At 55.0% G+C, this 117,631-nt stretch overlaps 1 protein-coding gene across 6 annotated transcripts; it reads left to right on the top strand.

Moving 5' to 3' along the window:
- The first annotated feature begins 45,195 nt into the window (after positions 1-45,195).
- On the top strand, positions 45,196-117,122 carry PTPRF (protein tyrosine phosphatase receptor type F). 6 transcript variants are annotated; one of them, XM_047083907.1, is made up of 34 exons: positions 45,196-45,286; positions 53,853-53,998; positions 54,166-54,307; positions 67,944-68,132; positions 74,082-74,099; positions 76,990-77,100; positions 80,875-80,886; positions 86,514-86,783; positions 88,274-88,855; positions 89,068-89,204; positions 89,700-89,844; positions 94,259-94,452; positions 97,481-97,507; positions 98,868-98,985; positions 100,280-100,377; positions 100,568-100,821; positions 100,913-101,006; positions 101,596-101,811; positions 102,129-102,283; positions 103,948-103,959; positions 104,953-105,068; positions 108,815-108,847; positions 109,648-109,745; positions 112,589-112,712; positions 112,882-113,057; positions 113,782-113,901; positions 114,180-114,334; positions 114,416-114,701; positions 114,782-114,960; positions 115,179-115,305; positions 115,516-115,641; positions 115,919-116,073; positions 116,162-116,297; positions 116,726-117,122. In XM_047083907.1, the coding sequence occupies exons 1-34, from the start codon at positions 45,196-45,198 to the stop codon at positions 116,792-116,794; spliced, it is 4,911 nt and encodes a 1,636-aa protein (XP_046939863.1). In that variant the 3' UTR covers positions 116,795-117,122. The 6 variants fall into 6 exon arrangements, with proteins under 6 accessions (XP_046939863.1, XP_046939859.1, XP_046939862.1 ...); XM_047083903.1 differs by lacking the exons at positions 74,082-74,099; positions 80,875-80,886; positions 103,948-103,959; positions 108,815-108,847 and adding exons at positions 93,311-93,616; positions 99,065-99,643; XM_047083906.1 differs by lacking the exons at positions 80,875-80,886; positions 103,948-103,959.
- The last annotated feature ends 509 nt before the right edge of the window (positions 117,123-117,631 follow it).

Below are 117,631 nucleotides of genomic sequence, written 5' to 3'. Positions count from 1 at the left end.
GTAAGCCGCCTAGGTGCCCCCATCACTTTACTTGTTTCTAGTTATTCACATCTCATCCCCTTCTCCAATAATAGTTTGATATTTCTCCTTTATAAACACACACACACACACACACACACACACGCGCGAATGGTATGACACTATCCATGTTATTTGACAATCCGCATTTTGTTCACTTGCTGCGTGTTTCAGAGTCTTTCTATAGGTACCTATTTATTCTTTCGTCACATATTCATACAGCATTTGCTGTGTGTCAGGCACCATTCTAGGTCCTGGCAACCAAATCTGTGAACCAAACATGCACAAAACTGGCTTTCCCAGGGTGGGAGGCGATGGATCAGAAACAAGCAATACATACAACAACGTGTTAAGTGCTGTGGAGAGAAATCAGGTGAGAGAGGCAATAGAGAGTCTCGGCCCTCTGGGTGGGTCAGGAGTTGGCAATTTTTCAAAGGATAAACAAGGAAGGCCTCACTCACACTGTGATGTCTGAGCAGACTCGTAAGAAGGGAGGCCGTAGGAGAAAAGAACTTTCCAGACAGAGATGGAGCAGGAGCAAAGTCTCAGCAGGAACATGCTAGCATGTTTGGGGAACAATAAAGAGGCTGCTGTGTGAGAGAGCAGAGTGAGAGAAGCAGCAGTAATAGAATATTAAGTCAGACTGCTACAGAGGGCCAGGTGACCCTGGCCTTGGAGGCCGCTGTAGCTGTCAATCTCTGCATGACATTCCATGGAAGGAGGCATTTTGACCCCTCAAACCACTAGTGTGTTTTCGTCCGTTGGTACCACACGGCGTTCCCATTGAACCCGGCCCCACAGTCCAATGAATGCTTTTCTACTCTGTTGATGGACTAGTTGGCCTGGGTCTTTCTCAGGAGAGCTGCAAACCCAGCTCTGGTTTCCCCAAAACAATGCCATGCGGAGGTACCCTGACCTAAAGGGCAGCTTTCCCTGTGATCTCCTGGATACTCATTTTAAGTCCACAGTCCACCTGCCTTCATGGTAGTCCCTCCCTCGGAAACCATCGTCTTCTTCCTACCGGCAGATGTGCATCAACACTTCAGTGCTCCACCCGACCAGGTCAGGTCTCCCCTAATGTCAAACATCAGAGAAGGGGGGTTATCACCGTCATCCCTTCCTCCTCACAGGCCTGGGGTTTCCGATGCAGATCAGTTTTACCCTCTCCTCACAGTCCAAGCCTCCATACCAAGGGCATACGTAAGAATCCTGCTTTTTCGAAGCCACAGAAGGCTTCATCTCTCCATTCCCTCAGGGCAAGGGGCTCCGCTCTAACACGCACTCCCATAAATAATGGATACCACTAAGGTTCTCCTTCCCCGAATGGAGGAGACTTGTTTCAAGGTGAAACGCTAAATCCACCTAAGCAGAGAAGAGGGACGGCTGCTTGGCACTCTCTTACATATGGATATGTTGTAATTTAATTGATTGTTCCTCTACTTTGGGGTATTTGTTTCCCTCCTTTTTGATTATTATAAATAATTCTGCAAGAGTATCTTGGCATGAGTGCAGATATTTCTGTAGAATAGATTCTTGAAAGCACAATTGCTGGGTCAGAAAGACACATGCATTTAAATGTAAAACATTCCCAAATTGCCCTACCAAAAACGGCTTTACCGATTTTTACTCCCGTGAGAACGTTTCTCCCCTCCATCATCATCACGAAATATTAAGAATCATTTTTCACTTTTGATATGAATATTGTTTCCACTTCCATATCTCTGATTACTAGTGAGCTTCAACATGTTTTTATGGTTTTTGACCATTTTCCTTTTTCTGTGAGCTGACGGCTTGTTACCTTTGCTTATTTTTCTGCCGGGTGGTTTGTCATTTGCTTCTCTTGCACACGTTATTTTTAAGTTTATTCCTAGGCATTTCGAAGTGATTGTTGTTAATTGATTGCTACAGACAAATAGAAACACTATTGATTTTGGTGTGTTGGCATCCTTTCTGAACATTTTTCTTGATTTTAATAGTTTTACAGTTATCATTCCTTTCCTAGGGAGACCATTGCATCGTTTGCAAATAAGTTTACTGTAATTACTGTTGTATTTGGCCTCGTGCCTACTGCTTTATTCTATATTTTCTACTGATCGCGCCTTCTGATTTCCTTGTCCCTCTCCCTGCCTTTTGAGGCTTGATAGCACAATTTTGATTCTTTTGTGATCTGGACGGTCTGCATTCTGTTGCTTCCCTTCTAGTGGTTATCCTTAATATTTTGTTAAATACTGAAACAATACACCCGAACTCCACTCCTTATCCCTTATGTCCCCTGTTTTGTTGAAGTCATTTGAAATCTTAGTATCAGATTATTTTTTTAAATCTCTTTTCACATTCTACCCCTATTACTTAGGAATCCTTCACTTTCTGCTTTTTTGCTTTATAGAATGTCCTGGGGGCACCTAGCTGGCTGTCAGTAGAGCAGGAGACTCTTGGTCTCAGGGTGATGAGTTCGAGCCCCACGTTGGGCATAGAGATTACTTTTTAAAAAGCCTTAGGATGTTCTGGTTTTGGGGTGCCTGAGTGGCTCAGTCGGTTGAGTGTCTGGCTCTTGGTTTCGGCTCGGGTCGTGATCTCATGGCTTGTGAGTTTGAGCCCCCTCTGTGCTAGCAGAGGAAAGCCTGCTTGGGATTCTCTGTCTCACTCTCTCTTTTTCTCTCTCTCTGTCCCTCCTGCGCGGACACACACACACACTCTTTCTCTCTCTCGTAAATAAACAAACAAAAAAAAGAATATTCTGTTTCCTTTTGTCACCTCCGATGGTTTAAAAGGTTGTGATCCTGTTTTTAATTTTACTAGTGATTGACTTTTATATCACCAGATATATTCTTAAACCTTTATTTCCCTGATTAGAAAAGTTGAGAAGAGTCGATTTCTCCTAACTCCCTTCCTCTGCCTCAGATGATGATTTCGGCTCCCTCCACCTGCCTTGCCCTCTCCCCACATGCTTCTCAGTCTTTGAAAATGTAATGGGGTTTATAAATCCAACTTGCATTTCAACCTTATTTATCTTTTTTGTTGCTGTTCAATTCTTTATGATATATTTAGTTGGTTTTAATGCTTACAACTAAATCTTTTATAGTATTATAATGTTCCCACTTTCAAGTTCTTGATTTTAATTCATCTCTTGAGCAGCTGAAGTGCGTCCTCAAGTTGTTTACTTGGAGAGAACACATGAGTGGTACATTCTTTTCTACGTCCTTCTCTGTAAATCTGGAATATACTTCCGTTGTTTGTGCACGTGAATGACAGTTCGTTGGGCACAGATTTCTTGTGTCACCATCTTTTTTTCTCAAACCTATAACCACTGCTCCCGTCTTCTCGTGTTTAGAAACGCTGAGGCGAAGCCTAAATTTTCCCTTTGTCACCTGACTTAATGTATGGATCCGTATAATATTTTTCTTCCGTCTTAGAAAAAAATAATTCCTTCATTGCCAGGATATGCCCTTATATGATTCTTTATTAATTTTCCCCTGGAACCCGTTGATTTATTTACCTCATCATTTTTCCGCATAGGAAGGCATCTTCCGCTGGGCATGGGAGTATTACTTCTGTTCATTTGATTGTAATGATTGTAAATATCTCTTGGCTGTGACCTCCCCTCCATCATCCCGCTCCAGGGCGGATGCAGCAACCTTCAAACTAGTCTCTCCCCTTTCACTCGAGCCCCTATTCCTTTTTCGTTCTCTACCCTTGTTTATGACCCTGGAGGCCGTGCACCCTGACCCCTCTGTTCACCACCCTGAACACTAGCTCTCCACTGCTCTCAGCAAAAGATCCAAAACCCAAGTGCGGCCAATGCAGCCTCTGGTGAGTGCCCTCCACCCGCCATCTCAGGTCCCACTGCCTGGTATGTGACAGACACTCAGTACATGTTTGGTGACTGGGATAATGTTCTTGGTAGACGTTGGGACTCTTTCCACTACAATCCATCTCACACTCGTGATAGCAAGAGAAGAGGGGAGGGGTGTGGATTCATCACCTCACTCTAGCACCCTGCACAGCTGGATCCAGAGCGCCCTTCGTGCCAGCGAGACTCCCTCTGCTCCCCTCTGTGTGCCCATCTCATCCTCTCCAGCCCTAGATGGATTGCCCCTGTGTTGCCAGGGGAGATCGATGCTGCCAGTTCCAAATCCACCGACTCCCCCCCTTTTGTTTCTCTCACCGTCTGCATGTTTGCAAGACCCAGACAACTGGTGATTGGCCCAGCTTAGGTCACATGCCTTTCCTGACCACTCACAGCATCGGAGAGAAAGGGGGAATTCTGATTGGCCAAGCCCGAGTGGAAGTCAGGTGGGCAGGACCCTGTGAGGGTCTCCCTGAGGGTCTGGGGAAAGTCAGGTAGGCAGTGCACCATGACCTTCACACTAAGATATCTCAGAGTTCAGGAGGGATCTCCCGAGAGGAGTATCAGGTGTTACCAACAGGAAGAAAGAAACGTGCTCCAAGGCCAAAAGCAGTAATTACCCATTTCTCACAGGATGGGTTTTCTGGTACTCTTCCCTTTCTGCAGCCAGGGCTCTTGCACACGTCTCTCCCCCTCAGCCTGCCCCTTCTGTCCTTTCCTTAGTAGCTGTTTCCTGAAGGTGCTGTCCTCATGCTGAGCATAGGCAATGGAGGAGTCCAGGGAACCTTGAGACTGCGATACACAAAGCCACCTTTTGAAGCCACCTTTTGGCTTCAGATGGCTCTTTGAAACTCTGGGGAGCTCTGTTACCTCGTGCTGTCCCACTGGAGAAGTGCTACACAGACCCAGCCAAGCCACGTTGCACCTCTGTCATCAGACCTGGTTAGGAGTTAGTGGTTAGTAGTTAGTAGTAGTTAGTAGTTAGATGTCAGTTAAGCTGACATCTAAAGAACACAGAGGAGTTGCAGGCCGCCAGGGCGGGGAGAGCAGAGTCTGTGAAGGTGGGGCTGGAGGGAGGAGGCCAGCAGGGCTGGAAAGGAGGGAACAGGGGGAGGTTGGGGGAACTGAGATGGCAGGGGGAGGGAGCACTCACCAGTACAGGTCCGCAGAACTCCCAGTCTGATTTCACACACGAGGTGCTAGCTCTCCATGGAGAGTGGGGCTACCCAGATATCCGGTCCCTGGCTGGGTTCCAAAGTCAGGCCCAGGCGGAAGCCCGTGGCGTGCACGTGCAGTGCCCTCAGCATTTGCTGCATCGATACAGAGGCCACGGGGCCCAGGCCGCACTGTTTTGAAGGCACTGCACGCTCCATTGTCATGCAACACAGAGTTAGGGGCTGGGTTCAGATTATTACAAACAGGTCGCCCACTTACAGGAGAGTCCAGTGGGCTTGTCCCAAGTTGCACAATGTGTAGGGTGATTCTTCACTGTGCAAGACTGTCCTGAGTTTCTAGAGCAGCAGCATCTCTTACACCTGACCGCTAAAAAATGCCAAGGACTCCCCCCCACTGCGAAGACAACCAAAAATACTCCAATACGGGGCACCTGGGTGGCTCAGTCAGTTAAGAGTCTGACTCTCGTTTTCCGCTCAGGTCACGATCTTGCTGTTGGTGAGCTGGAGCCCTGAGTTGGGCTCTGGGCTGACAGGGAGGAGCCTACTTGGGATTCTCTGTCTCCTCTCTGCCCCTCCCCTACTCATGCAAGCTCTCTGTCTCTCTCTCTCTCTCTCTCAAAAATAAATAAACATTAAAAAAAAATAAACAGGGGTGTCTGGACGGCTCCGTCGGTTGGGCGTCCGACTTCGACACAGGTCATGATCTCACAGCTCTTGGGTTCGAGCCCCACGTCGGGCTCTGTGCTGACAGCTCAGAGCCTGGAGCCTGCTTGGGGTTCTGTGTCTCCCCCTCTCTCTGTCCCTCCCCTGCTCATGCTCTCTGTCTCTCTCTCTTAAAAATAAACATTAAAAATTTTTTAAAAAACCCCAAAACTATAATACTCCAATACATCTTCTAAACTCTTCCTGGGGGGTCGCCTATAGACTCTTCCTCATCTTTTGAAGACCGAAGGATGGCTTAGCTCTCCCCACACCCCCACGTTCTGCCAGTATCCTGAGTGACTTCACTGTCCTCGTGGACAACACAGGGAGCAAACCCAGAGTAGATCGAGGGAAGGTCGGCCTTCGTTTTGCTTAGAACTTTTCCAGTACCTGCTCACCATTTTGGAAAACCACTGAGAGCAAAGTCCCTGGAGATATTTTCACGCCAGACACTACATTTGTAGCCACGGTGCTCACGGCACTTCCACATTCATATAAGGGGAAGTGACCCCTTCGTTACGGCCTCGGGGCGGTCATGCCTGAGCGTTTACACACTGAGCCGCAAGTGCATCATCATCACACTTCATTCTCCCTGTGTTTCTCCCTTATGTTACTCTTGGGGCCTTACTTAGACACTTTTGACGTTTGAACGGTTTGGAAGGCTGAAACTATGATGCTGTAGGTGATATTACCTATGCATTTATTTCAGGATAGTGAAGGGGATGTTAGGAAACAATTTGTGAGAAATGTGTGTTGGGTGTGACCGCCTTGAGAACAACAGGTCTAGAAGCTTGGCAGATGACAGCAACAAGAGGGGATATTTTTCTGTTCAGAACCATCTTAACTTTCCTTAATAACAGACCCATGGTGAAGGCATAATCTGCCTTGGGCCAGAATACGACTGGGGACCCAATAGCTGCTAAAGTGTAGATGTCTCCACCTTTTCCCCCACAAGCGTCACACCTAAGACTTCCCTGCTCCCCAAACGGCCAGCCCTGGAGAGGAGAGTCCTGGGGGGGGGGGTGGACAAGCTCACACAACCATGGAGAGAGGGTCCCTCTTCTACTCGCCAGGGGTCTGGATCACTTGCACTTCCTGGGGTCCCATCGAGTCCCTCGTTTTTTTCCTGAAGTCCCTGTGGCTCTGAAGGCTTCATACTTCATGGGCCGGGGATCAAATTCGGGGCAAGCACATGGGCTCCCCAATCCCCCTTTTCCCCAGATATGTGCCCCCTGAAACGTCCCCCAACCAGGGGAGGTCTAGTTCCAGGACCTGGCCAATTGGGGTTGGTCTCCAAAGCAATAAAGCCTGCCCTCTCCATCCTGCTGGATGAGAGCTGGGAGCCTTCTCTGAGTCCTAAAGCCGTTCTCCTGTGCTAACCACCTCTCCTGGGCTGCAGAGGGTCGTGTTTGTCCTGGAAAACAGAGGAGCAGAAACAGAAGGACTTCATTGGGATTCTGAGCACAGGGGCCTCTCTCACGCCTCCACTTGAACCTTCTCTGGATTTCGCTGGCTTATCATGTCGCCTGCATGTGAGTGGACCGAATAGATCTTCCTCTGACAGCCTAGAGGCCAGTTCCTGTGTGCCTCTATGTTTCTGCATCCTGGATAAACAGAATTCCAACTCCCAAGGCAGCGATGGATAGTGTGGGTTTTCCTGAGGGTTTGTGGGATGACAGAGGCGTCCTAATGCTCCCCATGTGCTCCTTCCCCTGCGCCACATCCCCCCCCTCTCTGCAGCCTCTCTTCCTTGCTCTCTCTCCATGGTGCCTCCAGCCTCCTTACCCATTCTCTCTCAAAATCAGTGTGCAAAACTCTGGCATCAGCCAGATAGAAGCTACCGGCCACTCACCCAGCATTCCCTGGGAGGCCTTGGTCCACCTCCCCACCGTCTCCTGCTCAGCAGATGCTTGTGGTCTTTCGTAAAGAGCTGTAGGTATGCTATTTGCTTGTGTCCTAGTCTCGTTGGGCTCAAGCCCAGCCCACTGTCCCCTTCTCCCTCTTCTCCCCAACCTCGCCTTCACCCTTGAAGCTTTGCTTGAGGATGCGCTCACCAGCCCCAGCCTGGCTCTTTACCTAATCTTCTCTCCAGGGCCTCTCCTCGGACCCCAGCTGGCCCACCAGCGACCCTCAGTGGTTACCAAAGCCTTTGGGTGACGCCTGGGAGCTGAGGACTGTGAGACTGCGGTGGAGGCAAAGCCCTTCTTCCAGCCTACCGCTCTATGTCTCTCACTCCCTCACTCCAAAACGAGCAACCAGAATGGATGCCCTGTCTTCTTCAGCCCCCCTTCCTCAGGAGAAAGGCAATGCGTGCCATGCTCTTTCCCAGTGGACGCAGTCTGCTAAAAGATGCCCTTCACTGCCACGCTCCGTACATGTTCACGGGGCAGGAGAGAGTGGAGGATTTTATGCCACAAAGCCCTGGGCTGTTCTGAGTTGTCCCTAAGACCACCGGACATTTGCTGAGGCCTTAGAGGTGCCGAGAGACCCAGTAATCCCAATGGATCACTCCAAAGACAAAGTAGGGAGTGGTATCTAGCCAGGTCTAAGGCCTGAGGGGCCCTCAGATGAGGGGCTTATCTCCCCCCTCCCCAGGCTTCACCTGTTGAGAACTGAACCCACATCACCACCAGCTCCCGATGGCTGTCCCCCTCTGATGCCAGCCCTGACCCCAACCTCCCTCTCTTGCTCCTCACTAAAAGCTGGAATTCTGGAGGGCCTAAAATTGTTCAGGAAGGCCTGGCTTCCCACACTGACTGGCTTCAGCCATTCCAGATTCTCAAAGCTGAGCCTGTGCACCTTGTGAAACAGCTTCCCCCAAACGTTCCCAGAGACCTGGCACAGGTGTGAGAGCGCCTCCCCACCCCCGGTGACCTGGGGTCACTAACTCAGCACTGGAATGGCACCTTTGTGAGGCCCTGTCACAGCTGTCAGCTCACAGGACCACAGACACTTGGGCTGGTTCCTCAGAAGCAACCCCTAAAAGGAAGGTACGTGTTCCGGTGATCTAAGAGTTCCCAGGCCAAAGGAGTGGGGCCGGGTGAGGGGAGGGGAGAAGGCTGAGAGGGGGTCAAGTGAAGTGGAATATTGAGCCAAGTCCCACAGAGGGTAATCTGATCCCACAGTGGGCTTTGGAGGTGGTGTGGGCCACCCCCAGGATTGTCCTGACGGGGAGCAGGGGAGCCCCACTGTCACTGGTAAAGGCTGCCCCTGCCCCCAGGTCAGTCCCCAGGCCCTTGCCTGAGCCCAGTCTCCGGCTGGCTGCTCCAGCAGGCTGCTGGGTGTGAAAGCCCTCCGGGAGCTGGTGTGCAGAAAAACGATCGAGGGGACTATGGGCTGAGTGCTGACCTTGCCGGCTACAGCCTCTCTCTGATGGCCTTCTAGTGCAAACTCTTAATAGCAGAGACTGTTGTGCTGCCATACTCCTCTGGCATGTTCTAGCCCCTACTCTAGCCCATCTCCCATCCTGGGGCCGAGTGCCCTGTTGCTCCCCCGGCATCTGCTCAGCCAGCAGGCGAAGCAGGACTGGACCCCAAACTAGTTCAGCTGTATCTCTTCCCACCTCTTCTCCCCTCCAGGAAAAGACTCAACCCCTTAAAGAATTATAAGTCTGTCAAGGCTGGAGTTTCCTGCTTCCTTATAATGGGGGGAACACAGATCCCTTCCACAGAAAGGGTAGCCTGGAGCATATCACATGACCCGCAGATCAGGCAGCCTCTAGACAGGTGGGGTGTGTCTTGGACAAAACCAACCTCAGTCCATCAGCCAAGTGACTGGTGGATTCCTCTGTGCCCCGTGAGGGCTGAAACTTGCCCCTCTGTTCCACCCACCACCTTCCCTCGATGGTACTCTTTTCTTCCTCCTTATCCTCTGCTGTCTCCAGATTAAGTGTTGTAGAGAGGGCTTGCCACACCGCCATGTCATGAGCGGTTCACCCTGACCTGGGATCAAGGCCTCACTGGACTCGCATTCCAAAGGGCACCACCAGACGCCCACCTTGCCATCCTCCTCCTCACCATTGGTCTCCCACCTGGTCCTCTCAAGGAGAGGGCTGGCTCCTCCTTGGCTTCACTGGGGACATTTCCTCTTCGGCTGATCATGGGGGTGACAGTCAATGTCCTCATATGTGTTTTCCCATCCCTCCAGGTCTCTCTTGGGCGGAAGCTTGGTGGGGCTCACGATCTTAAGCGCTCTGGCCTCTGGCTGCATGTCATAAATGGTCAGGGATCCTGAGCAGTCCCCTCTCAGATAAGGGTTTCCTTTAGCGCTAAGCTGTCTCTTGCCTAACTGGGATCACCAGATCCATTATGAAACCCAATCTCCAGTTTGCAACCCTGGCTCTCTGTACATGGTGAATTAGCAAGAAACTTCCCCATTGCAGGTATAGCCTGCAAAGGTGAAAATATTTACCGCTGACCGTTTATAGGAAACCTTTGCCAAGCCCTGGCCTAAACAATATCATCAGGAGTCTACCTCTATTCTTGCCTGATGGCGTTGTCCATTCCTCTCACCCCTGTCCCCCAAGCTACAGAGGCTGAGTGTGGCTGAGGCGTGGTTCCCAAGTGACAGTCAGAGTGTGGTCACCAGGAGGGTAGATGGCTGCTGAGCAGGCCAAAACAACAGATGTCTGCTCGGCAGGCTCTGATCTCGTTTTCCGTGCAGCGTGAAACCAAGCTGCCGTGGCGGCGAAACATCAGCCACCTGGAATTTATCCTTCAGCTCGGTGGCATACAGAGTGAGACTGTCCCTGCGTGTCCCCTTGTTGTCAAGCCCTGAGTTAGATCGATAGTGGCCGTGGCTCCAGGACAGCTATCGCGATAGAGAGGGCATAGCCGGTGGCACCGTTCCCGGGGCAGCGTAGGGATTAGCGTGGCCGCTCACCAGCACCGCTGCCGTGTGGGATGTGGATGGAGCATTCCAGGCGCGCTTAATAAAGTTCTGTGAGATCCCTCGGCTCGAGGTCCCTTTGGGAGAGCGGTCCTAGCCTTGCCATTACAATTCTGTTGGTAAAACCTTTCTCAAAATCTCACAGCTTCCGGGTGAGGATGTTTAAAAACAGGAAACGCATAAGCTGAGAACCTCTCCCAGCACACCCCTGCCGCAGAGGAAGCTTCTTGATCCCTGGTGGGATACCCAGGCACAGGAGTAGCGGTGCCATCCTGATTTCGACTGTTGGGTTTCAGAAGACAACAATCGAAACACGGTTTCTAAGAGCGTGCCACTCTGAGTCATCTCCTGACAAGCTGGGTGGTGAGCGGTGAGTGTTGTCCACGTAATGCACAGGGCGCAGGTGTCCCATTTTATTCCTCTGGCCATCTCGGGCCAGAGGAACCGTGCCCTAATTAGCCCCAGCATCTGTTCCCTCCCCAAGGCCCGAAATCATCAGGCGTGGACCTCGGTGCCACAGGGCAGCCTCTCTGAACGGTACCAACTGCTTCCACAGCCCATTTATGAGGTGCACAGAGTCCAGCGCGATGGCCAAAAATCAGGGCGGTCAGGCCATAGGAGGACTTTTGTATCCTTTCTGCCAAAAGGACCCACTTCTTCCCCTACTCTCAACAACGGCTCACTCCCCAGTAAGGCTCTTTGCTCCTTCCCCACCTCCATATGCAGCTGGGAGGTAGATTTGGGTCATGTAATTCAAGGTTGCAAGTACAGCTTCAGAGGGTTGCCCCAGGCTGTCCGCCAAGCCTCTTTTCCGGACCCCTTTGCCTGTCCAGTTGGCCTACACTCCCTCATTAAAGATGGTCTCAGCGACCCGAGGATGCGACCTTTGTAGCATAGCAGCTGTGCCTCAGAGTATATGACAACAATCCTGGAATTACACGCTAGGAGCCTCCACCCCATCTGGCATTCCTTCTAATATCCAATTCGACACAAGTAAGCGAGGCAGGTAGCAGCCCACCCTGGAAGGTCACTCCATATCCGTATTCCCTAAATATATCCTCGATAATCCACTTCCAGCATTAAAAACTCTATAGTCTGTTAACTCTATAGTCTGGGCCTCGCTGCCAGATGGGCTTTGATGAGCAAATAGCATAATTTTATTAACCCCATTGACCTAATGACCTAACACTACCTTTTATCCTTTTGTCTTAGACCATAGTTGTCTGCGTAGCATCTTTTCCTTTGGAGGCCCGTCCCTCCTTCATTCCATGTGGTGTAGATGGCACTGATCCCCACTGCATCCCTACCTCCAGAACCCAAAGACGAGGAGGCCTACAGACATTCCATTTCTCTAGCCTTAGTGATTAGTTCAGGGATAGGCACACACAAAGCTGGGCCTACCTGATTCTTCCCCTGGGAGTTTTCTGTTAGACCTCTCAAGAAAGTGCACACTCATTCCCAGAGAGTACAGGCTGGAGCTGCCTGGGGCTATCTCACTGTCCCCATGGAAGAAAAATTCTGCACGAGAAGATTATGAGGCTGGGGCACCTAGGTGGCTCAGTTGGTTAAGCATCCAACTTCGGCTCAGGTCATGATGTCACAGTTCATGAGTTCGGGCCCCACATTGGGCTCTGCACTAAAATCGTGGAGCCTGCTTGTGACTTTCTCTCTCTCTCAAAATAAATAAACTTAAAAAAAAAAAAAAAAAGAGGGCGCCTGGGTGGCTCAGTCGGTTAAGCGTCCGATTTCAGCTCAGGTCATGATCTCACGGTTCGTGGGTTTGAGCCCCGCATCGGGCTCTGTGCTGACAGCTCAGAGCCTGGAGCCTGTTTCAGATTCTGTGTCTCTCTGCCCCTCCCCCACTTGCACTCTGTCTCTGTCTCAAAAATAAATAAACATTAAAAAAATAATAAAAAAAAAAGAGAAGAGAAATGAGGCCAACAAGCCAATCCAATCAGAGATTAAATAGAGCTGAGAGATGAACAGACATTTCTGTTCAGAAATGAGCAGAGACAAAGAAAGAGATAACTCTGATGACCATGACTTGAGCCCCCGGCCCCAGCCATTTCAGAGTATCTATCCTTCAAGTAAAATGTTATAAGCCCCCAATCTCTTATTTCATCTTTGTTTAGAATTGTAGTTGAAACCAGAGGTCTCAATAACAAGAAATAAGGAATCTTAAGAGAATGAGAGGTTCCTGGCATGAGGGCTTTTGAGAATGCAAAGCATCGGCGGGATATAATTTTTTGTGTGGCAAAGACTAGGAGCGGGTTAAAAGGTACAAGGAACAGAAAGAGAGAGAAGGAGAATATTAACCATATGGAATTTAGATCTTATTTCAAATTACATTTATTCTTATTTTGTGTCTTGTGATGATATTGAGTAGTTTGTATGCAAGAACCTCTCCTATAATATTCTACTCTAACTACAATGGTTTATTGTTTTATAACCCTTAACCTTGAGACTATGATGCTTGTTTATTGTAGAAAGTTGTATTTACTCATTGTAAGTTTATTATAGGATATTGAACTTTCCATCAATCTTGTAATATTTAACCTGCTGAGTATGACTTCAGCGGTCTTGTTTTATTTAAACCAACCAGCAGGATAGGAAGGGTAGAGTTTCTAGGCATTTAGGAAAAGTAGTTGTAAGTTCTTTCCCCCTCACACAAGTTATGCAAAAAAAGCAAGTACTGATTACAGCAGAGTCCCATTAAAGCACCATACAATAGTGGGGCTCCTCAGTAGCTCAATCGGTTGGGCCTCTGACTCTTGCTGATGGCTCAGGTCATGACTTCACGGTTCCTGAGTTGGAGCCCCTGCATCAGGCTCTGCACTGACAGCATGGAGCCTGCTTGGGATTCTCTCTCTCCCTCTCCCTCTGCCCCTCCACTGCTCTCTGTCTCTGTCTCTCTCTCTCTCTCTCAAAATAAAAATAAATAAACTTAAAAAGAATGCAACACAATGGCTAACATTGTTGCATGATACATAGGAAAGTTGTGAGTTCTTATCACAAGGAGAGAATTTTCTTCCTCTTTTCTTTTTTCTCTCTTTTTGAAAAAATTTTACGTATACGAGAAGATGAATGTTAGCTGACCCTATTATGGTAATCATTTCACAATATATGTAAACCAAGCCATCATGATGTATACTTTAAACTTGTACAGTGGGGGCGCCTGGGTGGCTTGGTCGGTTAAGCGTCCGACTTCGGCTCAGGTCATGATCTCATGGTCCATGAGTTCGAGCCCCGCGTCGGGCTCTGTGCTGACAGCTCAGAGCCTGGAGCCTGTTTCAGGTTCTGTGTCTCCCTCTCTCTCTGCCCCTCCCCTGTTCATGCTCTGTCTCTCTCTGTCTCAAAAATAAATAAATGTTAAAAAAAATTTTTAAAAAAGACTTTTATTAAACTTGTACAGTGATGCGTGCCAATTACTTCTCAATGGGCTTTTCCCTTCTGTAAATGAATCGTTCTTTTTTACTAGTATATATTTTTTTTAATTTTAAGTAATCTCTCTCCCCAATGTGGGGCTGGAACTCACAACCCAGAAAGCAAGAGTCGCAGGCTCTACTGCCTGAGCCAGCCAGGTGCCCCAAGGCATAGACACATTGACTCAACTTTCCCAAGGCCACACCAATCTTCTTTTCTTTGCTGCGTGCAGTGGAAAGAATCCTGACTAATATACCTGCCAGGAGGGAGTAGTGAGGGAGGCCAAGGCTAGATGCGTCGGCAGAGTGAATACAGGTGCACAAACTCGCTGATCCCTGGGGTCCTGAACACCCTAACCTCTTTCAGGGCTCAGGGCTATGCCACATATTTTAGAGATTCTTGGGCACTGGCACTGACCCAACACTGATTCCTAGAGCTCTAGGTTGCCCCTAAGGCCCACTGGTTAGAGTGGGAGTGTATGGGGTTGGGGCAAATGGAGATCTGAACCTGGGTCCACCTTACAGGAGGCCTCAGGAGGCCCCAACCCTATCCCACCATCATTCTCCTAGTTCCAGAGCGTGCAGCCGGAGTGCACAGCACTGCCAGCTCCTGATCCCCTCTACCCAGATCCCTGACTGTATGGATTGAGAGCTTTTCCTATAGGAAGGACCTATGTGAGTTACTGGGTTCTCCCTCCCTACGAAACGAAGTAAAATGTATACTACATCCCCCGGACAATTATAGATGTTAGTGAAAGCGCTAACAACTTGAAATATACAGAGTTAGTGATTCCCATCACATGACAACTAATTCTCTTTTTTTTTTTTTTTTTTTTTGGTACAGCCAAAGAAGGAGGAGTCTTGGAGAATGGCCAAGGGTCATCACGTGCCTCTTAGCGATAACTGCAGCTGCTCCTCAAGGTTTGTTCTGATCGGATGTGTCCACACAGCTCCCTGGCCTCCCCTCCACACTGTCTGGCTGGGTGGTTGAACCGTCCGTTCCCAGCAGTTACACCCTCCAGCAGCTCCAGAGCCAGACGTCACTGTGGCCTCCACCTGGTCTCTCCTCTCTTTTCCTTCTCCTGCCAGATGTCCACTGCTCCTCAGTATATTCCTCACCGCCCCCCGGATGCCACAATGGGGCACCCACCTTGCTCACCTCAGTGGCATGGTTGGGTCCACTCCGGACCTGCTTTGGTCAATAATTCTGGGTGTTTTTCACTCCCATACCACACTCCAAATGTGGAAGGGATGGAGAAGCACTGTTTATTATAAGTAACCAATTAACCAGAAACACACATACCTAAATCGCAGAAAAAAATGTACAAAATCGTGGCTGACTTCTGACTTGAGCTTTTCTTCCAACCTGGACAAGAGTGTCCAGAGAACTGTTTTTAGGAATGGCTGGACCCCTAACAGCACCTCAGTAAGCAAGGGGCTTTTCACGCAGGCTCTGCCTGCATCGGAAATGCCCACCCACTCGCCGCTGGGAGGAAAAACTTCTCTCAAACTCTCCTGTTCTCTTCTTCAGCTCCACCTATGTGTGCCCCAGAATCCCTTTCCTTCCCTCCTGCAGGAGCCTGGCTCCGTGGATTCTGGTACAAGCTGTCAGGGGTTTGGTTCCCTTTGGTTTCACACCAGCTGAGGAGGGGTCGGGGCGGGGCTAAGCCGTTGGTTAGAGGATCTACGAGAAAGAAAGACTTTCATCAGTCTCCTCTTGGCATCTGGCCAAGATGCTGTGTGCTATTATGCAGAAAGAGCTGTTGACTCTTGGGTCAGGAGTCACGTGGCCACATGGCCCTTTTGTCACTCTGGTCTTTGTCTGTCCCATGCTTCAGGAAGACAGATACGGGCCCCAAAGAGACCTAGTACTACCACAGTTGTTGTTTCTATCTCAGAGCGGTTTCCACAATCTCCCCCTGACTTTGAGATGGGAATCCAAGTTTCATTACAGCTCAGGCCTGATCAATCTTCATTTCTTTGTGCTGGAAATCTGCAAGCTTGGCAGTCTGAGGTTGTTCTCTGGAGTTTGAGAAGAATGGTTTAATCCAAGATGTAGCCTTAGACCCATCACCCGTGAGGTAAAAAAAATCTCACGGGCACCTGGGTGCCTCAGTCGGTTGAGTGTGTCTGACTTGGGCTCAGGTCACGATCTCGCAGTTCGTCAGTTCGAGCCCCACATCAGGCTCGCTGGTTGTCAGCACAGAGCCCACTTCGGATCCTCTGTTCCCCTCTCTCTCTGCCCCTTCCCCACTTGCGCTCTTCCCAAAATAAATATTTAAAAATAAAAAAACCTCAGACAAAACCCCCTGGATTGAATCTCCTTGACCACTGCTTGAAGTCACACACCATGAAATCCCCCCAGATACGAACCTGACTCCGGCGTGACCAAAAGTTTCTTGGAGAACTGGGAGAACGGATTGCGCGACCCTCTGTAGGGCAGAATCCCCTCAGACTCGTGCCCCTGAAGCATCTCACCCCCAAGGCAGATCACACGCTCTTCCTCTCCTCCCCCATCCACTGATGCTTCCGCCTCTGCCGGCCAGACGGGCTCTGGCCCTCCCCGGCTCTGCATATCAAACTCCGGCAGCCTGAATACTCCACTCAGCAAAAGAGAAGGCAGCCAAAGGGAGCTTTGCAAAACAAAAGCCCAGTCATTAGCTAAGCGGCTAAACTAACCAAATGTTGCTCCTCGAGTGTGCCCCTCGTGGGCCTCTGCCTACCCCACTGCTCCATGGACGAGTTAGAAAAAGCTGAGAAATTTCTGTGCCAAACTCTGTCCTATTGATAACATTTTATGATAAAATTTCCATGCCTACCCCCAACCCATCTTTCTGCGCGCCCCTCCCGCTTTCTCAGTGTTGTGAAGTTAGCAGAGTAGATTGAAAAGGCCTGTCCCTTGTTCAACATGTGTGTTGTCCATAAATACTAATGGGGTAAACAGTCATTATCTGGCCTTCGCTAATAAGATGTTTCATTGTGTGAATAAACTGAGTACAATTACATCAGAGAACTGACCCTTAACTGATTAGGCTGAGGGGAGAGAAAGAGGTGGAATATACAGGGGAAGAGATCTGGACCATCCCCAGATCAAGTGGCCGCTTGTTGCCATTAAATTGAAAGCAGATCAGGGGCACCTGGGTGGCTCAGTCGGTTAAGCGTCCGACTTTGGCTCAGGTCATGATCTCAGTTTGTCGGTTGGAGTCCCGCTCTGTGCTGACAGTGCGGAGCCTGGAGCCTGCTTCAAGTTCTGCGTCTCCCTCTCTCTCTGTCCCTCCTCCACCCCTTCTCATATTCTCTCTGTCTCTCTCTCTCTCAAATAAATAAACATGAAAACAAACTTAATAAATAAAGAATAAAAATAAATTGAAAGCAGATCAAATACTTGTTCTGCCTCATGTTTTCACCTTCTCTATGTAAGAAACACGGTTTCCTGAATACTTAAGTTAATGTTAAGCTCACAACTTTAATAAAGTTTTATTAAAATAAAAAAAAAGTTCTGCCCTTGCCAAGGTTGGAACAAAATCACTCTTTCCCCAACATTCCAACCTTCAAACTTTTATTTCTTTTCACTAACGACCCTCTGGCCTCGTACTACCCAATAGAACTTTCTGCAGTGATGGAAATATTCTATAAGTGCACCATCCAATATGGTAGCCACAATCCCATGTGGCTACAGAGCACTTGGAATGTGGCTAGGGTACCTAAGGAAATTGATTTCTAATTGTATTTACTTTTAATTAATTTGAATTTAAATAGCCACACGCAAACGGTGGCTACCATATTGAACGACACAACTCTAGCCTGATTCCAGCAATGACAGTGACGACATCACATGAAACTGTCAAAGAAATCTCAAAATTAAATTGACAGTAGTATGGTGCACGGGATGTTCACTAGCTCATATGCTGTCTTCTCACTAGGAAAAAATTTTCTCAGGTCTATTGTCCTGAAGAGGCAAGGTTGCTCTTAAACAACTTGTTTTGTTTTGTTCTGAATCCTAAAGATACTATGAACTGCATTCTCAATTATGTTTCCTTTTTCCTTTGGCTGTCAGGAAGCTCAGTCAAATATGGAACTCGCCATGGATACTGACATCGCCCTTAGTTCCATTTGTCTCTTTCCTACCTTGTTGTTGTTTTTGCTTGTCTGTTTTGTTTTTAGCGCATCCTTCAATGATTTTTAGTACATTTACCGAGTTGTGCAAATATCCCACACACATTTCCACCGCCCCAAACAGAATCCTTGTGCTCATTTCTAGCCGCTCCATGTTCCCACAGGCAACCACTAATCTACTTTCTGTTTCTGTAGATGTGCTTTTTCTGGGCATTTTCTATAAATGGAATCGTATCATATGTGATTTTTTTGTGTTTGGCTTCTTTCACTGAGCATGTTTTTGAAGTTCATCCATAGAATCCATCCTTTTTATTGCCAAATAGTATTCTACAGTACATATACACTACATTTTGTTTATCCATCCGCCAGTTGATAAACAGTTGAGTTTATTGAGATAAACAGTTGAGTATTGAGAATACTGCTACTATGGACTTCCATGCAGAAGTCTTTGCATAGACGTGCGTTTTCTTTCCTCCCAGGCAGGTACCTACAAGTAAGATTGCGGGGTTACAGGGTAAATTTATGTGAAGAATCTGCCAAACTGGTGTCACAAGCTGCACCATTTCTCAATCCCACCAGCGAGGTATGAAGGCTCCTCTTTCTCTGCGTCCTCATCACTTGTCACGCCTCTTTTATTGTAGCCATCCTAGTGGGTGCACGGTGGTATCTCACTGTGGTTTTAATCTACATGAGCCTAACGGCTAATGGTGAGCATCTTTTCACACGCCTATTGGCCATTCATATATCTTCTTTGGCAAAATATCTAATCGATTCCTTTGCCCACTTTTATTTATTTATTTATTTATTTATTTATTTAAGTGTTTTTATTTTTTAAGGAGAGAGACAGAGCATGAGCGGGGCAGGGGCAGAGACAGAGGGAGACACAGAATCCGAAGCAGGCTCCAGGCTCTGAGCTGTCAGCACAGAGCCCAATGCGGGGCTCGAACTCACGAACTGTGAGATCATGACCTGAGTGGAAGTCAGACGCTTAGCCGACTGAGCCACCCAGGCGCCCCCCCCCCCCTTTGCCCACTTTTAAATTTAGTTATTAGTCTTCTAATCACTGAGTGGTATATTCTGGATACAAATCCTTTAATCAGACATAAGTTTTACAGATATTTTCTCCTAGTCTTGTTTTCACTTTCTTAATGGTGTTTTTTGAAATGAAAAGTTTTTAATTTTTATGAAGACTGATGTATCATTTTTTCTTCTATTACTTGTGCTTTTGGTGTCATACCTAAGAACGCTTCCTAGCCCAAGGTCGCAAAGATTTACTCCTGTTTTCTTCTTTTTATTTTATTTTGTTTTTTAAGTAGGCTTCATGCCCAGGTCAGAGCCCAATGTGGAGCCTAACTCGGGGCTTGAACTCATGACCCTGAGATCACTACCTGAGCTAAAATCAATGTCAGGTGCCAACCCAGGCACACCCTACGTTTACTTCTGAGAGTGTTATAGTTTTAGCTCCTACAGTTAGATCTGTGACCCATTTTGAGTTAAGTTTTGAATATGGCATGAGATAAGAGTCTAAATTAATATTTTTGCACGTGGATATCCAATTGCCCCAGAACCATTTGTTGAAAAGACTATGCTTACCCTCATCAAACTGCCTTGGCACTCTGTCAAAATCAACTGACCATAAATGTAATAAGGGTTTATTTCGGGACTCTCAGTTCTGTTCCACTGATTTGTATATTTTATGCCAGTATCACACCGTCTTGATTACTGCTTGGGTTTTTTTTTTTTTTTTCTCAGTTTCTTCATACACTGACTCGTAATTGTATTTAACTGGGAGAATAGGTCATCCCCTTTCTCTTTCCCCCAAATTGATATTAGCTCTTGGCAAGAATGTAATTGAGGCTTCCTAAAATCAAGCCATCAAAGCCTCTCTTGTGAAAATCATTGAGAAGTCATTAAAGGGACTATGACCATATTCTTATTCAAACAAATCCCAAAGGGGATCAAGAAAGGAGCAGACATTCTACCCTTGGCACAATAATCGGATTTACTGATTCCCAGGGAAAAGGGAAGACACACTGCTAATTATGAGGCAGTTAAGGAATTATTTCCTTTCTCAACATGGCTTTAGAATAAGAAGAAACGTCTGTCTTTGAGTTATGGGTATCAATGTGTTTGTTTAGCGAGTTCAACATGTAAGGAAACCAGTATGGATATTGAATCTCGAAAAGAAAGCCCTCAAAGAAAAGAAACCCACCTTGAAAGATGGGATGTAGGCTGCCGACACCCTTCCCCCCAAGCATGATCTTAAGTTAACATTTGAATCTTGAGATACTTTTTCCTTTGATCTCTGGGAAAGTCTGGCTTATTGTCCACCTGTAATTTTCTCTTTCTGCATCATAATTGCTCTTTTAAGCTGCCCTGCCCTTCATTAAAGCAAGTCACGTTTGGCAGCCCAGCCTCCTAGGATGGTCTTGAGGAGAATAAGAACGTGCTGTGGGGAATGGGGTAGGGGTCTGGCTTTCCTGCATCTCTTTGCTGGGGTTCATGGGGAGAGAGCAACATTTTCTTGAGGCATCTATATCCCAAGCTCCAGACGGTGACAAGCATTATGAGATGTGATCCCCTTTAGAACTCAGAAGGACATTTAAAATGGCAGACCAGCTCCCAACTGAACAACTCAAGGGAGGTCTAAGACTAAGCCTTCCGCTTTTCTGTGTTCGTCGAAACCCACCTCTGAAGCGGGTAGCGGGGAGAGGTCGATATCTGTATAATATTTCTAAATGTCTTCATTTATTCACAAACACAGAGTCCTACTAGGTTCTAGGCATCTTATATTACATGTTTTTTCCAAGTCACCAAAATCCTTCCTGAAAGAAGATAAGGGAGAGAAGGAGGAAAAAGCACTCGATAAATCTTGGTTGAATGAATGAATTGCAAGAGCCAGATGGCATGAGCCTTAAATGAGCAGGGCTTTTTTTCCATGAGGCTGAAGGAATAATGATCTGGGAGTGGCTTTTGAGAACGAGGAAGGCTCTGCCCCTGCCTCCTCACTCTGTAGCTGTAGAGAATGGCAGCTGCCCTGGAGACTGTTGCTGGGTCCTCAGTTAGGCGGGAATTAGAAGGACCTCCAAGGGGGCTGAGGGCTTCTGGAGGGCTCCAGGGAAGGTTGGGGAGGGAGCAGTGGGGAGCTGGATCAGGGGAGAGGAAATGCAGAAGAAGGTTGATGGAGGATGAAGCCAGCTCTCATTCAGATAGTGGCTGAGGATTACCAGGATATGGGGCCCAGTGGGATTAGCTTTTAAACAGTCCTCCAAACTGGTGCTATTAGAGGCTTGATTATGCTAATTCCAATAATCATCAAATGGCTTCTATTTTCTCTGGTGAAGCTCTTTAGAAACACAGTTTCATGCCACTCTTACAATGCTGGCAAAGTGAGTAGCGTGCCCTTTTTACAGAAGGGGAAACTGAGGCTGAGAGAAGTAATTTGTTCAAGACCATGGGGCTGGTAAGTGCCATGGGCGTAACTCAGACCAGGTGCATATGTCTCCAGATCCCAGGCTGCCCCAGCGTCTGGTCTGTCCTGACGGGGGCCAGTCCAGCCTCTGGCGTTGGGGATACTGGCGGCCCGGGTTTCCTCCCTGGAAAACTGGAGGTGTTCCTGACATACACCTATGCAGCTCCAGGGCTCTAGCCAGAAGCTCTCACCGCACTTCTGAATCCCATTGCCCACATTGCCTGAGATGCCCGTGGACTCCGTCCACCTTCTACACAGAGCTGGGGTCCCAGACAGATATATATGCATCATTATTGATGGAGGAAACAGGGCTCCGTAAGAATGTCTAACAAACAACTCTGACCTAGGCCAAGGGTCAAGGAAGGCTAAAGATGAGCTGAAAGGTAAAAAAGGTGGGTGGGGAAATCTTCTAGAAAGAATGGACTGGTGGTTGGGGGTGGGGTTGTGTGTTTGAGGAACTGGAAGGAAGACAGCACAGCTGGAGGGAGCTGAACAAGGGGAAGCATGATCCTGGATGAGACTGGGCAGTAGGCAAGAGGAGAGCAGTCGGCACAAGGTAAGGAGCTGGCTTTTTTTATCCCAGGAGTAATAGGAAGCCATTAGGAGGTCTTAAAAGGGGAGTGTCGTGGTAAGACCGAGAAGGGCAGAGCAGGTGGAGTGAGATCACTTAGGAGCCACTGTAGGAATCCAGACAAGACGCAATGGTGGCTGGGACTAGTGAAGTACCGGTAGAGATGAAGAGAAGAAGGGAGGTTGGAGAGATGCTTTGGAGGTAAAATTGGCAGGATTTGGGGGTGGCTCCTAGGACTCTGGCTTGCCTGTTCGGCAGACAATGGTGCCATTTACTGAGAGAACATTGGAGAGGTGAGAAAGCAAGGGTCACAAGTTAGATCTTGGACATGCTGGGGATGGGTGCCTTTGAGACATCGAGGTGGAGATGTTGACTAGGCAGTTGGCCAGATACCTGCTGGTCAGGAGCTTAGACAGGAGCTTCCCCGGGCTGGAGACATAAAGGTGTGAATTGTCAGCAGATACATGGTAATCGAAGATGTAGGCATGGATGAGATTACCAGGGAGAGTCCACAGTGAGAGAGGGGAAAGGCCTGGGAATCAGCCTTGAGGAACATGAGCATTTCGTGGGGGAAGGTGACCCTGCAGAGAAGCCTGAGGAGGAGATCAGGGAGTTAAGAGACAAACCAGGAGAGAACAGTGTCCAGGGAGTCAAAGAAGCTAGTGTTTTGTTTTGTTTTTTTTTTAAGAGTGACATAATCAAGAGGTCTAATAAGATGAATACTGAAAAAAAATTAAAAGCCCATCCAGTTTGAGACACAGAGGTCCTATGTCCAATATCGTGTTTTGGGGGAGTTGTGGGAGGTGAAAGTCAAATCTGACTGAATGCTGGAGTGAACAGGAACCCATAATGGCCAGCAGTGGGGAAGGGAGCTGGTGGAGGTTGCAGGGGGCAGGTTGATAGGAAGGATCTAGTTGGGAGGGCGCTCAGAGAAGGAGTGGGGCCTAGGGAATCAAAGATGGGCAGAACCAGCCTGAGGTAGGAGGAGGGGGGCTTTCTCTAGTGTAGCAGAGGAGAGGGCAGCTGTAGGGAGACGTGGGTTGTGGATGGAGAGTGGGGAGTTCTGGTCTGGCGGCTCTCCTCCTGTCAAGGAGCAGCACAGTCACATCTGCCACGGAGGAGGAAATGGGCTGGAGGGAGGCTGAAAGAGGAAGGGGAAGGCTGGAAGTAGCCGTCACAGAGCATAGGTAGAGAGCCGTGTCGAGGGCCAACATGCAGCCAGTGCCTATGATTTATGCGAACATCAAGCTGACCTGTGGAGTCACTTGCCTGCTTGAGCACAGCACAAGAGGGCACACAGGAGGGCCACCTGGCTGGCTCAGTCGGGAGAACACGCGACTCTTGATGTCAGGGTTGTGAGTTCAAGCCCCACATTGAGTGTGGAGATTACTTAAAAATAAAATTGTAAGAAAGAAAGAAAGAAAGCAGATAGGAGTGTTCATCGGAGTTGGGGGATGCCCAACACATATGATCAAAAAGCAAAGAGGCAAAGGACTTGGGGTATTGTCAAGTGTTATTAAAATTTGGGGTTTGGCATCTAAGAGGGCCAAGAAAAAAAGTGAAACAAGGAGAGAGCTGATGTGTTAGGAGAACACCAACAGGTCAAAAAGGGTGGTGTCTGAGGAGACCAAAGAGCTATCACGAAGTCACAAGAGCAAGGTGGGAACAGCAGAGGTGCGGCCAGAGATGGGGACAAGACCCAGTGAGAATGGGTGGCTTGGGGCGCCTGACTGGCTCAGTTGGTACAACATGAGACTCTTGATCTCGGGGTTGTGAGTTTGAGCCCCGTGCTGGGTGTGAAGATTATGTAAAAATAAAATCTTAAAAAAAAAAAAAAGGAGAGAGAGAGAGAGAGAATGGGTGACCTAAGTGGCCTGTGGAAGATGGCCACTGTGATGAGGTCAAGGAGCTGGCCTGTCTGCACTTATACTGAAGTGACTCGGGTGGATGGCAGGAGGTGGCAAAGGCCACTGAGCTGAAAACAGAGTCAAGGCCATCGGGTTTGGCAAAATGGAGGTGAATAGCCATCATGTCAAGAGCAATCGCCGTGGAGAGTTGGTCCGAAAGCGAGATTGCAGTGGGCTGAGTGTGCCCACGAGATGAAAGAGTGGGAGCTTCGTGTATAAACAGCTCTGGGGCTTGCTGTGAAGGAGAGCGGAGAAATGGTTAATGCCCCCCCCCTCTACGGAGTGTGGGGTCAAAGCAAGCAATTTTTCTGAGGATGGGAGAGACCTGAGCTTGACTGCAAGCAGGTGGAAATGACAAGGGAAAAAAATATGGCGGGGGCGGGGAGACTAACAAAGTCCTGGAGGAGCCAAAGCATCCTGCACACAGGTGGGGGTCAGCCCCTGCTATGGTGGGGCGCAGCCTCCTTGGAACCAGGAGGGAGACAGAGAGGAAGGAATAGAAGTGTCTGGGTCTATGGATTTGGTAGCGGTTGAGGGGGGATGATGGTCTTCCTTTGGTGGCTTCTGTTTCCTCAGAGAAGCTTAAGGCGAAGTCCTCAGCCTTAAGAGTGTTCTACTGAAAAATGAACCCCTGGCTTATTCCCCCGCCCCCCCCCCCCATAGTGACTCATCAGGAAGGAATGAAAGGCATTAGCCAGGTCTTTGTGTTTGAGGCCTCCACCTTTTTTCTCCCACCCCACACCTGAGAGGGTAAACAGACTGCTTTGCAGTTCTGGAGTCTAAACTAAACTCTTTCCGACTGGCTAAAAGGGAGGACACCATGTATCTCAGGGTATTGATTGGCCATCACAGAAGACAGGGCCAGGGGTCAGGCATTCCCCAGACCACTCTGACACAACCTCCAGGAAAGTGCCTGGGTAGCACCCCAAATGCCAAGCACTTGAGGTTGCAACGTTGTGGCCCTTGAGGAGAGGCCCCCTTGAAAGGGCCTGGATGGAGGGAGTGAGCAGCCCCCTTACCAAGGCCCAAGCCAGACAAGTGAGGCCCTGAAGACAGGGCCGAATAGTGGAGCACCGTGGCAGTGACGGCTGAAGTCTACAACAACATCAGTGGCGTCAAAAAGACCTCAGCCTTAGGCGCCTGGGTGGCTCAGCGGGTTGAGCGTCCTACTCTCGATTTCGGCTCAGGTCATCATTTCAGGGCTCATGGGATTGATCCCCACATCAGGCTCTGTGCTGAGCGTGGACCCTGCCTGGGATTCTCTCTCTCTCTCTCTCTCTCTCTCTCTCTCTCTCTCTCTCTCTCTCTCTCTGTCTCTCTCTCTCCCTCTGTCCCTCCCTCAGCTTGTGCTCGCTCTTTCTCTCAAAATAAAGAAATAAACATTAGAAAAGACCTCAGCCTTTCCCTGCAAAGCCGTGGAGCACAGACTTAGCGTTTTGGGGGTTATGCAGCCCCTGGAATTCTTGGACAACTGGAGGGGGGTGAAGGAGAGCTGTGAGTGAAACGGACATCTTGCTGATCTGCCGGGTGGGGACTCAAGCTGAATTTAATTTGATTTAGACTGACTAAGAGATGTATTTACGTCATGAGTTTGAAGAGTGTGTCCAGTGGGCCCAGGACCTGGACAAAGGGTGAACAGTGAGTGGGAGTTGACATCTGGCTCTCCCCTCACCCTGCACCCTGGGGCTGGAACACAGCAGACACAGAACTACCACGTGGTACCACTCGGCCTTCACAGATGAGCACAAGGACGTCCCTCCCCACCAGGCCCAGGAGCGGGGCAGCAGGGCAGTCCCACATGGACCCTGTGCTCAGAGTTTGGCAGTCTGGACACAGCCTTGGCTCCTCTCCTTCCATAGCTATCATGCTCTCACAGGCCGAGCCACCTGAGCTCTTGTCTGTGTGGCCCTGCGGCCTGGGCCTCTGCTTTTTCCACCTTGGCCTTGTGTCCAGTTTCACATGAGGCCCAGGCAGCCTGCACATAGGCACTCTCGTGCCCTGCCTCAGCCAACACTTGACCACACGTGGCACCAAAAGGTGAGTGAGCAGGGGGCCGGATCCCAGTGGGCCGAGGTTCTAAGACCACTGCATCCTTGTAGGGGTTGAAGCAAGAGCCTGGTCAGCGCGGTGGTGAGAGGGGGCTGCCGACTTCAACCACAGGAGTGTGAGGGCCCTTGGCCACCTACCTTCCCAGCGTTGTGGTCACAGACCAGGCTGTGCTGGGCAGAGGGAGCTGGGCTGCCAGAGCTTCAGACCTAGTGAGGCCCGGGCTAGCAGGTGTGCATGGCAGTAAACATCATAAGCCCCTCTTCCTCACAGGCTGGGCCTACAGAAGCCCCGGGTATGGATGAGCTCTGAGGCCTGGTCAGGGAGCTTCTCCCTCCTTAGTCCTTTATGTCTGATGCATCCCTGAGCACAGAAGAGGAAAATGTACCTTTCCATGCCTGTAACAAGTACGTATTGAGCACCTCTTGTCAGGTGTGTCAGGCCCCTGTGCTAGACACAGGGATATGGCAGTGGACAACAGTCTCATCCCTCCTGCCTACAAGGAACCCACAGTCTGTGGGGGGGTGATATTGAGTGCTTAGTTCTTCAGCAGGCAAGCCCTCAACCCAGCCAGGGGTTAAGAATGGCTTTCTGGGGGGGAGCCTGGGTGGCTCAGTCGGTTAAGCGTCCGACTTCAGCTCAAGTCATGATGTCATGGTTCGTGGGTTCGAGACCCGTGTCGGGCTCTGTGCTGGCAGCTCAGAGCCTGTATCCTGCTTCTGATTCTGTGTATCCCTCTCTCTCTCTCTCTGCCCCTCTTCTGCTTGTACTCTGTCTCTCTCTCTCAAAAATAAACATTAAAAAATTAAAAAAAAAAAAAGGATGTCTTTCTAGGGGTGCTTGGGTGACTCAGTTGGTTAAGGGTTCAACTTTGGCTCAAGTCATGATCTCACGGTTCATGAGTGAGGAGTCCCGCATCAGGCTCTCTGCTGTCAGCGCAGAGCCCTCTTTAGATCCTCTGTCTCCCTCTCTCTCTGCCCCTCCTCCACTCTCTCGCTCCAAAAATAAAAAAAACATTAAAAAAAAAAAAGTTGGGACACCTGGTGGCTCAGTGGGTTAAGCATCCCTCCAACTCTTGATTTTGGCTCAGGTCATGACCTCATGGTTCATGAGTTTGATCCCTGCATGGGGCTCTGAATGCTATTATTATAGAGCCTACTTGGGATTCTCAAAATAAGTAAGTACACATAAAAAATGGCTTTCCGGAGGAAGCAATGGCTACAAACAAGTTCCAAGGTACCCACTTAAAAAAGAGCAAGACTTGGGTCACCTGGGTGGCTCAGTTGGTTGAGCATCTGACTTCAGCTTAGGTCATGATCTCATGGTTTGTGGGTGTGAGCCCCACATCGCGCTTTGCACTGACAGCAAGGAGCCTGCTTCAGATTCTCTGTCTCCCCCTCTCTCTGCCCCTCCCTTGCTCACGCTCTCTCAAAAATAATCATTAAAAAAAATAAATATTAAAAAAAAGAAAGAGCAAGACTTAAGGGCTGTGATTTTTTCACCATATGCAGAGATTTGATGGCCAACTTGGTTTTGTATGGACCCAAACCCCCCAAAATCATAAACTCTCTCCTGCAGCTCCTTCCCTCCCCCTTCCTCATCTTTCTCTCTCTCCTCCTGCACCCTCCCTTATGTCCCTCACAGAGCTACATATAAGGTCTCTAGTCCCTTTCTATTTTCAAGGTTTGTAGGACTGGTGACTGGATGGGGATGCGGGAGAGAAAGTGTCTGTGTTTCTCAACCAGTGATGGAATGAAGGATTCCATGGCGTGACACGAAGATCTGGTGGTCAATAGATCTGCAGTGGGAGACAGAGTGAATTCAGTTTACCTGAGGAACATCCAGGGAGCGGTATGGAGAAGGTTCTTGGCTATATGAGAACTGAGTTCAGAAGAGAAGCCCAAACCGGAGATCGATTTGGAAGTCATCAACATACAGTTGGCAGTGATCAAGATGGTCCAGGGAGAAGGGGCAGATAGGGAAAAAGGGTGGCCTAGGATAGACCTTGGGAAAAGCAGGCGATGGTAAAGGAGATTGAGAAAGGGAATAGGCTTTTGAGGAAGGTATAGGTCATTGACGCCAAGGGGAAGGACTGTTCATAAGTCAGCAAAGAGCAGGCATAATTGACTAAAAAGTATATGTTTTTAAATTCAGAAAACAAAAACAAGAAACTAAACTGGTTCCAAACTCAGAAAACCAAGAAAAATGTCTAAAGATACATGAAACTTACAATACCTCCTCCACAGGGTACCAAAATTACCAATGGGTGAAAAACCACTGATTTAGGAATATTCATTTTTGATCCATTTGTCATCCGGATCTGTTTGCCCAGAATCACCAGAGCCAGTCCATCCTCTTCTTACACACCAGGGGGCGCACACGTACTGTTTCTGAATCCAAATTCTGGGCAAAAGCAGGCAGTGAATTACGTGATAAACCAGAACTTGACCCCTCAGCCTAGATCTCTAAACCCCTCTTCCACACCTGCCCTGCACATTAACTCTGTGATCCCTGAATCCAGGTGTCTCAGCAATCCCCAAGCTTTGTTTATTTCTCACCTGACCTCCAAACTCACAAAGGTATCAGGGAGACCGATTGGAGATCAGAAACATCATCAGGGTCCTCAACTGAGCTAGGGCAATAGGGGCAGGTTGCCATCTTACCCAGGGAAGGAGAGGGTTGTGTGGCTGATTCTTAAATGGTGGTGGCATGGACCGGGAGAGTGGGTCTGGAGTAGATGGTGGGCAAGGATGGTGGGGGGACTTTGGTGTGTGTGGCTCTTGGTGTGGAGCTTACCAAGTCTCCCTCTGAGTTAGGACTTGGAATAAATCTTCAGGTAATTTATGGGTTGAGCCCAGAAATTTATAAGGTCAGCATTTGAGTTTTGGTATGAGGAGTCAGAAACTCAATACCAAAGTTTTTTTACATCAGGTTCGAGTGACATTATTAAGTCTTGAACTCAGGGGCCAATGAAAGACTTGATTCAGGTTCACAGTTGGAACTGGGGTTGAAATCAGGTCAGATAAGTGGAGGGCAAACATGGGGATGAAGATTCATGCGGAGTTTCTGCAAAGCCAGTCTCACTAATCTTGCATTCCAAGATAATTACAGTTGGGGCAAGTTAGGGTCCTAAGTTGCCCCAAGGATTTGTGGGGTTTAAGGTCAGCATCTGTGGTAGGGTTCTTTTCTGATGAACCAACCCAATTCTGGAATTGGGAATCCCAATTCAAAAAGTATTGGTGTTGACCTGGGACTGGGAGTGCAGTGTTGGGAGTTTTATGTAAGTTTTGGGGTTCAGAAAAGTACTGGGGCCCATAACAAGGTAACTGTTGGACTTTAGGGTTAATATAGGGATCTGGGGCTCAGTATTAGAACTGGAGTCCACTTAAGGCCCAGAGTTAGTGCTGGTGTCCCTATCAAGCTTAGGTAGGTAGAGATGATAGAGGGATTTAGAGTCGGAACTGGTATTGGGGGCCAATATAGGAGTGTAGATTAAAATTACTACTTGGGCCAATGTGGGGGCAGAATTAGGAGTCCGGACTCAATATTGAGTTTGGAGACGGGTCTGGGCTCACTATCAGGTGCATATTTGTAGAGGAAGGAAATGGGGTCCAAGAGTAGTATCCGGTTCATAGTAAGGACTGGGAGGCACTAGTAGGATATGGACTTCGTATGGGAGTTTGGGTCTGTCCTTGCTCACAACCGAGGTTCTGGTCCAATATTGGAGTTCCAGTCCGTTTAGACTCAGGGTTGGGTTGTGGCCTCGCTGGGCCTACGCGGCTCCACCGCTCTACGAGCGAGAGTGCACGAGGGGAGGGGCGGCGCCGGGGACGCGCACGGCAGGGGCAGGGGCGCGGGCGCGGGCGCGAGCGGGGGCGCGCGGCTGGAGCTGGCGCGGGAGCGGCGGGAGCGGTGGCGGCGGCGTCGGCAGAGGCGGCGGCTCCGGCTCCGGCTCCGGCTCCGGCTCCTGCTCCACCTCGGGCTCCGGCTCCGGCTCGGGCGGCGGTGGCGGGAGTAAGACCCGGCGGTGGCGGCGGCGGCAGAAGAGCAGCGGGATCAGCGGCCCCAGCGGCTTGTGTGTTTTGGGGGGGGACATGCGGACCGACGGCCCCTGGATTGGCGGTGAGTGACCCCCGGGCCCCCCTACAGCCCCCTTCGCATCCGTTCCTTCCCCACTCCCCCCGCCCTCTCCCAGTTCCTCGCGTCTTCCGAGCGGGGCTGGAGGCGCCGCTTAGGCCGGGCCGCGCCCCCACCTGCCGCGCCCGCAGCCTCGGCTGGGCGCCCCCCCCCCCGCCCCCCCCGCCCCGAGCCTGGCGGCTCCTCCCCGCGCTTACCCCGCGGCAGACGCGCCCCCCCCCCCCACCGCCGCCGGCTGGCTAGGTCCTCGCCGCCCCTCGCCGCCCCCCTCCTCCCCGCCCTCCGCGCCGCACCTGAGCCGCAGCCCGCGCGCCCCCAGTGCAAAGTTTCCCTTTGCATTTGTGCTCCCCGTTCTCGGTCCCGCTTCATCTCCCCCCGCCGGCGCGGCCGCGCTCCGGGGGCGGCCCTCCACCTCTCACCGCCACCCACCGCTACCCCAGCCCCGGGCGGGTCCAGGCCGCGCCCCCGCCCCCGCCGCACAGGCGCCCCCTCCCAGCCGGCAGGGGATCCGCAGCCGACGCGCCCCCGTCTCGCTCGCCGCCCTGGCGCACGTGCGGGCCCGGGGTTTGCCGGGCGCGAGTTTGGAGCCCCCCCCCCCGCCAGCCTCGGTCGCCGGCGTGGGCAGGGGAGAGGCCTGGCGGACTGTGCCCACCCCCACCCTGGTGCAACGACCTGAAGGCCCTGGAGCGACCTGTCCCGTGAGGCCGTGTCCACTCGGACCGGCTCCGGAAAGTTCACTCAGTCGCCGCCCCGCGTCCCGTCCCGTCCCGTCTCGTCCTGGTGTGCCCCGGTCCTCATCGCTATGCCCACGTTTCAGTCTCAGCTGCTTTCTGTTTTCCTCCGTGCCTTGGTCTCAGTGCCCTTCAGTGTCTCTGTATCTCTGTCTCCCTGTGTCACTGCCTCCCAGTCTCACCCCCCGCAGCCCCGGGGTCTCTCCTGCTGTCTGTGGCTCGCTCCCCGGATCTCTCTGTTCTCCCGCCCTGGGTCTCGCCGTTCTCTCTCCCGGGTCTCTCTGTTCTTTCTACCCGGGTCTCTCTGTCCTCCCGTGCCGGATCTCTCTGTTCTCTCTCCTCGGGTCTCTCTGTTCTTTCTTCCTGGGTCTGTTTTTTCTTCCCAGGGCTCTCTGTGCTCCCTCCCCCATCTCTGAGTCTCTCTCTCCAGGTCTCTCTCTCGTGTCTCCTATTAGTTTCTTGGTGTCTCTGTCTCCCACTTGACCATAATCTCTGTGCGCCCTCTGCTAGGCCCCCTCCCCATTTCTCTGGAATGCTGCCTCTCTGGTTTTTCCACCCTAGGGTGGGGGAGGGGCTAGCCTTTCTCCCCATTTCAACATCCACCCCCCCCAACCCCCCGCAGTGCAGGGCACCCCCCCAAGTTGGAGCAGGTTGGGGGTGGGAGCCCTGTACCTGAGCTGGGAGCCCTCCAGCAGGAGGGGATTCTCTGGATTCCCCTGGGGGCAGCCAGGCAGAGCCTGGGAAGCTGGACTGCTGAGTGTTGGTGATGAAGGCTCCACTTTGGCTCCTGAATAGACAAGGGCAGGGATCCAGAGTGACCTGGTGCGGAATCTGGCCAGAAAATCCTGGGAAGTGCACTGGGATGGTAGGCCTAGAAAAAGATTCAGGAGGGTCTTTCTGGGGGATCCTCAATGGTGGGAGATCCCCCGGGAAGGGAAGAGTTCTGCTGAGAGATCCTTTGGGAGACATCAGAGATCTGATGGGATCCAGAAGAGGGTTCTGGGAGGAAATCTTAGAAAATTCTATGCTTGGCACCTTATTAACTCTTGCTTCAGGGAGCAAGAAAATCCCTGTTTTTCACTGATTATATGAATGAGCCTAAGGCTTCGAGAAGGAGAAGGTGTAACTCCCCAAGCACAGCCCCCAACATCCGCAGCCTCAGGCACAGGCCACACACACACACACACACACACACACACACACTCACACACACCCTTCTACCATCATTCCTACACTCAACCCCCCCCCCCCCCACATCCACTTGCCTTCTTGCCCTCACACTTGCACACCTGGGCCTGCACAGCAGCCGGAGCTCAGAAATCTACTGTACTCGCATGGCCATGCACCACTCTGTTTGCTTGTGCCCTCACAGCACCTCTTTGCACATCCCTAGGAACCGTGTGTATGTGCACGCCCACAGAATTTTGCACTCTCCTGCACACACTTTCTTGCACTTTTTGGCTGGCTCAGTTTCCCCCTTATTATTTGAAATGTGTCTGTAGTTTTGTTTTCTTTTCCAGTTGTTCTTCCTCTTCCCTTTTTTCTTTCCTTTAATGAGGGCATTGTTTTAATATTATTCCTTCCTTCTTGCTCTTTGCCCTGCAGCTCCTGACCTTTCCTCTGTTCAGCCTTGTTCACACTGTGAGCATGGGGGTGGTGTTGGGGGTGTTGATTTGGGGGCTGATGGAGCAGTTGGAGAGGGATGGCTGCAGTAAGAATAGATGACTGAAGAGCTTTTCTTGGGAATTGTATTGATATGCAGCAAAATGCTGGCCCTGGCAATTTGTGGTCTGTAAGCTCTTCCGTCAGCCCTAACTGGGAGTTCAGTGTTGAGGACCCTCAAGTGGGCCCCACAGCTCTTTGATAGAGGCTGAGACATGTCACAGTTTCTCCACTTTCTAGCTTGTTCCTTCCCAGGTCTCAGTTTTCCCCCCCTGTGAAATGGGGCAGCTCGTCCAACCTTGATTGGTCCCAAGGCTGTTGTGAGAATCCAAGGGAGATGTGTGGCAGTGCATAATCAGCAGTGGCAGTCCCTTCTCGTATGACTGACACTGCTGTGTGCTTGGGCCAAGCTTGCAGCCAGGGCCCTGCCCTTGAGAAGCTCATGGTCCCTGGGGGAACAGATTGCATCATGGGAATGCAGAGCAATTCACTAGACTCTTATTGATTGCCGACTGTGTGCCAGACACTGGGCTAGGCACTTTCAGCCAAGCTGCCCTGCTTCCTATGGGACTAGGAGCTTTTGGAAGAGGCAGCCCATCCCTTAGGAACTGCTTTGGTTGAGCCCAGCATCAGCTCATCTAAAGCAGCTACAATTCTGAGCCGAAGTTACAAGGTTGGATGAGCTGCTTCCATATGAGGCAAGGGAGACTTCAAGGGTCAAAGTGAGGTGAGTCCCAGAAGAGCCCAAGAAGGGGCTATCTGAAGTGAGTTTTGAGGAATGAACAGTTTTCCAGCTGAAGAAAGAGCACTCCGGGCAGAAAAGAATAGTGTGGGTAAAGACTCAGAGGTCTTGACGTATTCCAAGATACAGCAGATCAGAGGGCCTTTAATGCCCTGTTTTAAATAGCTGTGACTTTACTTTGAGAACACAGAAGGGAGAAGGGAGCCGCCAAAGATTTAAAGCTTGGGTAGGGGGTGTGGAATGTGCTATGATCAGATGTTTCCAGAAGAGGATTCTGTGGCTATGGGAAGCGGATGGAGCCACGATGCCCATTGAGGAGGAAATCAGGTGAGAGGTGATGGTGTCTTAGATAGGGGAGTAGCATGGAGCGATTCAGAAGGCACCTTTATCAGGACAGGATGATTTATTGGATGTGGGGGTGGGGAAGAGGAAGAGGAAGGGGTCTGGGTTCCTGGGAGTGACTGGGTGAGGCCTTTACTGAAGGCCCTGCAGGTTCACTGAGCTGGGAACTTGGGGAGGAGAGGGAGATTGGGGGGGCAGATAACAAGCTCATGGTTGGGCGCCTTGTCTTTGCGATGCTTGGGGCATTTGAGGTCCAGTGGGGGAAGGGGAGACATCCAGGAGGGGGCTGGGTATGAGGATCTGGAGTTTGGGAGAGAAACCTGGGCCAGAGGAAGGACGGAGAGTTCTCTGAGAGCGTGCTGAGCTGTGCTCATCAAGAGCCCACAATCTCAGTGGGTTGTGTGGGTTCTGGTTCCTAACTGTTGGGGTGCCACTCTGTTAGTAGCAGTGTGACCTTGAGCGAGTTGCTTAACACCTCTGAGTCCGTTTTCTCCTCTGTCAAGTGGGCCTAAGACAATTCCATGCCGTGTATTGTTATGAGGATTAAGGTCGAATATGCAAGAAGTGCTTAGAACAGGGCCTGGCATCTAGTAAGCAATGGTGTCTCAATGGTATCAGCAGTCGTTAATAGTGGGTGCAAACCCACCCCCATCAGAATTGGGGGTGGGGGTGGCCTTTAAAACAATACCTTGTAAGGGGAGCCTGGGTGGCTCAGTCGGTTAAGCGGTTAGGTGTCTGTCTCTTGGTTTTGGCTCAGCTCATGATCTTACAGTTCATGAGTTCAAGCCCCTCTATCAGTGAGGAGCCTGCTTGGGATTCTCTCTTTCCTTCTCTCTGCCTCTCCCCCACTCACACTCATGCTCTCTTTTTCAAAATAAATAAACTTTAAAAAAATAAATAGGGGCGCCTGGGTGGCTCAGTTGGTTAAGCATCTGACTTCGGTCATGATCAGGTCATGATCTCACAGTTCTTGGGTTCGAGCCCTGCATCGGGCTCTCTGCTGTCATCATGGAGCCTGCTGTGGATCCTCTGTCTCCCTCTCTCTCTGCGCCTTCCTCACCCCGCCTGCACCCTCTTTTTCTCCTTATCTCAAAAATAAATAAACCTTGAAAATAAAATAAAATAATAAATTTAAAAATAAGTAAAACAATACCTTGTTAACATTAGGGCACCTGATTGCCTAAAGTAACTGTAATTCTGAGCTGAGGTTCACAGGTTGGGGGAGCTCAGCAAGGAGAGTGCCTGGCCCCTAGCCTTCTGCCCTTGTCATCATCTCTGGGATTGTGTGTATTGCTCAGGTGTATTTGACCTTCTGGTGGGCTGGTATGAGAACACTAGAGGCCTCAGCACGCTCAGTTCCCCATTTCCACCACCCCACCTGGGCCCTGGGTGTCTAATGAGGTTCTGCATCTGAGGTCCAGATGCACCAGTCTCTTTGTGTCCCCAACCTCCAGATCTGAGAACAGCGGTTTTTGCTCTTCAGCATTGTTTTAAAGTTTGGTTTTTTTTTTTTTTAATTTTTTTTTTAATGTTTATTTATTTTTGGGACAGAGAGAGACAGAACATGAACGGGGGAGGGGCAGAGAGAGAGGGAGACACAGAATCAGAAGCAGGCTCCAGGCTCTGAGCTGTCAGCACAGAGCTTGACGCGGGGCTTGAACTCATGGACCGCGAGATCATGACCTGAGCTGAAGTCAGACACTTAACCGACTGAGCCACCCAGGCGCCCCTAAAGTTTTTTTTTTTTTTAAGTTAATTTATTTATTTTGAGAGAGAGAAAGCGCGTGCACAAGTGGGGGAGGGCTAGAGAGAGGGAGAGAGAGAATCCCAAGCAGGCTGCACACCATCAGCGCAGAGCCCGATGACGGCTCTGTCCCACGATGGTGAGATCATGACCTGAGCCGAGATCCTTGGCGTTGTTCTAGCTGCCGCTTCCGGGGACTGTTCCTGGTAGTCCTAGGGCCTGCCGGGGAGCTGCTCTGGAGGGCCCCCAGTGCCTGTGCTCCTCTGATTTCAGCTTGCTCCTGGTCCTGCTGCCAGGCTGGGTTCCAGGTGTGGCAGGTGACCGAGAGGCCTCCTGGGGGCCAGCCCTGCGTTGGTGCCAAGGCCTCTTACCTGATCCTGGTCGTTGCTGCCAGCCTCACCACTTCTGAGGCCTTTCCAGCAATTGCAGACTTGGGCTCAGTACCAGTCAGGTCCTCACTGAGTAGCTTTCTAGTTGGCTTTCTGGGCGTGTCTGGTGGTCGTGATCTAGGTGTGTCCCTGGGTGAGTCTGGAGTGGTTCTGGGAGCTGCTGCTGGTCAATTCTGATTGCCTGTCTAGGTTGTTTTGAGTCCGGTTTGATCTTGGACTGGTGTGGTACCAGGTGCTATCCTGGCTGTTCCAGAATCCTGCCCTGGTGCTGTTCCGTGTACTTGAAGGTCTTTCCACGTGCAGAGTTTTGTCTCTGCCTGTTTTCTTTGTTCTCTGACCCACCTCCAGGCCATTTTGGACACATATCTCTTCTCAGGTGTGACTCCTGCTCAGTGTAGGTCCATCCTGGCATGGCCTCGGGCATGGCACTAGAGCCAGCTGGCTTAGGAGACCCTCCCCATTCTCTGCCTCAGACTCTGTCCCTCTGTCCCACGGTCCCTGAGCAACGGTGGAGCCAGTAACCTCACATTTGGTACCACAAGGCAGGCGTCCCCAGACAAACCGGCCTTGGAGTTTGGGACATCGAAGCTGGTTTTTCTGCCCAGACTCGCCCAGCAGCCTGTGTGTTGGGAGCAGCGGCCACAGGGAACATTGTGGAAACTCAGTGGACTAGGGCAGGGAGGCTGGCGGCCCTCCTGAGGGCCGGAGCTGCTGGTACTGGCACGGGCAGGGGGCAATGGAGGTCAGAGAGGGTGTGCTGCAGGGTCAGCATGAGACAGTACTGGGTTGGCGAGGCCCATCTTGGTCAGATATGATGGGCCTTCCAAGGACATCCCCCATGTTGCCAAAGGTGGTCAATCTCAAGTGAGGACAATTCCCAGGTGCGGGAGGCTGGCTCACAGTTGGTGAGGGCACTCCCTGACCCCCATCCCTGAGTGTCCATTTTGGGAGGAGCCTCGGGAGAATTGCTGTGTGTCGGGGTCATCACTGTGCATGTGGAGGTGTGAGGCCGAAGAGAAACCCACTGTGACGTGCGTCCTGTGTCGAGTGGGCCCCAGTGGTGCCAGGTCGCTGAGCTGTGGTGAGGTGGTGTGTGTTCAGCCCCCACCCCACTCAGGAGGGTGCCCACCCTGGTGGGGGCTCAATCATCGTTCTAGAGGGAAGAGATGGGCCGCATGGCTGTGTGTGTGCCAGCAGAGGAGGCATCCAGGGGCACACCTTCATTTAAAAAATTACAGAGAAGCAGAAAGTAAAAAATAAATATTGCTTCGGAAGTTTCTTTGAAGGCCGTAATGTATGCTGGTGTGGTTCTCCGAAGCTGGGGTGTTTTCTATGAACTCATTCATGCATCCATGCACTCGTTCATCGTGTCCTAATGAAGCACCTACTGTGTGCCTGCTCTCTGCTGAGCGCTGGGGATATGGAATTGGGGCCAGGCACACACCAGGCTCGTGGTCATGACTCCGTGACCCTGCAACAATTGTATAAAAAAATAATTCCTCGGGGCGCCTGGGTGGCTCAGTCGGTTAAGCAGCCAACTTTGGCTCAGGTCACGATCTCACGGTCAGTGAGTTCAAGCCCCGCGTCGGGCTCTGTGCTGACAGCTCAGAGCCTGGAGTCTGTTTCAGATTCTCTGTCTCCCTCTCTCTGACCCTCCCCCGTTCATGCTCTGTCTCTCTCTGTCTCAAAAATAAATAAACGTTAAAATAAAAAAAAAAAATTCCTCACATTTGTGGTCACTGCTCCTAGGCAAGGTCCAGGTGTGTAGTCTGGGACATCATGGAAGGCCTTCCTGAGAAAGTGCCATTGGCTCTGATGTCTAAGGGGTACTTGGCACAGAGTGTGGGCAACATGTTGCAGGCACTGGCAGGCTAGAGAGCGCACATTTGAGAATCATAGGGGGAAGTTCTTGTGGTTGGCTGGCAGGTGCGGAGGTGGGCGGGGCCTGGGCTCTGCTGGAGGGGTAGCTGGAGGGGTGCCCCGAGGGTTCAGACACAAGTGTTACTACTGAGGTGGGGGGTCTCAGTTTGTGTTGTTTGCTGTATGCTGGGTTCCCGTAAGAAAGCCCAGCACACTAGTAGATGCTCGGGAGTACTGAAAAGAGTAACTGAGTGAAGAGATGGGCATTTTTACTAAATGGGGATTGTCCTGCACAAAGTTTCGACGCCTGCTTTGTTGTTGTTGTTGTTGTTGTTCCATAAACAGCAAATTCTGCATGTCTTTCTGTGTCAGTGTATACTATGCTGTGATGAAATTCTTGGTGTTTTCTCATCCTTTCCTCTCTCTCTAGGAAGGAGCGGAGACCCTGGTGCCCTGCCCTCAGTGCTGGTTGTCCAAGAGTGACTGGTGTGAGCAAGCAGAGACCTGGTGGGTGTGCCCCAAGAGGTGGCGGGGGCCAGGGCACAGAGGGGTCCTGTGGGCCAGGCTGAGCAGCTCAGATTGTGATGGAGACTGGTGGCGAGCCATGGAAGTGTTGCCACTCGGGGCGTGACATGGTCCAGTGTGCATATGGCTGAGCGACGGTGAAGGGAGGTGGTGATGGACGTGGAGAGAAGGGATGTGAGTGCTGTTTCGGGACGTGGAGGAGACAGGACATGGTGCAGGACTAAATGTGGGGCATGAGAAAGGGGGGGGGGTGTCCAGGATGGTGCCTGGGTTTCTGGCCAGAATGGTTGATGGAGGTGGGTGGGGAGTGATATACATACAGCTTGTCAGCTGCTGTAGGTGTGAAATAGGCTTCTGGGTGACATTCTGGGACTTCCACTAAGAACTGTCTGCTTTTTCAGTCATCATGTTTCTGTAGGGAAGTATGTTCCCATCAACTGTAGGTTGTGGTAGAAAGAGCAAGGTACCTCCAGGATCTGGGGCACCTCCTTATCTTTTTCATGTCCACTTCTCTCGTCTTTCTGCCACCGCATAGAGCAGGTGGGTTGGGTTGGGAGACAGAGCATGGGGAGCCATGGATGTTGGCTAAGACTCTAGACTTTTTCCTGAGGGTCATATGGAGACACTGAAGGTTCTTTTTTTTTTTTAAATGTTTATTTATTTTGGAGAGAGAGACAGAGACAGAGCATGAGGGGGGGGAGGGGCAGAGAGCGGGAGACAGAATCCAAAGCAGGCTTCAGGCTCTGAGCTGTCAGCACAGGGCCCGATGTGGGGCTCGAACTCACGAACCATAAGATCGTGACCTGAGCTGAAGTCAGATGCTTAACCAACTGAGCCACCCAGGCGCCCCGACACCGAAGGTTCCTAAGCAGAGAAGCAACATCTCTCCATTTGCCCATCCATTCAGTCCTGAAACATTATCTGTGTGTCTGCTATGGAATCAAGCAGCAAAATGTGCTTGAGGGCCACGATCACCTTGCATTTTTATAAGCTTGCCTGGGGCATTGGTTTGTGTGCAGGGTGAACTGGGAGAAATCTGAGGGCGGAAGCCCCCTAAAGAGGTATGCACTTCTGAGGTCTTACTGACACGTGGAGGTCGGAGTGGAGGCAGTGCAGATTCAAACTTACTGACCAGTTGGGTGAATGGGGTGAAGAAAAGAGAGAATTTGAGGAGGACTGGCTGGCTTGGGTGACCACGTCGCTGATAGTGCTTGTCACCAAGATGGGGACCTGAAGAGGGGCGGTGCTGGGGAGAATGAGTTCTAGTTGGACCGTCTTCTGTAAGCTGTTGGAAGGCACAGCCCATGGCTGCCCCTTGGCTCAGGGCCCGGCAGGGCCCACTGAATAGTTCTGCACGGTCAGCTGATGAAGAGGGTTATGAGAGATGGGTCTGGGCTAGGTAGGGAAAGGAACTGAGCATGTGCTGGGTATCTGCTACGGGCCAGGCCCTGTGCATGGCGAGATGGGCACTGGGGCAATATACAGCGTGTGGCGGAGGCAGGGTCCCCGGGCAGACGGGGAGGTGGAGGTGGAGGTACCATGCGTCCCTTCACCTGTCCATCCTCAGAATCTGGGTATGGCCTACCTGGGAGCCCATCCTCAGCAGAAAGAGGTGCCTGAAAGTGGAGCTCTCTGTCTTCTAGGGAGGCCGCTTGCTGATGGCATGTGTGAAGGGGTGCAGGAGATGTGCTGTAAGGCCTGCCTGGCTTCTGGAGGCAGGGCTGACTTTGAGGGGGAGAAGATGCCCTAAGATCCTGAGGCCCTGGCACAGCTGGTACAAGAGTTAAGCCAGGCTGAGGCCTCTTTAGGTACAGGGCCCAAGGTGCTGATAGGAGACCTGGTTCTGGGTCAGGCCCTGGCCTATATCAGCAAAGGATCTTGCTGTCTACATCAGGGTTTTTCAGTCTCAATACTATTGATGTTTTGGACCAGACAATCCTTTGTTGCGGGGGCCTGGCCTATTACTGTAAGATATCTAGCATCATTCCTTGTATCTTCCCACTAAATGCCAGTGGCACCTGCCCCCCCACACCTGCAGTCTTGACAGTAAAAAATGTCCCCAGACATTGCCTGATACCCCATGGAGGTGAGGGGAGGGGAATGCAGAATCACCCTGGATTGAGAACCACTGGTCTACACCACCTCTTGCTGCCTTCACTAAACTGGGGAGGGTCGCTTGAGCTGAGTTCTTAGGGGTGAGTAGGTGGCTGGGGGCAAGAGAAGGGCATTCCTCCCAGGAGAGAGAACAGCAAATGCAGAGGTCTACAGGTTCTGGAGAGCGTTAACCTGAGGGAGGTTCCACTGCCGCAGGAAGGAAATTGGAGGACTGGTAGGTTAGGGGCGATAGCTGGAGGCAGGTGCTTTTGCTGGTCCCCTTGGTCTTCTGCCCCGAGCTAAGCCTCTGCTGGACGTTGTGCCACCCGGAGAGACTCTGGGACGCTCTTCCTGAGTTCCTCCCTCCATTCCCCAGGGGCCCAAGAAGCTGAGCGCTGTTGAGAGGGCAGGGGGCCTGGCTGTAAGAGAGTGGGCGGGCTGTGCCAGGCAGTGCTCACAGACTCTGGCCAACTGGCTGGCAGAGCGAAGCTGCCTGCTGCTGGCTGCCTCACTCCCTGGGGCCGGGGTCGAGGCTGAGACTGATTTATTCCCGTCATAATCCCGCGGTCGGTTTGGTGAGAGTTGGAAACACGTTGGTTTTCCTTCCCAAGTGTAACAAGGCCTGTTTCCGCCTCCGCGGCCGCTGCTGCAGTGCCACGCGGTGAACTGTCCAGGACATGACAAAAGGGCTGGGTTAGCCGCCTGCAGCTTTGAACATGAACGGCTCCTGGCTCTCCCTGCCCTCAGGCTCCTCTCGCCCAAGCACTGGTCTCTCCTCTTGGCCGACCCCTCTGGGGGCCCTGAATATCCTTTCTCCTGTTGATGTCATTTTGGGGCCCCAGCCTCCTGGGAGCCGGGGTCCTGGTCTGGGGGTGGGGGAGCTGTAGGAACAGGTGGTATTTGGAGACTAATTAATATTTTTGAATAATAACACGTGCCCAAGGGAAACAAATCAATCTGTGTTTGCATATTCATGAAGAGGACTCCGAATGAATGATCCCAGCTGTTCTCTAGCCAGGGAGCCCCTCCTGCCCCCCCATCTCTGGCGTAACATGGTCTCTCAGGAGTTGGGGGCACCCATTGAGGTGGCAGGGGTGCTTAGGTCAGGCTACGGAGAGGTGACATGGCCTCTGTGTTATATGCGTTTCCGTGACGTTCTTATTTGAATCTTGTGGCTTGGTGTGGTGCCTGCTCCTTCCTTTTTCCTCCAAGCAGTGATTCCCAGGCTCTTCGATTTCACAAACTAGTACACTTTCCAAAAGTACTTGGGGGCCAGACATGGGAATGGCAATTTTTTATTTTGCAAAGTAAGGATATTATGGGAAAATACCACTATCTGCTAACACCCATATTGCATACAAGAAAGGACCTTTTAACACCAAAACAAAATATGAGAAATAACGGACAGTTCTTCCCAAGAAAGGGCATTTGGCAGCTTTACACTGATGTAGCAAGGAAAAAGGATATATTAAAACCATTCTGAATGTAGAAAAATCATATCCAATTATATTCTGTAATGTCATACAGTATGGAGTTGTTTTCCTGCCCAAGTACATCAGTGTGGGAGAACCAGTGGCCCACAGTGCACTTCAGAGACAAGCCTTAGTTAATGTCAAGGGCTCAGGCCTTGTTCTCATCCCAGACTCACCCAGCCATGCTGGGGGAAGTGGACGCCCAGCTCTTCACACTTGCACTGAATTCTTGGCAACCCCAGCGACGTTAGCATCAGTCCTGCCTCACTGCTCCTTTCCCACTTTCTGCCCATAGATGACCCTGAGCATTCTGGGGGTGGGGGGCAGGGCCAAGGACTAGACCGAGGTCAGGCCCAGGGACCCAGGACTCAGATGAGGGAGCAGGCTCTGTTTCCAGTGTTTGGGGTAGGTAGCAGTTTGCTCTTGCCAGCAGCTGGTGACGGAGAGGCCTTGCCTTGGACAGCTGTGTGGTTGCCAGAGTAGTTCCCTAAGAATGTGTCCATGTTTGTGTGTCCCGTGTCCCCCGCCTCTGGGTATAGCCACGTCCCTGTGTCCATGGACCTCTAGGAGAAGCTCTTTGGGGAGGGGATGTCTTTGTTTTCAATTTCTCTAACCTTTGTCCTGCTTTCAGTATCTGAACAGTGAGCTGAGTATCCCAGACTCAGATACGTGGGAGGTCCTTGGAATCCCCAAATAAGTGTCACCCTGGGGGTGGGGTTACCAGAGGCTCAAATTCTCTGACACCCATGGCCGGAATCTCATCCTAGACTGTACCACATGACACTGTTCTGGCGTTGTGCCCCTGTGATGGCTGTACTGGGAACTCACACCCCTTTAATATCAGTCCTGGGGACTGATACCCTATGATGTCTATGCCGGGTAGGGGAGTGGTACACCTGTACAATAATGTATTGGGAAGTGATATCCTTATAAAGGCTGTTAGGGAGTTGCACCCCCAGAATGTCTGTACCCTGTGTCTACACTCATGTGATGTCTGGACCAGACAGCTACACCTCCATGACCTCTCCACCTAGGAGTTACAGTGCTGTGATTACTATACCAAGGCCAATACAGGGATGTACTTTTGTGATAATCACACCGGAAAACTACAGCCCATTCTGATTGTGCTGCACACCTGTACCTCCATGACATCTCTTCTTTGTAGCTTTATCCCCTTTAGTTTTTACCAGGGAGATCTGTTCCCCGTGCTGTGTGTTCCTGAGGGTTGTACCCCTGTGGTGTCTGCACTGGTGTGTGTGTGGGGGGGGGGCGGTGCACACCCAGAATATTTGCACCTGGGAATGAAACCTCTGTAAATACGGTATTGTTGCACCCTATGATACCTGGACTAGGCCCCGTCTTTTTGGTGCAACGCACCACTGAGCTGCAAACCCATGGTATCTGTACCACAGGCTACAGGATGATTGTGACAGGGGGCCATGCCCCTGTAGCAGTCTGTCCGGATAGCTGGCCGCCTAATGGCTGCCGAGAACTTGAATTCTATTGTAGGTTTCATGGCTGCATCTCAGCGCTGTGGTGATCAAGTTCAGACAAGGCCTTAGTGATATGGGACCTGCATCCCAGACTGGCCGTACGGGGCATCATGGTAGGGACTTCCTCTCTCCTAGCCTCAGCCACCTGAGCTCTGTGATCACTGAGTGGGAACCCCAGGTACGGTGTGAATGGGGCTGGGTGCCCATCACGCCTCCTTCAGCTCTCTTGCTTTTACTTCTCAGCTCCTATCTGAGACTTTTAGCAAGATCTTGGGACAAAGGACATCTCCCTCCCTTTGCCTTTTGCGGTCAGCCCCCGCCCCACTTCACAGTCCTTCCTGTTTTGTCTTTGCACCTTTGCTCACCTACCGCCCTCTGATCTTAGGACCTCTGACTGTCCCAGTTGAGACTAGGGTTCAAGTTCCAGAAAGGAGCAGAGCCGTCTTTGAGCCCTGCCCCTTCACATTCACCAGGCTTGTCCTTCCTTGCAAACTCTGTTACCATTGTGGGTCAGCTAGTACCTGGATCTGATCAAGACTCTCACCAGAGTCCCTGCATTCATTGTCACTCACTTGCCCCTCTATGTCCTGTTGTGTTTTCAGAGCATTACTGGGGGGCTTCTCACGGCACCAGCCACCTGCTCAGAGTAAGGTGTGAGCAGTGCTAGTGGACGCTGTTGGGGATCCCCTGAAACCCCCTGGGTTGGGGGGGGCATAGGAGAGAGCTCATCATTGGGCCTGTGGAGTGATAGCAGTGTATCTGTAGCGTATGGTGTGGCCATGCTGAAGGCTTCATACAGGTGTCTGGTAGAGTGGGGAGGGCACACCTGGCTGAGGAGCCTTATGAGTAAAGGCCTGGAGGCATTGAGCCAATCCCAAACACCGTCTTCCCTGTGCACAGGTGCCTGTCTCAGCCTGGAAGGCAGTTCTCAGCAAGCAGCTCCCTGAAGTTTGATCTGTAATGGGCCACTGGAGCAAGGGTGATGTGGGTGGAATCTGAGGGTCCAGCCACCCCCCCCATTCCTGGCCAATAGGGCCTTCCCTATGGTTTCCTTTTGGAGTGGGAAGGTGCCATGGGAATTGGGTAGGACGAGGGTGGTCAGGCAGGGCATCTACAACTTGTCAAGAGCACGTCCTGGCGAGCCTGGACGGGTTGTGGCTTTGGCTTTGAGCCTCTAATACGTGGATCCTGTCTGCTGCTAACAAGTCTGTGCTCTGGGGCCCGTGCTCAGCATGCGGGGTCTGGCCTACTGCCTCCTCCCTCCCTGCTGGGGAGAGAAGAGACAATGGGGTGCCCCAGGGACTAGCCTGCATGGGTCTGCTACCTTCTCACTGCTCTCTGTCTTAGTCTGTCTGTCTCCACCTGTGTGTCTCTGTGTCTGTCCAATCCTGTTTCCCTCTTCCTGTCCCCTTATGGAGGCAAGTTGGAAACTCACGGTCTGGGACAGAACATCCCTATACATCCTCTGGCCTCAGTGGCCCCCTGCCCTCCTACTCAGGTTTAGAGAATGACCTGAAGGCCTCTTGTACTCTCTCCCTACAGTGTGACTTTTGGATTACCTTTGGGGTCACTGAGGAAGGGCAGGGGGAGTCAGTGAGGAGCCAGGGCTCTGTGGGTCTGGGTGGTCATTGCATAGTCCAAGGTGGGGGTGGGGGTGTCTGTTGAACTAGACTCTGGATGGTCCGTGAGGGAGAGCAGGGTCTGGGTGGTGAGTAGGGATGAGGAGGTGGCGTAGGTGGGCAGTAGGGACATTGTTGGAAACCAGCTAACTGGCTCTGCCCTTCTCTCTATCACAGGTTGATTGTCCTGGGCTGTGGCTGGCCGTGGTGCTAGAGCCCTGGATGGCCCCAGAGCCAGCCCCAGGGAAGACGATGGTACCCCTTGTGCCTGCACTCGTGATGCTTGGTTTGGTGGCAGGTGCCCATGGTGACAGTAAGTCTGACCCCTCATGGTGCGAGATCTCCCAGGTTAAAAGGTGGCACTCCTCCTAGCAAGATTCTAGGGTGAGGGGCACAACCAGGTACTACAAGAGGCAAGATAGTTAGATACCTCCCCAGACCTCGTACTGTCCTAGAAAGACATCGCCCTCTCAGTTAGATAACCCCCCCTCCCAAGAAGTACTCCAGCCTCATGCTTCCTGGGAGCATCCTGTGAAATGCCTGCATGTCCCTTAAGGCACTGCGGGGTGGGGCATGTCTAAGTATGCCCCTGTTTTATGGGATGGGAGTGAGCCATGTCCAAGATTCATGTGGTCATTGGGTGACATGCTCAGGCGTGTACTGTGCCTGCCACTGCAGATCTGTGCAAAAGACACAGTGTGAGCCATGTCAGAGTTGAGTGGGAATGGGGGGTGGCTCACAAGGAATCTATATGGATGTGTGAATGGGATGCCACATGTGTCCACAGGTCCAGGGAGAGATCAGAAGCCGGAGCCACCACAGCCCTTCCCCTGGGCTAGACCCTTGGGATTCATATGTGGGGACACTGTGTCCCTCCTTCCCCTTCCCCACCACCTTCAAGGCAAAAGGGCATCCCCCTTCCACCAGCCCCTCAGCGTTGGGAATCCGGGGAAGATTGCACCTGGCCAGCAGGATGCTGGGCTCCAGTGGACCTGTGTGTGTGTGTGTGTGTGTGTGTGTGTATGTGTGTGTGTGTGTGTGTGTGTGTGTGTGTGTGTGTGCGTGCGCGCGCCCGCTGGCGGAAGTGGGATTGTCCCCTGCCCAAATCCAACTCTGAACTTTCCTTCCTTTCCTGCCGCCCTTCCCCCTGCCTGGCACTACAAGACTGGCCGCAGCCCGCCCCGTCACCATGGTTACCACTGCTTGGTTACTGGTGGAAGGCGGAGCACAGGGCAGATTTAGCCAATCTGCACACTGACAGGGAGGGGTGAGGTCGGAGCCAAGGTCCCTGGGGAAAGGGGCTGTTCCCAGCCTGTCCGGAGCCCAGAGGTGGCCAGGGGCCAACCCCGGGATCAGCCTGGGGGTCAGCAAGCCATAGGGCTTCCCTCACCCCCCTCTCCAAGTATCTGGGCACAGATCTCTATCCTTTCCCCTCCCAGGCCCTTTCTCCTAATGGCTCATTAATTATTCAGGACCAGATCCTGGAGAGGGGTGGGACTAGGGCGCCCCGCCCTTTGTCCTCAGAGGCTGGGCCCTGGTGGGGCTGGTAGGGCCAGGGGAAGGGGAGGGCATTCCTCTTGGGGGCAGGGGCTGAGGGGGAGTGGGAGCTTTGAGGTGCAGGCCAAGGGAGGGCTGGGCAAGCAGAAGCAGGGCTGGGTTTGGGGGCAGGGGGTGATCTCCAGGCCTAGCTGGGGCTGCTGGAGAGCTTGAGCCTGCAGGGGCAGGTTGGGGTAGAAGTCACTGGGTGTGACTCTGACGTTGGCAGGGGAGGCAAAGGCTTGTCAACAGTCAGGTGTGGTCAGTAGCCCTTAGACACTGAAATACTGTCCTTGCTCTCCGACCTCACCCCGGACACTCTCATGGCCTTCAGACAGGAGTTTGAGGGCAGAGGGAGGACCGCCCAGCTGGACTTTCAGACAACACATCCTGGGAGAATAACTGCCTTCCCCTCCTGCTTCAGACCAAACATGCCCTGACGTGTACCCTCATTCCCCCCAAACCTGTTCCTCCTTCTGTGTTCTCTCCCCTGGCGAATGGCATTACCACCCACCCCGCCACCCAAGTCAGAGCCCAGGGCCTCCTCCCTGTTTCATTCCGCACATCTAATCCATCACCAACTTCTGTTGTTTCTCCCTTCTAAACATCTCTGGAATGCATCCACCTTCCTCTCCACTGCCTTCACCCAAGCCACGCTCAGCTCTTTTTTGGGCTTTTGCACGCAACTGCCTCCTGATGTCTTCCCTGCCTCCATTCCCTCATAATCCATTCTCCCTTCCGGAGTCTAAGAGTCAGGTTGCAAAATGAAAGCCTGACTGTGTCACCGCTCAGTTTAAAATCCCTCACTCTCCTCCCCTGTTGCCTTCAGGATCAAGCCTAGGGGTCTCGACGCTTCTCAAGGCTTTGCATTTTCTGGCCTCTGCCAACCTCATCCTTCACTCTGCCGCCCGCCCCAGGCTCCCGCCATGCTGACTTCTGTCACTCATATGTTCCCCGGGCCTCTGTTCCTTCTGATCCCTCTGCTTGGAACACTCTTCCTTGTCCTCCTACCTGACCAGTTCCCACACACTTGGAACCATCACTTCCTCCAGGAGTCTGGGTCATGTGCTACTCCCTGCTGGTCCTTAAGAACCAGAACCCAAGGACCAGGGTCTTGAAAGTAGGAACCAGCTGGAGATGCTGAAATAGGGTGAGTGGGGCTCTGCTCCCAGACAGAGAGCCATGGGAGGGGAGCCTGGGTTGGGGGCTGTGACTTGGCCCTGTGAAGCAGGGTCTGTCCTATAGACCTGCTTCATGCTACATACACTTTTGGATCTATAGCCCTCCCACCGTGACCAGGCTTAGGCTGGGCTTAGGAGACTTCTAGCCAGGGGTGACTGAGCAAACGTGGACAGAGCTACTGCAAAAGGTAGGGCAGGCGCCCCAGAGAATTGACGACCGGAGCAGTGAAGCGCGGAGCGGACAAATGTGTTTCTATAGGCCTCTTAACGAGACAAATGAATGGGAGCCCTGGCCTCTGAGGGGAGCGGAGGGAAGGGGGGTGGAGAAGCAGCTGCCAAGAGTTAGCCCAGAGGCCCCAGCGTTAATGCCGACTCAGCTCCGATGGAGACCCAGGCACACGGGGTGCGGGCAGCTCCCCCAGCCCAGGTCTTTGTGGTTTCTCAAGGGGAAGGCTTGTAGGGGGCTAGAGGTGGTCCCAAGCAGGAAGAGGTTTCTCCTTCTCTAACGTGCAAGTCAGGTGCTAGGTGGCCACCCAGGCCTGCCTCTGGAACACGCAGTGGGGGGGTTACTACGGTGTGTGCTGTTGGGGGGCAGCACTGGCACAGAGGTAGTGATGTAAGCACTTGGGAAGGGCGTTGGGAGGCTTCCTGGAAGAAGGGAACCCTGAACAGTGACTGGATATTTGCTGATGGTGGGTGTTGCACAATGGGATAAGATGGGGCAGGGGGGATAGGGATGGCCCTTGGGCTTCTCCATGGAGCTCATGAAAGAGATACAGTGAAAACCATCTCCCTTTTGTTCCCGGATAGCATAGGACAGAGGCAGGGATGCAGCACAGGTGATCAGGTTTGAGCAAGGACCTGGTTACAGCCTAGTGACTTGGAATCATAGGAGCCTGGAGTAGGATGCCCGATATTGGAGGGGTAGATGGGGTCAGGGCAGGGGCCTGAGTAGCTGAGGGTGTGTCTGTCATGTCATACCCCCGCCCCGCCAGCCTCATGGGAGGCAGGGCCACCGGCTAGGTAGGACCTGGTGGCCTGCCTAGACTCTGCCCTCCGTAGCACTTCTGGCAGGTTGCTTTCTCTCTCTGGGCCTGTTTTCCGATTGCACAATAAGGGTAGTCATTCCTACCTGGAAAGGTTAACTGAGGTCACATGTTCGAGGCACCTGGCACCAAGTATGTGGTCCCTGCATCTGGGGCCATGACCTGGGGGCTCCCTGTGTGTCCCCTGGGAGCCCGGGTTGTCTCTGAGCAGGCTCCCCTCTGGAGGGCACCAAGAACGGTCATAGGAGCCAGAGTTAATGAGTCCCCAGCTCATTAGGCGGTTCAGGGCCTGGGAAATCCACCTCTCCAGGAGCTCCCTCCCCTGCCTCGCTGTCCCTCACTCCCTCATGGCCGCGTGTCTGCTCTCTGCTTCCGTGTACACGTGTGTGGACGTGTGTGTATGTGCTCTGCAGGGAAGGCACAAAATAGCAGTCCGTCTCTCCCTGTGGACGAGCCTCCAGGGTGGCCCGGCTTGGCTGGCTGAACACCCTCTGCCCCAGAAGTGTGCCCACACTCTGTCCAAGCTAGCCCACTCGTTTCCTTTATTTGGCCACTCATCCCCATTGTACATGGGCTCAGTGGCCTGCTTGAATGGAGAGTGTCCCAGGGCTTACCTCTGGGACCTGCTGCCCAAATTGCTGTGTGGCCCACAACCTCCGTGCAGTGAAGAAGGGGGGAAGGTCCAGAGGAGTGCTGGAACCACATTCTGGTGGGGGCAGAAGGCCCCTCCTGGCACGTGGTCTCTGAAGTTCTTCAGACCCCCACTGAACACCAGGCAGCACCTGAGTCAGCACCTGGCAAGAGTGGTCTAGTGGCTTGATTTTGACAGCGTGTCTGGGGACATAATCAGTCAGTGTAGCTGTTACCAGTGCTGGAATGGGAAACCCAGAGGGCTGCTGGATGTAGGGCAGGCTCCCACAGGCTTGGGCGTGGGGTGCACGAGAGGGCAGGGCACACGCAAAGGCAAGCAGGTACCCACTGGCCTGGCCTGTCAGGGCAGGTCTGGGTAGGGGGTAGCCAGCCCACCAGAGCCAAGCGGTGTCCCAGCACACTGTTTGGCCCATGATAGGTGCTCTCTTTTGAAAGAGTCAGGAAAGGTGAACCTGGAGAGAGGTTAGCAGGAGCAAGTGTGGGGAGGGGAGTAGGGAGACCGAAATCAGCCCAGGGTTTGTAGCTGGGAAGAGACCTGGTCAGATTTGTGCTCCCCAGAGGTGGGCCTGGTGAACAAAAGGGGCAGGGGCTTGGCAGGGCTGTGGGACACCAACGAGCTGGAGTAGTGGGGTTTGGCTGTCATGCTGGGTGAGGGGCCCCTGGGTGGGAGTGGGGGTGGGTTCAGGAAGCGGAGGGTGAGGCCTGAGTAAGGGGAGGGGCCTGCCCTGCCCGCTAGCACTGGTGGAGGGGGGGAGCTCAGGAGGCTCTGCCAGTCAGGCGGGTGGGTGGGCTGGGCGGGGCACTGGCCTCTCTCCAGCCTTCCAGGGTTCTGCCTCCTCAGTGGCCCCAGGACTTGGGCACCATCCAGCCTCCACACTTCCTTGGCCTTTTCCTTTTCCCTCCTCGCCATTCTCTCTCTCTCTCTCTCTCTCTCTCTCTCTCTCTCTCTCTCTCTCGTGACCCAGACCTGGCTCGCCTCCCCAGCTTCTGGTTCTTTGTTTGGTGGGGAGGCCCCGCCCCCAGGCGCGCTCTCCGGCCATTCCGGTTCAGCAGGTTCCAGCCTCTGCTTTCTGCTTGTGGACACGTTGAGGCAGGAGTCCAGGAGGGTTTCCACCCTGGGCTCCTCTCCCTGGTGGAGCGGGTTTCCCCCTGGCGTGTGAGGGGCTGCGGTCTCCATCCTCCGCAGGCATGCCTTCCCTCGTCAGGTCACCCCTTCATTTGTTCTACACCCTCGTGTGCCAGGAACTGGGTCGGGCAACTGGGACGGGGCAGGAAGCAAAGCAGGGTGAGGAAGCGGCTGTGAACCAGATACTCCCCGCCCCCCAAATGTAGAAAAAGTAATAACCTCACACACGTGCTATGTAACAAACTGTGAGCAGTGCTGTGAGAGAGGCGGGGAGAGTTACGAGAGAGCTTAAAGCCAGGAACTGAGCTAATGGAGCAGCGGACAGCGACAGGGAGACCAAGGAAGGTTTTCTGAGGAAATGATGTTTAAGTTGAGATCAGGAAGGTAAATAGGAGTTCGTGGGTGAAGAGGATGTCTAAAAGGTTTGTGGCAGCAGGAACAGCTACTCCAAGGGTCCTGAGGCCACAGGGAACGTCACTCCTCCGGGGGGCTGGGAAGCCAGGGCTGGGGTGGGGGGTGGGTGGGGAGTGGCTGGGGTCAGACCTGGCGATGTTCTGTCCACCCTGAAAGGAGTTGAAGTTTTGTTTTGATAGCAGTGGGAGGCCTCTGCAGGGTTTTGGTCAGAGGAGAGGGGCAGTTCACTCGGGCTGCTGAACAGACACTAGACTGGAGGCAGGGACGCAGCTTGCTGGGCGGGCCGAATCTTCATCTTCAGTCAAGGGAAGGTGGCATCTGGACTAAGGTAGTGGCAGTGCAGAAGGAGATCATGGAGCTGCTATCGTCAGGTCCTTGGGTGTCGGGGAGGTGTACACCCAGTGGAGCCTGAGTGGGCAGAGTCCTGTCTGAGAGGACCAAGGAGGCCCTGTCTGAAAGGACCGGCAAACAGGGACAGGCTCTGCGGGCAGCGGCAGACTGGGAGAGTCTGGAGCCTCTTTCAGGGCGCAGTCGGAAGAAATGGGGAGCAAACTGTAGCTTCTAGGCCCTCTACGTTATTCCCATGCCACTCTGACCCTCACCAAGGCTATGTTGTTTCCCCACCAAGGCTGCCCCTGGCTCTTCGGGCCCAGCTGCTCTCACCCCCTCTAAGTACTCCGCAAGCAGTCAGGTGGGGAGGCCTGAGTTTCCCTCCTCCAGGGAGCCTTCAGTGCTGCAGGAAGAGCTTAGGATTGAAACACCAATCAAACCCTAGCTCCACCCCCCCATCACTGTGTGACTTGTTACTTAACCTTCCGAGCCTCCATTTCCTCATCTCTTAAAATGAAGATGATACTACTACCCACGTCATTTTGTTTTGTTTTCTTTATAAAGTATTTATTTTTAAGAGAGAGAGAGCGCGCACGAGCAAGCAGGGGAGGGGCAGAGAGAGAGGGAGACAGAGAGTCCCAAGCAAGTGCTGCGCTGAGCGTAGAGCTCAACATGAGGCTCGAGTCACGAACCTGTGAGATCATGACCTGAGCCAAAACCAAGAGTCAGACGCCTGACTGACTGAACCACACAAGTGCCCCCACATCATTGTTTTAAGACTTCAAGTGAGAGCAGCAGCTGCCTCCCACGCAGGACCCACCAACCGTCATGCCTGTGCACGCCCTCGACAGCCTTCACATTCTGTCCACACAGACCCGTGGGCCCTGGCACCATTTTGCAGATGAGAAAACAGAGGCTCAGAGATGATGAGTGGCTTGCGTAAAAATTACATAAAACTTGCAGAGGCTGCCGGGCCACTGGGTGCTGGATAAAGTGGTTCCCTTCCTGCTCGCTGCAAGGCTAAGCCCTCTTACACTGTAACTGCTGACCCCGCTGGTCCCCGGACCCTCCCCTCCTGCGGGACTGCGCCCATCGCTGTCCACTGGATCCTGGGTCGGCACACTCTCCCTGTCTGCTTCCTCCTTCCCAGCAGCATTTAAACATTGTCTTTCACGTCTTAGGAAATCAAAAAAGAAACCAAGATGTAAGCCTCCCTGGACCCCTTACCCCCTGTAGGTGCCATCCTTTCTGTGGCTTCTCATCACAACCAGTCTCCTTTAAATGGTCACTACACTCTTCTCTCCACTTTCTCACCATCCCCGCTCACCCCTCCACCTTCTTTGGTCCGGCTTCCCCCAGCACACCACTGACCCTGCTTTTCATAAAGCCCCACTATTGTGTACCAGGTGTTTGGGAGTCAGGCTTGAATTCAAGCCTTGGAAATGCCACTCGTTGCCTGTGTGACCTTGGGCAAGTGACTTCACCTTTCTGGGCCTGTAAACTGGGGATAACAACGAGGAAGGACTAAATGAGATAAAGTACCTGGTGCGGAGTGGGTGCTTAGCAGGGATGGTCATCACTGCACACACGTGTTTCTGTGCCAGAGATCAGGTCAGGCCTGGGCTCATTGGTACTGAGCAGGTGGTCTGAAAGGTCATTTCTCACGGTATTAGCCTTTCTGGAGCTGTTCATTGGCCTGATTAATAGGAAATGGATCCTCTGTCAGGATTAACGAGGCGTTGCTACATCTTAATGAAAAGCAGGTTTCTCTGGTCTTGTGACCCCCGCCAGGGGGTGGGATTCATAGGGACAGGTGCTCCAGGTCAGCCCTGGTGTGTGTACCAAGGTGATATGGGCATGACAGTACAGTGTCTGAGCCCCCTTCTTCCTTCCCCTCCCCCACCTCCCAGTGGACACGCCGGGGAGATGTACAGGCTATCAGAAGGCAATAGCCAAGTCAGTGGGGGTGGGGGCGGGGCAGATTTACAGGAAAGCATTCACCTGGGAAGACGTCCAGAGACACTTAAAGAGGTGGAATGTCTAGGCCTTTCAGGACTGCTGGTGTGTGGGGGCTGAGAGAGGAGGAATCACGGTTTCTGGCTTGAGCCTTGGGGTAGATGGAGGTACCATCCCCCAGATGGAGAGCAGTGGGGGAGGGACCAGTCTGAGAGGTGCTGGGGCTCTTCCAGGCAGCACTCAGCATGCCTTTGTCCTCTTGCTTGGAACTAATGGGGGATGGGAGACAGAGTAGTATAGTGGTTAAAGCATGGACTCCAGACACAGGACTCTTGGGTTCAAATCTCAGCTCTGCCACTAACCAGCTGTGTCATGTTAGACAAATCCCTTAGCCTCTCTGTGCCTTGATTTTCTTCTCTATAAGCGATGTGATTATAGCACCCACCTCATATACTACAGTTCTTTTGAGTAGTGCCTGGCACATAGTAAGCACTGTGTAAGGGTTAGGTGTCACTATTCATATTTTCTTTATAGATCTTGCCACACACACACACAACCCCCCCATGACTGCCACCTGCGGAGTGTTGGTGATGTCGGTGGTGACTGTGTCATGGTGACTTGGTGTCTCCATCTCTCCAGGCAAACCTGTCTTCATTAAAGTCCCTGAGGACCAGACTGGGCTGTCGGGAGGAGTGGCTTCCTTTGTGTGCCAAGCCACAGGGGAGCCCAAGCCACGCATCACATGGATGAAGAAGGGGAAGAAAGTCAGCTCCCAGCGCTTTGAGGTAAGACCTTGGGTAGGAAGGGGCTGGCAGAGTTCAGGGTCTGCCTATCCTATTCTGGGGTCTGGTCCTACATCCCCTCTCCTTGGTCTTCCTCCTCAGGGGCCTTTTGGAGGTGGGAGGATGTCTGATCCTGAGCAGACTGTGACCCTGTGTCTGTCCTCTGGCAGGTGATTGAGTTTGATGATGGGGCAGGGTCCGTGCTGCGGATCCAGCCATTGCGGGCGCAACGAGACGAAGCCATCTACGAGTGCACGGCCACCAACAGTCTGGGAGAGATCAACACTAGTGCCAAGCTCTCAGTGCTCGAAGGTACGTGCTGGAGAGGAACGTGGCATGGTGGGTGGGTAGAATGACGTGTGGGAAGAGCCAGTCAGCCAGCCCCGTCCCTGCCATGGGCGGGTGTGTGTTTGGCAGAAAGGAAAACTGGCCATCTTGGCATCAGCGAAGGTCAGAAGTGGACAGGGATGGTCATTGGATCTGGCCTGGATTGTTTGGCTTGCGCCGAGGCCAGCTGTGTCTTTATGTCCTGTTGAGCCATGGCATTGCTCTGGTAGGGTTTGGGTCTGAGGTCTGATTTGAGGTGTGGGGCTGCAATTATGTATCGTTTGGGTTACTTGGCTTGTAGCGGTGGATCTGATTGTCCTGTGGGGCAGTGGGCTTCAGAGAGGTGTGTTCCCTTATGAACCAGGGCCCTAGGCTGGAGCCTAGGACTCTGTGGGTGGATTTTAGTGTCTTCTCACCTGATGGTTGCTGCATTCATTCACAAATACTCCCTAATGCTGCTGTAAAGTCCAGGGGGCATCTGACCAGGGCCCTGCCCTTGATATAGTTTCCAGTAAGTCCTATGGGGGCAGCCAGGGGGGTAGCAGAGCACAGAGGAGGGGGAGCTGTTATCTAAGCTGAGTCCTAAGGATAAGTAGGAGCTGGGGTAGGGGGCTAGGCAGAAATAACAGCATCTGCATATACCAAGGCCCAGAGGGAGGAGAGAAGGGAATTTTCACGGAACTCTGAGTAGTTCAGTTTGGTCTGGGGGATGGGTGGAGCTCGAGGGCACAGAGAGAAGCCGGGGGAGAAACCATTCAGCATGGACCTGGGGAGGTTAGAGGGCAGATCACACAGGCCCAGGCTAAGAATTGAACACTTTCCTAGGGATGTAAGAAGCCACGGGCTAGGGAGTGACATGATCAGTCCCCAGCCACAATGGATTCATCAGTCTGAATATGTCTGTGTGTATTTTCAAAATAGAGCCTTGATTGTTGCCTTTTTTGAAAAAAAATTGCAGTAACAATACCTGTTGGCTGTTGAAAATTTGATAAATATGAAATAGCACGTAGGAAAAAGTAAAAATCAGATGTTATTTTGCCTCTTCCAGTAACATTTGGTTTTTTCCTTGCCCATTTTCTGTGCAGGCATTATATATACAGTTGACCCTTGAATAGTGCAGGGGTTAGTTTGCCAACCCTCCCCACCACTGCCAAGCAGTTGAAAATCTGCATATTGCTTTTGACGTTTCCAAAACTTAGCTACTAATAGTCTATGGTCTACTGGAAGCCTTGCCAATAACATAAAAGTCAATTAACACATCTCTTATATATGTATTATGTACTGTATTCTTAGGATGAAACAAGATGGAGAAAAGAAAATCTCATTAAGAAAATCATGAGAGCGGCTCCTGTGTGGCTCAGTTGGTTAAGCATCCGACTCTTGGTTTCGGCGTGGCTCAGGTCATGATCCCGTGGTTTGTGGGATCGAGCCCTGCATTGGGCTCTGCGCTGGCAGTGCAGAGCCTGCTTGGGATTCTGTCTCCCTCTCTCTCTCCCTCTCCCCCACTCACACTGTCTCTGTCTCTCTCAAAATAAATAAACTTAAAAAAATTTTTTAAATAAAAGAAGAAAAATGAGAGAGGGGTGCCTGGCTGGTTCAGTCAGTAGAGCATGCAACTCTTGACCTCAGGGTTGTGAGTTTAAGCCCAACATGGGGTGTAGAGATTACTAAAAAAATAAACTTAAAAGAAAATCATGAGAGAAAATACATTTAAATATAGTCCTATGCCATATTGAAAAAAGTCCACATATAAGTGCACCTGTGCAGTTCAAGCCCGTGTTGTGGGAGGGTCAATTGTATAAGAAAAGTGGGATCGTCCCCTGCCCAATGATTTGTGGACTGCTTTTTTTTCCCCCAAGATTTTATTTAAAAAAAAATTTATGAGGGGTGCCTGGGTGTCTCAGTCGGTTGAGCGCCCAACTTCAGCTCAGGTCAGGATCTCACAGCTCGTGAGTTCGAGCCCCACGTCGGGCTCTGTGCTGACAGCTCAGAGCCCGGAGCCTGCTTCGGATTCTGTGTCTTCCTGTCTCTCTGCCCCTAACCCACTCGTGTTCTGTCTCTGTCTCTCTCAAAAAATAAACATTAAAAAAATTTTTTTTTAAATTTTTTTTTTTTCAACGTTTATTTATTTTTGGGACAGAGAGAGACAGAGCATGAACGGGGGAGGGGCAGAGAGAGAGGGAGACACAGAATCGGAAACAGGCTCCAGGCTCCGAGCCATCAGCCCAGAGCCTGACGCGGGGCTCGAACTCACAGACCGCGAGATCATGACCTGGCTGAAGTCGGACGCTTAACCGACTGCGCCACCCAGGCGCCCCAAAAAAATTTTTTTTAATAAAATAAATTTCTGGGAAAGAGAGAGAGTGCGCGCGCGCAAGTAGGGGAGGGGCAGAGAGTGAGACAGGATCTGAAGTGGGCTCTGCACTGACAGCAAAGAACCTGACACAGGGCTTGAACCCATGAACGGTGAGATCATGACCTGAGCCGAAGTCCAACGCTTAACTGATTGAGCCATCCAGGCGCCCCTCCAAGATTTTAAGTAGTCTCCGCACCCAACGTGGGGCTCCAACTCACAATCCCGAGATCAAGAGTGATGTGCTCCACTGACTGAGCCAGCCAGGTGCCCCTCATTTGTAGACCACTTTTTAACGTAACCCATCATGAACATCTTCCTCACCGTTAAATATTCTGTATCATTATTTTTAATGGCTGTAGGTATCACATGAAGTACCTTAGTTTATTTGGCCATTCCTTTATTGTTGGACACATACATTGTTCCCCCCCCTTTTTTTTTTTTTGCTTTTATAAAGGGCTATACACTTTCTTGCAGATCAGATGTGTTCACCTTCCTGATTATTTCCTTATTCTAGATTCATGGAAGTAGAATTGCTGGATCAAAGGACACATGAATTTTTAAGCCTTTCAGTATTTCCAGAAGATTGTGTCAGTTTACACTCCCACCAAGCAGGGCATAAGAGGGCCTCTTTTCTGCATATCCTCACCAGCAGTGGGAATTATCATTAAAAAAAAGTCTTTGCCAAGTTAATAGGCAAAAAATGGCATCTCAATTTAATTTGCATTTCTTTGATTACAAGAGCAGTTGAACATCTTTTCACATTGGCCATTTTTACGCTATGGCTTTATGTGTTTGCATGCATCCATTCAGTAACTTCCTTGTGCCTGTGTGTCTCCTGTGGGCGGTGAGGGATGGGGGGAACTCCAGTTTAGAGGGGCAGTGGAAGACAGTGGTTAAGAGCAGGGGCTCCAGACCACTTCCTCTCTTACCTTGTGCCCTTGACTAGTAACTATGCCTCTGAGCCTCATCTGCCCCACCTGTAAATGGGGATGTAATACCTACTGCCCAAGCTGATTTGGAGGATTGAATATGATGTAAAGTACCTTGCAGGATCCAGCGAACGGTAGCTGCTATTGTGCTGGAAGTTGTACATCCTGGCGGTACCTGGCTCCTATGGCATCATCCAGGTGATGCGGCCCCATGGTCCATTCCCATGGAGGGGACTCCCCTGTGGAGCAGGGCCCCAGAGGACAGGCGTTGGGCCAGGACCACTGGTTGCCAAGTGCCCTGAGCTCAGTTTCTGTCCTCTAACCAGGGAACAAGTAGTTCAGCCTTGCCTTCCCTCCTGTTGGCATCTGCCCCAGCGGGGAGCCTTCTGTCCTACCCTGGCATCCAGGCATCTGGCTGAAGGGCCAGAACTGTGGCTCCTGCCCAAGAGGGCATCTTCTGAGACTGTCGTGTTGAAGAAAAGAGGACCTCTGGGTTAGTGTTGAAAGAGAAATCCACCCCTCTCCAATCCCCGCCCCCCCCCCCGCCCCTGCCTATGCCCCTGTTCCTTTGTGGGCACTCTCCTAACCCCACCACTGCCCTGGACAGCTTTGTTTTTTAAAGGATTGGGGAGGATACAGCTGGTCTTTCAGGCTCGGAAAGTGAGGGGATTCAGACTTGGAGGGACCCCCTCCGTCCTGAGGGGCATTCTTGAATGAAGGTTTCTCTAGCAGGGGTCTGGGGTTTGTTTGTGTTTCTGGGCTGTGGGAGGAGGTCCGTGGTGAGTGTGGGGCAGGTCCCTGCCCTGCTTGTGCTCCTGTCCCCCGTGAGGGCGGAGCTCTGAGCCCCTCCTCCTCCTGAAACACCCATCCAGGAAGATGAAATGCTGACTTACCGTGTTGGTCTGTGTAACCTTGACCAGGCTCCTGGCTTGGCAGAAAGGAGTGGAGTAGGAGGCCTCAAAGGGGCCAGGAGGTGGGGCCAGGAGGAAGCAGCCCAGACAGCGACCATCCCACCCCTCCCTGCCCTCCTGTGCAGGCCTGGAAAGTTGGGGGGTGTGGAGGGAGCAGGGAGAAAGGATAGTGTGACTGGGAGGAGAGCCAGGGCCGATCCTGGGAGGCCACCACAGGTTCTCAGGAAGCCTGGGGTGAGGATGAAGCTGGTTTGGGGGACAGGAATAAGAGTGGAGTCCTCTTCCGGTGTCACACACTGCATGTAGGCCAAAAGCACAGTACACGGTCATGCTTACTGCGCATTGGGCTTTTCAGAGGAGGGGCTAAGGGCCGCCTGCAGCGACCTGGCTCAGGGGAGGAATTGGTGTACCCCCAAAAGGGAGCCCAGGCCTGCGAGTCTGGTCCTGTTCCCCCCTGTCCTGTGTTGTTCCGCAACAGGCCCAGCCTCCCCCATACGTGGCTCGGGAAACACCCCACACTGCCTAAGGCTCCCTGAGCCTCTCCCTGGTCCCGGCCTTTGCACCCAGCTCCCCGACAGGACTGCCACTCCCCGTGTGACCAGGTGTGGCCCAATGTGCCCCAGCTGCCCTGTGGTGTGCAGCCGGCTGCCTGCCCTCCCCCCACACCCATGGCTGTGGACGGGGTAGGGGTGCCCAGCACAAGCTGACTGGGGGTGAGCCTGTCCAGGCTGTGACGAGCACAGGGCCCTGCCGCCCAGTGTTCCTGTCTGAGTGGTAATTGAAGCCATTAGCGCGCCAGCCTCTCCCTCGCCCGGTAATGGCAGGAAAAGCTCTTCTCACTCCGCACTCTTGAGGCAGCGGCTGAATCACTCCCCCTCCAACCCGCCCGCTGCCGCCACTGAGACAGAGAATCTGACATTTTCCCTCTGGAGGGAGGGGGAGGGGAGGCAGGCTTTGCTTCTTGGCCTTTCCCTCCAGGAGGTGGGGGGAGTGAGGGTCTTAGAGCTCATTCTGGAGGTTACGATTCAGCTGAGCCAGTGGGTTCCAAGCCAGGCAGGACAGTGGTCAGGAAAGCCCCGGAGGAGGCCAGACAGCACAGAGATGTGGGCAGGGCCCTGGTGACTTGGGTAGGTTCTGGAGGGCCATGGAAGGGGCGGGGGGAGAGGTGGAGGACTTGGGGGGGGGCGGGTGAGCCCAAGAGCAGGAATGGGCTGTTTCTGACTCTGTCCCGGAGGGGCCCGGCTCAGAGTGCAGGTGGCAGCGTTTGCCTTGTGATCATGGATGCAGCAGATGACAGGCACCCTGCGTGTGCTGTGGGTGCCCCGTGTGCCTGGGTAAGGCATTGTGTGAGGTGCGTGGCATGGTGTTAATGCAGCGGGTGTGTGCCTTACGTGCTACATGTACAGCATGGGGTGCGCAGCAGACTGTGTGTGCCTGTGTGCGTGCCTGTGTGCCCATGAGCACTGTAGGGGGTGTGTATACAGTAGGTGGTATACACTCCACACCATGCAGTGTCTGTGTGTGTGTGCACGCATTAGTGTGTGTCTGGGGTGTGGTGGGCGACAAGCATCTTGAGCTGAATGTGTGGGGGTCGGTCTGACACTGGGGGGATGGTCAGAGAGGCTGCATCTGGGCTCATCGTCTCTCGGACCCACGGGTTCCCTGCTCAGAGCTGCTGGCAGGCAGGACGGCTGGACAGGGATGAACGCGGGACCGAGTGGTCAGGCTGACCTGTTCTCGAGTACAGTAGCTCCTCAGCACTTCCTGTGCAGCCAGGCCAGGAGGGAGGGTGCACCAGATAGAGATCCTGCCCAGACCTTGGGACCCCACTTCTTCCTCCCCTCTTCTTACCAAGGCCAGGCTGCCTTTCACCTTTTTTCACCCAGTCGACTGACCAGAACCATACCACCCACAGGTGCCACACATGCAGTGTGTCTGGTCTTGCCTACTTTGTGATAGGCTCAGGGGATGCCGTTAGGCAAGTGGGACAGTGACTGGGGTAGGGGGTCAGTCGGTGCTGGGCCTGGACCCCCGGGTTCTGCAGTGGCTCTGACCCTGGCTGGCTTTGGGACCTGTGGGGTGATGAAGGACCTCTTGAGACCGCCCCCCCCTCACTGTTCACCCCCATACTCAGTCCTTTTGGAAACAGCCTCAGGGACAAGAGGGCTGATGAGCAACCTATGACCCTGTCCTAAGATCCTGGGCTGTGCCGGACCTAGAGCAGACCCTGAAGGGAGCTTGCTTTCAGGACGGGTGGGTGTTTTCCCAGGGAGTCAGCACTCCCTGCCCCACCCTCCTCCCTGCCCCTGGCCCAGTCCTGGCTTTGGGGTTGGGGTCGTTGGGATAAAGAGCTACCACAGGCAGAGGATGACTTCCCAAGTGGCAGGCTGTGCCCTCTCCCTGTTGCCTACATAGGTGTCTGGGTAACAGGCTGGTTTTGCAGAAGCTGGGCCTGTCACCGCCCTAATTGGCAGCCACAGAAGGCCTAGAACCCAGGCCAGCTCCTGCCCCTCCCCTCACAGCCAAGGCATGACCTACATGCTTTTCTGCTCCAGTGACTCTGGTCTCTCTGACCTATCCTTCCACACACCTCCCATCCCCCATCATGACCACTGTAGCATTTGGGACCCCGCAGACATGAGGCTCTGCAGCCATTTCCTGGAAAGTTCTGGGCCCTAGGCATGGGGTTGGGAGAGGTGTTAGGTAGGTGGGCACTGCCAGGAGGGCCTAAGGTCAGGCTCTGGGTTTCTTGGTACCTAGAATCCCCCATCTTCTCTGGTTTTGATCCTTCTCCAAGGGCCCAAGTGGACTCCCTTCTGAGTGGTCCTCCTGTGGTATAGGCAGTACACTTGCCTCTTCTGTTAGACAGGCAGTAGGCACCTCCCCTGCGCCCAGCCTGCCCCCCCCCCCACTCCTGCACTCAGAGATACTTACAAGGCCCTACTATGTGTTTGGCTTCCTTTCTGGCTCCCCTCTCCCACAGACTCATGACCACAGAGTGGAGCCCAGCAGCTCTGGGAATAGCTAGCCAAGTTGGAGGTTTTAAATGCCCCCGTGTGTGCAGTCTCCATCCTTAGTAAGGTGCCTCCCTCTGGTTGCCTGGGGAGAGAGGATTTTAATCAGAGGAATGACATGATCAAATGTATGCTTCAGAAAGGTCCCTGGGGGTGCAGAGCAGGGTGAAAGGAGACCAGCGAGAGATTGGGGCAGCCTTACAGGCAGTAATGGCCTAAACCCAGGCAGCAGGAAGGGGAGGAAGGGAGAATGGGCTACAAGCGGTGGAGAAAGAGTGGTGACCTGCCTGGCTACTATGGAACTGGGGAGGTGGGAGACTGTGGGTTATGGCTCTGGGCCCAGGTAGATGGTGGTACTATTTTCTACGATTCAGGACCAGGTCTAAAAGGGCAAGTCAACGAGTCTAGTTAGAAATCTGTTGTATCAGGCGTGTGTAGGCATCCAGGCAGAAGAATCCAGGAGGCCTGTGCAGATTGGCCAGCACTTCAAGGGACCTCTGAAAATGGAGTTTTGAAGGCTGAGAAATGGCAAATCTCAGGGAGCCAGAGCCAAGAGGGAGGAAGAGGGCCCGGATGGAGCCCCAGCTGGCTAATGTTTCATGTTGGGGGGCAGCACGTGGCGGGGTGGTCCCTGGGAATCTGGTGAGAAGGGGCTTGAGAGGTAGGAGAGAGACCTGGAGTGAGGCTGCGGGGATGGAGAGAAGACAGGCATGTGAAGGAGGAGCGAGTGGTCAGTGGGGCGGGGTGCTGTCGAGAGGTCAGGCGAGATGAACACTGAGAAGTGCCCTTTGAATTTAGTCTCGTGGAGTCATGGTTGACCTTGGTGAGCTGGCCAGAAGCAGTGGGGGGGGGGGGGGCGGGGGTCTGAGGAGTAAGTGGGAGGCTGTCTGTGGTCTGAACCTAGGGGGGTAAATGGATGAAAAGAATCTTCCTGGAGTAGGGCCAAGGTGGGGGAACCCCAGGAGCCGAGTCCAGCCTGGGCCAGGGCCCGGGAAGCCAGAGTGCTGCTGAGGTGTGTGCTCAGGGACAGCCCCAGGATTCACTTGAGTGTGTGTGGCCCTGAGGCCTCACCAACCAGGTTGAGTAGGGTGGTGTGAGGTGCCAGGGAAGCCCTGGAGGAGGGGGAGGCCACGGCTGCTCTCCGCTCTCACTACCACTCTTGGGCTCTCGCTGCTGACAGGCCCCAAACAGCTCAGATTCAAAAACAAAACAGGCTTTTAAGATGCCAAGTTTGATGAAATCTGAGTGCTGCAAGAGGTGGGAGTTTTCTCTTAGAAAAAGCTGAAAATGGAGACTGAAAGCTGTGAAGGAAGATGGGCCCAAGGCTCCCTAGGCCCCCGCTTACTGCTTGGAAGCTGGGAGACGGGGAGACTGTAGGTCTGGGGAAGGCATCTGAATTGATAGGTGGTGTCTTGGCCCCAACCCTGCAAAGGATGGAGCTGCCTCAGGGACAATGCTTAAGGTGGCCTTGGTTTCCTTAGAGTGCACAGGGGTTGGGGGAACCAGCTGCCCCACTACTCATGACGTTCCTTCGTGTTTCTCTACACGTCTCTGCATTTCCCGTGTCTCTGGGTACACGTGCCTCAGCATACGTGTATCTCTGACTGCATGTTTCCACATGTGTGTGGAGTGCCTGTGTGCACTGCCTCTGGATCTGCTTGCATGAGTCTTGTTTCCACAGGTGCTTGTCACTGCAGGTGCCCCTCCATACGCGTGTGGAGGTTTCTATTTTTGCACCTGTCTCTTTCGCCATGTATATCTCTGTGGGTCCCTGGCTGTGCATGTTTCTAGGTGTCTGTGTTCAGAGACAGGGTGAGGCCAGGCCCAACACTCATGCACAGAGGAGGAGGTCAGGCTTGCAGATGGTGCCACCCCAGGGAGCCTGTGTACGTGTGTGCCGATGTGTGCCTGCGTGTGCACGGAGACGCCATGAAGCTGGGTAAACACGGGTGAGAAGGTCGTGCTGACAGACGGTGCTGCCCGCCCCAGGACCCTGCAAGGCGTCTCCATCTGTCAGCTTCCCTGGTGCAGCCCCCTCCCTCTGGCCCAGACTCAGCCTGAGGCATCCAGGCTGAGCTGGACAAAGAAACCTGTGTGTGCTTTGTAGGGGCCTCTGCAGCCTCCCTCCCCCAGCCATCGCAGCCAGCCTAAGCCCATCCCCTGTCCACCCCTACTCTGGCCTCATCTGTCAGGACCCCAACATTTGCCTTAGCTCCAACCAGCCTCACCTTCCTACTGGCCCCCCACCCTCCCCCTAGCCTTTATTTGGGCAGTCCCTCCCTCCCCCCAGAAATCTCTTCCTGCCTCCCATGCTCAAGGGTTTAGTACTCTTGTGACTGCCTCCTCCTCCAGGAAGCCACCAAGATAGCAGGTGAGTCATGGATTTGAAGCAGCTCCACCATTGCTGTGGGGTTTCGGCCAAGTGTCTACCCCTCTCTGAGCCTTAGTCTCCCTCCACCCCCTTCCCCCCACCACACACACCCTGTCATCTTCCTCTGCCCAGTGGGGACAGCAGGGAAGGAGTTTAGAACTCCCGTTGCAGTATCTAAAGACCAGTGCAGTTTGGTGCAGGAGCCGTTAATGTACTCCTGCGCACCCACCCCAAGTACGCAGACAGTGGTCCTGGCGGGAGAGCCCTGGGAATGTGTGCGCACCCTACCTGTGCGTGCAGGTGAAATCCACAGACAGCTGTAGAGACTTAGGCTCCCTGGTACCTCTGAAGCCCCTTAAAGGCCCCATGGACTTCTTTTTCTCTCCCAAGGACCCCCTTTTCAGAGAATAGAAGGGCCTCCGCCCTAGAGGCACAGACACTGCAAATGCCTGGCTGAGCCTGTGAGGCAGGTGTAGGGAACCCCAGTTACGCGGTTGAGCGGTTGAGCGGTTGGGCGGTTGAGCGGGAAGGAAGCCTAAGGGGGAGGGGGGGAGCAGAGAGGTGGGGAGTTGGAGTGGAGGAACAGGGTCCCGGGAGGGGCACGCCCGCTCCACCCAGGCGGGGGCCGGAGGGGCGGCAGCTGCCTGGACCAATCACGGTTGCGCGCCCGCTGGGACGCGGGCACGCGCAGCCTTCCTCCGCGAGCCCGCCTCTCGCGTTGCCATGGTTACCGGGTGGCCTGGAGGGGGAGGAGCCCTTCCCTCCACCCGCAGCCGGGGGGGACAGATTTTGAGGGGACTCGATGACCACACATCGGGGTGTGGGTGCGTGCAGCGGGCTTCTGTGGAGCGCAGAGCCCTGAAGCCGTCGAAGGGCGTGGTATGTGGCAGGATGGTGGCGCTGCTCCCCGGGCCGCCCCTCCCGAGAGCCCAGGACCCAGCCCTGCCTGGGCGGGGTCCCACCCCCGGGGGTCGTCCGGCCCTACCTCAGATTTAGTGGTGTGACCTTGGGCGGGTGTCTAAGCCCCCCCCCCCCCCCCCCGTTCACTCATCTACCACATAGGGTTTTGGCAAAGATTAACTCATTTTTTTAAAGCATTTTAACTCAGTGCGTGGAACATAATAAATGCTCCATAACTGTAACTTTCTACTTCTCATATCCGAGCCTCAGTTTTCCTGATTGCTGATGGGTTTGGAGTGATCGTGTGAAGTCTGACTGAAAGACTCACCCTGGTCCTTAGCCTCAGTGCTTCGGGCTATGGTGGACCTGATCCCTGTGGGTACTGGGGGTGTGCAGGGAATAAATGTGCCGGACCAGTGGATGGGTCAGTTTACACCAGCGTGCCTAGTGCCCAGCTTGGCCAGACACACGACAGGCATCAGTAAACAGCTGCTGACCTTGGCTACATTTGAATGTGCCGGAGGCCTCCTGGGGAGTGTAGAAGGAAGAGACTGCAGCGCGGTCACTCTCGAGGGGCTGGAGTCCTCCTGTGAGACACGCTTCCCCCGCTGGAGGTGCAGAACTGCAGCCTTCCCAGTTCTGCCTAGAAGCCTAGTTGGCACAAGGGACTGGCTTTTGGGTCCCGCTGTTTTATGGACAGCTCTTCACACATGCCGGTTTTAGGCTCTGGCGGCAGTGCCTGAGGCATGATCTGAGCCAAGGACGGAGCCATTGAGGGCGCGATAATTGAGGGAGGAAAATTAATTGTCCTTAATTTGGCGTAAATCCCCAAGACCTTCCCCGTGTTAGGAATTCAGAGTAGATTCCGGGACACGGGGCTGCAGGTGTTTGCGCTTCTTCCCTTCTCCCTTGATCTACCTTGCTGGTGGAGATGGGGACCAGCCGACTCCTGGGCCCGAACTCTGGCAGGCCCTGACACCCCTGTGCCCCCACTGCTCAGAGGAACTGAGCAGGGTAGGATTCAGGACTGGCACCCTGGTGGGTTAGGGTGGCTCTCACTCTCCTGAGTGTCCCCCAGCTGCTGGGAAGGGCAAGGAGGGTGTAGGGGGCGGGCCCCTCAGGCTGGGCCTCTGCCTGGGCCTTTCTGTGAAAGCAAGTGACAGCAGACCCAAAGGAGGCTGCTTCCTGCTTGGTATTTCCCAAGTCGTGTTTTCTTGCCACTTTCCTTTTTCCTGCCACTGTTTAACATTTTCCTTTTAAAAATCAGAGCTGAAAGTCAGGACACAGTGGGATCATATTTACAGCCAAGGAGATGCTGGGTTCACATCTGGAATTTATAGGGCTGCAGATGGGGAAGTAAGCATCCTGCCAGCTACTGGGAGAGGCTGAGGAGGCAAGGCCGTGCTGGGAATCCTACTGCTCCCTAGCCTGAGACCCCCCCCTCTCCTGAGGGGGCCACAGTCCCTTTGGGATGCCCCAGAGGGCATTTGGGATGCTGGAACCTTAGCAGAGCCCTCCTGGGATCTTAGCAGCAGATAGAGGGATGTTTTGCCCCTGCCTACTGGGGCTCCTCCAGCTTCCTCTCCTGCCTGCTCCCCAGTCAGTCCCCCTGGTTCCCTGAGAGTCTAGAGGGAGAACCAGCCTTTCAAGCCTTTACTTTCTAGAATCGCTTCTGAGAATGCCATGTGCCTTTTTCCCGGCACAGGAGCCTGACCTCAGCAAGTGTCCCAACACATCCATCTTGTGCTGGGCCCAAGAGAGGAAAGTCCAGGCGGTGCTATATCCTGGTCGCTGCCACCACAGAGCCTTGCCCCCACCCCCTGCCCCAGAGGAAGACTGACAGTGTTCCCATCCTCTATTGGGCGTGCCTGGCGTCCACACTGATGGAGAGACTCTGCCCAGTTCTCACACACACACTCTGGTGGGGAGGACCTCTCACCAGCCCCAGGCCCTAGCCTTGGTACCTGTCTGCCCTGGTGGCTTAGCCGTTGCTAGTTATAATGATAACGTCAGCTAATATTCATTGGTGCAGGTTCTGTGTCAGATACTGCCCAGCACTTATACATCATCAGATGTAGTCCTCAAGATGGCTTTACAAGGTAGGCACTTGAACCCTGTTTCCAGATAAATGGAGGCACGGAGAGGATTAGTAATGCATCCAGGTCACAGAGCTAGTTAGTGGTGGAGGTTAAGCCCCATGTGGCCTGTGCTAGTCCAGAGCCTGTGCCGGCAGCCCCTCAGGGGCTGTGTGCAGAAGCCTGGGTGCAGCAGGAGTGAGGATGCGCTGATACCTGTTGCTTCCAGGGAACTGACTCTTACGTGAGTCGCCAACCCCTGGCAAGATGGGAAAAGGCAGCCAGGGAAGGGTTTTGCCTTCATCAAATTTTGGTGAACTCCTCATAGAGTTTTTTTATCTCCTTAGCCTCCGCATGCTCTGACATGGTCCCCAGGCCTGACCACGGCCCCCAGTGAGTGAGGGACGAGGGTTAGGGTCACGACTGCAGTAGAGAATGGGTCAGGGTCAGGACCAGGGGTTGAGTGAGGGGTCATTGGTAGGGCAGGGGGTACCCAGAGTCAGATCCAGAATTCAGGCTGTGATGTGGGGCTCTGCTATGCTGTAGAGCTAGAGGCTAGATGTGAACAGTGGAGGGGACACTGCACGTGCAGAAGAGGGAATGGGGATTAGACAGCACAGGGGGCTTTTGGGCTCAGTTGTGGCTCTGGGTGCTGCCGTACGAGCTGTGGGCCACGTGCAGCCCAGCATCTGTATAGCACTTTCTGCTGTGGCCAGCAGAGCATCAATCCTTGTTTTTCCCGGGGCCCAGAGAGATAAGTGCTGACATCTCCCCTCTGAGGCATTGTTTCTCAGACCTGGAAACTCCCTGACAGGGCAGGACGGGCCCCACTGTAGCCCCTCCCCACCCCCGCCTGAGCCCCAGAAAGGGCAGGCCTGGGTAGTGGGACTCAGGACTCCCCAGTCCTTATGTGGAGCAGACTCCACCCTTAAAAGTCAGGAATTGGGAGACAGGGGTCTTGAGGGTGCCATCCAACATGGGAGTCAGGAGAAGCTGCCCACAGCAGAGGGTTCTAGAGGGCAGGCAGTGCCAGCCCTAACTCACATGTCTGTCCTTTGTCTGCAGAGGAACAGCTGCCCTCTGGCTTCCCTTCCATCGACATGGGGCCTCAGCTGAAGGTGGTGGAGAAGGCACGCACAGCCACCATGCTGTGTGCAGCAGGCGGGAATCCAGATCCAGAGATCTCTTGGTTCAAGGACTTCCTCCCTGTGGACCCTGCCACGAGCAATGGCCGCATCAAGCAGCTGCGTTCAGGTGAGCAAAGGGTGAGGGACAAGGGGCCGCACAGACTTTAGGAAAGGTGTCCAGCTGAAACTAAGCACAGCCTTCCTTCTTGGGCCTGGATACCTGGGAGCCACAGGAGGTCTCAGCCTGGGGCCGACCTTCTGGAGCCATGCAGAGGGCATCCACTGGGCAGGCCAGATCTTGGTACAGGCCCACCTGGCCCAGGAAAGAGCTGGACAGCGAGGTCTAGTCATCGGTGATTCTTTTACCTTCCTGGGATCATCAGAGTCTAGACTTTGGTCCATCCCGGCTCCTTGCAGCATGAGTGATGTGCCCCAGCACAGCGTTGGGCTCTGCAGGGGTGCTCTCTGGGTGTTCGTCCTCTATTTTTCCTATAGCCTGGCCTGCGAGGGGGCCTTCGTGATGCTTCTCCTTACTTCTCCAGGCAGCAGGGTTTAGCCAAGAAAAGAGGCCAAAGATGCTTTATGCATCAGGCTTCAAAAGGCTGGACCTCAGGAGCTTAGAGCCAGGAGGACTTGCTGCCATCCCTTGGCCACCAGGGCCACCTGTCTCCTCTGGATATCTCAGTCGAGCCAGCTCGGAGGCCCGGGAGCAAGGATGCCGTCATGACCAGGCAGGAGGTGTCGCCCCATTGATCGATCCACCTCTGAGGCTCCCGCCAGGATAATTGATTCAGTTTTTGTGGGAACGGCGCAGGCGGGAAAGGAGGCTCAGAATCAGCTTAGCTGCGTTCTGCATTTGCCGCCAGCAAGGGCTGGACCGATAGACCTTGGTTCAGAAACTCCTGCTAGCTGCAGGCCAGTGGGCTCAGGCAAGATGGCCGGCACCAACCAGAGCCCCTGCTGCCTGTCAGCTGTGATGTCAACACTGCAAAGGAGGACGTGACTCTAACCCTTTCAGGGCCCTGCAGGCTTTAGAGGTGCCCCTGCCACTCTCTGGGGTTCCAGCCCCTCCCTGCTATCTCCCATCAGGTAGACACCCCTGCAGTGCCCAGGGGAGGAGGGAGGGATGAGCTGCCCAACAGGGCAGGATTCAGGCCCTAGCCATGGCCGCCTGAGACGGCCTACGAAGTGTTAGCTCATTTAATTTAATTAAAACTCAACAAGATGGAGGCAGCTGTAATGCAGTTAATTAAAACAGCCATAATCAAGGCAGGAAATGGTCCGGTAGCATTTGCAACCGCTGCCCAGCGCTGCCCAGTGGCCGGCATGGTTCGGCTCCTCTGCATTTCCCCACAGTCCGCCCAGGCAGGCTCCCCAAACAGGCAGATGGTCCTCCCTGCAAGCCTGGCCTCCACCCCAGAATGGCACTGACTGCCCGTGGCAGCAATTCTGGGAAGGCACACTGTCTTGCGTGCTTGTTCATCAAGTATTTATGCAGTGCTTACTGTATGCCAGGCCCTGTGCCACCCATTCACTGCCCAGTGAGTCGGCGCCTGCCCGTTACTCCACTGGCTGCTGCTCCTCCCCTTCTCCCTGGCTTCCCTCTCACTCCTGTCTTCCCAGAGGCCTCACCTTCCCCTGCTCCTTCCTCCAGCCGGGGAGCCCTTGTCACCCTGCCCTTGCCCCATGGGCAGGGCCTTCCCCTAGGCCACTCACCCGCTCCTGCAGCTTCAGGTCGCCTCTCCACTCCTGCATGCCTAGGTCTGTCTCTCCAGCACCACACAGCTTACCTGAGCTTTAGACTAAAAAAACCTATCTGCCTTCTTAGTGTCACCCTGGCCGCCATGAGTGGTGACTTCCTTCCCAAACAGCCACACCCTTCTCCCCCACCCTGACCCTCTCCCGGCAAGTGGCAGCCCCCTCAGCCCGAAACCTGGGACACACCCCGACTCTTCCATTGAGGAAGAATCAAATCTTCTCATCACCCACATGGTTCTCATGTTGGACCCCTCTTTTTCCTTCTGCTGCCTCGGTCATATCGCAGTGCCGAGCACTGCCCTCCCTGCCTCCAGGCTCCCCCCGGGAATCTGTCCCCCAGCAGCTGTTAGTTTTCCCCTTGGTGCCTCCATGTTCCGACAACCGCAGTGGCCTCTCACTGCCTGAGTGGCCGGGCACCTGCTCCCGAACAAGGCACACGGAACCCCTCTCGATCTTCCCAGCTCACATCTCCAGCTTTACCTCCTCCATCTCAGCTACCCAACTTAGCAGTTCTGTTAAGTCCTTTAACTGCTCTGAGCTTCTGTTTTCTCACCATTAAAAAGGAGTGACAGTAAGCACTAAGTGAGACGACAGCAGTGGAAACTGTAGTTTGCTGCCTCGGGTACTGGGAGGGCTCCGTGAACCGGGCTCTTGTTACCGGTGGCCATTCCCCACTTGCCCTGAACCACCCTGACCCCATCCTTGTCCTCTGCTCTAATTCACCAGATCATGAAGCCTCTCCCTCCTCTGCCTAAGTAAGGCCTACTCCTTCAGGACCCACCCGCCCTGTGTTGTTACTGCCTGGCTCTTGTTCTGCTCACTTAGGCTAGGTGCCGCTTGCAGGGAGGGCCTGGGTCTGGCTCCCTGCCGTGCAGCCGCAAGGTCTCCCCAGCTCCTAGCACAAACCTACCTGTAGGACAGGTATCTCTGAGCCCTTGTTGATAAATTATTTCATGAACGTGACCTTTGGGCCCTGTTCCTGCAGACCAATGTCCACCTCTCCTGCTTCTTAGCTCTGAGGAAGACCTCGTTTGACCTTTACTGCCACCTGGAAGCCATCACCTGGAGGGTTGTGGACCCAGGGTCCAGTTCCTAGGATGACACCCTTGGGGTCTCAATCATCCCACCTCTGTAGTGACAGACAGGATTCTCTCCCCCATTGCTGCCTGGCCCTCCATTCCAGTCGCTGCTGCCCCTGTCCTGTTACCACTTAAAAGGGTGCCCTGCACATGTGACAGGGATATCCCTTCAGTGGAGTGGAATCAGGCCCCCAAGCACTCAGCCGTTTACAGGGACCGTCACAGTTTACGCATCGCCGACAGATCACAAAGTATTTTCCTGCCTTTTGTTGCATTTGATTCTCCCCAAGCCTGAGAAGTAGGACAGGCTGTGATTATCATGCCCACTTTACAGCTGACTTAGGGGAGTCACTTGGGGTCACACGTGGAGATCCAGAGCCAGGGAGCCCCCCTGTGCAGTCACCCAGAGGCCTTCTAGTATCACATACACCAAATCTGGGACCTCGGGAGTGGCTGGACACTGCGGGCCCTCCAGAGTTCCACGGCCCCATCCTCTCCAGAGCTCAGGCCCTCCCTGACCGGTCCCCAGAACTTGTCAGGCACCTGCAGGCTGAACTACAGCACATGTCACGGGGCATGGCCCCGGAACAGGAGCTGGAGAGGAAGGCAGCTGGTGTGAGCCTTACTCACGTGTGAGCTCTGCTCCACGGGCGCTTTCCTCACTGAAGTGACATGACGTGCTGACATAGGAGCCTGTTGGGAATTTGAACTCGAGGCCCATGGTGGACCCAGGAGGAACGGAGACAAGTTCAGGGAGAATGGAAATCAAGTCAGGAGCAGATGGTGTCACTGGAGCAGCTAGCAGGGGCCAGTCTCCAAGTGGGGTTCAGAGCCACTGCCGGGTCCTGAAAGGAGCTGGTGGCCCACACGCTCTGCCAAGCCTGGACAGGGCACCAAGGAGACCTCCCGTGCTCTGCTCAGTGGCCTGAATGTGCAAGCCGCCATCTCATCACCGTCGAAGACAACCTGATCCACACAGCTACGTTCTCACCCAGAGCACAGCCTCCTTCCACACCCTCTGAAACCTGAGCTGAGACTACAGGGCCTGAGCATAGATGCCAGCATCTGGCTGCAAGCGGAGGCCCACCGGCTCTGGCAGATAGGACCCAGAGCCAAGGGCGGAGCAGGCTTCAGGGTGGGCCTGACGCCTGCAGTCCCCTACTCTGCTGGCTGGCCCAGCTCTGACCAGAAGAGCCTGCCCCCCAACCCTCTTCACCCATCAGGGTCTGGGTCTCTCAGGCGGGCACACTGGCGGTGCATGGTCATGATTTCCCTTTGGCCTGAGCACACTGGCACCTCTAGGGAGCAATGCAGACTCCTGGGTCCCTGCCAGTCTCCCACACCCACCTTGTGAAATGGTAAGGCAAATTCTTCTTTCGGTTTGGTAGAGAAATGACTCTTCCGAGAGGTCCAGAGACTCGTCACACAGCAGGTTAGGTTTGGGGAGAGCAGAGGCCAGAAGCTAGGGGTCCGAATCCTGGGACATTTACACAGCCACCCCCTGCCATGTCCAGCAAGCATTGTAGAAGTAGATCAGTGGCTGTTGACTTTTTCGTCTTAGCACCTCCGATTGTAAATATTAGGGAATCTCAAGGAGCTTTCGTTTCTGGAGGTTTTTCCTGTCAGCATTTACCATATTAGATATTAAGACTGAAAAGGTTTTAAATATTTAAACTTTAAAATTATTTTTTAAAAAACCATTATATGTTAAATGATATGTTTTCATGAAAAATAATTATGTTTCCTCAAGCAAACATTTCACGAGGACAGTGGCATTGTTTTACACTTTAACAAATCTCTTTAACTTGGGGCTTGATCGAAGATGGTCACTGGATTCTCACATCTGCTTCCACATTTGCTCTGTTGCAGTATCACACTTCACGGAGCTTCTGGAAAACTCCACTCTATATTCACAAGACAACAAAAGTGAAAAATGCAAATAACTTCTTAGTATCATGAAAATAGTTTTGACCTTGTGGACCCTCTGAAAGGGTCTCAGGGCCACTAAAGGTCCCCTGGACCATGACTGGAGGATCACTGTGATGATGGTTCTTCCCAGTCTCTCTGCAGCCCCTCACACCCCCAGCCCAGGTCCCAGCAGCTGCCTTTACCTCCCCTCCAGCCTCTGTATCTGCAGTGGGGAGGCTGTGCACCAGACCTGATTAGTTCCTGCGACCTCACTTACAGGCCATGTGACCTTGGGCTTTGGGCAAGTCACTTGCTGTTCCTCAGCTTGTTTCATCTTTCCCGTGTGAACATGGATAATTCCTCCTAGGCAGTTGTCATCGAGTTTAATGAGAGAGTAATCAGTGTTTGATTTGTCTTTTGGCATATTTCCCTCCCGTAGCAATGGGCAGAGAGGGTCAGGGTGGACAGCCCTGGGCCCAGGCTCGCCCGGAGGCTGCTCACTCCTCTGGATGAGGCAGAGGTAGAAGATGGGGCCCGAACACAGCCTCAGAGGAGGCACCTGTTGGGAAGGCAGCTGTTCAGACCTCGTAACCACCCTGCACCAGGCATTTGGAGGTGTGCGTCTGGCCCTCTGGGCTTGAAGCACTGAACAGGCAGGGAGGGGACACCGGCCTCTGGCTCTCACCAGTCAGGTTGGGGGTAAACTCAATAGTTACTCGCTTTTTAGCAGGGTCGAGTGGGCTGTAGAAGGCGTTTGCTACTGGGGTGTAAGTTCACCCCAAGTCCCATGGTGGGGCTTGGCTGGTATGTCTGCTTTGCTTGAGGGAAACCTGGCCTGGTGGTGGTGGCCTATGGCAGGTCCTCCCTTTAGCCCTTTCTGTGTGCTTAACCTCCTTGGTTGCTTTTGGTAAGTGCTTTGTTTTGAAATCTTACCCACCTGTGAAATTTAGGTGCCCTTAAGGAGTGGGGTTGCTACGACTTTTATTCACTTTTCCCCTCGTTGGCTTCAGCCAGCTGGGTCTGCAGGAGCCCTGATTCCACCTTCCTGAGTCCCATCACCTCCAGCCCCGATATCCCCGGCCCCACCCTCCCTCACCTCCTCAGAGCAGTGCCAGTGACCCGGGGGACACAGCTTCACCCGCACTCAGCCTGGCTCAGCCTGGTGCCTGCGCACTTGTCACCTGCGTCGGCCTAACTCGGGCCTCGATTTCTCCGTGTATTTAAGGCCCTTTCTCATGTTTTATTTTATCTGGTTTGGCTTTTTGTGGCTTTCCTTCCTTTTGTACTAATGCTTCTCTCTGATCTTATTTGCATTCAAATTACCTCGCCAGGTGGTTCACCAATCAGAGGTAAGAATGCTGTCCGTGCATCTCGCCACGCCACGCCACGCCACTGCTGTCACCACCACTCCATCCCGTCCAGTCCGTCACCTCCCCCATGCCCATCCCGACCTCTCCAGCCTCCTCATCTCCAGCTCCGGTCCCCTCAGCACCACCGGCCACCACACACCTCCACTCTTGGTCATTCCCTCCTGTGGACTCATCCATTGCAAGTCTGGACTGTAGAAATAACTCCACCGAGCCCTGCCTCGGGGATGGCAAGCCCTGCTTCCTGGGCCTTCCAGGCCAACCCCACAGAAGGGACCCTGTCAGCTCCCACAGCGAAGCCAAGTGCTGATCCCCAAGCCCGGTCACAGATGGAGAGTCTTCCCAGGAAGTGGGGCAGCGTGACCAGGCCTTGCCTTGCCTCCCAAGAAGCTCCTTTTTCTTGGGGCCCTCAATGACTGCTTGACTTCCTTTTAACCTCCTGGCCCTAGGACAGGGTGAGGACCATCCTGTAAATCCCATTAGCTCAGCACACGCTAGGAGGAACATGCAGTGAAGACTTTAGTGTAGGTGCTGCAGTAACACAGAATAACCAGGGTCTGCTGTGACCAGATCAAATGACCTGCCAGCCCCGGCTGCTTCCAGAGCCCTGCAGCCTGGGGCTTCAGAAATCAGACTCTGGACTCAGAGATCTGGGTGCGAGTTTGACTCACCTGTGTGACCTTCAGAAAATCAATCCATCTCTCAGAAGTCTGCTTCCTCATCTTTAAATCGGGGCCAGGGCCCACCTCAGGGCTCAGGAGAGTTAGAGGAGGAGACAGGGGTCTGGGCAGTGTCTGGCTTGGAGCAGCCACGCTGTAAAATGGTTGCTTCTGCACTGATTTTATTCAGTTCATCTCTTCACACATCTCTCAGCATCCTCGGGTACCTCTAGACCCCTCAGTCCAGGGCCAGGGTGGTCTCAGAACAGAAGCTGGGCTGAGGAACAGCTGCCTCCCTGTGGGGCGTCTTGTCCATCACCCTCCAAGGACAGGACTGACCCTGCAGACCCCCCACCCGTCCTCTCAGCCTGTACCAGTTCTTCATGTCCCTGCCGCTGGGGCTTGGTGTTGACTCCAGGTTTGGGAGTTTCTGTGTGCATATAGGCTCAGGGTCTGAACTGGGTCCCCTGACCAGTCCTGTTTCTCAGCACGGGGGCGGGGGGGGGGGAGCCTCCTCCCCCAGCAGGGGTCCCACCCAGGCACTACTTCTCGTCCCTGCCTGTGGCATCAGCCACTGTGTCTCCCCTCGCTCCCTAGCTGAGCCGACCCAGTGCAGCACCCCCACCCCCACCCCACCACTAGCCAGGGGCCTGACCCCACCTGCTCAAATGAACATTTTCTGTAACAACGTCCATCCATCCCATACACATGACCTGTTGAGTGCCCGACAGGGCTGTTCTTGGAGGAGATGGGTATTTGGCACGTGCGCTGGGCCCTCATGCTCGTGCTGCCTGATGCCCAGTGGGGAGGGCTGAGGCTAGGACCAGGGAGCAGGCCAGCCCTTTGTCCTGCATCGGGGTTGAGCCTTCGCAGCCTCTTCCCCCACCTCCAGCACCCAGCCCCCTGCATATTCAGGGCTCCTCCTGCTGCCCTGGGCCTGGGTGGTGGGAGAGGGGTGTCAGGCAGTGAAGAGGCCGCAGCCAGGACCCGTGGGGGTCCTCCCCTGGGGGCTGGGCCACTAGAGTGTGATGTGGAACTCTTCCTGTGGCCCCTGACCAGTCCAGTCAGGTGGGGTCCCGCAGGTTCTGTCTGTGTCCTGTGTGGGTGTGGTGACCATCAACCAGCGTCCCCTGGGAAGGGTGGGGCTGTCAGGGTCACCCTGGCTGTTCCATGCAGGCGACGGTTTTCTGTCAGGCTGTGTGCTATGGGGTTAAGTGTCCGTTGGGCTGTCCTGTGTGGGTTTGATTGTCTGTCGGTTTGTTCCAGGGAGGGGGTGTTGCCTGTGCCTCGGGGTGTTACTGTCACAGACAGCTTTCTGGTGTGCGCTCATGAACAGTGTTTTTCCAGTGTTTACTGCCAGAGCTGGGGGGTGGCCAAGTCAAGTGGTTACACCTGTCACCTGCCCTCTGCCTTGGGCTCCCCTACCTGTACCTGCCACAACTGGACCTCTGTGAGGGTCCTTTTCAGCTGCCCGCCCCCTTCCCCCCCCCCCCCCCCCCCCACCGAATCCTGGCTCCTGTCTGTCCGTCTGCGGCCGGAGCAGCCCCTCAGGGCACTGGCCCGAGTGGGAGCTACAGCCTCCATTAGCCTCCTGAATTATGCAGCAGCCGTGGTGGGTCGAAGCACTTTAGCAGGACCAGGCTGAGGAGAGGAGCCGGAATGGGTGGGGCCAGTGGGGTGGGGATGGGGTGGGAGGAGAGGATGGGTGCTGTGAGCAGGGCACCAGGCCCCCAGAGCAAGCCCCTTCCTTCCTGCGGACTTCTGGCGGGCGGCGGATTCTCAGGCTCTTGCCCAGTGAGAGCCGTTGCATGCTTGCAGCTCCCAGGCCCCCAGGTATACAGGCTGCTCCCACCTATGCCTGGCTCCGCGTTGCCTGGCAGGCCCGGTAGGTCTGGGAGCACTAATGGGGATGCTCACTGGCAAACGGGCTGTAGTGCTGGACACTCCAGGGCGGTAGGGGGTGTGATGGAGCCCCTGGCCCAGCCCACAGGCCCTACTAGACTGCAGGGCAGGACAAGCAGGATTGTGTTCCAGAGTGTGACCCTTGCTTCCAGCCGGGAGGCCAGTGGGCTCATCAGGCAGAGCTTCCTGGAAGCAACACTGGTGCCCAGGCGTGGCCCCGATTTTGCAACATCTCGTCAACACAAGCCCAAATGCTGTCAAAGCCCCCTCCCCGTGTTCCAGGCCTGACCTCTGTCGCTGTGTCCCCACAGGTGCCTTGCAGATTGAGAGCAGTGAGGAGTCGGACCAAGGCAAGTACGAGTGTGTGGCGACCAACTCTAAAGGCACACGCTACTCGGCCCCCGCCAACCTGTATGTGCGAGGTAAGCATGCAGGCAGAGCCCAGCCCTGTCTCTGCGGAGCTGAACTGGCCCTGCTGGGCACGTTGTCCGGAGCCCTTGGTGTGGACGGTGGGGGCTGCCGTGGGCCCAGTCTCTCCTTTCTTACCTCTTTCTGCCGCAGCAAGAACAGCCGTCACAGCGCTCCCACTGGGCAGACTCCCTGTGTCTACCGCTACTTTTCCTTCCTTCTCTGCAGGCCCTCTGGGAGGCAGCTGCTCTTGGGAGCATTTGTATCTCTTGTAGGTCCTGCCACGTGGGCCCAGAGCCCCACGGGAGTCTCGAGCCTTCCAAGCAGACTTCTCACTGTCAGTGTGTGTGTGTGTGTGTGTGTGTGTGTGTGTGTGTGTGCGTGTGCACAGGCGAGCATACATGATTGTGTGTAAACACGGGCATACCGGCCCAGTATTCCTCGAGTCTGTCCTGCCTACCCCAGCCGGTGGGGGCGGGGGGAGGCCTCCAGGCCAGGTGAACCTGCCCCTCTGGAGGCCAGGTCTGCCCAGGGCCTTCCTGGAGGAAGAGCCGGCTGTGCTCTGTCACCAGCCAGGACCCTTGTAGAGAGGGTCAGTCTGAGGTAGTTGTGAGCCCCTACAGGTGAGCACCTACTGTGTTTCAGGTGTTCCTTGCTGGGACTTAATGGATTGTGCATTTTCACAAGTCCAGATACCCAGCAGAGAGGCCTTGGGGACTGTTTTGGAGTGTCCAGTGTCTGCTCTGCTCACAGCCCAAGGGTGACCAAAGCCGGCCACCTGCTCCTTCTTGAGGACACCCAGGGTCTGGTGTGCACAGTGCCCAGCAGGGACCCTGCTTCTCCTCCCATATCCCCTCACTTAGCCCTCCCGCACAGATGGACATCATTACAAGTGAAACTGTCTCCACTCAGGGGATTTGAAAAGGAAAGTGGACGCGGCTTCCTTGCAGTGATGACTTCATCATGCTAAGTGCTTAGGGCCGCTTCTTGAGGGGGTCATCTGCCTGTCTGCCCAGGCCCTGTCAACGGCCTGTCCCACTCTTTGGGGCCACATGTCAGACAGGGCAGGGAAAATCAGGCCTTCAACCATATAGTTATGGAGGAGCTGCTCTGTGTTAGGGCACAGGTTCCCAAGAGGCCCAGCCTGCCAGCCCACTGGGTGACAGGCAAATTGTGCTTCAGAGACCATGGAACTATCTTCATCAGAGTTGGGGGTGTGGGGTGGGAGGTCCCCACTCAGCCCCCTTGTCAGGTGCCCTCATCAAGGCACGCCTAAGTGGACCCAGGGCCTATCTTAAAGAACGGCATCCGAGCAGAGAGGCCAGGTGCCTGAGAGCCACCCACAAGGCCAAGAGAGTGGAGTTGTGAGGTGCACAGCCCTTCCCCACACAGCTGCAGCCAGAGCTTCTGACTGGCACACAAGGGGTCTGACAAGTCCCCTCCTAGAGAGGAGCAGCTGGAACAGCCCTAGGTGCCTCCTCCCACCTGGACTGTCCATTCCAAGTGCTCTGCGGTCCTGACTGAACACTTCTTCCAAAAGATCATCGGGTCCAGAGTGGCTGCATCAGGGAGAGGAGAGGCCCAGCAGAGCCACTGAGAAACCCTTGCTGCCTGGGTACGGGCTGGTCCTATGGGCACATTTCCTGGAGCAGAGCTGCAGGAGGTCTTACTGAAGCAGGAAAAGGCCCAGACATAGGTGATGGACCCTGCATTGTTATCTTGACTGGGTGGTAGTCCCTGAAGTCACCGTCACACTGGCCTCAGCCCTGAGGCGAGGCGGTGGGTCTCTTTGGAGATGAGGAGAGTTCAGCCACCGTAGCTGCCAGCCGGGCACTAACCAGGGAACTCTTACCTCCAGCCACACAAGGTCCTCAGGCAGGACCCTGCCATGGTCCATCCCCCCTCCCCACCAAGTCTTCCTAAATCACCTTTCTGGCCAATACCCACAAAGTCTTTGGGGCAGGGAGTGTGGGAGTTTCTTTAGTTCAGCCCCACTTGCCAGGGACCCTAAGGCAGGCCATCCCAACCTGGCTCTGTCTTTTCCTCCCTCACACACATGTTCCTGTAGGCCCTGATATGTAAGGTTCAGCCCTAAGTTTCTGTCCCCAAGACCTGACTTATACCCAGGCCCCACCTGAACCTGTACCTGCCCTGTTTGGTCAAAAGCAATTTGCCCCGTAGCCCCAGGACTTGTAATGAGACTTGTAGATACCTGGAAAACCTGCTCCTAGGACTTTTGCTTCCCATGTCCCCACTGCTCCTCATCTCTGTCCTGGCAAATCCCCTGCTTTCCACCCCCAGCAGGCAGAGGGCCCATCAGCCCCAGCTCCTCTGAGACTGCCTCTCCTGTGCTGGCCACCAGCTCTATCCTGAACCCTGCTTGTGAGTGCGCCGCCCATGGAGAAATCCCCCAGTGCCTGCCTGCTGCCAGCAGAGCAGCTGTGAGGTCTCCTTCCAGCGCAGGCACCTGGGGCCCCTCCAGGCCAGTGGGCTCCAGCTGTCGGGAGCCTCGGCATCCGGGTTGGTGTGGACTCTAGCCCAGGTTTCTCAACCTCAGCATAGTTGATACTTGCAGCTGCATGACTCAGTTATGTGGGGCTATCCTGGACATTGTATGATGTCTAGCAGCACCTCTGGCCCCCTAGATGCCAGCAGTACCCCCTAGCCATGACAATCCACAACCTCTCCAGACCTTGCCCAGTGTCGCCTGGGGGGACCCTACCTGCTGGGAACCACTACAGTAGATAGACGGCCTCCCTGCCAGCATTCACCTCCCTCCATCTCTCTTCTCCCGCTGTGTCCACTGGGCTCGAGGCCACATCTCCTCCTTGGATTTGTTTTCGGTGCCTCGCATCTCCTCTGTCCTCCAAACTCCCAGGGCTCCGCTCTCTGTCTGAGCCCCTGCAGCCGCTGCATTTAATGGGACAGCATGTGTGAAGCTCCCGGCACAGTGGCAGGCACATGGGAAGTGCTTGGTGGCCAGTGACCCCTGCTGCTGTCGAGATAGCTGTTGGGGATGCGTCATCCAGTTACACGTGCCTTTGCTCACGGTTGCCCACAGCTCCACCCACAGTCCAGCGGGCCCAGGCAGGCTGGGTGGACCAGCCTTTCTGTGTCACCATACGTCTTTGTCTCCGAGTGACTCACACTCTCCTTCCATCCACAGCGTTTCTCTCCTCCAGCTCTCAGGACACAGAGCTGCCAGGGGCCAGGGTGTGGCCACGCCCAACCTTCCCCCTTCTCTTCAGGGAGCTGGCCGCTGGCCACAGCTGAGTTTCAATCGGGGCAGTGTCTCTACAGCCTTTCTCCCCATAGGTGTCCATACCAGCTCCTTAAGCTGGTGCTGTGCAGTGTGGGGCTTCCTGAAGGTGGTGGGAATCTAGCAGCCCGTGTGCCTTGGTGCGTTTGTGGGCTGGGTGGGCCCCGACCCCAGAGCCCAGCTCACTGGGTCTTTCGAGCCGTGGGGTGTGTGTGAGGCATGGGGGCCGCCTGTGCTCCCCTTTCACCCCGCCCTGTCCCACCCTTGGCACCCCAGCACCTGCCAGTGGGACCCAGCCCTGTCCACCATGTCCTCCATGAGTCCTGAGTCTTTCGTGAGCGGCGTGGTCCGCGTGCACCTGCGTGCACGTGCGTGTGCGTGGGGCACAAGAGTCTTGTCTTGTTTCCGTGCTGTGTGGGCAGTTGAAGGTTGGCCTGTTTTTACTCTCTCTGTGTTTCTCCTTGTCTTTTTTTTATTCCCTCCTCATCCTCATCGCACTCTGCCATCAACCCAAACTCTCATCTCTCAGATCAGCGAGAAGGTTGGTCCTTTTCACTTCTTATCCATCTGCAGTTCGCCCGTCGATGGGATGCTCCCGTCAGTATGGCCCAGAGGGCTCGGTCAGCTCCCTCAGGCTCGCTCCAGCCAGGCCTGCCCGCCAGTCGGGCTCCGCTCTCTGCTGTTTGGGCCGGCAGGCCGGCAGGACCAGGGGTGGGCGGGCTGGCCCCCTGCCCTGCATGTTTGTGCCGCTTGGGTCCCTGATGTGCCACGTGCTGCATGTCCCCTTAGCTGGGCTCCCCTGCTGGGGCGGTCAGGCAGGCATGGTGCATGACACGAAACTGTGCCCCCCTTTGTGCCTGGGCCGGGCCAGCTCTCTGTTCCAGGTGGGGCTCAGGAGTGGTTGGGGGAGCTGAGAGCAGTAGAGCCTTACGTGCGCCTGTGGGGCCTTTCTCCACAACCGTATCACCTAAACTCCACCTTTGCCCGAGCTCAGCTGCAGCCACTGGAAAGACGAAGGGAAAAGGCTAATGTAGAATGAGCTCACCCCACAAAGTCCTGCGGGTCTGCCCTGACCTTGAGGTTCCCACCAAGCCCCGATGGGCCTCGTGAAGTTTGGTGTCCATGGCACAGGTGGGTGGCATCATCTTGGGCACGAAGGAAATCTACACTCTTGTCTTTTCCCCCTTTCCAATCAGAGCTGAATGAAGATCTTCCCACCTGCCTCAGCCCCTTTGCCCAGGCCCTCCCAGCCCTCTGGTGTTTCCTCAGGCCTGTGCTGGGCGCTGAGCATTCAGATTCAGGGAGCTCACACCTGACCGAACAGTTGACTGCAACTTCGTAAGGTCCACGTGGGAGCCAGAAGAGGCCCCGGCCCAGCCACAGGTTGGGAAGGGCTCCGCAGAGACCCTGCTCCAGCCCATTCCAGAACATTCTCACATGGGACTCTGTTCTCAGCCCCACCCTCAGGGCCAGACCTCTACTGCTAGCCTTGGGGCCAGCAGCAGAGGCTGGCACTCATTCCTGTGTCACATGATCTCAGTGGTCAGAGGAGACTCACCTGTCCACTGGGCTTTAGGCTGAGCCCCAGGGAGCAGACTCCGACCACCTGGTCCCCTTTCCTCCGTGAGGGAGAAGAGAGTCAGTCGGGAGGAGGGCTGAGGCCCCAGCTCAGATATCAGCCCTGAGCATCCGTCCATATGCGCTCCTGAGCTCTGGGGCATTTCGGTTACACCATTTCGCTGACCAGGCGGATCTGCCGGGGCGTCCAGAAAGCAGTCATCAGCAGACAGCCCAGCCTGCCTGCGGCCACCTCCCCCTACGCCCGTTCCCCCACCATCCTGGTCCCACATCCCTTTTCTGTCTCCCCCTCTGTGGTCCCACCAAAAATAAGCACGTATACAAATATTTAACGGGAAAGCAGAAATGAGTTTCTAAATATTCCAGGGGGATTTGCCGGGCTGGTAATTTGTTTGGCGCTGATAATTACATCTTACATTTTTCCAGCTTTACTTAAAACTGTGTGCCGAGTGCGCCGGCATTTAATTACTGCTCTGCGGCAGCCACAAGGTTATTTATTAAAGAGTTATTTTATCTTGATACAGTGGATCCTGCCCCTCATCCCCTCCTTAATGTTGTGTTATTTTCATCAGAGAAATTTCTGTGAGTGAATGCAGATTGCGGGGCTGCCTCCCCCTGCGATTAGGCTGTCACTCCACTGAATGCTGATGCCTCCGGGCGCCACACCGCCCTATTATAGGGGGTTGTCAGCGCAAATAATTAGACTTAAAAGTTACAGCTGAAATATAATCCAGACATGGCAGAGCCCTGTTTTGGAAATTGTCTATAAAATGTCAGCAGTAAAGATGCACGGGGAACAGTAATAGACCGGCATTGTTGGAGCCCAAGATTAGACCTAAGTGCATTTTTCCTGGCTCTGGCTTTTTTCTTCCCTGCTGTTGCTCTGTCAATAGACTGAGTCCAGGGCAAGTTCTGCCCCTTTTGGAGGCCTTGTGTCTGGGACGGTGGGAGGAGTGACCATGGGGCTGCTGCAGGGAGGCGCCGGCCACTCCTGGCTGTTAGGGCGGGGGTGGCTGTCCAGGCAGGTCCAGGGTGCAGGGCCCCACTGGCACTCGGGATCCCAGGAGGCCACCTCTTACCTCTCTTGCCCCCACCCTCCCTCTGCAGACATACCCTAACCTCCCTCACACTGCAGGGAAGATGAGCCTGAGCTTTGGGAAGTCTCGCTCCAGAGCTCCTTGTGTGTGCCCGAAGCCCGGTGCTCCGGCAAAGTCAAGGGTGCATCCCTAGCAGCCTCTGGGCTTGAGACCCTTGCCCGGGTGCTAGGGATGATCCTAAGGGTCACATCTGACCTCATCCTTAGTCCCCGCAATGTTCTGTCTTCCACCTGCAGGTAGGAGGGGAAAAATACAAGGGAAAACAAAACTATTCTCAACGTTTATTCTGAAGGGCCTCCACTTCCTGACAGTGGAACAGAAACCTTGTCCTCCCAGGACTATTTGGAGTACAGTCCTGCACTTTCTACACTGCTTTCTATACTGCTTAGGTCGGGACCCAAGGTTTATTGGCCAAGGACCTACTTCCTTTCCCTGGGGCTCTTTGTTTTTATGTCCCGGGACTAATCAGGCCCCAAGATTCCACCACTGACCAGGGTCAAGCTTGCAGCCATGGTGTCCCCTGGCACAGGCTTTCCAAGTCCCATCCTTCTTTTGTTTGTTTGTTTGTTTATTCTTGAGAGAGACGAGTGTGAGGGGGGGACGGGGCAGAGAGAGAGACATGGAATCCAAAGCAGGCTCCAGGCTCTGAGCTGTCAGCACAGAGCCTGACACGGGGCTCAAACTCACAAGCCGCGAGATCGTGACCTGAGCTGAAGTCAGACACCCAAACGACTGAGCCACCCAGGCGCCCCATCCAAATCCCATCCTTCTGCCAACTGGAGAATATCTTCTGCCAGCCCTGGCTGTCCAGAAGCTTCTCCCTAGAGCCTCCCAGTTGTCTTTTTTAAGACTTATCAGCCAGGGCTCAAAAGGGTGTGAGCTTTTCATCACACAGACAATCTCCTGGTAATACGTAAATTCGGGCATGGCACTTAGAAGGATCAGTCTTAAGTCGGTTCTCTTGTCTGTAATTGGGAGGTGATAGCATCTCTAGCAAGGAAGCCTTCAGCACGTAATAGATATTCAAGAGTGGTTTCCCTTCCCCGAGCTTCTTTCGGTGCCCATGAACGAGGAGGACATGGGCTGAGAATAAAGACCTGATCAGTTAAGACTGCTCCCCTGTGCCTGTCCGCCCAAGCCAGGACTGTGCTGGACCCCTTCCTTCGTTGGCAGGCCTGGGCCTGGTCTGCAAATAGACCTGCCTGCCCGTACCTCTCCTCCCACTGCCAGCCCCCCAGGCCCAACCCCGGAGCTCAGGGAGGGCCCGCAGCACCAGGCTGGGCAGTGCTTCTGTCTGTGCATCCCAGTCTCACTCTGGTATCATTCGAGGGAGTTGAGTGCTCAAAGGACGCTCTTGTGGGTCCCTCCTGCCAGCTGTGCCCAGGATCCAACTATTCTCTGCCATGCAGAACTCTCTACCTGTGACATGTTGTCATTGTTCCATGTGGACTCCCAGCTTTGGGACAAGTGACAGAAACCTACTTAATTGGCTTAAGCAAAACAAGGAGATTCTTGTCTTAACCAAACTCAAATATGTAGAGGTAGATTTGGTGTCAGGCAGGGCTGGATCCAGATATTTAAACAGTTTGGTCAGGCTCTGGTGTGTGTCTTAGCTCTGTTCTCCTCAGTTGACTTCTTTGTTCTCAAGTGTGTTCTTCCAAGTGTTACAAAAGGTGGTCCCCAGTCCCTCTAAGGTTAGCCACGGCAGTATAGAAAGAAAGCTGTTCTAATAGTTTTTGCAGATGTCCAAAGGCTATATATCTCGTTAACCCGATCTGGGTCACATGCCCCATGTAGCAAGAATGGGAGGAGAGGCAGTTCCCCTAAAGAAGATGAAGAGGCCAATTCTAGAAGGCAGAACACTAGATGTCCATGAGACACATTGAGATTCCAAGTGAGCCTGGGGACACAGAGGGAGGTAGACTCAGCCCATGATGCCAGTCACACGCGGCTTTCTTGGGGGTTCTGTCTAGAGGCGGTGTGGACAGAGTTGGGGCAGGAGCTGAGTGAGGTGGGGTCTGGTCATGTGGCCTGAGGAACCATGCAGGTGTTTTAACAGAGAAGTAATGTGAGCAGAACTGTGCTGTTTGTGGAGGGGCCTGGAGGAAGCCACCGTGGCCGAGACTTTGGTGGGGGCAGTGGCCTCTGGGTCTGGAAAGAAATTTAGGGGGTTTGAAAGATACTTTAGCCACGCGCTAACAGGACCTGGTGATTTGTTGGGTGTCTAGTCTCTGGGCTGCAGCTTGACCCCTGTGCAGTGAGGTCAGAGATGGGACCAGGTGGTTTCTGTGGTCCCTTCCAGCTCTGATTCTGTGGTTTGGGCTGTCTGAGCAGCAGAGTCTGGAACCTACGGTGGAGGTGCTCCTGATGTGACAGCATGGGTCCTTTGCATGCCCTGGCTCCCCAGCAAGGGTCCTCGGAGACCCGCACGCACTCTCGGTGCCGCCTTTTGGTTCCTTAGCCTCGCTGCCTGCCTTCTCCAGCACTGTCTGTAGGGGTGCCCCTGCCCACCAGCTGCATGACCCGTCAGCATGCCACGCATGCCTGCCCATGGCTAGGTCTTGCCTGCCTTCCCTCCTTCTGCATGTTCCAAATGTCTGTGCCCAGCTTCCAACTTTCGGGGGGGGTTCCAGGCTACAACTTGGCCTGAGAAGCTCAGAACAGCTTCTGGCCTGGAAAGCCCAAGACCAGAGGTCGTGGCCAGGCACAGCTACCCTCCCTCTTGAGACCCTTGTTCATTGGCGCAGAAAGCCGTCTGTTCGGCGCCCTCATCGTGTTACTGCCATCGTCATGCCCATCCTGCCCGCGGACCACGTCCCTGGCCTGCCCTGACCCCTTACCCAGCCCCTTCTGAGGGGCAGCTCTTCCCCTTGGGTTCCCAGGCTGTGCCTTGAGCCTGGTTGAGGTCCTGGCAAGTGGTCATGCCCCTTGCCCTCATCTCTCACCTCGGGTCACAGCCTGGAGGTGGAGGCAGTGACTCCAGAGAAGGTGGCCATGTCACTCCTGGGCAGACCCTCTGCCCTGCCCCAGCCATGCTCTGAGGTCCTCCACCCTCGGGTGCCTGGACTTCTCTCACTGGTGCCCCAGTTAGCCCCTCTGGAGAGGGTCAAGAGCAGGTGGGGGCAGGCACTGGAAGGTAACCTGGGATGTGGCCCAGACTAGGCCCTCAGTGTAGACCTGAGGCCCGAACCTTGCACTGAGTCCCTGTGTGACCCTGGGCAGAAAGGACTTTTCTGGGCCTCAGTTTCCTAGGCTGTAAAGTGGGAGCTTGGTTGCGGAATCTCTTATGTTCCGGTCTGAGTGTGGGGGCTACTTCTAGCCCAAAAGTGGGGTGGTGGGAGGTGGTAAGCTGGGGCCCAGGGACTCTACCCCACCTGTCTCTGAGGTGGGTTTGACTCTGACAAGCGGGGCTTCCTGGATGAGGGGCCCCTGCCCTTCCATCCTCCGGAGTGTCCTGCCCGGCCCGTGAGTACCTCTCTCCCTCCTCCCACAGTGCGCCGTGTGGCTCCTCGTTTCTCCATCCCTCCCAGCAGCCAAGAGGTGATGCCAGGTGGCAGCGTGAACCTGACTTGCGTTGCGGTGGGCGCACCTATGCCCTATGTGAAGTGGATGATGGGGGCTGAGGAGCTCACCAAGGAGGATGAGATGCCTGTTGGCCGCAACGTGCTGGAGCTCAGCAATGTCGTGCGCTCCGCCAACTACACCTGCGTGGCCATCTCCTCGCTGGGCATGATCGAAGCCACAGCCCAGGTGACAGTGAAAGGTGAGTGCCACATGCATGCCTGCCGTGGTCTGCCGCCCGCCCTGTCGCACAGGGTGACAGGAGGTCCCGGCACCCGTAGCTGGTGAGGATGGCTGTTGTGGGGATGGATGAGGTCTAGGGGTCATCGCCCTCTCCTGGGGTCCTCCTGGCCCTCACTGGTGGAGAGAGGAGTTTCTGTCATTCATAGTGTTAGTAATAGCAAACAGATACTGAGTTCCCGTGGGCAGATACCGCACTGGTCAGCACAAAGTACTTTGTTTCATTTGTATGATGCTGGGAGGTAGGCCCTCTTCCTGTTTTACAAATGAGGGAACTGAGATGCAGGGTCACGTGGGAGGAAATGACAGAGCAGAGACTTGAACTCTTGGGGGTCTGATGCTATAGTCTGATGCTACAGTATGACCCCCTAGCCACTACATGGCACCAGACCCTCAAGTTTACCAACCCCCTGGCAGGAAGGATATGGTGAAATAGTGGCCAAGGGGGCGTGGGCTCTCCACCAGCTCCCTGGGATAGGCATGCATACGCACACTCCTCCAGGCTCCCTGCCTCCATTCCTCCCTCAGAGCCGTCCTCCATTCGGCAACTGAAGTGATCTTTTGAAGATGTGAAGCAGGTTCTCACCACTCTCTTTTAAGAAAACAGCCTTCCAGTGGCTTCCCGTTGCTTTTAGGGTAAACACCGGGATCCTCACTCCCCTCACCCAGCTCTGCTGGCACTACTCAGTTCTGCCAGGCGCTCACCCAGCCCTCCCTATGCTGGTTCTCCCCCAGTCCGGGTCTCAGCCCTGTGAGACCCTCGTGGATGTCCCCAAATCAGCACCCCGCTGTCTGCTGTCCTTGTGTGCACCGGAATCATGAGTATGGACGCAGTGCTTCCCACTCACCCTAGAATGTAAACTCCACAAGGGCAGGGGTGCGGCTGTGTGACCTGTGTCTTCAGTCCCGGCGCAGTGCCCAGCACTTAGTAGGCTTTTGATAATTATTTGTTAAATGGTCGGCTGTGGATCTGGGGCTTTTCTACCTTCAATTTGAGCCAAGCCACAGGTGTGTGGGGCCCAAAGCCCCAACACTTTCTAAAATCCAGACCTTTCCCTTAGGCGCGTCTCTCCCCAACACCAGCCCCAGTCACGCGTAGGTGCCCACAGGGAGCGCGGGCAAGCCCCAGAGGCAGACCTCAGCCTCCCAGCCTGTGTGCACGGGACCTGGTCAGGCCATGCCACCTCTGCGTCTTAGGTTGTTAGGTGAGGATCCAGTGAGTTCTCGAAGTAACATGGGTAGACACTAGATGACCAAAGGCCCCTGGAGGCCCTGACAGGTGTGGTCACCATCCCCTGCTAGGTGCCCTTAGAGGTCACCTTGAACTTTTCAAGCTGTTCTTCAAGGTGTGTTGTGGGGGTCAACCACATTCTGGTTGGATAACATCAAAGGCAGGCTTGGCTCCTGGAGTCATGACCTCAGGCCATCCTGAGCCTCTCACTTTCTTCCCAGCTCTGCCGAAGCCTCCAATTGACCTTGTGGTGACAGAGACAACTGCCACCAGCGTCACCCTCACCTGGGACTCTGGGAACTCAGAGCCCGTGTCCTACTACGGCATCCAGTACCGTGCAGCAGGTGCGGAGGGCCCCTTCCAGGAGGTGGATGGCGTGGCCACCACCCGCTACAGCATTGGTGGCCTCAGCCCTTTCTCAGAATATGCCTTCCGCGTGCTGGCGGTGAACAGCATCGGACGAGGACCACCCAGCGAGGCAGTGCGGGCACGCACAGGGGAGCAGGCGCCCTCCAGCCCCCCGCGCCGTGTGCAGGCACGCATGCTGAGCGCCAGCACCATGCTGGTGCAGTGGGAGCCGCCCGAGGAGCCCAACGGCCTGGTGCGAGGGTACCGCGTCTACTACACTCCCGATTCCCGCCGCCCCCTGAGCGCCTGGCACAAGCACAACACAGACGCCGGGCTTCTCACCACCGTGGGCAGCCTGCTGCCTGGCATCACCTACAGCCTGCGCGTGCTGGCCTTCACTGCCGTGGGTGACGGCCCACCCAGCCCCACCATCCAGGTCAAGACGCAGCAGGGAGGTAAGTGCGGGCAGCGTGCTGGCTGGGTGGCCACAGCAGAGCTGGGGTGGGCAAGGCTGTGGCGAGGCCTCTTCCGTCAGGCCGTGGGCTTGGGGGCCTATATTCCACACACGCGTGGTCACTTGGGATGCAGGACACGGGTGCGAGGGTGTCTTCCCCTGCCCTCGAGGGGATCGGTGAGGCTCACGGCGCCTGGCGTGGGGGCGTTGCAGTGCCTGCCCAGCCGGCGGACTTCCAGGCGGAGGCAGAGTCGGACACCAGGATCCAGCTCTCGTGGCTGCTGCCCCCGCAGGAACGGATCATCAAGTATGAGCTGGTGTACTGGGCCGCGGAGGATGAAGGCCAGCAGGTGAGTGCCCAGCGGGGACAGGAAAAAGGAGGGGGGGGCTCCTCCTGATCCCTTAGAGTCTGTGGTGGGCTCACCCAGGCAGACTTTCTGGATTTTGTGGTTGTATGGATACGGCCCCCAGGGTTCTCCTTGGGGCTCTGGGGCTCACGTGGCTGATAAGGTTCCATAGTCTTTGTTGCCCCTGTGCTGGGGGCAGAGTCTGTCCTTGGGTCTGTCCGTGGGTTTCTTGGGCTCTGTGGCTTACACGGCACTGGCGGAGCACTAAAGTTCCCCACTGGAGCCACTTGTCCCAGGTGTTCGTGGCCATGTAGTCTGTGCAGTGTCCGTGGCACGGGCTGGGCCGAGTCCCTTATATGGTCCAGGTAGCCATGTGACATGGAGCCAGCCCTGGAGCCACGGTGGGTCCGCAGGGGTCAGCTGCAGCCCGCGTTGGGGAACAGCCTCTGAGTGACCTTTGAGGTCAGAGCAGTCAGTGAGTGCTCCCTGCTCTTCCAGCACAAGGTGACCTTCGACCCCACCTCCTCCTACACTCTAGAGGACCTGAAGCCTGACACACTGTACCACTTCCAGCTGGCCGCCCGTTCCGAGATGGGGGTGGGCGTCTTCACCCCCACCATTGAGGCCCGCACAGCGCAGTCCAGTAAGTGTCTTCGGAGGCTACTGCCTGCTGTAGCTGGGAGGGACACAGACATACACACCCTTCTCCCTTGGCCAGGGCGGGTGGTCAGGTCTGCCAGGCCCTGGACTAGACCCTTGTCTGGGCTCCAGGTCTGGACCCCGAGAGAGGGACAGGTAAGTTCCCACTGGTCTGCGTCCGGGCGGCTGCTGCCCGCGCTGCTCCCCACCCCCCACCCGCTCCCGCCCCTCCCTCTCCGAGGCCACCCCCCCCCCCCCCCGCCACGACCACCCAGGTAAGTTCTGTGTCTGTGACTCATCCTCTTCCCCCCCCCACCGCCCTACCCCCAGCCTGTCTGCGCTGGCCACACTGGCTGACTAGGCCATTCCCACTGGTGGGACGGCCACGCTTGCCCAGTCTCAGACATGCCCCCGCTTTGGCAGCTGTCCTCCCTTTCCATGTCCCCACATCTCATCTCCCCCATCACCTACATTCCCTGCCCCGTGCCCCCCACCATGAGAAAGATGTGTGAGCTGTGTCATCACACCGGGCCAACCGCACGTAGGGACACATCTGTGAGCATGAGACTTTGTGACCGAGAGTGTCCACATGCCTGCCTTAAGACCACGTGACCTTCCACGTGTGGGTCTGTCTGTGAGGCCATTTGTGCTACACTTTGTGGCTTTGTGTGTTACCATGTTCCTGCCTGCGTGTGACTCCGTCTGACCGCCTGACTGTACAGCACCTGCATGTGTGTCCAACGAGTGTCTGGCGTGCCCTGTGATTGAGTGGCCATGAGGGTCTGTGTGATAATGGGGGCCACAGATGTATGGCTGGAGAGGATCATGGCATTGAGGCAGCACAGGTACTCACCCTAGACACGGCAGGGTCTGTGAGGCGGTCCATGTGACACGGGGCTGTGTGTGAATGTGCCAGTGATGTCGGGCAGCTATGTGGGACCTGGTGTTCATGGATCCATCCTGCGAGCACCTGCTGTGCTCCTGCTGCGCCCGTGCACGGTGCGGGGCTGGCAGTGACCCTGACGTGGCCTCCCACCTGCGGGGATCCTGGTCTAGTGGGGCAGATAGATGTTAAACCTGCAGTTACCCAAATGAGCTCTTAATTATGTTTGTGTTAAGTGCTGTGGAAGAGACAGATGAGGGGATGGGAGCTTCATCTGGTCTGAAGGGCCAAAGGGGCTTCCTTGGGTGACACAGGCCTTACGCAGAGGGTCAGCAGGTGCAAAGGCCCTAAAGTGGTCAGTGGTGAGCAGGGGGCCAGTGTGGCTGGAGCAGCCACCAGACCATGGCAGCTGGCTTCAGGTTCAGAGGACAGGTGGGAGGGCTGGCTGGCTGCTGTGCAAGAGTGCACAGGACAGCCCAGCAGGGTGCCTGAGGCCAGGCAGGGGGCTGTGTGGTAGTCTGTGCAAAAGGTGGCAGCTCAGATGAGGTGGTGGTGGATTGGAGAGCTGCCTGGGATGCCAGCTGGCTGGGACTTGGTGATGGATTGGGTTTGGGGTGCTGAGGGAAAGGGAAGTGTCAGGCAGATTCCTTGCTTCTGAGGTATGGACCTGGGAAGAGAGTAGGAAGTGGGACCTAAGCAGGCACTACAGCCCGAGATGCCTTATGCCGTGTCAGTGGTGATGTTGGGCTAGAGGTGGGGGACCCTGAGGAGGATGACCAGAGATGGCAGGAAATTAAGGAGAGGGGAGCATCTTAGAGGTTGGAAGAAGCAGACCAGATGCTTGACCAGAGCCAGAGGAACACTGGAGTGTCCACTGGGTTGAGGACTGTGAGGACTTTAGCTGGAGGGAGGGACCACTGCAGCTGGAGAGGGGGGTTGTGGTCCTGAGTGTGGGTTTTGTCTTTTAAGATAGGATTTTGAGCATATTTAAGCATTACTAGGAATGAGTCTGTTCAGAAAAGTCAAAAATTTGGGAAAGAGAAGGATTTTGGAAGCTCAGGAGGTTGGGGAAGGGGGCAGAGCATGGATGGGAGAGATCTGCCTTGGACAGGAGGGCGTACCTCTCTCCCCGTGGGAAGCAAGGGCGGCTCAGTGAGATTACAATTGTTGGGTGGGTTTGGTAGCAAGAGATGGAGGGAGCTGCTGGTGGGAGGCTTCAGTCTTCTCTGCAAGGTGGGAGACAGTTGTGTGCTGAGAGCTGAAGGTTAGAGCGTGGAGGAGGTTGAAAGCATGCTGTTTACAGCAGTGAATCAAGCCGGGCAGAGGACAGAGGCCACAGGCAGCATGCAGGGCCCCCGGGTGAGGCCACTGGGGACGTGCTCATAGGATGCCGGCCTTCCAGGGCAGGTGACCTACCTGTCCCAGGGCTGCCTGGAAGAGGGCAGAGGGGTTGGATCCATCCAGGGCTTGGCACAGGCCGGGCAAGAGCATGGGAAGAGAAGTAGGTGAGAGAGTTGAAGGAGCATGTAAGAGCGGTGAGGTGTGGGACCTCTGGGTCTAAGCTCAGTATTGAGGGCGGAGGAGGTCAATGGACGGAGGTCCCTGGGGGCGCTGAAGAGCCAGTACAGTGCTGGGGACCTTGAGCAGCTGAGCTGGGGGAGGGGGAAGGTCTGCAAGGGGATGTCGGAGGCCACGGTTTGGGGGATAGGGCCATTCCGAGCCTCGGCAGTATCAAGGGCACGGCCACAGCCGTGCGGGGGAGGAGAAAGCCCTGGAGATGAGGGGCTCGGGGGCTCAGGAGGGGGACTACCGAAGTCACCCAGGCAAGGGGTGGGAGCAGAACTCTGGACGGTGAGGAAACCATGCTGTGGCACTAGGCTCCTCTGTGGGAATAAGGTCTAGAAACGTCACTGGGAATAAGGGAGGCACAGCCCCATGTCCTAACTCCAAGGAACTGGTTGAGTGCGAGCACCTCCATAGGGCACACTTTCTCCAAATCAGTCAAGGCCGTTGGCCTCTTTCCCATCTGGCCTCCAGTCTCTGTGGTTGCTTGTGGCTCCGACACCCTGTCCAGGAAGGCACAGGCCACGGCTACCTTGTGCCAGAAGAGCCACTGGGGCTGCTGGTCCTGACAAGAGCTGTGGGCACAGCAGCTAGAGTTCTCCATATGTGGTTGTGTGTGTGATGGGGGCAAGGGGTCAGGGAGTCCCGGCCCACGCTCATGTGTATCTGGCAGTTGTGTGTGTTTTGTGAGAGAAAGCATATGTGTGGGAGAGACCTTGTGTGTGTGTGAGGTGCTGTTAAAGCCCCATATGTGCGAAAGACACCATATGTGTATGTGGGACACACGGGGTATGTGTGTGTGTGTGTGTGTGCGTGTGTGTGTACACAGGCAGAGCCTGTGGTCCAGAGGGAGCCAGGCTGTCTGGCAACAGCGGTGGCAGCCTGCCTAGGAGGGGCCCTGGGTTAGCCATTCTGTACTCAGGGACTAGCCGGCCTGGGTGAGTTTCCCATCCTCTGTGACTCGTCACTGTGTCCGTGACCCCCACCCTCCATCTGCCTGCTTCCCCCCATTTGTCTTCCCCAGCCCCCTCCGCCCCTCCCCAGAAGGTGACCTGTGTGAGCACGGGCTCCACCACGGTCCGGGTAAGTTGGGTCCCGCCGCCAGCCGACAGCCGCAACGGCGTTATCACCCAGTACTCGGTGGCCTACGAGGCAGTGGACGGCGAGGACCGAGGGCGGCATGTGGTGGAGAGCATCAGTCGCGAGCACTCCAGCTGGGACCTGGTGGGCCTGGAGAAGTGGACGGAGTACCGGGTGTGGGTGCGGGCACACACGGACGTGGGCCCCGGCCCGGAGAGCAGCCCGGTGCTAGTGCGCACGGACGAGGACGGTAGGCGCTGGCACCGAGGGGAGGGGCGGGGGAGGGGAGGCACCCCTCCCAGACACCACCCACCGCGCACCCCAGGGCCTCTGCCTCACACAGGCCGGGAAGGACTCCTCTTCCTGATGGGGGCTTAATAGCCCAGAGTGGGGAAACAGAGCTTGTGGGATAGCCCATGACCAAATCCCAGCCTTTGCAGCGGTCTCCAAGGCAGCTGGAGCCTTAAAAGGCTAAGATGGAAGAAGCAGTCCCACCTAAGATATGGGAGGTGGAGACTGGGAAGACTGGTCCAAGAGACGCTCAGAGTAGAACCAGCAAGACTCACTCTTGGCCAGATGTTGGCATGATATGGGTGCCAGGAGGAGATGGGACAGGTTGTGCCCACCTTAGGATGACCAAAGGCCTGGTGCCTCACCACTGCCCTCCCCACCAAGTGAGATAGCTCTGGGCCCAGGGGGTCGGCAGGGCTTCCTTGTGCTAGGTGAAGGGACCCCTCCTGTGTCCTCAGCAGGGACAGACAGTCTACAAAAACTCTGTGAGGGCCTTTACTGGAGCAGTGGGGTGCAAAGGCAAGGCCCTGGAATGTGCTGTGCCCCCCCGAGCCAAGGTCCATACCACCAGGCCCGACTTTCTTCTCTTCCCGGTCCCCAGTGCCCAGTGGGCCACCGCGAAAGGTGGAGGTGGAACCGTTGAACTCCACTGCTGTGCGTGTCTCTTGGAAACTGCCCGTCCCCAGCAAGCAGCATGGCCAGATCCGCGGCTACCAGGTCACCTACGTGCGGCTGGAGAATGGCGAGCCCCGTGGCCCACCCATCATCCAGGACGTCATGCTGGCTGAGGCTCAGGTGTGTCACTGGGAGGCGGTGGGGTGGAAAGGTGGATGAGGCCAGCATGCTCTGCTACCTCTTTGGAGCCCAGGTTTGACCCATCCCCTGCCTGCCCTCGGGACTAAGACACCGAGGTGTCCTGCCGCATTAGGCTTAGGAGGTGCTTAGACCAGAAGGTTAGGGCTGGGTTCCAGGAAACACTCTCTTCCGTCTTGCCTACGCCAGCCCAGGCCCTGCCAGCCCCATCTGCCCTGGTGACTATCCCAGCCTGGCAGCCACCTCTGTGGCTCAGATACCAGCACTAGCAGTGAGGAGCCCTCTCTGCACAGAGCCCGGCTTCCATTGTCACCCTCTGCCCAGGCTTCAGCCCCCTAAGCCCTCCTTTGTGTTTTGCAGAAAGCACATTCACTGTCAGTTAGGCTGGGATTTGAGATTTGCTCAAACACCCCCGCTCAACAGTGCTGGGCTGGGCAGCCATTCCTCCCATAGCCAGGGCAGGGAGAGCCCTCCTCCTGTCATCTCCCCCAACTCAGCCTTTGGCCATGGCAGAGTTCTGTGAATGGCCCAGCTGGGTGTGGCTCTACGCCTGGCCCTCAGGAGGATGGCTTGGCCCCTGGTGTTTACGCTCAAGGTCTGGGCCTGCCAGCCAGCCTCCTGTCTTCCTCTGTGCACTAATGTCCTCCAGGGGATAACAGTTTCACCCGTGAGCTTAGGGTGAGGTCCCTGGGGTATTCTGAGCACTGGTTTGCTGTTCAGGTAAAGAACCTGGGATACTGGGAGGTTATGTGAATGGCCCAGAGTTTCCCAGGAAATAGGTGGCTGAGCTTGGGTAAGAAACCCAGTCTCTGGACTCTGAACTCCTAGAAAGGGCTGTAATTGTTATGGCGAGTTTCCTCCCAAAAGATTCTGCTGAAGAGTCGTAACACCTGGTGTGGTCTGCTTTCGAGGTCTCCCCATCCAGAATCAGGGTCTTGGGGAGGGGGTTCACAGTGGGCAGCACTGAGGCAGCCCTGGGGGAAGGAGCCCAGATTCCCTTCAGAGCCCACATGCCCTCCCCAGCCAGCTTTTCACCCCTACCTGGGCTGGGCCCAGAAGTGCAGGTGCAGACCCCATGTTCTGCCTGCTGTACTCAGGGTGGGCTCACCCACACAGACAGATGGGGCCTTCTTGCCTCCGGCTGAGCTTAATTCTGAAGCCAAATTTCTTCTCTGGCCAGAGGGTGCCCTCTTCCTCCTCTCATCCTGCCCAGTGCTGAGAGAGAACGGGGGTGGAGGAGGCGGACATGTGCACCCGCCTGCATTCCTGGGGCAGGTTGAGGACTCCTCCTGGAGCCTCCACAGACACACCCACCCAGAAACATCCCCGGAATGGGCTCCCTCCAGCCCCTCCCATCCTAGAGGGCCAGCGGCACAGCTGCAGCCAGTGGGGTTCTGGAGCCACCCTTTCAGGTGCCCCCTTCTGGTTCCAAGTGGTTTGAAGGGAGCTGGGCTACAGGAGGAGGGACACTGTCCATCTGGTTTCAAACATATCATGACGGGGGTAAACCTGAGCTCCAGGAAAGCCAACTGAAGATGGAGGGGCCTGGTCCCCAGCCCAGCCACAGGGCCCAGCTGTCCTCCGACCACCCTGTCAGGGACACCACAGCCTGTCCGTCTTCACCCAACAGCACCATCTGCTTAGCCCAGGGTCCCCATCAGTTCTGGAAGAACCATGAGGGTCCTGCCCCCCTCGAGTGTGTAGCCAGACCTGTCTCCTTTTATGTGTGTCTCCATGTCGGGTTTGTCTGTTTCTCACTCGATGTTTTTCCTCCCTCTCTGTGTCTCCTCTCACTGCCTGTGCCTGCCTCACCCTCTTCTCCTCTCTCCTTCCCACTGCTCCCTTCTGTCCTCTCTCCCTCCATTGTGCTTCATCTGCTTTGTCTCTCCTTCTTTGCCCTCACTCTGCCTCCAACACGGGAGAGGTGCGTTGTGAAGACCTTCCTGCCCAGACCTGGCTTGGACAGTGAGAGTCTCCCCCTCCCCCACCCCCCCCACCCCCACTCCGAGACAAGGAACCTAGAGCAGAGGCGGGCCCAGCCATACCTTTGAACGTGTCCGTGGCCAGTAGGAACCTGTTGATGGTCTCCTGCCATATTCTGTCCCATGCTCCTTGCAAGGCCTTTCCAACAGAGCTTCTCAGAACAAGAGGGACCGCAGTCAGTGGACAGAGGTTGGACCAGCACTTTAAGGGTGGTTGGGCCAGAGGACCCTCTGGTTGCTCTAGCCTGAAGATGTCATGGGCCATCTCCCTTTGCTGTGCTGGACACCAGCCAGCCTCAGTCCTCCAGTGTCCCCAGACCACAGAACAGACACCTCAGTCCCTCCACCTACATGCGTCACGGCCTAAAGAAGAACGTACCAAGAAACAGCGACATTGCCAGCCCTGAACCATGCCTTGCTACCGTAATAAGATCTCAGGCACCCTCAGGAAGGAATAGGGGTCTGACTGCTCCCCCTGTGCCTGTGGGGAAGGGCCTAGACTCCAAGCTTGGCATTCACACTTCCATCATCTTGCTGGCCAGCCTGCCCCCATCTCCCAACCCCAGTGCAGCTCTCGCTATTCCTGGGACACCCTCCTGCCTGGGAAAACTGTATAATCTGTCTCCCAACTGAGAGTGAAAGGAGACGCTGAATAATCATACCATGACAACAGCCGCAGGCCAGGACCTTCCTGGGCAAACCCGGATGCAGTCGCCCTGCTCCCAAAGGAGTGGGTGTCTTCACCCCTATCTGGCAGCCTCTCCCTCAGAGCACCTGTAGGTGGCGATCTCTGGTCCCTCCCATGCCCAGGAGCCCTCCCTCTTCAGTCTGTGTGCTTCCTAGTCTCCCTCCCCTCCTCGGCCCTGGCTTACAGCATGGGCTGGGATCTCCAGATGGGGAGTGGTTTTGGGGTGCTACCCCCATGGGCATTTCAGAGGCCCTTGCCCTCCCTCTGCCCTGCTGGGCCGGGCCCCCTCCAGCAAGAGTCCTTCACATCCTGTCTCCCTTTCTCTCCCTCCCGCGGTCAGTGGCGGCCAGAGGAGTCCGAGGACTATGTAAGTAACAGGTGTGCGAGCGCGGGCGAGACCTGGGTCAGGTTGGGCTCATGGGACACTCCCCTCCCCCGCCTTTCCCCCCAGCCTGAGCCGCCGAGATCCATAGGCCACCAGCCACCTCCAGAGAAAATTGGCGTTTAGACTCAAGCAGCGAGCTGAGCAGCGATTGGCATTTCCTCTAATCCTTACTTCTCGCCTGTCGAGCAGCAATTTCAGGCCAGTGTTTGTGATCGACCAGGGCCTGGCCCCTGCTCTGGCCAGACAGGGATGGAGTTAAATCCGATCCTGATCATTAGGCCTTATTGATCCCTGGAGTGAAAAATCACCTGCTCCTGGGCCCAGGCTGGGAGGGAAACCTGAGGAGCTGGTTCCGGCATTGGTGCGTTCTGGAGCCCCAGCCCTGGGACACCCTCCAGCCGGGGCAGGAGGGTGTCTGCGAGGGGTTGGTGGTGGCTGCGGGGGCCCCACCTACCACTCAGAGCTGGAGGGACACCAGGGTTGGTGGTGACAGCTCTGTTCCCACTGCACGGTGGTCCCCTCCCTTCTTCCCACTCTCCCCATGTGGCGTGGCTTGGCCTCCTGTGGTGTTTCTCCGCATGTCTGGAAAGGATGCCTTGGCTGGAGATGGGCATGTAGGCAGGGCCTGCCAAGGCTGGGAGACACTGCCCTGGCTGACTTCTTAGGTATCACTGGGGACAGTGGGGACATACGTTCCCTGGGGTGGGTGTTTCCTGTCCTATTCATCTTCCTTCCCTCATCTTTCTTCCCTTCTCACAACGTATTTGCAAGGCATTCGGTAGTCACAGAGCCCACTCCTACATGTGGCCAGATGGGGTCCTGGCCGGGTCCTGCAGGGCAGCACCTTGGCCCGCTGCACCTTGCTTGTCAGTGTGGGTGTGGGTGTGGGTGTGGTGTGTGCACGTGTGCACTATGGTAGCCCTTTGCCCTCCTACAAGAGAAGCTGTAGGCTGCGTGCATGTGCGTGCCAAGAGTCATGCAAGCTGCCCCGTGCGTGCGGAGCTCTGTGCCCTGTGTGTCATGTGTACACAGACCTCCTGAGGTGTCACTCGCAGCGCAGTGGAGTGGAGGAACAGTGTAGCCCTTTGTTCTAATCTGAAAGGAAGGGTGAGCTGTCTGCTCCAGGCGTGCAGCTCCTGGGACAGGCGGGGTCCTCCTGGGCACACATCCCACCTGCCTGCCCCGCATCCAGCAGAGTCCGTCATCGCCCAGCATCCCACGCCCCGGGACCTCTGGCCCTGTGAGCCCCGGAGGCTCCCTGCCGGCGAAGGTCCTCAGGTGGCTGGCACGGGCTGGCCTCCTGGCTCCTCTGTGATGAGACTGGGCCCCTCCTCCTTCTTAGGAAACCACCATCAGCGGCCTGACCCCAGAGACCACCTACTCCGTTACTGTCGCCGCCTACACCACCAAGGGGGATGGTGCCCGCAGCAAGCCCAAAATTGTGGCAACGACCGGGGCAGGTGAGTGCGGGGTCGGGGACAGAGCCGAGGGTGGGGCGGCAGGGCGGGCAGCGCCAGAGCCCAGCGCGTGGTTGTTCAGTCCCAGGCCGGCCCACCATGATGGTCAGCGCCACGGCCATGAACACCGCGCTGCTGCAATGGCACCCTCCCAAGGAGCTGCCTGGCGAACTGCTGGGCTACCGACTGCGGTACCGCCGGGCCGACGAGGCAGAGCCCACTATCATGGATTTTGGCAAAGATGACCAGCACTTTACAGTCATCGGCCTGCACAAGGGGGCCACCTACATTTTCTGGCTTGCTGCCAAGAACCGGGCTGGCCCCGGAGAGGAATTCGAGAAGGAGATCACCACTCCTGAGGATGCACCCAGCGGCTTCCCCCAAAACCTGCGTGTGGTAGGGCTGACCACCTCTACCACGGAGCTGACCTGGGACCCCCCGGTGCTGGCGGAGAGGAACGGGCGCATCACCAACTACTCCGTGGTGTACCGTGACATCAACAGCCAGCAGGAGCTACAAAACATCACTGCTGACACCCACCTGGTACTGTCCGGCCTCAAGCCGGATACCACTTATGACATCAAGGTCCGCGCTCGTACCAGCAAAGGCGCCGGCCCACTCAGCCCCAGCATCCAGTCCCGGACCATGCCCGTGGAGCAAGGTGTGTGCCGCGGGCATGTGGCTGCGCCTGGGGAACTCTGCTCTCCTTGACCCACTGACCTCTGGCGACTGTGATCCACCAGCCTCTGCTGTGTGACCCTCCAATCTCTCATGACCATGACCACTAACCTCTAGCGAACAGGCGCCACATTCTCAGTGTGCGACCCCTGACCTCTGCTCTCCTTGACCTACTGACCTCTGCTGTGTGACTCCAATCTTTCGTGACCTTGACCCACTGATCTCTTTTGACTGCATCACCATCCTTGGGTGTGGGACACTGATCTCTTGGGGCCATGACCCACTGACTTCTAGTGAACATGCTCCACCGTGCTCTGGCGTGGGGTCACGTGCTTCTCATGACTGAATCCCACTGACATCTGGTCACTGACCAGCACCTCTGGAGATCCTGACCACGGGTCCTGTGGCATCTGCCCAGCTCAGTCCTCCCTGTGAAGAGGAGTCTGGGCTGAGAGCCGAGCTGTGGGATTTGAAGCTGGCTCGGAGTGGGGTACCTGGCCTCCGCAGCCATTCCGGACCCTCAGCCCTGGCCAGCATCTCTTCCTGGCAGGGAACCCTTCGCCCCGGCCCCCGGTTACACAGCCACGGCTGACTCCCCGCCCTTCCTTGTGTTCCACAGTGTTCGCCAAGAACTTCCGTGTGGCGGCTGCTATGAAAACTTCTGTGCTGCTCAGCTGGGAGGTCCCTGATTCCTACAAGTCCGCGGTACCCTTCAAGGTGGGTGAGGGCCACGGCCAGCCAAGCCCGGCACACTTGCCGGCCTGCCCCAGGGCGTCGCGCCAGTCCCAGGTGTGGGCGTCTGTGGCGAGGTTTCCCAGTCAGGTGGATGCACACTCTGTGCCCTGTAGGCCCACAGTGGGGGGGGGGGGGCTCACCCCAGCGCACTGCCTGTCCCTCTCCCCCGCAGATTCTGTACAACGGGCAGAGTGTGGAGGTGGATGGGCACTCCATGCGGAAGCTGATCGCAGACCTGCAGCCGAACACGGAGTACTCATTTGTGCTGATGAACCGCGGCAGCAGCGCGGGGGGCCTGCAGCACCTCGTGTCCATCCGCACGGCCCCGGACCTCCTGCCGCACAAGCCACTGCCTGCCTCCGCCTACATAGAGGACGGTCGCTTCACCCTCTCCATGCCCCACGTGCAGGACAGCACCCTCATCAGGTGTGCAGATGAAGCCGTGGGTGGGGGCGGGGCAGGGCTGGCGACGGGCGCGTGGGTGACGACAGGCCTGATTCCCGCTCTGCCCGCCTAGGTGGTTCTACATCGTGGTGGTACCCATCGACCGTGTGGGCGGGAGCATGCTGGCCCCGAGATGGAGCACACCCGAGGAGCTAGAGCTGGACGAGGTGCCTGCGATGGGACGGGGCACTGGCAATGACAGCCCCATTGCTCTGCTTGGCTGTGGCCCCAGTTTCTCCCCCAAATTGGACTCACTCTCTGGCTGCTCTGCCTGGAAGCCTGGTCCTCTCTGGGACTCTGAAGCAGCCCCCTGGGAGTTTCCCAGAAAACTGGAAGGCTTGCAGAGATTCCCTAGAGGGATTTGCTGAGGATCCCTCAGGACAGGAAGAAGCAAAGATCCCTGTACGGGTCTAGAAGTTCCTGAGCCCTGTAGACTTGGGGCAGTCCCGAGAGGCTAGAGTAGAGCCCTCGGCATGTTGGGAATCCCTTGTCCTCACAGAGGTGTGGAGCCAGCCCTCTCTGGTTAGAGTGAGGGGCAGGTTACCCAAAGGGCCTCTCCTCACTGGGTTGGCAGGGAGGAGTGGCATTGTGCCGGTGTGTGGCATTATTCCGTGAGGGCAGTGGGCCAGGCCGGGCCCAGGCCTGTTATGTGGACGGTGAGCCTCAGTCTCAGTCCAGGGAGAAGATGTCTGAGGCCATAGGCCCAGGGGCACGTGGTCTGAGGTCCGGCGTGACTCCTGTGCTCTGCTCTGTCAGCTTCTGGAGGCCATCGAGCAGGGGAGTGAGGAACGGCGACGTCGGCGACAGGCAGAGCGGCTGAAGCCATACGTGGCTGCTCAGGTGGACGTGCTCCCTGAGACCTTCACCCTGGGGGACAAGAAGAGCTACCGGGGCTTCTACAACCGGCCCCTGTCTCCGGACCTGAGCTATCAGTGCTTTGTGCTCGCCTCCCTGAAGGAACCCATGGACCAGGTCTGCCTGAGCCGCCTGGGCTCTCAGTACCCCGAGACTAGACTAGTCTCAAACACCATGAGATCCCAGGCCTAGGGCTGCCCCAGAGACCCCAGACCTGCACTAGGGAATCTCAAAAGACGTCAGCCCCTAGGACCCAGAAGGCCAGACCTTATCTAGCCCTAGGGACTCGGTCAGCTGGCCAGGCTCAGGTCGGCCTGTTTGGCTCCAGCCCAGCATAGCGCAGCCCCAGAGCCCTTTCTCCAGGTTTGGTGGGCAGAGGGTGGGGGACCTCACACTGAGCTCACCGCCCATGCTGTTCCTCCACTGGGCCACAGAAGCGCTATGCCTCCAGCCCCTACTCCGATGAGATCGTGGTCCAGGTGACACCAGCCCAGCAGCAGGAGGAGCCTGAGATGCTGTGGGTGACAGGCCCCGTCCTGGCAGTCATCCTCATCATCCTCATTGTCATCGCCATCCTCCTGTTCAAGAGGTGAGTGCTGCACCCAGCACCCCAGGAGACAGCCACCTGCCCCTGGACTCTCAGGTCCTTCCCGGCATGGTTTGCGCAGGTACAGGGCAGCCACAGCGGCCTGCACCCGGCCCCTGGGCTCAGTGGGAGCCCACAAGAGCAGAAGCAGTGTGTGTGCACACGCGTGTATGTTAGCCTAGGTGTGACGAGGAGCCACAGCTTCACAGAGGGCTGGTTCACCTGCATCCCTGGGCACGTGTGTCCATCTGTCTCTCTGTTTCGGTGGGTGTGAACATGTCTGTCTTTAAGCTTCAGGACACCGCCCTCTCCTGGTCTCCTACCTTCAGCACTTCCTCTGACGCCATTCCTAGATGACTCCCCAGCCTGGCTCTCCCGCTTAGGCCTAGAGAGGTCCAGGCCCAGCTGCGGGCCCATGTACCCACAGACATTCATTTGGCACACATTTATTGAACGCCTGCTGTAACCACGGCATCCCCAGTAGTCCCAGACTCAGCGTGTCTTGAACCTTCCCCTTAACCTTCTTCCCCTGCAGTCCCTATCACGAGGGACTATTTAGCAGTCAGAAACCTGGGGGCCAGCCTCAGCCCTCCTCTTCCCTCACTCCACCTGGTCTCCTGGGAGTTCTGTCCTAAAGATGGCTACGTCTCCTCCTCCACTCCCAGTAGGCTCCCCACAAGACGGTGCATGTCCAGGCACAGCTGGGGACCTGGTAAACGGTGTTCCTCAGTGCTCTCTCTCAGCTAGTAGTAGCCACCTGCTCTTAGAGCCTCCCCTCCTACCCATCCCCCTGCCAACCTGAAAGGTACTTCCAAAGCTTCGTCACCCTCAGTTTAAAACTTTTTAGTGGCTCCTGAAGTAAAGCATGAGCTCTCTAACCTGACAGTCAAACACCTGGCTAACCAGTCTGGTCCCATTCCCAACATTGTCATGGAACTGATGCAGTTCGCTTGGCTGGCCGGGGCTGTGCCCCCTCCATTCTGCAGCTTTCCCACTCGTGCCCACCAGGCTGCTGTCATTGCATCCTTCAAGACTCCCTTCCAGGGGCTCTCAGTTGAGAGAGTTTGCCACTCTTGATCGTGGGGTTGTGAGTTTAAGCCCCATGTTGAGCATAGAGCTTACTTTAAAAAAAAAAAGAAAGACTCCCTTCCCGGCTCTGGTGCCCACAAGGCTGTCCCAGGTCCCTACTTCTGCCCCAGTGATGCTTCATTGGGCACATCACTAGGCCTGTGTTTCAGCAGCCACCACACTGCTGAGCCCATAAGGCTCGTTCACGAACATTTGTCAGTGAGCACACATCGGTTTGTATGTCTGAACACGTCTCCACATAGGAGTTCCTGTGCTCTGTGTCCCATCTCTCCCCTATCCCTGACCTGGTCCGAGGGCCTCCTTCCTGAAGAGTTCATTCCTTCCTCCCAGGGTGAATAGGGACAGGCTTTCCTGGTCCAGGGCATGGAGACTAGTGGGGGGTGGACCCTGAGGAGTGTCCTTTCCATCCCGTCTGGGTCCTGGTGTCTGTTAGGAGAGCCAACCCCCTGCCTGTGAAGGCCATATAGGTGCCGTAAACAGGTCCCTCAGCGTCTCCCCATGTCGTGAGAGGGCCTGAGTGCTTGGTGGAAACAATGACCATTCCTCTCTTCTGTCCTTGCCTGTCTTTCGGGACCTAGTAAACAAGAAAGGTAGGACTCGTTCCTTCTCTCTTCACACGCCTCCCCATTCACTCCTTATCCCTGTGCACATTTTGGGTCCAGCAGGGAGGGGCGGTGCTTTGACCGGAAGCCTCCTGGCCTATGCTTATCTGGTCGGCTCAGCAGGCTCTGGGGTGGGCTCTGTCACTGTCTCGACTTGTACGCTGCACAGGGGATGCCCCTTCCCCAGGGCACAAGCATAGTGCAGACTTTAGTGCTTCCCCGGAGTGCACAGACTGACTCCGAGCTCACCAGAGCCTTCTACCAGCAACCAGTTCTCTAAGATTACCTGAGTGCTGCAGGAGACCCATGTGTAGAGAGCACTGGCTGCAGGGCAGGGGGACGTGTGTGTTTCTACACACTCGTTCACACTTACGCAAACACCCGCGTGCACATAGCGGGAGCAGCCCCTGGATGCTTGTCAGCAGCTAGACCCCGTGGTCTGTCTCTGACCCTGTCCCTGTAGACGGGGGAACTGAGGCCGATGAGGGAGGACTCCGCCCAGCTAGGGTGACGCCTTCCCCGTCCCTCCCCTGCTGCTCTGGACATTTACCCTGATACCGAGAGACAGACAACCGGGGCCCAGCTCTCTGTGATGTTTGTGTATCGTACGTGTCGTTTGCATGTTTACTCCTGGTGGCTCCCGCTGCCTCAGCTGTGGTGGCCTTGGGGACAGCAGCCACTGCCCAGCGGTGACCTCCCCTCTCTTGGAAGGTGCCACCAGCCTTTGCAACCCCTTTTCCCCTCGCTGCACTGGCCCTCTGTCCACTCTCCAGTCCTTCTGTGTTCCCACCCGCCCCACCCTGTGTTCTCCATGTTAAAGCTGCTCTGCCACTGGCTCCCCTGCGCTCAGAGACCCCAGGGTGGGGCAGTGGGAGGGACCAAGCCGGACACACAGGGGCTCTGCCACAGCCAACCATGCCGTCCATCTCTGTCCTCCACCTGGACCTCAAGTTCTCACCAACCATCCTTCTGCCTCTTCAGGAAGAGGACCCACTCGCCATCGTCCAAGGACGAGCAGTCAATCGGGCTGAAGGACTCCCTGCTGGCCCACTCCTCAGATCCCGTGGAGATGCGACGGCTCAACTACCAGACGCCAGGTAGGGCGGCTCCTCCAGCCCACCTGCCCCCCAGCCCGGGCCTGCAGGTGCTGGAGTCTCTATCAAGAGACTCTAGCCTCATGCCCCCATTTCCTGTCCCTGTTTCTTCTTTCTGCCCCTCTTCTTGAACCCATTCACTTCACTGAAGTGACAGAAGCTTCTATATCCAACAGCTACTCAAGCCCTGCCTTACCTTGGGTCAGGCCTCCAAATATAGGCTAAGGATCCTCACATAGCCCACATCCCAGCCACAAGGTGGCCAGCCTCTGCACCTGCACTTTGTCTCCTCTGCCCCAAAGAGGGGTGTGTTGGTAGGACATGCCCCATCAGTCATTTGGGGTAGGATAGGGTACCTAGATTTACGGTGTGAGCACAGGAACCCCACATAGGGCTTTATATCTGCCTTCCTTCTCCAGCCACTTATGCATGGCTCTCTTGTCTCCTCTTTCTAAGGTGTCACTCCCTCCCTGTGCCCCAGTAGACGCAGCTCAGGCCCCTCCCCTAGAAGCTTCCCAACCTGCCCCAGCCCCCACATAGGCCTGGGGGTCTCCCCTGGCTCCCAGAACCTCTCTGATTCTTCCACTATGACTCCTCTTACACTGGGCTAGAATTGCCTCAACGACAGTCCAAGCTCTGTGGGGCCATGAACTGTGTCTTGTTCATTGTCATCCCTTGTACTGTGCACACAGTGGTCTCTAATTGGGTACCTGTAAAATGGACACACAGACAACTGAGTTGAGTGAGTGAACTAACATACATACAGGGCTTGTGTATATGTGAGCTAGTTAAATCGGTGCATATTAATGTACTGCAAAACTTAATGGCTTGAAACAATAATTATGTGTTACCCCTCATAGTTTTTGTGAATTAGAAATTCAGATAAGAGTATAGCAGGAACAGCTTGTCTCTATTCCAGAATGTCTGGGCCCTCACCTGGAAAACTTGGAGTCTGAGAGCTAGAATCATTTAAAGCAAAGGTCAGCAAATAAATAAATAAAAACTTTAAAAAGGTGGGGGGCGGGGAATGGTGCGCCTGGGTGACTCAGTCAGTTAAGCGTCTGCCTTCAGCTCAGGTCATGATCTCACGGTTTGTGGGTTCGAGCCCCACATCGGGCTCTCTGCTGTCGACACAGAGCCCACTTCAGATCCTCTGTTCCCCTTTCTCTCTGCTCCTCCCCTGCTCGTGCTCACACTGTCTCTCTCTCAAAGTAAATAAATGCAAACTTAAAGCAAAGGTTAGCAAACTTTGGCCCATGACCACATATGGTCCACTACCTGTTTTTGCAAATAAAGTTTTATTGGAACACAGCCACACTCATTCATTTATGAATTATGTATGGCTACGTTCACGCTACAAAGGTAAAGCTAAGTAGCATCTACTATACATCCACAAAGCCAAGAATATTTCCTGTCTGGCTTTTATGGAAAAGTTTCCCGTCCTCTGAATTCTGAAGACTCAGTGTTGGTGCGAGAGTCAGCCATGAGCCCACCTGGGGTTGTCATCTGTGACGACCACACGCGGCCTCTTTATGTGGCCTGGGCTCCCTCAACACCATGGTGACTGAGTTCCAAAGTCCTGCGTCCTGAGAGCAAGTGAACCGGGCGGCCTAGTGGGCTGTTGTGACCCAGCAGAATCATATCTGTGAGGAATCCATGCTCCAGGATGCCAGGGGCCTGCAGGGCAGAGAAGCCCCCTCTGAGAGGGGTTGCTGAGCCATGTGGGCGTGAGTCAGGCAAATGGGAGGGAGCTCCCTTCGTTGGAAATAGTCCTGCGGAGTCAGCATACGGACACTGGGTGTCCTGCCTCATTGGAGTTGGGGTATTGAAAGCCCACGGATGAGACTGGAGGGTACGCAGAGGTCTATCACAAAGGAACCTGAGCGCCAGGCTCAGGGGTTTGGACTGCATCATGAGAGCACCAGGGAGGCATTAGACGTTTTCAGCAGGGGAGCGACAGAGTCAGAACTGTGATTTGGAAATCTCTCTCTGGCTGCTGTGCGGAAGACAGATTGGAGGAGAGAAATGGGGAGCCTGGAAAGCCCCGGGAGTAAGTGAAAGGTGCGTGAGGAGGGTGGCTGTGGGGGGTGGAGGGCAGTCTTAGGAAGCGTGAAGTAGGTGGCAGGGCTCGAAGTAGGTGGCAGGGCTCGGGCTTATGGCTGAACAATGAGGAGGGGGTTCTGGGTGGCAACTGGGCCTGTGGGTCTGGACCTCCACACCGCCGTCTGCCCGAAACCACGGACGTGGGAGGAGGTGCCAAGCGGCCTGCAGTGACCAAAGCCGGAGAACGGAAGGGGGGGGCAGCCAGTAGGAGGTGAAATGTTGAGAAACGATGAATGAAGAGTAGCCAGGGAGATTAAGAAGGAGCAGCCAAGGAGGAAGGGTATGGGAAGAGTGGAGTGTCCCTGAAGCCAAGGCCGGGGATGGCTGTGCACCCAGGAGGACCACTGGCTTTGGCAGTTGGGACTGTGGAGAGAGAGAGAGCATGGTGGCCGAGTCCTGGGGGCAGAAGCATCTCAGTTGGTTGAGGACCAGTGAATGGGGAATGGGCAGGTGGAGAGACCCCTTCCAGAGGCCAGGGTGTGATGGATAGGATGGACAGGACCACAGCAGGAGAGGAGAGAGGTGTGGCTTGAAGAGGGATTTTTCTTTTAACCGATATGGAAATTGTTTACCGGTGATGATCCATCGATGCAGGAGTAAAGGGTGCTCAGCTGTGGGACAAGAACCCAGAAGCTGGCTTCAGGCCCCTGGCCCAAGTGGGAGGGGTGTGACGTAGCCCAGGGGAGCAGTGTGGCCATGCCTCCCTGCATTCAGGTCAGCAGAGGACAGGAGGCGGGTGAAGCCGGTAAAAGGGAACACGCTGCTGGGTTCTAGGCTGGTGGGCTCGGTTTTCTCCACAATGAGAAGAAAGTGGTCAGAACAGCAGGGAAGGCATGGCCTGGGTGTGGGCACTGAGCAGATATGCCCAGGAGGACTGCCGAGCAGCTAGGAGCCCAGGGCCCTGATCCTGAGTCACTGTGGCTGCAGAGATCTGGGAGGAAAGGAGGGATAAAGACGAAGTGTGTAGATGTGGTAAAGGCCAAGTGCAGAGGATGAGGGCGTTCAGAAGAGACTGTGGAATGGGACCGGCCATGAGCCCCCAGAGATGCGGAGCTCAAGGGAATGGGGCTGCCAGTGGGGAGAGGCATCTCTGTGGACATGGTGGTCCCCAGAGTGTTGAGAGAACCAGGAATCAGAAGGGACAGAGGGACCAGGGGCATGGCAAGTTTTCTTAGTGTTTTTTGTTTTTTTTACTTGAGTGAACTTTTTTTTTCCTCCTATAATTTAGTCTTTATTCTGAAAAGTTTTCAGACCCACAGAATATATAGTTTCCTGCATCTCCTCGTGCAGACTTACCCTGTCATTTCTGGCCATACATGCCTCATCTCTCAATATGAAAGCAGCACGCTCCCCTTTCGCCTCCCCATCTGAAAATAGCCAAGGTCAAGTTTTGATACCAGTGGGGATGAGGGTTGGTTGGATAGGATTCAGTCTTAAAAAGGGGCCCCCAAGGCTGTCCAGACCCCCGGGTGTTGGGAGCGCTCCGCTCTGGGTGGGAGATGGGTCTGTGTCCCCGGGAGGCAGCAGGGGCCCATGGTGGGGCCTGCCCACCCCCCTCAGCCCCTCCATGTGTCCCCTGTAACCAGAGAAGGTCGATGGGCTCTCTTCTCGTGCCCCGCTATCTTTTGTGTTTTCTTTCTCTGCAGGTTCCAGTGTCCCCAGTTGCCCGAATATCTCAAGTTAGTTTTCCAAGTTCCGGGGGCTACTCTGGCTTCTGTGTGTTTCCTTCAACTTTTTCTCACCCCGTCGCCTCCACCGTCCTTCCTTAGATTCTTTCCCTTCTCTCCTCTCTTCTTCTCCCCTTCTCCACCTCTCTCCCCAGCTCCCTCCAGTCCTGTCTTCCCTACCTCTGGCCCCGGCCCTGTCTCTCTGCCTCTGTAGCCTCCAGTCCTAGTCTGACCCTCTTCTGGGTGCCTCTCCTGTCTCCACATCTCCCTCCTCATCTCTGCTTCTCTCTCTAGATTCTTCTGGGTCATTCTGCCATGTCTCTGTACTTTGCGTCCACTCCATCCACACGCTCAGTGTGGAGACGATGACGTCACCCAGTCTCCCACAGTGACTGGCGCCAGTGAGGGGCAGGAGGGCTGTGCACAAGCGGGGCCTGTGGAGCAGGTGTGCGGCTGCGCCACCCCCCAACCTGGGCTTCCAGCCCCAGCCCAGGAGGAAGGATGCCTGGCATCCCTGAGAACCCGCCGGGCAAGGCCCTGGTGCCCCCACTCAGCGCCGTGTCCCGCACACATGCCCTGCGCACCTGCCCACACGTGCTCTCAGCACACACACTTCCCTCTGTCCTCTCCCACCTTCTGGCCGCCGTGTGCTCCACCATCCTGTCGCCGCATGTGCTGCCGTCTCCATGCCACCAGTGCCGAGTGCTCCATGGTCACACATGTTCACGTGTGCACATACATGGATTGGGGCTGTCTCCACCACCCCGCACAGGCCTCACGCTGACTCTGCCTTTATGTGCCTCCGCCCCCAGGTATGCGAGACCACCCGCCCATCCCCATCACTGACCTGGCAGACAACATTGAGCGCCTCAAAGCCAACGATGGCCTCAAGTTCTCCCAGGAGTATGAGGTGAGACGTCCATACCCCCTGCCATGTGCCTGCTCCAGGCCTAGCCCCGTGCCAGCTCCTGCCCTGCCTCGGGTCCCAGCTGTGGGTGGGCGGCTCCAGGCTTCCCCAGAGTACAGATTGGAGGGATCAGCAGTGGCAAGTAGGGAATTCAGCTCTTCGGGTGCCAGGCCTGTCTGAGGCCCTTTTAAGCACCCTAAGTCTGGACACTCAGACACGTGCCCACATGCTAACAGAAGCAGACAGAGGATCGCGCACGTGCGTGCGCACGCGCACACACACACACACACACACACACACACACACACACGTAGTAATAGCTCATTTATCAAGAGCTTACCTCAGGCCAGACCAGACTGGGCAATTTGCATGTGCCCTCTCATCCTGTCTTCCTCGAAGTATGAAATGGTACCGTTATTATCCCATCTTACAGATGAGGAAGCTGAAGCGCAGAGAAGGGAAGTGACTTGACCGAGGTCAAGTAGCTGATGTGTAGTGGAGCCGGCAGTCAGACCCAGGCCTGCCTGACAGCCTGTGTCCTGCTCACGCACACCCTCACGTATGTCCTCAGAGCCGCACAGGTCACAGAGTGGACAGTTGGGTGACTTGAGGCTCGCTGCTCAGGCTGCACAAACCTTCCTGCTCACAGCCCTCCACATACTCTGTTCACTCTGGTTCACTCTGTTCACTCCTAGCTGCTGGGGCCCCGACTTCAGCTTCTGGGGTCTGAGGGCTTCTAGGCAGCCCAGCTGGTCAGGGGCTGGGGGAAGGATTTGCTAGAGAAGGAGACGATAAAGGAGAGCCTCCCCTCCTCTAAGGAGCACAGACAGAGGTGTCGTTCTGCCTCGTCGGCTCCTGTCCCGCTGTTGCCCCTGCTCCTAGCACAGGCCTGGCCCAGGACTCACCCTCGATCAATGATGAATGGATAGGTGATTGATGGGTTGGCTCAGCCCAGCCGGCAAGTCTGCTCCCTCTAGTCAGACGTCCGCCCTCGGCTGTGCGTGGTACCCTGGGGTCCCAGGATTCCCCTTCTGAGGGCTGTGGGCCAGGTTTCCGCAGAGGAAATTGAGCTTGGCAGGCAAATTGATGAACGTGTCTGCTGCGAGGAGAGCATACCGCCTCTACCTGTAGAGCACCCACTGCAGCCTGCTTTGCGATAAGTCCCTGCTGCAAAGGTAACAAGATTGATGAATCGTGCTCCCTGTTCTTGACCTGGCCAGGAGGGCCTTCCATAGTCTCTGCCCACACTCATCCAGTCCCGTGTCCCACACCGGCCCTTCCTTGCCACGAGACTCTGCATCTCACTGTCTAGGCTCACGGTGTTCCCCCTCGCGCCTTCTGCCCACTTCTCAAGTGTGAGCTTTCCCTCCTCCTCCAGGAAGCCTTCTTTGCCTGCCTAGGCCTGCTGTGGGTTTTCCCTCAGCCCGAATCCCATAGCCCTGTCACCTTTGTCGGTCAGTCAGTCCGTCAGTCATCACACGCTGTCGAGCACTTACCCGTGCTGAATACTGGGAACATGGATACAAATGCCTCAGGCAGCTCAACCTGTGGGGGAGACAAGCTCAGACAGATAGTCAACGTTGAATATGACAGTATACCCTAGTATTAAATATGACAGAATGTGCAGAGAAAGTAGGCTGACAGCACTGAGGCAGGCTGAGGGGTGGGGTGGGCAAGAATGTCTCAAAGAAACAGTGCCTGCTGTCGTGTGGAGAGTAGTAGGCTGGCGCCAAAACATGGCGGGCATCGTGGGCTCTGCTGGGAACTTTGGATCGTATCGTTCTGTAAAAGGGGGATAATAATAGAGCCTGCTTCATAGGAGGGAATACATGCAAAGTGCTTAGAACAGTGCCAGGCACACGGTGAGTTCTCACGGAGACTCAGCTGTTACGGTCATTATCATCTGTGGTGATTTGGAGCCGTGGAAGGCATTGGAGCAGGAAATGGATAATCAGATCTGCATTTTCTGAGGATTGTTCTGGCTCCAGGACAGAGTAAGTCAGAGTGGGGCAGAAGCAAAGAGGGAAATACCCGAGTCTAGGCTGCAGTGGCCTGGCTGAGGCCAGTGGCAGCAGGTGGAAGCACAAGGGCACAGTGACTGAGGGGACGAGCACGGAGGGGTTTTTGAGGATGGCTTGAGGGTTCTGGCCAGGGTTTGGGGGTAAAGGGGTGAAGGTGCCTTTGACCGAGATGGTGTTCCAGTGGCAGAGCCGGGCATAGAGGGAAGCTGATGAACTCCGCTTGGAAGGGTTGAGATGGCAGGGCCTGGGGGACCCCCAGGTGGCTGCTGGCCACTCACTTCAGCTCGGGAGCTCGTGGAGCCCAGGCTGCAGCCGGGGTAGTGGGCAGCTCCAGATTGTGCGTGCAAGATCCCACGGGCAAAGGAGGGCCCCCCGCAAGGTTTCAGAGTGCAAAGGCCCGGGAGTGAACCCCGGAGGAGCACTGTGCCCTGCCTGCAGGAAGGAGAGCTGGACAGGGTAATGCGGCAGGTGCCCAGAGGCCCCAACGATGTCGGGGACTGCATGGCTGGCTACCATTGCTCTCTCTTGGTCTGTACTCATTTCATTAGTTGGGTGCAGGGCTCGAGGGACATTCCCCTGCCTCTGCCCCACCCCGACCACTCTACCAGGCAAGGGGATTTGGTGCCGTGGTCAGAAGGGCCTCTGTTCATCACCTACCTGACAGGTGGTGTGGTAGCCTCTGAGCTCCACAGCTGGGGGCACGGAGCTGGTTGTGGCCTAGGAGCAAAAGCAGCATGTGGCCACCACCTGGCAGGCTGGGTCTTGGGGGCAGTAGGGAGACCTCAGCTCTTACCCTGCTCTACCTGCCTCCTCCACTTCCTACAGTCCATTGACCCTGGACAGCAGTTCACATGGGAGAATTCAAACCTGGAGGTGAACAAGCCCAAGAACCGCTACGCAAATGTCATCGCCTACGACCACTCACGGGTCATCCTTACCTCCATTGATGGTGAGCCAAGGGCAGCGCCCCCTCCCATCCCCTTGCTCTCCTCCTTGCTGGCTGGGGTGACGTTCCATCCTGTACGAGAGGCCCGTGAGTCCCAGGGGTGCACCAGGGGATGGTGGGCTGGACGGAGGGCTCTGGGATAATGCTCTCCTATGTCCCTTCGTGCCCATAGGTGTCCCAGGGAGTGACTATATCAACGCCAACTACATCGATGGCTACCGCAAACAGAATGCCTACATTGCCACACAGGGCCCACTACCTGAGACCATGGGCGATTTCTGGCGGATGGTGTGGGAACAGCGCACGGCCACTGTGGTCATGATGACACGGCTGGAGGAGAAGTCCCGGGTAGGACGGTGCAGGGGCCTGCCAGGAGGTGGGGTGGGAAACACCCAGCCACCAGGTGACTTCAGGCACCTGTTTCTGTCTCTGTCCGAAGTTCCTCAAGGAACGCACCAAGTGCTGTTGTCTTCTCGGAGTGTTCCCATGTTCCCTAGCTGCTGGGTATTCCTGGGGTATGGCGTGTTCCCTAGTCACCAGCAGGTTCCTAGGATATTAACATGTTGTACCAGATGCTGTCATTTTCCAAGAATGTTAATATGTTCCCCAGTTGCTAGCATGTTCCCGAGATGTTCACATGTTCCCCAGATGCTGGAGTGTTCCTGGGGCATTAACACATCTCCTAAGTTAATTAGTGCAAAGAGCTGCTGTTATCTGCTTTTGCACTGCAAAGCATTGACTGGAACGTAAAATTTACAGAGCTTGAAAATGGCGCATAAACCTTATGGGTAAATTTGGCAGAAAATGTGCCTGGTGTGATCTGGTCATGAATAAATAATTTTCAATTACGGCCCTCATTCTCCCAGCTCGGGTAGGGATGGCATTGTAGCACGAGAACCTGATACGGTTTGGTGAGAGGGTGGCACAATAGATCTGAGAGTTCAGGGCGGGGGGGACCTTGCAGCCAAGTAAGCTAGACCTCCCACCCTTCTTTGCCCCTGGGGCCCCTGCCAGTCTGAGCCTTTGGGCAACTCTGAGCACCCTTGCACCTGCCCCGCTTGTCCCCCTGTAGGTGAAGTGCGACCAGTACTGGCCAGCCCGGGGCACCGAGACCTACGGCCTCATTCAGGTGTCCCTGCTGGACACAGTGGAGCTGGCCACATACACCGTACGCACCTTTGCACTCCACAAGGTATGGCCCTGCCCTGGTACTCGTCCCCCACCCGGGCCCTACCAGGACAGCAGTGTAAGCTAAGCGTGCTGGGGACGGGCGGGAACTCAGTGCTGGAAGCCGGGGCTTAGAGGTGTGTGAGTGCCCCGTGGCAGCCAAGGCTGTGGGTGGGATGAATGGAAAGAGCGCCTCGAGCTCCTTCACTCCGCCCCGCATGGCTTCTGAGTCCGGTGAGAGCAGCAGGTCTGGCCTCAGCATACTCCCCCTGTCACATCACCTGCCCCCACTTTTCTCCCCAGAGTGGCTCCAGTGAGAAGCGGGAGCTGCGTCAGTTCCAATTCATGGCCTGGCCAGACCACGGGGTTCCCGAGTACCCGACCCCCATCCTGGCCTTCCTGCGGCGGGTCAAGGCCTGCAACCCACTCGATGCAGGGCCCATGGTGGTGCACTGCAGGTGAGGGGGTAGAGTGCCACCAGAGGGGTGGGATGGGAGGTGGGGTGGACCTCTGCCCCAAGCCGAGCCCGTGTCCTGCAGCGCGGGCGTGGGCCGCACGGGCTGCTTCATCGTTATCGATGCCATGCTGGAGCGGATGAAACATGAGAAGACAGTCGACATCTATGGCCATGTGACATGCATGCGATCGCAGCGGAACTATATGGTGCAGACAGAGGACCAGTATGTGTTCATCCACGAGGCGCTGCTGGAAGCCGCCACGTGCGGACACACGGAGGTGCCTGCCCGCAGCCTGTATGCCCACATCCAGAAGCTGGGCCAAGTGCCTCCCGGGGAGAGTGTGACCGCTATGGAGCTCGAGTTCAAGGTGGGCGCGGGGGCCTGGACTGGGTCATGGGGATGATCTCCCCAGAAGGCAAGGCCTGACCAGCCCCTTCCTCTGTCTAGTTGCTGGCCAGCTCCAAGGCCCACACATCCCGCTTCATTAGCGCCAACCTCCCCTGCAACAAGTTCAAGAACCGCCTGGTGAACATCATGCCCTATGAATTGACCCGCGTGTGTCTGCAGCCCATCCGTGGTGTGGAAGGCTCTGACTACATCAATGCCAGCTTCTTGGATGGCTATAGGTCAGCATGCCCGTGACTGCACACCACGCCCCACGGGTGCGCAGGCCTGCAGCTGGCTAGCTGGAGGCCCAGCAGAGTAGGGCCAGCCCAGAAGATCAGAGTGGGCTTCCTGGAGGAGGGGTAGTCAATCTGGGCAGGGCTTCAAGGGACCAGACAGTCTGAGGGAGACTCGAGGGGCGGCAGCCCCTCCGGCATGTCCGGTCTTGTGTCCACTGCAGACAGCAGAAGGCCTACATCGCCACGCAGGGGCCTCTGGCAGAGAGCACCGAGGACTTCTGGCGCATGTTATGGGAGCACAACTCCACCATCATCGTCATGCTGACGAGGCTTCGGGAGATGGGCAGGGTGAGCCCACCACCCTACCCCCACCCCAGGGCCCTTGCCATGCCTGGGAGCACACCGGCCACGTCTTCACCCCTCCCTCCTTTCACACCCAGACCCTCGGACCCCTTCCTCACCACCTGAGGTGCCCTGCCTCAGAGTTCTCTGAAACCCGGAGCTCTCCTCCCCGACTCCTCCCTGCCTGATCATGGGGGCTGGGTCCTTTGTCCACAGGAGAAATGCCACCAGTATTGGCCAGCAGAGCGCTCTGCTCGCTACCAGTACTTTGTTGTTGACCCAATGGCTGAGTACAACATGCCCCAGTATATCCTGCGTGAGTTCAAGGTCACGGACGCCCGGGTAAGTGTGGAGAGGGGAGCGTGTACCTTTGCGTCAAAGCATGTCTACAACATTTCCCGAGCACACGTGGGGTGGTGGCTGCCTGCATGGCGCCCTGGCTCAGGCTGCAGGAGTCTGAGGCGAGGGCGCGGGTGTGTGTGAATGCATTTCCCAGGGTGGCTTCAGGTATCGTGATTTCACGGGTACACACCCTGTGTCATTGTCCTGCCCGCCTGGCCTGGTGGGGCTGCAGCGTGGGGCACAAGTGACGTACTTGTTCCCTACCCGCCTCCCCCAGGATGGGCAGTCGAGGACGATCCGGCAGTTCCAGTTCACAGACTGGCCCGAGCAGGGCGTGCCCAAGACGGGTGAGGGCTTCATTGACTTCATCGGGCAGGTGCACAAGACCAAGGAGCAGTTCGGGCAGGACGGGCCCATCACGGTGCATTGCAGGTCGGGCTGACCCCGTGGAGGGCTGGGGGAGGGGGGTGACTGTGGGCCTCGTGGGCAGGATCCCTGATCCAGTGCTGTCCCTGAGCAGTGCCGGTGTGGGCCGCACTGGGGTGTTCATCACTCTGAGCATCGTCCTGGAGCGGATGCGCTATGAGGGCGTGGTCGACATGTTCCAGACCGTGAAGACCCTACGCACACAGCGCCCGGCCATGGTGCAGACGGAGGTAGGCGGGCCCACTGGCCGGTGCACAGGCCAGGCTCCTCACATGTACACGCCGCCAGCATTTACCGTTACCTGCTCGGCCCGAGGTGCCGGAGTAGGATGAGTGGAACACGCTTCTCATTCAGCAGCCCTGCACTGAGCACTAGCAGAGTGCCGGGTTTCCGGCGAGGGTTGGACCAGAGTCCTTATGGAGTGCACGCTCTAGGAGCAGATAAACTTGATGGAGGTGGCTGTGGGGGCTGGGGGAGCAGGTGAGTATGGGGCACCGGGGGAGAGAGATGAGCCTTCGGAGGCTCCTCCAGGCTCTCTGGACACGGCTTGGGGCAGATGTCTGGGTCTAGCACCTGCTTGTGGCCCACCAGCTACAGTGTGAGTGCCCTTGGCAGCGTGTCGGGAGTCTCCACTCATACCAGTCCCCTGTTCCGGCAGGACCAGTACCAGCTGTGCTATCGTGCGGCCCTGGAGTACCTTGGCAGCTTTGACCACTATGCAACGTAACTACCGCTCCCCTCTCCTCCGCCGCCCCTGCCTGGGGCTCCGGAGGGGACTCAGCTCCTCTGAGCCATACCGACCATCGTCTAGCCCTCCTGCACGGATGCTGTTGCTGGCAGAGCACAGCCCACTGGGGTCACAGCGTTTCAGGAACATTGCCACACCAAATGGAGAGCCCAGACCACCCCTGGGCGAGTGGGTGGGCCGGCAGGCAGGTGCCGTGGCCCGTCTCTGTCCACCAGGCCCGCCCGGAACCTGCTTCAAGCTCTCTGTTCCGCTGCCGCCGCGTTTCTCATGCTTCTTTTCATGGGGTGGGGATGGGGACAAAGTCTCCTTTTTTATACGTTAAGTGGGGTAGACTGAGGGATTCTAGCCTCTTCCCTCTGATTTTCCTTTTGCAAATCCTTAACTGCAGAATGGGCCGCTGTGGGGGTTGGGGTTCAGTTTGTTTTCTTTTTTGAGTTCGTTTTGGATCTTCTTTCTGTATGAGTCTTGCTGCTGAAGGACAGAACATGCCTTCCTCTGCGTGGAGCTGGGGCCACCGGCCTAAGTGCAGGCCCAGCCGTGGGCCTGGGAGGCATCACCGGTCCAGCTGCTCTTCCGGCCGTTCAGACAAGATCCTGTTTCAGCCAAATGCAGGGAAACACAGTTCTTTTTTTGAGTTTTGTTTTGTTTTTCCTTCAGAGCCTTATTTTAGGCCCCACAGACAGTGGTGGGCGGGGAGGAGATAGGAAACACTCATCCCCAGTTGTCTATTCCCATGTGTGTGTGTAACATTCACAGCCCAGAACCACAGACGTGTCTCGGGGAGCCTGGCAAGGCGTTCCTCATCACCATCGTGTT

This window comes from Lynx rufus, unplaced genomic scaffold, assembly GCF_022079265.1.
Source record: "Lynx rufus isolate CCGP_SWC_20201006 ecotype Redwood Valley unplaced genomic scaffold, mLynRuf1.p SCAF_2, whole genome shotgun sequence".
Taxonomy (NCBI): Eukaryota; Metazoa; Chordata; class Mammalia; order Carnivora; family Felidae; genus Lynx; species Lynx rufus.
The sequence above is the reverse complement of the archived record's forward strand: the minus strand, read 5'-3'. Positions and strand labels throughout refer to the sequence as shown.

Excerpts from the sequence above, each read along its gene's own strand:
- PTPRF (XM_047083903.1), top strand. The coding sequence starts at position 45,196 with ATGGCCCCAGAGCCAGCCCCAGGGAAGACGATGGTACCCCTTGTGCCT. Across the intron at positions 45,287-53,852 it reads GGCAGGTGCCCATGGTGACA|GCAAACCTGTCTTCATTAAA; the intron begins GTAAGTCTGACC and ends CCATCTCTCCAG. Across the intron at positions 88,856-89,067 it reads GGTCAAGACGCAGCAGGGAG|TGCCTGCCCAGCCGGCGGAC; the intron begins GTAAGTGCGGGC and ends GGGGCGTTGCAG.